Source organism: Ranitomeya imitator, chromosome 3 (genome assembly GCF_032444005.1).
Source record: "Ranitomeya imitator isolate aRanImi1 chromosome 3, aRanImi1.pri, whole genome shotgun sequence".
Lineage (NCBI taxonomy): Eukaryota > Metazoa > Chordata > Amphibia > Anura > Dendrobatidae > Ranitomeya > Ranitomeya imitator.
In genome coordinates this window covers 15,831,025-15,955,184 of record NC_091284.1, presented here as the reverse complement: position 1 = coordinate 15,955,184, position 124,160 = coordinate 15,831,025, and the positions used below count along the sequence as shown (strand labels likewise).

The window sequence follows — 124,160 nt, the reverse complement described above, 5'->3', positions numbered from 1 at the left end:
ATGAAACTGACACTCGGGGGACAGGATAATGACACTGACACTGGGGGTACAGGATGATGACACTGACACTGGGGGTACAGGATAATGACACTGACACTGGAGGTACAGGATAATGACACTGACACTCGGGGTACAGGATAATGACACTGACACTGGAGGAACAGGATAATGACACTGACACTGGAGGTACAGGATAATGACACTGACACTGGGGGTACAGGATAATGACACTGACACTCGGGGTACAGGATAATGACACTGACACTCGGGGTACAGGATAATGACACTGACACTCGGGGTACAGGATAATGACACTGACACTCGGGGTACAGGATAATGACACTGACACTGGGGGTACAGGATAATGACACTGACACTCGGGGTACAGGATAATGACACTGACACTGGAGGTACAGGATAATAACACTGACACTCGGGGTATAGGATAATGACACTGACACTGGGGGTACAGGATAATGACACTGACACTGGAGGTACAGGATAATGACACTGACACTCGGGGTACAGGATAATGACACTGACACTGGGGGTACAGGATAATGACACTGACACTGGGGGTACAGGATAATGACACTGACACTGGAGGTACAGGATAATGACACTGACACTGGGGGTACAGGATAATGACACTGACACTGGAGGTACAGGATAATGACACTGACACTGGGGGTACAGGATAATGACACTGACACTCGGGGTACAGGATAATGACACTGACACTCGGGGTACAGGATAATGACACTGACACTGGGGGTACAGGATAATGACACTGACACTCGGGGTACAGGATAATGACACTGACACTCGGGGTACAGGATAATGACACTGACACTCAGGGTACAGGATAATGACACTGACACTCGGGGTACAGGATAATGACACTGACACTGGGGGTACAGGATAATGACACTGACACTGGGGGTACAGGATAATGACACTGACACTCGGGGTACAGGATAATGACACTGACACTGGGGGTATAGGATAATGACACTGACACTGGGGGTACAGGATAATGACACTGACACTGGGGGTACAGGATAATGACACTGACACTGGGGGTATAGGATAATGACACTGACACTGGGGGTACAGGATAATGACACTGACACTGGGGGTACAGGATAATGACACTGACACTCGGGGTACAGGATAATGACACTGACACTCGGGGTATAGGATAATGACACTGACACTGGGGGTACAGGATAATGACACTGACACTGGAGGAACAGGATAATGACACTGACACTGGGGGTACAGGATAATGACACTGACACTGGAGGTACAGGATAATGACACTGACACTCGGGGTACAGGATAATGACACTGACACTGGGGGTACAGGATAATGACACTGACACTCGGGGTACAGGATAATGACACTGACACTCGGGGTACAGGATAATGACACTGACACTGGGGGTACAGGATAATGACACTGACACTGGAGGTACAGGATAATGACACTGACACTGGGGGTACAGGATAATGACACTGACACTGGAGGTACAGGATAATGACACTGACACTGGGGGTACAGGATAATGACACTGACACTGGGGCACAGGATAATGACACTGACACTCGGGGTACAGGATAATGACACTGACACTCGGGGTACAGGATAATGACACTGACACTCGGGGTACAGGATAATGACACTGACACTGGGGGTACAGGATAATGACACTGACACTCGGGGTACAGGATAATGACACTGACACTCGGGGTACAGGATAATGACACTGACACTCAGGGTACAGGATAATGACACTGACACTCGGGGTACAGGATAATGACACTGACACTGGGGGTACAGGATAATGACACTGACACTGGGGGTACAGGATAATGACACTGACACTCGGGGTACAGGATAATGACACTGACACTCGGGGTACAGGATAATGACACTGACACTGGCGGTACAGGATCAGGGCCGCCATCAGGGCATTACAGCCGTGACTGGCGTAAGGGGCCCGGTGAGCAGAGGGGGCCCGCATCGGGCCCCCTCTTACCTGCTCACCGGGCCCCTACCGGCAGCCGCAGGCTGAACCGGGCCCTTAGCGGCGGCCGGCGCTGCAGCTGTACGCCATTGACATGCGGGCCCGCGCCCGCACGTCAATAGTTAACAGCCGCCAGCCGCAGCGTGCAGGTCGCCGGCGTCTGACGTCATTGTCAGTCGCCGGCGAGTGCACAGTGCAGCTGCGTGGAGAGATCAGGAGCGCGGCAGGTAAGTAGAACTTTTTTTTTTCTATTAAGAGCGGAGAGCGGCGATCGGGGGGGGGGGGGGGGGGAGGTTTGGGCAGAAGGCAGCTGGACACAGAGGGGGCAGAAGGCAGCTGGACACAGAGGGGGCAGAAGGCCGCTGGACACAGGGGGGCAGAAGGCAGCTGGACACAGAGGGGGCAGAAGGCAGCTGGACACAGAGGGGGCAGAAGGCAGCTGGACACAGAGGGGGCAGAAGGCAGCTGGACACAGAGGGGGCAGAAGGCAGCTGGACACAGGGGGGCAGAAGGCAGCTGGACACAGAGGGGGCAGAAGGCAGCTGGACACAGGGGGGCAGAAGGCAGCTGGACACAGAGGGGGCAGAAGGCAGCTGGACACAGGGGGGCAGAAGGCAGCTGGACACAGAGGGGGCAGAAGGCAGCTGGACACAGAGGGGGCAGAAGGCAGCTGGACACAGAGGGGACAGAAGGCAGCTGGACACAGAGGGGGCAGAAGGCAGCTGGACACAGGGGGGCAGAAGGCAGCTGGACACGGGGGGCAGAAGGCAGCTGGACACGGGGGCAGAAGGCAGCTGGACACAGGGGGGCAGAAGGCAGCTGGACACAGAGGGGGCAGAAGGCAGCTGGACACAGGGGGGCAGAAGGCAGCTGGACACAGAGGGGGCAGAAGGCAGCTGGACACAGGGGGGCAGAAGGCAGCTGGACACAGAGGGGGCAGAAGGCAGCTGGACACAGGGGGGCAGAAGGCAGCTGGACACAGAGGGGGCAGAAGGCAGCTGGACACAGAGGGGGCAGAAGGCAGCTGGACACAGAGGGGGCAGAAGGCAGCTGGACACAGGGGGGCAGAAGGCAGCTGGACACAGAGGGGGCAGAAGGCAGCTGGACACGGGGGCAGAAGGCAGCTGGACACAGAGGGGGCAGAAGGCAGCTGGACACAGAGGGGGCAGAAGGCAGCTGGACACAGAGGGGGCAGAAGGCAGCTGAACACAGAGGGGGCAGAAGGCAGCTGGACACAGAGGGGGCAGAAGGCAGCTGGACACAGGGGGGCAGAAGGCAGCTGGACACGGGGGGCAGAAGGCAGCTGGACACAGAGGGGGCAGAAGGCAGCTGGACACAGAGGGGGCAGAAGGCAGCTGGACACAGGGGGGCAGAAGGCAGCTGGACACAGAGGCGGCAGAAGGCAGCTGGACACAGGGGGGCAGAAGGCAGCTGGACACAGAGGGGGCAGAAGGCAGCTGGACACAGAGGGGGCAGAAGGCAGCTGGACACAGAGGGGGCAGAAGGCAGCTGGACACAGAGGCGGCAGAAGGCAGCTGGACACAGGGGGGCAGAAGGCAGCTGGACACAGAGGGGGCAGAAGGCAGCTGGACACAGAGGGGGCAGAAGGCAGCTGGACACAGAGGGGGCAGAAGGCAGCTGGACACAGAGGGGGCAGAAGGCAGCTGGACACAGGGGGGCAGAAGGCAGCTGGACACGGGGGGCAGAAGGCAGCTGGACACAGGGGGGCAGAAGGCAGCTGGACACGGGGGCAGAAGGCAGCTGGACACAGGGGGGCAGAAGGCAGCTGGACACAGAGGGGGCAGAAGGCAGCTGGACACAGGGGGGCAGAAGGCAGCTGGACACAGAGGGGGCAGAAGGCAGCTGGACACAGGGGGGCAGAAGGCAGCTGGACACAGAGGGGGCAGAAGGCAGCTGGACACAGGGGGGCAGAAGGCAGCTGGACACAGAGGGGGCAGAAGGCAGCTGGACACAGAGGGGGCAGAAGGCAGCTGGACACAGGGGGCAGAAGGCAGCTGGACACAGGGGGGCAGAAGGCAGCTGGACACAGGGGGGCAGAAGGCAGCTGGACACAGAGGGGGCAGAAGGCAGCTGGACACAGGGGGGCAGAAGGCAGCTGGACACAGAGGGGGCAGAAGGCAGCTGGACACAGGGGGGCAGAAGGCAGCTGGACACAGAGGGGGCAGAAGGCAGCTGGACACAGAGGGGGCAGAAGGCAGCTGGACACAGAGGGGGCAGAAGGCAGCTGGACACAGAGGGGGCAGAAGGCAGCTGGACACAGAGGGGGCAGAAGGCAGCTGGACACAGAGGGGGCAGAAGGCAGCTGGACACAGGGGGGCAGAAGGCAGCTGGACACAGGGGGGCAGAAGGCAGCTGGACACAGAGGGGGCAGAAGGCAGCTGGACACAGGGGGGCAGAAGGCAGCTGGACACAGGGGGGCAGAAGGCAGCTGGACACAGAGGGGGCAGAAGGCAGCTGGACACGGGGGGCAGAAGGCTGGACACAGGGGGGCAGAAGGCTGGACACAGAGGGGGCAGTAAAGCTGGACACAGGGGGCAGTAAAGCTGGACACAGGGGGCAGTAAAGCTGGACACGGGGCAGTAAATCTGGACACAGAGGGGGCAGTAAATCTGGACACAGAGGGGGCAGTAAATCTGGACACAGAGGGGGCAGTAAATCTGGACACAGAGGGGGCAGTAAATCTGGACACAGAGGGGGCAGTAAATCTGGACACAGAGGGGGCAGTAAATCTGGACACAGGGGGCAGTAAATCTGGACACAGAGGGGGCAGTAAATCTGGACACAGAGGGGGCAGTAAATCTGGACACAGAGGGGGCAGTAAATCTGGACACAGAGGGGGCAGTAAATCTGGACACAGGGGGCAGTAAATCTGGACACAGAGGGGGCAGTAAATCTGGACACAGAGGGGGCAGTAAATCTGGACACAGAGGGGGCAGTAAATCTGGACACAGAGGGGGCAGTAAATCTGGACACAGAGGGGGCAGTAAATCTGGACACAGAGGGGGCAGTAAATCTGGACACAGAGGGGGCAGTAAATCTGGACACAGAGGGGGCAGTAAATCTGGACACAGAGGGGGCAGTAAATCTGGACACAGAGGGGGCAGTAAAGCTGGACATGGGGGGGGGGGCAGAAAGCTGGACACGGGGGGGGCAGAATGCTGGACACGGGGGGGGCGGGGCAGAAAGCTGGACACGGGGGGGGCAGAAAGCTGGACACATGGGGGGCAGAAAGCTGGACACATGGGGGGCAGAAAGCTGGACACGGGGCAGAGTGCTGGACAGAGATGGGGCAGAGTGCTGGACAGAGATGGGGCAGAGTGCTGGACAGAGATGGGGCAGAGTGCTGGACAGAGATGGGGCAGAGTGCTGGACAGAGATGGGGCAGAGTGCTGGACAGAGATGGGGCAGAGTGCTGGGCAGAGTGCTGGACAGAGATGGGGCAGAGTGCTGGACAGAGATGGGGCAGAGTGCTGGACAGAGATGGGGCAGAGTGCTGGACAGAGATGGGGCAGAGTGCTGGACAGAGATGGGGCAGAGTGCTGGGCAGAGTGCTGGACAGAGATGGGGCAGAGTGCTGGACAGAGATGGGGCAGAGTGCTGGACAGAGATGGGGCAGAGTGCTGGACAGAGATGGGGCAGAGTGCTGGACAGAGATGGGGCAGAGTGCTGGACAGAGATGGGGCAGAGTGCTGGACAGAGATGGGGCAGAGTGCTGGACAGAGATGGGGCAGAGTGCTGGACAGAGATGGGGCAGAGTGCTGGACAGAGATGGTGCAGGATTGGAAACAGATGGGGCAGGATGGATACGATGGAGACAGATGGGGCAGGATGGGGAGATCATATGGGGTAGAATGGATACTCATGAGGGCAGGATGAGAGAACATATGGTTGGAGCCTGAAATGAGACACACGGTGGCCAGGATGGCGAATATTACCATAGGGGCTAATTAAGGGATATTATTATTGCAGTGATGTATTTATTTTATTTTTTGAGTATACTGTTTTAAATGGGGGGGCGGTCCTGTTACTGTGTAGAGTGATACTATGTTGCCTTCTTCATGTGGTGTAATGTAGAAGTTGGGAAAATTAAGTAATGTGTTCTACAAGCGGAACTCGAGATAACTGTTTTATTTCCTGCAGAGACGAGTCCTGGCTGGATAAAGTGATGGCGGTCTGTGCTGGATGAAAGATGAAGGACTTCACCTAGAGACGTCACTGGTGAGTCAGTGTTACCTATACACTTACACTATACACTGTATACTATATACAGAGGTCCTGTGTACAATGTCACCAGTGATCACTGTATTATCTATACATTATATACAGAGCTCCTGTGTGTAATGTCACCAGTGATCACTGTATTACCTGTACACAGACACTGCTTACTAATTACAGATCTCCTGTGCATAATGGCACTGATGGTGATAGTATTGTGGGTTTTTTTTGTATTACTGATCAGTATTGTAGTATTCAGTCATTGTTGGTAATATGTGGTCTGGTCATGATGTGGAGGTAATATGCGGTCTGGTCATGGTGTAGCGGTATTTGTTCCTTGTATTTTATATTATTCGATCACTGTGGTGGTAATATGTCATCTGGTCATAGTGCTGTGGTATTTGTTCCTTGTATGTAGTATTATAGGTCATTTTAAAAATTGAAAAATAAATAAAAATATACCTAAATTGTATTGCATATTTTAACAAATATTTAGTAGGTTACAGTAGAGTAGGGCCCGGCCAAAAGTGTCTACCTTGTTGTGGTGGCGGCTTAAAAAATCTTTTGGCCAAAACAAAAGCTGCCGGCTATATGTGTGATCTGGTGATGGGAACTGTTAATGTGTGATAGGTGAGAAGTGGAGATTTTCCAAGAGAGAGTGGTGGGACTGTGGACAGTTCGTGGGGTGGAGCCTGGAGGCGGGGCTGGGGTGGAGCCTGGGCGGAGTTTCAAGGGGGCCCCGAAAATTTTGCCAGTATGGGGCCCCGAAATTTCTAGTGGCAGCCCTGTACAGGATAATGACACTGACACTGGGGGTACAGGATAATGACACTGACACTGGGGTACAGGATAATGACACTGACACTCGGGGTACAGGATAATGACACTGACACTCGGGGTACAGGATAATGACACTGACACTCGGGGTACAGGATAATGACACTGACACTCGGGGTACAGGATAATGACACTGACACTCGGGGTACAGGATAATGACACTGACACTCGGGGTACAGGATAATGACACTGACACTCGGGGTACAGGATAATGACACTGACACTCGGGGTACAGGATAATGACACTGACACTCGGGGTACAGGATAATGACACTGACACTCGGGGTACAGGATAATGACACTGACACTCGGGGTACAGGATAATGACACTGACACTGGGGGTACAGGATAATGACACTGACACTGGGGGTACAGGATAATGACACTGACACTGGGGGTACAGGATAATGACACTGACACTGGGGGTACAGGATAATGACACTGACACTCGGGGTACAGGATAATGACACTGACACTCGGGGTACAGGATAATGACACTGACACTGGGGGTACAGGATAATGACACTGACACTGGGGGTACAGGATAATGGCACTGACACTGGGGTACAGGATAATGACACTGACACTCGGGGTACAGGATAATGACACTGACACTGGGGGTACAGGATAATGACACTGACACTGGGGTACAGGATAATGACACTGACACTCGGGGTACAGGATAATGACACTGACACTGGGGGTACAGGATAATGACACTGACACTGGGGGTACAGGATAATGACACTGACACTAGGGGTACAGGATAATGACACTCGGGGTACAGGATGATGACACTGACACTGGGGGTACAGGATAATGACACTGACACTCGGGGAACAGGATAATGACACTGACACTGGGGGTACAGGATAATAACACTGACACTAGGGGTACAGGATAATGACACTGACACTGGGGTACAGGATAATGACACTGACACTCGGGGTACAGGATAATGACACTGACACTCGGGGTACAGGATAATGACACTGACACTGGGGGTACAGGATAATGACACTGACACTGGGGGTACAGGATAATGACACTGACACTGGGGGTACAGGATAATGACACTGACACTCGGGGTACAGGATAATGACACTGACACTGGGGGTACAGGATAATGACACTGACACTGGGGGTACAGGATAATGACACTGACACTCGGGGTACAGGATAATGACACTGACACTCGGGGTACAGGATAATGACACTGACACTGGGGGTACAGGATAATGACACTGACACTGGGGGTACAGGATAATGACACTGACACTGGGGGTACAGGATAATGACACTGACACTCGGGGTACAGGATAATGACACTGACACTCGGGGTACAGGATAATGACACTGACACTGGGGGTACAGGATAATGACACTGACACTCGGGGTACAGGATAATGACACTGACACTGGGGGTACAGGATAATGACACTGACACTGGGGGTACAGGATAATGACACTGACACTGGGGTACAGGATAATGACACTGGGGATACAGGATAATGACACTGACACTAGGGGTACAGGATAATGACACTGGGGATACAGGATAATGACACTGACACTCGGGGTACAGGATAATGACACTGACACTGGGGGTACAGGATAATGACACTGACACTGGGGGTCCAGGATAATGACACTGACACTGGGGTACAGGATAATGACACTGACACTCGGGGTACAGGATAATGACACTGATACTGGGGGTACAGGATAATGACACTGACACTGGGGGTACAGGATAATGACACTGACACTGGGGGTACAGGATGATGACACTGACACTGGGGTACAGGATAATGACACTGACACTGGGGGTACAGGATAATGACACTGACACTGGGGGTACAGGATAATGACACTGACACTGGGGTACAGGATAATGACACTGACACTGGGGGTACAGGATAATGACACTGACACTCGGGGTACAGGATAATGACACTGACACTGGGGGTACAGGATAATGACACTCGGGGTACAGGATAATGACACTGACACTAGGGGTACAGGATAATGACACTGACACTGGGGGTACAGGATAATGACACTGAGGGTACAGGATAATGACACTGACACTGGGGGTACAAGATGATGACACTGACACTCGGGGTACAGGATAATGTCACTGACACTGGGGGTACAGGATAATGACACTGGGGATACAGGATAATGACACTGACACTGGGGATACAGGATAATGACACTGACACTGGGGGTACAGGATAATGACACTGACACTCGGGGTACTGGATAATGACACTGACACTCGGGGTACTGGATAATGACACTGAGGGTACAGGATAATGACACTGACACTCGGGGTACTGGATAATGACACTGAGGGTACAGGATAATGACACTGACACTGGGGGTACAGGATAATGACACTGACACTGGGGGTACAGGATAATGACACTGGGGATACAGGATAATGACACTGACACTCGGGGTACTGGATAATGACACTGAGGGTACAGGATAATGACACTGACACTGGGGGTACAGGATAATGACACTGACACTGGGGGTACAGGATAATGAAGCGGACACTGGGGGTACAGGATAATGACACTGACACTCGGGGTACAGGATGATGACACTGACACTCGGGGTACAGGATAATGACACTGACACTCGGGGTACAGGATAATGACACTGAGGGTACAGGATAATGACACTGACACTGGGGGTACAGGATAATGACACTGACACTGGGGGTACAGGATAATGACACTCGGGGTACAGGATAATGACACTGACACTGGGGGTACAGGATAATGACACTGACACTTGGGGTACAGGATAATGACACTGACACTCGGGGTACAGGATAATGACACTGACACTGGGGGTACAGGATAATGACACTGACACTCGGGGGTACAGGATAATGACACTGACACTCGGGGTACAGGATAATGACACTGACACTCGGGGTACAGGATAATGACACTGACACTGGGGGTACAGGATAATGACACTCGGGGTACAGGATAATGACACTGACACTGGGGGTACAGGATAATGACACTGACACTTGGGGTACAGGATAATGACACTGACACTGAGGGTACAGGATAATGACACTGACACTGGGGGTACAGGATAATGACACTGACACTGGGGGTACAGGATAATGACACTGACACTAGGGGTACAGGATAATGACACTGACACTCGGGGTACAGGATAATGACACTGACACTGGGGGTACAGGATAATGACACTGACACTGGGGGTACAGGATAATGACACTGACACTGGGGGTACAGGATAATGACACTGACACTGGGGGTACAGTATAATGACACTGACACTGGGGGTACAGGATGATGACACTGACACTCGGGGTACAGGATAATGACACTGACACTCGGGGTACAGGATAATGACACTGACACTGGGGGTACAGGATAATGACACTGACACTAGGGGTACAGGATAATGACACTGACACTCGGGGTACAGGATAATGACACTGACACTCAGGGTGCAGGATAATGACACTGAGGGTACAGGATAATGACACTGACACTAGGGGTACAAGATAATGACACTGACACTGGGGTTACAGGATAATGACACTGACACTCGGGGTGCAGGATAATGACACTGACACTCGGGGAACAGGATAATGACACTGACACTAGGGGTACAGGATAATGACACTGACACTCGGGGTACAGGATAATGACACTGACACTCAGGGTGCAGGATAATGACACTGAGGGTACAGGATAATGACACTGACACTAGGGGTACAAGATAATGACACTGACACTGGGGTTACAGGATAATGACACTGACACTCGGGGTGCAGGATAATGACACTGACACTCGGGGTACAGGATAATGACACTGAGGGTACAGGATAATGACACTGACACTAGGGGTACAGGATAATGACACTGACACTGGGGGTACAGGATAATGACACTGACACTCGGGGTACAGGATAATGACACTGACACTCGGGGTGCAGGATAATGACACTGACACTCGGGGTACAGGATAATGACACTGACACTCGGGGTACAGGATAATGACACTGACACTGAGGGTACAGGATAATGACACTGACACTAGGGGTACAGGATAATGACACTGACACTCGGGGTGCAGGATAATGACACTGACACTCGGGGAACAGGATAATGACACTGACACTAGGGGTACAGGATAATGACACTGACACTCGGGGTACAGGATAATGACACTGACACTCAGGGTGCAGGATAATGACACTGACACTGAGGGTACAGGATAATGACACTGACACTCGGGGTACAGGATAATGACACTGACACTAGGGGTACAAGATAATGACACTGACACTGGGGTTACAGGATAATGACACTGACACTCGGGGTGCAGGATAATGACACTGACACTCGGGGTACAGGATAATGACACTGACACTGGGGGTACAGGATAATGACACTGAGGGTACAGGATAATGACACTGACACTAGGGGTACAGGATAATGACACTGACACTGGGGGTACAGGATAATGACACTGACACTCGGGGTACAGGATAATGACACTGACACTCGGGGTACAGGATAATGACACTGACACTCGGGGTGCAGGATAATGACACTGACACTCGGGGTACAGGATAATGACACTGACACTCGGGGTACAGGATAATGACACTGACACTCGGGGTACAGGATAATGACACTGACACTCGGGGTACAGGATAATGACGCTGACACTGGGGGTACAGGATAATGACACTGAGGGTACAGGATAATGACACTGACACTGGGGGTACAGGATGATGACACTGACACTGGGGGTACAGGATGATGGCACTGACACTGGGGATACAGGATAATGACACTGACACTCGGGGTACAGGATAATGACACTGACACTGGGGGTACAGGATAATGACACTGACACTCGGGGTACAGGATAATGACACTGACACTCGGGGTACAGGATAATGACACTGACACTGGGGGTACAGGATAATGACACTGACACTGGGGGTACAGGATAATGACACTGACACTGGGGGTACAGGATGATGACACTGACACTGGGGGTATAGGATAATGACACTGACACTGGGGGTACAGGATGATGACACTGACACTGGGGGTATAGGATAATGACACTGACACTGGGGGTATAGGATAATGACACTGACACTGGGGGTACAGGATGATGACACTGACACTGGGGGTACAGGATAATGACACTGACACTGGGGATACAGGATAATGACACTGACACTGGGGGTACAGGATAATGACACTGACACTGGGGGTACAGGATGATGACACTGACACTGGGGGTATAGGATAATGACACTGACACTGGGGGTATAGGATAATGACACTGACACTGGGGGTACAGGATGATGACACTGACACTGGGGGTACAGGATAATGACACTGACACTGGGGGTACAGGATAATGACACTGACACTGGGGGTACAGGATAATGACACTGACACTGGGGGTACAGGATGATGACACTGACACTGGGGGTACAGGATAATGACACTGACACTGGGGGTACAGGATAATGACACTGACACTGGGGGTATAGGATAATGACACTGACACTGGGGGTACAGGATAATGACACTGACACTGGGGGTATAGGATAATGACACTGACACTGGGGGTACAGGATGATGACACTGACACTCGGGGTACAGGATAATGACACTGACACTGGGGGTACAGGATAATGACACTGACACTCGGGGTACAGGATAATGACACTGACACTGGGGGTACAGGATAATGACACTGACACTGGGGGTACAGGATGATGACACTGACACTGGGGGTACAGGATAATGACACTGACACTCGGGGTACAGGATAATGACACTGACACTGGGGGTACAGGATAATGACACTGACACTGGGGGTACAGGATAATGACACTGACACTGGGGGTATAGGATAATGACACTGACACTGGGGGTACAGGATGATGACACTGACACTGGGGGTATAGGATAATGACACTGACACTGGGGGTACAGGATGATGACACTGACACTGGGGGTACAGGATAATGACACTGACACTGGGGGTACAGGATAATGACACTGACACTGGGGGTACAGGATAATGACACTGACACTGGGGGTACAGGATAATGACACTGACACTGGGGGTATAGGATAATGACACTGACACTGGGGGTACAGGATAATGACACTGACACTGGGGTACAGGATAATGACACTGACACTGGGGGTACAGGATGATGACACTGACACTCGGGGTACAGGATGATGACACTGACACTGGGGGTACAGGATGATGACACTGACACTGGGGGTACAGGATAATGACACTGACACTGGGGGTACAGGATAATGACACTGACACTGGGGGTACAGGATGATGACACTGACACTCGGGGTACAGGATAATGACACTGACACTCGGGGTACAGGATAATGACACTGACACTTGGGGTACAGGATAATGACGCTGACAGTCGGGGTACAGGATAATGACGCTGACACTGGGGGTACAGGATAATGACACTGACAGTCGGGGTGCAGGATAATGACACTGACAGTCGGGGTGCAGGATAATGACACTGACACTCAGGACAGAGTTTTCCTGTCAGTAGTGTTGTTCCTCCTGTCGCTGCCATCTGAGATCCCTCTGTGTATTATTAATCACTCAGGTAATGTGATCCATCTCTCTAATCTAGGACACCTGGAAAATACATGTACAGTAGATACAAAAAGTCTTCACACCTCAGCTAAAATAAGAGGTTTTAGTCTTGTAAGAAATCCTACCAAGAAGAATCATAGTAAAACTCTTTCCCCATTAATGCCCCCCATTATGTGTACAATTCAATTAAGACACAAATTGAAATTATTTTGAGGGGAAAAAAACCCCAAAACAAACGCAAACATAACAAAAATATTGTGGTTGCATAAATGTGATCATCCTCCTATATTTGGGGATTTGGTTGTGTTTGGAATCGGCTGATCACATTTCCTCCATGTTACACAGTACTCAGTGTTCGGCCGCCGTCATTTCCAGCAATTCAGATTAATGCCAGAGAAAGTGTTTCTGCGCCAGGAGGATTTTCCTGACATGTTCTGATCCATAAACAGCTGACAACACAGCAAAGGATCTCATTGTGGAAAATTATTAGTTGGAGAAGGGAACTAAAAAATTTCCCTGACATTGGATCAACCATGGACACTGTGAAGGCGACATCAAGAAGGGACTTCAATCTGGCACAACAGTGACATGACCGAGAACTGGACGTCGTTAAAAAAATTGAAAAAAGAGAAGAAATTCATTCCTGGAGGCTTCAAGTGGCCGACAGCAACATTAAAGGAGCTGCAGGAATTTCTGTCCAGTCCTGTTTGTGTCCTGCATGTGACAACAATCTCCCGTATTCTTCATATGTCCGGCCTGCGGGGTCAGGGACAAGATGGAAGCCTTTTCTTACAAAGAAAAACATCCAAGCCCAGCTATAATTTGACAAAACCTTTAACACGTCTTCCTAAAGTATGTGGGAAATGTGATATGTCTGATGAGACCAAGGGAGAAGTTTTTGGCCATAATTCCAAAAGTTACAAATCCAACACTGCGCGTCACCAGACCCCCTCTAGCACTAAGGTAGAGAATGTCATTAGCACTATGGTAGAGACCCCCTCTAGCACTATGGTAGAGACCCCCTCTAGCACTATGGTAGAGACCCCCTCTAGCACTGTGGTAGAGACCCCCTCTAGCACTATGGTAGAGAATCTCATGTCACGATAATGTATGAAATGTAATATGATTTTGTAGCTTTGCCTGTTAGCACCCATGCTGTGGGCTTAAACCCCCCTTCTCTCTGTGTTTCTGCTTGCTGAAATGTGTGTGTGTAGAAGAGGTTTTATTGCTTCTAGCTGCAAATTCCAGGTTCTGGGCAACTTACCAATTCCCTCCCACCACAAGAATGTATGCGACCGGTAGCCGCAATAGACAATTGTACCAGCTGAAACTGGTCTAGGCCTCCCAAAATCCATGAGGGTCTTTGTTCTATTATGATAAGATATTGGGTCACCGATTTAGGCTAGGAAAATAATAAGTCCATGTTGCGAATCTCCATCGGCGGATCTGTCAGCCACTGTAAGCATAAGCCTCTAAACCCAATGGGGACAAAGTATGGATTTCTCCAGAACCGTGTGTCCCAACTACCCCGAATTTGGTACCAATAGAAAGCCAATTGTAAAATAAGAGGAATGAGGGGTGTGTTATGATTCTGACATGTTCTGGAGCAAATATATGAGAATTGTAAGAATTAGTGTTAAATTTGGTAAGTCTGAGGAGAAGGGAGGGTCTGGGGAAACCAGCCCTTTTAGTGATGTCACCAGGCTGCAGTTATAAGTTTTCTGCAAGGCACCCAGCAGTCAGTCTTACCTGAGGAGCTCTTACTGCCAGCCCTGATGAACTGGGATATTTGGAGCTCCGCCCACTAGCCTGGTTTTGCCTGAAATGATCTAGCACTATGGTAGAGACCCCCTGTAGCACTATGGTAGACCCTCTTTAGCACTATGGTAGTCTGCTGGCTCTCCCCCTCTCTGTTGTGTCGCTTCCCCTGGGGTCTTGGAGTTTCCTATTCTCCAGGCCATTATTGGGGCAGATGAACCCTGAGGACGGAATCAGTGTCTGTGGCCGGGGCTCTTATTACACCGACGTCAGTCAGAACGGAGGAAACGTCTTCCCCATCTCCAGTCATTGGTCTGGTGAAACATACAGATAAAGCGACACCGTGGATCAACTCGGCCCTAACACATGATAATGATGAACTGGTACGTGGTTAGCACTGTACGGTGGCTCAGTGGTTAGCACTGTATGGTGGCTCAGTGGTTAGCACAGGCAGTGGTTAGCACTGTGGCTCAGTGGATAGCACTGTATGGTGGCTCAGTGCTTAGCATTGTAGCTCAGTGGTTAGCACTGTATGGTGGCTCAGTGGTTAGCACTGTATGGTGGCTCAGTGGTTAGCACTGTATGGTGGCTCAGTGGTTAGCACAGGCAGTGGTTAGCACTGTGGCTCAGTGGATAGCACAGTATAGTGGCTCAGTGGTTAGCACAGTATAGTGGCTCAGTGGATAGCACAGTATAGTGGCTCAGTGGTTAGCACTGTATGGTGGCTCAGTGGTTAGCACATGCAGTGTTAGCACTGTGGCTCAGTGGTTAGCACTGTGGCTTTGGATTGCCCTGAGTTAAATCCCACCAAGGACGACATCTGTAAGGTGTTGTATGCTCCCTGTGTTTCCTTCTGTTTCCTCTCACACTCCAGAGACTGAAGGGATTGTAGATTGTGAGCCCCAGTGGGGAAGAGATGATGTCTGACCGCTGCGGAATATGACGGCGCTATACAGGTAATCAATAATAAAAGATAATAGATATGTGTCCTGCGGCGTCGGTCGTGATGGTGCAGTGTAACCACAACCTGCGAATGGTGACATTTCTTTGCCTGCGTGTCCCGGGGCCGTCAGTACGAGACGTCCACCATGCACACATCACTGCAGGAGCCGTCGGCCGATATCTTCTGCGGGTTTCACAGACAGAACCGGAGAAGCTGCGATCAGACGGTGACACACGCGGACCGGCCGCTAACGTGACGATGATTATGTTTCCATATGACGAGTAACGGCCGCCAATAACGTAATAATCCCACACAAAGCTGCACTAAAGGCTTATAGGGACTGTCCATCCACCCAACTGTAGCACTTAACCCTTAGTTCTCTCTAATGGTGAAATAAAGCAATAAATGCAAAATATACATAGATAGATACATAGATAATAGATACATAGATGGATAGATAGATAGATAGATAATAGATAGATGGATAGATAATAGATAGATAGATAGATAGATAGATAGATAGATAGATAGATAATAGATAATAGAAAAGTTCATTTTCCTCATTAATGTACACTCTGCACCCCATCTTCACTGAAAAAACAGAAATGTAGAAATTTTTGCAAATTTATTAAAAAAGAAAACCTGAGTTATCCCATGGTCATAGGTCTTCAGCCCCTTTGCTCAGTATTGGGTAGAAGCCCCTTTTGAGCTCGTGCAGCCATGAGTCTTCTTGGGAATGATGCCACAAGTTTTTCCCCCCTGGATTTGGGGATCCTCGGCCGTTCCTCCTTGCAGATCCTCTCCAGTTCCGTCAGGTTGGATGGTGAACGTTGGTGGACAGCCATTTGCAGGTCTCTCCAGAGAAGCTCCATTAGGTTTTGGCCAGAACTCTGGCTGGGCCAGTCAAGAATGGTCACAGAGTTGTTCTGAAGCCATGAAGGGTCATTGTCTTGTTGGAAGGTGAACCTTTGGCCAAGTCTGAGGTCCAGAGCACTCTGGAAGAGGTTTTCATCCAGGATATCTCTGTACTTGGCCGCATTCATGTTTCCTTCAATGACAACCAGTCGTCCTGTCCCTGCAGCTGAAAAACACCTCCCATAGCATGATGCTGCCACCACCATGCTTCACTGTTGGGATTGTATTGGGCAGGTGATGAGCAGTGCCTGGTTTTCTCCACACATACCGCTTAGAGTTATCACCAAAATGTTCTATCTTCGTCTCATCAGACCAGAGAATCTTTTTTCGCATAGTCTGGAGTCCTTCATGTGTTTTTTTTTTTTAGCAAACTCTATGCGGCTTTCATATGTCTTGCACTGAGGAGAGGCTTCCGTTGGCCACTCTGTCATAAAGGCCCAACTGGTGGAGGCTGCAGTGATAGTTGACTTTGTGGAACTTTCTCCCATCTCCCTCCTGCATCTCTGGAGCTCAGCCACAGTGATCTTGGGGTTCTTCTTCACCTCTCACCAAGACTCTTCTCCCACGATTGCTCAGTTTGGCTGGATGGCCAGATCTAGGAAGACTTCTGGTGGTCTCAAACTTCTTCCATTTAAGGATTATGGAGGCCACTGTGCTCCTAGGAACCTTGAGTCCTGCACAAATCCTGTTGTAACCTTGGCCAGATCTGTGCCTTGCCACAATTCTGTCTCTGAGCTCCTTGGCCGGTTCCTTTGGCCTCATGATTCTCATTTGGTCTGACATGCACTGTGAGCGGTGAGGTCTTATATAGACAGGTGTGCGCCGCTCCAAATCAAGTCCTATCAGATTAATTACACAGAGCTGGACTCCAATGAAGGAGGAGAACCATCTCAAGGAGGATCACAAGGAAATGGACAGCATGTGACTTAACCCTTTAATGACCGCCAATACGTCTTTTTACTGACCTGTAGCCTCCCCATCCAGCAGCTGTCGGCTGTCCACTATAACTGACAACTTGTTGCATCAGCCACGATCAATGTTTGCACCGTCCAACTCTGTTTAACCCCTTAGATGCTGCTGTCATTAGTGACTACATCATATAAATGGTTAACAGAGTGTGGGGGCTTCCTCTTTATCCCAATTGGTGCCCTCAGATCATGATTGTGTGGTCCTGATGTTTGCGATGGCAGTTCATGGCCAAATAGCGGCCTTACAATCTGCCGGCTGTTGTAACCTGTTCAGAAGTTAGAGGCATTTAGATGGTAACAATACACATTTTTATTTCTGTCATGACACTTTGCATTAATCCCCGAAAAGCTCGTGAAGGGTTAATAAACTACCTGACTGCAGTTTTCAATATGTCAGGGGGTGCTTTTTAAAATGGTATAACTTTTGGGAGTTTCCCAATATATGGGACCCCTAAAGGCACTTCAATCATGGATAGCTCCCTAAAAAAATACATTTTGTAAATTTCCTGGAAACAATGAAAAATTACTGCAACAATGCTAACAAAATAAAATAACATTTTACAAATGATGCTGATGTAAAGCCGACATGTGGGAAATGATTTGCTGTGGTATGACTATCTGGATTAAAGGGATAATCATTCAAAGTTTGAACATTTTTTTTATATTTTTCTCAAATTTCTGATTTTTTTTTTATAAACACAAAACATATCGACCTAAATTTACGATTATCATAAAGTATAATGTGCCACGAAAAAAAATCTCAAAATCACTGGGATTTGTCGAAGCGTTCCAGAGTTATTACCACATAAAGTGACACTGGTCAGATTTAAAAAAAAAGTTGGCTCCGTCACTAAGGGGTTAAATATGAGAGTCGGAGCAAAGGGGCTGAAGACTTATGGCCATGGGATATTTCAGTTTTTCTTTTTTATTAAATTTGCAAAACTTTGTACAATTCTGTTTTTTTTTTCAGTCAAGATGGGGTGCAGAGTGCGCATTAATGAGGAAAAAAGAACTTTATTGAATTTACCAAATGGCTGCAATGAAACAAGGAGGGAAAAACGTAAAGGGGTCTGAATACTTTCTGTACCTACTGTATATAGATAATAGATAGATAATATATAGATATACTGCCTCTGTACAAATCCCTAGTTAGACCGCACATGGAGTACTGTGTCCAGTTTTGGGCACCGGTGCTCATGAAGGATATAATGGAACTAGAGAGAGTACAAAGGAGGGCAACAAAATTAATAAAGGGGATGGGAGAACTACAATACCCAGATAGATTAGCGAAATTAGGATTATTTAGTCTAGAAAAAAGACGACTGAGGGGCGATCTAATAACCATGTATAAGTATATAAGGGGACAATACAAATATCTCGCTGAGGATCTGTTTATACCAAGGAAGGTGACGGGCACAAGGGGGCATTCTTTGCGTCTGGAGGAGAGAAGGTTTTTCCACCAACATAGAAGAGGATTCTTTACTGTTAGGGCAGTGAGAATCTGGAATTGCTTGCCTGAGGAGGTGGTGATGGCGAACTCAGTCGAGGGGTTCAAGAGAGGCCTGGATGTCTTCCTGGAGCAGAACAATATTGTATCATACAATTATTAGGTTCTGTAGAAGGACGTAGATCTGGGGATTTATTATGATGGAATACAGGCTGAACTGGATGGACAAATGTCTTTTTTCGGCCTTACTAACTATGTTACTATGTTACTATGTTACTATGTTAGATATATAGATAAATAAAAGATAGATAGATAGATAAAAGATAGATGATTGATATTAGATAGATGATAGAGAATAGATAGATAATAGATAGATAATAGATAGATATTTGGTGACATTACCCAGAAGCTCCACTCTGCCTCCCATGTTCCAGTGGTCCTCTCCGGGTTCGGGGTCTCCTCGGCCCACATTTTGCTGGTATCATCCGTCTGCTCCTGCGCATAATGACACGTAATAATCACTCCCCGTAATGTGCAGCTCCCAAAGTCCAGTGTGTGGCCTCCACTCTCACCTCTCTGGCCCCTAGTATGATGTGGCCCCCGCTCTCCCCTCTGTGGCCCCCAATCTCCCCTCTCTGGACCCTAGTATGATGTTACCTCTGCTCTCACCTCTCTGGCCCCTGCTCTCCCCTCTGTGGCCCCTGATCTCACCTCTGTGGCCCCTGCTCTCCCCTCTGTGGCCCCTGATCTCACCTCTGTGGCCCCCGCTCTCACCTCTCTGGCCCCTGCTCTCCCCTCTGTGGCCCCCGCTCTCCCCTCTGTGGCCCCTGCTCTCACCTCTCTGGCCCCTGCTCTCACCTCTGTGGCCCCCGCTCTCACCTCTCTGGCCCCTGCTCTCCCCTCTGTGGCCCCCGCTCTCACCTCTCTGGCCCCTGCTCTCCCCTCTGTGGCCCCCGCTCTCCCCTCTGTGGCCCCTGCTCTCACCTCTCTGGCCCCTGCTCTCACCTCTGTGGCCCCCGCTCTCACCTCTCTGGCCCCTGCTCTCCCCTCTGTGGCCCCCGCTCTCTCCTCTGTGGCCCCTGATCTCACCTCTCTGGCCCCTGCTCTCACCTCTCTGGCCCCTGCTCTCCCCTCTGTGGCCCCTGCTCTCCCCTCTGTGGCCCCTGCTCTCCCCTCTCTGGCCCCTGCTCTCCCCTCTGTGGCCCCTGCTCTCCCCTCTCTGGCCCCTGCTCTCCCCTCTGTGGCCCCTGCTCTCCCCTCTCTGGCCCCTGCTCTCCCCTCTGTGGCCCCTGCTCTCCCCTCTGTGGCCCCTGCTCTCACCTCTCTGGCCCCTGCTCTCCCCTCTGTGGCCCCCACTCTCCCCTCTCTGGCCCCCCCTCTCCCCTCTCTGGCCCCTGCTCTCACCTCTCTGGCCCCTGCTCTCCCCTCTGTGGCCCCTGCTCTCCCCTCTCTGGCCACTGCTCTCCCCTCTGTGGCCCCTGCTCTCCCCTCTCTGGCCCCTGCTCTCCCCTCTGTGGCCCCTGCTCTCCCCTCTCTGGCCCCTGCTCTCCCCTCTGTGGCCCCTGCTCTCCCCTCTCTGGCCCCTGCTCTCCCCTCTGTGGCCCCTGCTCTCCCCTCTCTGGCCCCTGCTCTCCCCTCTGTGGCCCCTGCTCTCCCCTCTCTGGCCCCTGCTCTCCCCTCTGTGGCCCCCGCTCTCCCCTCTCTGGCCCCCGCTCTCCCCTCTGTGGCCCCTGCTCTCACCTCTCTGGCCCCTGCTCTCCCCTCTGTGGCCCCTGATCTCACCTCTGTGGCCCCCGCTCTCACCTCTCTGGCCCCTGATCTCACCTCTTTGGCCCCTGCTCTCCCCTCTGTGGCCCCCGCTCTCACCTCTCTGGCCCCCGCTCTCTCCTCTGTGGCCCCTGATCTCACCTCTCTGGCCCCTGCTCTCCCCTCTGTGGCCCCTGCTCTCCCCTCTGTGGCCCCTGCTCTCCCCTCTGTGGCCCCTGCTCTCCCCTCTGTGGCCCCTGCTCTCACCTGTGTGGCCCCCGCTCTCACCTCTCTGGCCCCTGCTCTCACCTCTGTGGCCCCCACTCTCCCCTCTCTGGCCCCCCCTCTCCCCTCTGTGGCCCCTGCTCTCACCTGTGTGGCCCCTGCTCTCACCTCTGTGGCCCCTGCTCTCCCCTCTCTGGCCCCTGCTCTCCCCTCTCTGGCCCCCGCTCTCCCCTCTGTGGCCCCTGCTCTCACCTGTGTGTCCCCTGCTCTCACCTCTCTGGCCCCCGCTCTCCCCTCTGTAGCCCCCGCTCTCCCCTCTGTGGCCCCCGCTCTCACCTCTCTGGCCCCTGCTCTCCCCTCTCTGGCCCCTGCTCTCCCCTCTGTGGCCCCCGCTCTCCCCTCTGTGGCCCCTGCTCTCCCCTCTCTGGCCCCTGCTCTCCCCTCTCTGGCCCCCGCTCTCCCCTCTGTGGCCCCCGCTCTCCCCTCTGTGGCCCCTGCTCTCACCTGTGTGGCCCCTGCTCTCACTTCTCTGGCCCCTGCTCTCCCCTCTCTGGCCCCTGCTCTCCCCTCTCTGGCCCCTGCTCTCCCGTCTCTGGCCTCCGCTCTCCCCTCTCTGGACCCCGCTCTCACCTCTGTGGCCCCCGCTCTCACCTCTCTGGCCCCTGCTCTCCCCTCTCTGGCCCCCGCTCTCACCTCTCTGGCCCCTGCTCTCCCCTCTGTGGCCCCCGCTCTCACCTCTCTGGCCCCTGCTCTCACCTCTGTGGCCCCCGCTCTCACCTCTCTGGCCCCTGCTCTCCCCTCTGTGGCCCCTGCTCTCCCCTCTGTGGCCCCTGCTCTCCCCTCTCTGGCCCCTGCTCTCCCCTCTGTGGCCCCCGCTCTCCCCTCTGTGGCCCCCGCTCTCCCCTCTCTGGCCCCCGCTCTCACCTCTGTGGCCCCCGCTCTCACCTCTCTGGCCCCTGCTCTCACCTGTGTGGCCCCTGCTCTCACCTCTCTGGCCCCTGCTCTCCCCTCTCTGGCCTCCGCTCTCCCCTCTCTGGCCCCCGCTCTCACCTCTGTGGCCCCCGCTCTCACCTCTCTGGCCCCTGCTCTCCCCTCTCTGGCCCCCGCTCTCACCTCTCTGGCCCCCGCTCTCCCCTCTGTGGCCCCCGCTCTCACCTCTCTGGCCCCTGCTCTCCCCTCTCTGGCCCCTGCTCTCCCCTCTGTGGCCCCTGCTCTCCCCTCTCTGGCCCCTGCTCTCCCCTCTCTGGCCCCCGCTCTCACCTCTCTGGCCCCTGCTCTCCCCTCTCTGGCCCCCGCTCTCCCCTCTGTGGCCCCCGCTCTCACCTCTCTGGCCCCTGCTCTCCCCTCTCTGGCCCCTGCTCTCCCCTCTGTGGCCCCTGCTCTCCCCTCTCTGGCCCCTGCTCTCCCCTCTCTGGCCCCCGCTCTCACCTCTCTGGCCCCTGCTCTCCCCTCTCTGGCCCCTGCTCTCCCCTCTGTGGCCCCCGCTCTCACCTCTCTGGCCCCTGCTCTCCCCTCTGTGGCCCCCGCTCTCACCTCTCTGGCCCCTGCTCTCCCCTCTATGGCCCCTGCTCTCCCCTCTGTGGCCCCTGCTCTCCCCTCTCTGGCCCCCGCTCTCACCTCTCTGGCCCCTGCTCTCCCCTCTCTAGCCCCCGCTCTCCCCTCTCTGGCCCCTGCTCTCCCCTCTCTGGCCCCTGCTCTCCCCTCTCTGGCCCCTGCTCTCCCCTCTCTGGCCCCTGCTCTCCCCTCTCTGGCCCCCGCTCTCACCTCTCTGGCCCCCGCTCTCCCCTCTCTGGCCCCTGCTCTCCCCTCTGTGGCCCCCGCTCTCACCTCTCTGGCCCCTGCTCTCCCCTCTGTGGCCCCTGCTCTCCCCTCTCTGGCCCCTGCTCTCCCCTCTCTGGCCCCCGCTCTCACCTCTCTGGCCCCTGCTCTCCCCTCTCTGGCCCCTGCTCTCCCCTCTGTGGCCCCCGCTCTCACCTCTCTGGCCCCTGCTCTCCCCTCTCTGGCCCCCGCTCTCACCTCTCTGGCCCCTGCTCTCCCCTCTCTGGCCCCCGCTCTCCCCTCTCTGGCCCCTGCTCTCCCCTCTCTGGCCCCTGCTCTCCCCTCTGTGGCCCCTGCTCTCCCCTCTGTGGCCCCTGCTCTCCCCTCTCTGGCCCCCGCTCTCACCTCTCTGGCCCCCGCTCTCCCCTCTCTGGCCCCCGCTCTCCCCTCTGTGGCCCCCGCTCTCACCTCTCTGGCCCCTGCTCTCCCCTCTGTGGCCCCCGCTCTCACCTCTCTGGCCCCTGCTCCCCGCTCTCCCCTCTGTGGCCCCCGCTCTCACCTCTCTGGCCCCTGCTCTCCCCTCTGTGGCCCCCGCTCTCCCCTCTGTGGCCCCTGCTCTCCCCTCTCTGGCCCCTGCTCTCCCCTCTGTGGCCCCCGCTCTCCCCTCTCTGGCCCCTGCTCTCCCCTCTGTGGCCCCCGCTCTCACCTCTCTGGCCCCTGCTCTCCCCTCTGTGGCCCCCGCTCTCACCTCTCTGGCCCCTGCTCTCCCCTCTCTGGCCCCTGCTCTCCCCTCTGTGGCCCCTGCTCTCCCCTCTCTGGCCCCCGCTCTCACCTCTCTGGCCCCTGCTCTCCCCTCTCTAGCCCCCGCTCTCCCCTCTCTGGCCCCTGCTCTCCCCTCTCTGGCCCCTGCTCTCCCCTCTGTGGCCCCTGCTCTCCCCTCTCTGGCCCCTGCTCTCCCCTCTCTGGCCCCCGCTCTCACCTCTCTGGCCCCCGCTCTCCCCTCTCTGGCCCCTGCTCTCCCCTCTGTGGCCCCCGCTCTCACCTCTCTGGCCCCTGCTCTCCCCTCTGTGGCCCCTGCTCTCCCCTCTCTGGCCCCTGCTCTCCCCTCTCTGGCCCCCGCTCTCACCTCTCTGGCCCCTGCTCTCCCCTCTCTGGCCCCTGCTCTCCCCTCTGTGGCCCCCGCTCTCACCTCTCTGGCCCCTGCTCTCCCCTCTCTGGCCCCCGCTCTCACCTCTCTGGCCCCTGCTCTCCCCTCTCTGGCCCCCGCTCTCCCCTCTCTGGCCCCTGCTCTCCCCTCTCTGGCCCCTGCTCTCCCCTCTGTGGCCCCTGCTCTCCCCTCTGTGGCCCCTGCTCTCCCCTCTCTGGCCCCCGCTCTCACCTCTCTGGCCCCCGCTCTCCCCTCTCTGGCCCCCGCTCTCCCCTCTGTGGCCCCCGCTCTCACCTCTCTGGCCCCTGCTCTGCCCTCTGTGGCCCCCGCTCTCACCTCTCTGGCCCCTGCTCCCCGCTCTCCCCTCTGTGGCCCCCGCTCTCACCTCTCTGGCCCCTGCTCTCCCCTCTGTGGCCCCCGCTCTCCCCTCTGTGGCCCCTGCTCTCCCCTCTCTGGCCCCTGCTCTCCCCTCTGTGGCCCCCGCTCTCCCCTCTCTGGCCCCTGCTCTCCCCTCTGTGGCCCCCGCTCTCCCCTCTGTGGCCCCTGCTCTCACCTGTGTGGCCCCTGCTCTCACCTCTCTGGCCCCTGCTCTCACCTGTGTGGCCCCTGCTCTCACCTGTGTGGCCCCTGCTCTCACCTCTCTGGCCCCTGCTCTCCCCTCTGTGGCCCCTGCTCTCCCCTCTCTGGCCCCTGCTCTCCCCTCTGTGGCCCCCGCTCTCACCTCTCTGGCCCCTGCTCTCCCCTCTGTGGCCCCCGCTCTCACCTCTCTGGCCCCTGCTCTCCCCTCTCTGGCCCCTGCTCTCCCCTCTGTGGCCCCTGCTCTCCCCTCTCTGGCCCCCGCTTTCACCTCTCTGGCCCCTGCTCTCCCCTCTCTAGCCCCCGCTCTCCCCTCTCTGGCCCCTGCTCTCCCCTCTCTGGCCCCTGCTCTCCCCTCTGTGGCCCCTGCTCTCCCCTCTCTGGCCCCTGCTCTCCCCTCTCTGGCCCCCGCTCTCACCTCTCTGGCCCCCGCTCTCCCCTCTCTGGCCCCTGCTCTCCCCTCTGGGGCCCCCGCTCTCACCTCTCTGGCCCCTGCTCTCCCCTCTGTGGCCCCTGCTCTCCCCTCTCTGGCCCCTGCTCTCCCCTCTCTGGCCCCCGCTCTCACCTCTCTGGCCCCTGCTCTCCCCTCTCTGGCCCCTGCTCTCCCCTCTGTGGCCCCCGCTCTCACCTCTCTGGCCCCTGCTCTCCCCTCTCTGGCCCCCGCTCTCACCTCTCTGGCCCCTGCTCTCCCCTCTCTGGCCCCCGCTCTCCCCTCTCTGGCCCCCGCTCTCCCCTCTCTGGCCCCTGATCTCCCCTCTGTGGCCCCTGCTCTCCCCTCTGTGGCCCCTGCTCTCCCCTCTCTGGCCCCCGCTCTCACCTCTCTGGCCCCCGCTCTCCCCTCTCTGGCCCCCGCTCTCCCCTCTGTGGCCCCCGCTCTCACCTCTCTGGCCCCTGCTCTCCCCTCTGTGGCCCCCGCTCTCACCTCTCTGGCCCCTGCTCCCCGCTCTCCCCTCTGTGGCCCCCGCTCTCACCTCTCTGGCCCCTGCTCTCCCCTCTGTAGCCCCCGCTCTCCCCTCTGTGGCCCCCGCTCTCCCCTCTCTGGCCCCTGCTCTCCCCTCTGTGGCCCCCGCTCTCTCCTCTGTGGCCCCTGCTCTCCCCTCTCTGGCCCCTGCTCTCCCCTCTGTGGCCCCCGCTCTCCCCTCTCTGGCCCCTGCTCTCCCCTCTGTGGCCCCCGCTCTCCCCTCTGTGGCCCCTGCTCTCACCTGTGTGGCCCCTGCTCTCACCTCTCTGGCCCCTGCTCTCACCTGTGTGGCCCCTGCTCTCACCTGTGTGGCCCCTGCTCTCACCTCTCTGGCCCCTGCTCTCCCCTCTGTGGCCCCTGCTCTCCCCTCTGTGGCCCCTGCTCTCACCTGTGTGGCCCCTGCTCTCCCCTCTCTGGCCCCCGCTCTCCCCTCTGTGGCCCCTGCTCTCACCTCTCTGGCCCCTGCTCTCACCTCTGTGGCCCCCGCTCTCACCTCTCTGGCCCCTGCTCTCCCCTCTGTGGCCCCCGCTCTCTCCTCTGTGGCCCCTGATCTCACCTCTCTGGCCCCTGCTCTCACCTCTCTGGCCCCTGCTCTCCCCTCTGTGGCCCCTGCTCTCCCCTCTGTGGCCCCTGCTCTCCCCTCTCTGGCCCCTGCTCTCCCCTCTGTGGCCCCTGCTCTCCCCTCTCTGGCCCCTGCTCTCCCCTCTGTGGCCCCTGCTCTCCCCTCTGTGGCCCCTGCTCTCACCTCTCTGGCCCCTGCTCTCCCCTCTGTGGCCCCCACTCTCCCCTCTCTGGCCCCCCCTCTCCCCTCTCTGGCCCCTGCTCTCACCTCTCTGGCCCCTGCTCTCCCCTCTGTGGCCCCTGCTCTCCCCTCTCTGGCCACTGCTCTCCCCTCTGTGGCCCCTGCTCTCCCCTCTCTGGCCCCTGCTCTCCCCTCTGTGGCCCCTGCTCTCCCCTCTCTGGCCCCTGCTCTCCCCTCTGTGGCCCCTGCTCTCCCCTCTCTGGCCCCTGCTCTCCCCTCTGTGGCCCCTGCTCTCCCCTCTCTGGCCCCTGCTCTCCCCTCTGTGGCCCCTGCTCTCCCCTCTCTGGCCCCTGCTCTCCCCTCTGTGGCCCCCGCTCTCCCCTCTCTGGCCCCCGCTCTCCCCTCTGTGGCCCCTGCTCTCACCTCTCTGGCCCCTGCTCTCCCCTCTGTGGCCCCTGATCTCACCTCTGTGGCCCCCGCTCTCACCTCTCTGGCCCCTGATCTCACCTCTTTGGCCCCTGCTCTCCCCTCTGTGGCCCCCGCTCTCACCTCTCTGGCCCCCGCTCTCTCCTCTGTGGCCCCTGATCTCACCTCTCTGGCCCCTGCTCTCCCCTCTGTGGCCCCTGCTCTCCCCTCTGTGGCCCCTGCTCTCCCCTCTGTGGCCCCTGCTCTCCCCTCTGTGGCCCCTGCTCTCACCTGTGTGGCCCCCGCTCTCACCTCTCTGGCCCCTGCTCTCACCTCTGTGGCCCCCACTCTCCCCTCTCTGGCCCCCCCTCTCCCCTCTGTGGCCCCTGCTCTCACCTGTGTGGCCCCTGCTCTCACCTCTGTGGCCCCTGCTCTCCCCTCTCTGGCCCCTGCTCTCCCCTCTCTGGCCCCCGCTCTCCCCTCTGTGGCCCCTGCTCTCACCTGTGTGTCCCCTGCTCTCACCTCTCTGGCCCCCGCTCTCCCCTCTGTAGCCCCCGCTCTCCCCTCTGTGGCCCCCGCTCTCACCTCTCTGGCCCCTGCTCTCCCCTCTCTGGCCCCTGCTCTCCCCTCTGTGGCCCCCGCTCTCCCCTCTGTGGCCCCTGCTCTCCCCTCTCTGGCCCCTGCTCTCCCCTCTCTGGCCCCCGCTCTCCCCTCTGTGGCCCCCGCTCTCCCCTCTGTGGCCCCTGCTCTCACCTGTGTGGCCCCTGCTCTCACTTCTCTGGCCCCTGCTCTCCCCTCTCTGGCCCCTGCTCTCCCCTCTCTGGCCCCTGCTCTCCCGTCTCTGGCCTCCGCTCTCCCCTCTCTGGACCCCGCTCTCACCTCTGTGGCCCCCGCTCTCACCTCTCTGGCCCCTGCTCTCCCCTCTCTGGCCCCCGCTCTCACCTCTCTGGCCCCTGCTCTCCCCTCTGTGGCCCCCGCTCTCACCTCTCTGGCCCCTGCTCTCACCTCTGTGGCCCCCGCTCTCACCTCTCTGGCCCCTGCTCTCCCCTCTGTGGCCCCTGCTCTCCCCTCTGTGGCCCCTGCTCTCCCCTCTCTGGCCCCTGCTCTCCCCTCTGTGGCCCCCGCTCTCCCCTCTGTGGCCCCCGCTCTCCCCTCTCTGGCCCCCGCTCTCACCTCTGTGGCCCCCGCTCTCACCTCTCTGGCCCCTGCTCTCACCTGTGTGGCCCCTGCTCTCACCTCTCTGGCCCCTGCTCTCCCCTCTCTGGCCTCCGCTCTCCCCTCTCTGGCCCCCGCTCTCACCTCTGTGGCCCCCGCTTTCACCTCTCTGGCCCCTGCTCTCCCCTCTCTGGCCCCCGCTCTCACCTCTCTGGCCCCCGCTCTCCCCTCTGTGGCCCCCGCTCTCACCTCTCTGGCCCCTGCTCTCCCCTCTCTGGCCCCTGCTCTCCCCTCTGTGGCCCCTGCTCTCCCCTCTCTGGCCCCTGCTCTCCCCTCTCTGGCCCCCGCTCTCACCTCTCTGGCCCCTGCTCTCCCCTCTCTGGCCCCCGCTCTCCCCTCTGTGGCCCCCGCTCTCACCTCTCTGGCCCCTGCTCTCCCCTCTCTGGCCCCTGCTCTCCCCTCTGTGGCCCCTGCTCTCCCCTCTCTGGCCCCTGCTCTCCCCTCTCTGGCCCCCGCTCTCACCTCTCTGGCCCCTGCTCTCCCCTCTCTGGCCCCTGCTCTCCCCTCTGTGGCCCCCGCTCTCACCTCTCTGGCCCCTGCTCTCCCCTCTGTGGCCCCCGCTCTCACCTCTCTGGCCCCTGCTCTCCCCTCTATGGCCCCTGCTCTCCCCTCTGTGGCCCCTGCTCTCCCCTCTCTGGCCCCCGCTCTCACCTCTCTGGCCCCTGCTCTCCCCTCTCTAGCCCCCGCTCTCCCCTCTCTGGCCCCTGCTCTCCCCTCTCTGGCCCCTGCTCTCCCCTCTCTGGCCCCTGCTCTCCCCTCTCTGGCCCCTGCTCTCCCCTCTCTGGCCCCCGCTCTCACCTCTCTGGCCCCCGCTCTCCCCTCTCTGGCCCCTGCTCTCCCCTCTGTGGCCCCCGCTCTCACCTCTCTGGCCCCTGCTCTCCCCTCTGTGGCCCCTGCTCTCCCCTCTCTGGCCCCTGCTCTCCCCTCTCTGGCCCCCGCTCTCACCTCTCTGGCCCCTGCTCTCCCCTCTCTGGCCCCTGCTCTCCCCTCTGTGGCCCCCGCTCTCACCTCTCTGGCCCCTGCTCTCCCCTCTCTGGCCCCCGCTCTCACCTCTCTGGCCCCTGCTCTCCCCTCTCTGGCCCCCGCTCTCCCCTCTCTGGCCCCTGCTCTCCCCTCTCTGGCCCCTGCTCTCCCCTCTGTGGCCCCTGCTCTCCCCTCTGTGGCCCCTGCTCTCCCCTCTCTGGCCCCCGCTCTCACCTCTCTGGCCCCCGCTCTCCCCTCTCTGGCCCCCGCTCTCCCCTCTGTGGCCCCCGCTCTCACCTCTCTGGCCCCTGCTCTCCCCTCTGTGGCCCCCGCTCTCACCTCTCTGGCCCCTGCTCCCCGCTCTCCCCTCTGTGGCCCCCGCTCTCACCTCTCTGGCCCCTGCTCTCCCCTCTGTGGCCCCCGCTCTCCCCTCTGTGGCCCCTGCTCTCCCCTCTCTGGCCCCTGCTCTCCCCTCTGTGGCCCCCGCTCTCCCCTCTCTGGCCCCTGCTCTCCCCTCTGTGGCCCCCGCTCTCACCTCTCTGGCCCCTGCTCTCCCCTCTGTGGCCCCCGCTCTCACCTCTCTGGCCCCTGCTCTCCCCTCTCTGGCCCCTGCTCTCCCCTCTGTGGCCCCTGCTCTCCCCTCTCTGGCCCCCGCTCTCACCTCTCTGGCCCCTGCTCTCCCCTCTCTAGCCCCCGCTCTCCCCTCTCTGGCCCCTGCTCTCCCCTCTCTGGCCCCTGCTCTCCCCTCTGTGGCCCCTGCTCTCCCCTCTCTGGCCCCTGCTCTCCCCTCTCTGGCCCCCGCTCTCACCTCTCTGGCCCCCGCTCTCCCCTCTCTGGCCCCTGCTCTCCCCTCTGTGGCCCCCGCTCTCACCTCTCTGGCCCCTGCTCTCCCCTCTGTGGCCCCTGCTCTCCCCTCTCTGGCCCCTGCTCTCCCCTCTCTGGCCCCCGCTCTCCCCTCTCTGGCCCCTGCTCTCCCCTCTCTGGCCCCTGCTCTCCCCTCTGTGGCCCCCGCTCTCACCTCTCTGGCCCCTGCTCTCCCCTCTCTGGCCCCCGCTCTCACCTCTCTGGCCCCTGCTCTCCCCTCTCTGGCCCCCGCTCTCCCCTCTCTGGCCCCTGCTCTCCCCTCTCTGGCCCCTGCTCTCCCCTCTGTGGCCCCTGCTCTCCCCTCTGTGGCCCCTGCTCTCCCCTCTCTGGCCCCCGCTCTCACCTCTCTGGCCCCCGCTCTCCCCTCTCTGGCCCCCGCTCTCCCCTCTGTGGCCCCCGCTCTCACCTCTCTGGCCCCTGCTCTGCCCTCTGTGGCCCCCGCTCTCACCTCTCTGGCCCCTGCTCCCCGCTCTCCCCTCTGTGGCCCCCGCTCTCACCTCTCTGGCCCCTGCTCTCCCCTCTGTGGCCCCCGCTCTCCCCTCTGTGGCCCCTGCTCTCCCCTCTCTGGCCCCTGCTCTCCCCTCTGTGGCCCCCGCTCTCCCCTCTCTGGCCCCTGCTCTCCCCTCTGTGGCCCCCGCTCTCCCCTCTGTGGCCCCTGCTCTCACCTGTGTGGCCCCTGCTCTCACCTCTCTGGCCCCTGCTCTCACCTGTGTGGCCCCTGCTCTCACCTGTGTGGCCCCTGCTCTCACCTCTCTGGCCCCTGCTCTCCCCTCTGTGGCCCCTGCTCTCCCCTCTCTGGCCCCTGCTCTCCCCTCTGTGGCCCCCGCTCTCACCTCTCTGGCCCCTGCTCTCCCCTCTGTGGCCCCCGCTCTCACCTCTCTGGCCCCTGCTCTCCCCTCTCTGGCCCCTGCTCTCCCCTCTGTGGCCCCTGCTCTCCCCTCTCTGGCCCCCGCTTTCACCTCTCTGGCCCCTGCTCTCCCCTCTCTAGCCCCCGCTCTCCCCTCTCTGGCCCCTGCTCTCCCCTCTCTGGCCCCTGCTCTCCCCTCTGTGGCCCCTGCTCTCCCCTCTCTGGCCCCTGCTCTCCCCTCTCTGGCCCCCGCTCTCACCTCTCTGGCCCCCGCTCTCCCCTCTCTGGCCCCTGCTCTCCCCTCTGGGGCCCCCGCTCTCACCTCTCTGGCCCCTGCTCTCCCCTCTGTGGCCCCTGCTCTCCCCTCTCTGGCCCCTGCTCTCCCCTCTCTGGCCCCCGCTCTCACCTCTCTGGCCCCTGCTCTCCCCTCTCTGGCCCCTGCTCTCCCCTCTGTGGCCCCCGCTCTCACCTCTCTGGCCCCTGCTCTCCCCTCTCTGGCCCCCGCTCTCACCTCTCTGGCCCCTGCTCTCCCCTCTCTGGCCCCCGCTCTCCCCTCTCTGGCCCCCGCTCTCCCCTCTCTGGCCCCTGATCTCCCCTCTGTGGCCCCTGCTCTCCCCTCTCTGGCCCCCGCTCTCACCTCTCTGGCCCCCGCTCTCCCCTCTCTGGCCCCCGCTCTCCCCTCTGTGGCCCCCGCTCTCACCTCTCTGGCCCCTGCTCTCCCCTCTGTGGCCCCCGCTCTCACCTCTCTGGCCCCTGCTCCCCGCTCTCCCCTCTGTGGCCCCCGCTCTCACCTCTCTGGCCCCTGCTCTCCCCTCTGTGGCCCCCGCTCTCCCCTCTGTGGCCCCCGCTCTCCCCTCTCTGGCCCCTGCTCTCCCCTCTGTGGCCCCCGCTCTCTCCTCTGTGGCCCCTGCTCTCCCCTCTCTGGCCCCTGCTCTCCCCTCTGTGGCCCCCGCTCTCCCCTCTCTGGCCCCTGCTCTCCCCTCTGTGGCCCCCGCTCTCCCCTCTGTGGCCCCTGCTCTCACCTGTGTGGCCCCTGCTCTCACCTCTCTGGCCCCTGCTCTCACCTGTGTGGCCCCTGCTCTCACCTGTGTGGCCCCTGCTCTCACCTCTCTGGCCCCTGCTCTCCCCTCTGTGGCCCCTGCTCTCCCCTCTGTGGCCCCTGCTCTCACCTGTGTGGCCCCTGCTCTCACCTCTCTGGCCCCTGCTCTCCCCTCTGTGGCCCCCGCTCTCCCCTCTGTGGCCCCCGCTCTCCCCTCTCTGGCCCCTGCTCTCCCCTCTGTGGCCCCCGCTCTCTCCTCTGTGGCCCCTGCTCTCCCCTCTCTGGCCCCTGCTCTCCCCTCTGTGGCCCCCGCTCTCCCCTCTCTGGCCCCTGCTCTCCCCTCTGTGGCCCCCGCTCTCCCCTCTGTGGCCCCTGCTCTCACCTGTGTGGCCCCTGCTCTCACCTCTCTGGCCCCTGCTCTCACCTGTGTGGCCCCTGCTCTCACCTGTGTGGCCCCTGCTCTCACCTCTCTGGCCCCTGCTCTCCCCTCTGTGGCCCCTGCTCTCCCCTCTCTGGCCCCTGCTCTCCCCTCTGTGGCCCCCGCTCTCACCTCTCTGGCCCCTGCTCTCCCCTCTCTGGCCCCTGCTCTCCCCTCTGTGGCCCCTGCTCTCCCCTCTCTGGCCCCCGCTCTCACCTCTCTGGCCCCTGCTCTCCCCTCTCTAGCCCCCGCTCTCCCCTCTCTGGCCCCTGCTCTCCCCTCTCTGGCCCCTGCTCTCCCCTCTCTGGCCCCTGCTCTCCCCTCTCTGGCCCCCGCTCTCACCTCTCTGGCCCCCGCTCTCCCCTCTCTGGCCCCTGCTCTCCCCTCTGTGGCCCCCGCTCTCACCTCTCTGGCCCCTGCTCTCCCCTCTGTGGCCCCTGCTCTCCCCTCTCTGGCCCCTGCTCTCCCCTCTCTGGCCCCCGCTCTCACCTCTCTGGCCCCTGCTCTCCCCTCTCTGGCCCCTGCTCTCCCCTCTGTGGCCCCCGCTCTCACCTCTCTGGCCCCTGCTCTCCCCTCTCTGGCCCCCGCTCTCACCTCTCTGGCCCCTGCTCTCCCCTCTCTGGCCCCCGCTCTCCCCTCTCTGGCCCCTGCTCTCCCCTCTCTGGCCCCTGCTCTCCCCTCTGTGGCCCCTGCTCTCCCCTCTGTGGCCCCTGCTCTCCCCTCTCTGGCCCCCGCTCTCACCTCTCTGGCCCCCGCTCTCCCCTCTCTGGCCCCCGCTCTCCCCTCTGTGGCCCCCGCTCTCACCTCTCTGGCCCCTGCTCTCCCCTCTGTGGCCCCCGCTCTCACCTCTCTGGCGCCTGCTCCCCGCTCTCCCCTCTGTGGCCCCCGCTCTCACCTCTCTGGCCCCTGCTCTCCCCTCTGTGGCCCCCGCTCTCCCCTCTGTGGCCCCCGCTCTCCCCTCTCTGGCCCCTGCTCTCCCCTCTGTGGCCCCCGCTCTCTCCTCTGTGGCCCCTGCTCTCCCCTCTCTGGCCCCTGCTCTCCCCTCTGTGGCCCCCGCTCTCCCCTCTCTGGCCCCTGCTCTCCCCTCTGTGGCCCCTGCTCTCACCTGTGTGGCCCCTGCTCTCACCTCTCTGGCCCCTGCTCTCACCTGTGTGGCCCCTGCTCTCACCTCTCTGGCCCCTGCTCTCCCCTCTGTGGCCCCTGCTCTCCCCTCTGTGGCCCCTGCTCTCACCTGTGTGGCCCCTGCTCTCACCTCTCTGGCCCCTGCTCTCCCCTCTGTGGCCCCCGCTCTCCCCTCTCTGGCCCCTGCTCTCCCCTCTGTGGCCCCCGCTCTCTCCTCTGTGGCCCCTGCTCTCCCCTCTCGGGCCCCTGCTCTCCCCTCTGTGGCCCCTGCTCTCCCCTCTGTGGCCCCTGCTCTCACCTGTGTGGCCCCTGCTCTCACCTCTCTGGCCCCTGCTCTCCCCTCTGTGGCCCCTGCTCTCACCTGTGTGGCCCCTGCTCTCACCTCTCTGGCCCCTGCTCTCCCCTCTGTGGCCCCTGCTCTCACCTGTGTGGCCCCTGCTCTCACCTCTCTGGCCCCTGCTCTCCCCTCTGTGGCCCCTGCTCTCCCCTCTGTGGCCCCCGCTCTCTCCTCTGTGGCCCCTGCTCTCCCCTCTCAGGCCCCTGCTCTCACCTGTGTGGCCCCTGCTCTCACCTGTGTGGCCCCTGCTCTCACCTGTGTGGCCCCCGCTCTCACCTCTCTGGCCCCTGCTCTCCCCTCTGTGGCCCCCGCTCTCACCTCTCTGGCCCCCGCTCTCCCCTCTGTAGCCCCCGCTCTCCCCTCTGTGGCCCCCGCTCTCACCTCTCTGGCCCCTGCTCTCCCCTCTCTGGCCCCTGCTCTCCCCTCTGTGGCCCCCGCTCTCCCCTCTGTGGCCCCTGCTCTCCCCTCTCTGGCCCCTGCTCTCCCCTCTCTGGCCCCCGCTCTCCCCTCTGTGGCCCCCGCTCTCCCCTCTGTGGCCCCTGCTCTCACCTGTGTGGCCCCTGCTCTCACCTCTCTGGCCCCTGCTCTCCCCTCTCTGGCCCCTGCTCTCCCCTCTCTGGCCCCTGCTCTCCCGTCTCTGGCCTCCGCTCTCCCCTCTCTGGACCCCGCTCTCACCTCTGTGGCCCCCGCTCTCACCTCTCTGGCCCCTGCTCTCCCCTCTCTGGCCCCCGCTCTCACCTCTCTGGCCCCTGCTCTCCCCTCTGTGGCCCCCGCTCTCACCTCTCTGGCCCCTGCTCTCACCTCTGTGGCCCCCGCTCTCACCTCTCTGGCCCCTGCTCTCCCCTCTGTGGCCCCTGCTCTCCCCTCTGTGGCCCCTGCTCTCCCCTCTCTGGCCCCTGCTCTCCCCTCTGTGGCCCCCGCTCTCCCCTCTGTGGCCCCCGCTCTCCCCTCTCTGGCCCCCGCTCTCACCTCTGTGGCCCCCGCTCTCACCTCTCTGGCCCCTGCTCTCACCTGTGTGGCCCCTGCTCTCACCTCTCTGGCCCCTGCTCTCCCCTCTCTGGCCTCCGCTCTCCCCTCTCTGGCCCCCGCTCTCACCTCTGTGGCCCCCGCCCTCACCTCTCTGGCCCCTGCTCTCCCCTCTCTGGCCCCCGCTCTCACCTCTCTGGCCCCCGCTCTCCCCTCTGTGGCCCCCGCTCTCACCTCTCTGGCCCCTGCTCTCCCCTCTCTGGCCCCTGCTCTCCCCTCTGTGGCCCCTGCTCTCCCCTCTCTGGCCCCTGCTCTCCCCTCTCTGGCCCCCGCTCTCACCTCTCTGGCCCCTGCTCTCCCCTCTCTGGCCCCCGCTCTCCCCTCTGTGGCCCCCGCTCTCACCTCTCTGGCCCCTGCTCTCCCCTCTCTGGCCCCTGCTCTCCCCTCTGTGGCCCCTGCTCTCCCCTCTCTGGCCCCTGCTCTCCCCTCTCTGGCCCCCGCTCTCACCTCTCTGGCCCCTGCTCTCCCCTCTCTGGCCCCTGCTCTCCCCTCTGTGGCCCCCGCTCTCACCTCTCTGGCCCCTGCTCTCCCCTCTGTGGCCCCCGCTCTCACCTCTCTGGCCCCCGCTCTCCCCTCTTTGGCCCCTGCTCTCCCCTCTGTGGCCCCTGCTCTCCCCTCTCTGGCCCCCGCTCTCACCTCTCTGGCCCCCGCTCTCCCCTCTCTGGCCCCTGCTCTCCCCTCTCTGGCCCCTGCTCTCCCCTCTCTGGCCCCTGCTCTCCCCTCTCTGGCCCCTGCTCTCCCCTCTCTGGCCCCCGCTCTCCCCTCTCTGGCCCCCGCTCTCCCCTCTCTGGCCCCTGCTCTCCCCTCTGTGGCCCCCGCTCTCACCTCTCTGGCCCCTGCTCTCCCCTCTGTGGCCCCTGCTCTCCCCTCTCTGGCCCCTGCTCTCCCCTCTCTGGCCCCCGCTCTCACCTCTCTGGCCCCTGCTCTCCCCTCTCTGGCCCCTGCTCTCCCCTCTGTGGCCCCCGCTCTCACCTCTCTGGCCCCTGCTCTCCCCTCTCTGGCCCCCGCTCTCACCTCTCTGGCCCCTGCTCTCCCCTCTCTGGCCCCCGCTCTCCCCTCTCTGGCCCCTGCTCTCCCCTCTCTGGCCCCTGCTCTCCCCTCTGTGGCCCCTGCTCTCCCCTCTGTGGCCCCCGCTCTCCCCTCTCTGGCCCCCGCTCTCACCTCTCTGGCCCCCGCTCTCCCCTCTCTGGCCCCCGCTCTCCCCTCTGTGGCCCCCGCTCTCACCTCTCTGGCCCCTGCTCTCCCCTCTGTGGCCCCCGCTCTCACCTCTCTGGCCCCTGCTCCCCGCTCTCCCCTCTGTGGCCCCCGCTCTCACCTCTCTGGCCCCTGCTCTCCCCTCTGTGGCCCCCGCTCTCCCCTCTGTGGCCCCTGCTCTCCCCTCTGTGGCCCCCGCTCTCCCCTCTGTGGCCCCTGCTCTCCCCTCTCTGGCCCCTGCTCTCCCCTCTGTGGCCCCCGCTCTCCCCTCTCTGGCCCCTGCTCTCCCCTCTGTGGCCCCCGCTCTCACCTCTCTGGCCCCTGCTCTCCCCTCTGTGGCCCCCGCTCTCACCTCTCTGGCCCCTGCTCTCCCCTCTCTGGCCCCTGCTCTCCCCTCTGTGGCCCCTGCTCTCCCCTCTCTGGCCCCCGCTCTCACCTCTCTGGCCCCTGCTCTCCCCTCTCTAGCCCCCGCTCTCCCCTCTCTGGCCCCTGCTCTCCCCTCTCTGGCCCCTGCTCTCCCCTCTGTGGCCCCTGCTCTCCCCTCTCTGGCCCCTGCTCTCCCCTCTCTGGCCCCCGCTCTCACCTCTCTGGCCCCCGCTCTCCCCTCTCTGGCCCCTGCTCTCCCCTCTGTGGCCCCCGCTCTCACCTCTCTGGCCCCTGCTCTCCCCTCTGTGGCCCCTGCTCTCCCCTCTCTGGCCCCTGCTCTCCCCTCTCTGGCCCCCGCTCTCACCTCTCTGGCCCCTGCTCTCCCCTCTCTGGCCCCTGCTCTCCCCTCTGTGGCACCCGCTCTCACCTCTCTGGCCCCTGCTCTCCCCTCTCTGGCCCCCGCTCTCACCTCTCTGGCCCCTGCTCTCCCCTCTCTGGCCCCCGCTCTCCCCTCTCTGGCCCCTGCTCTCCCCTCTCTGGCCCCTGCTCTCCCCTCTGTGGCCCCTGCTCTCCCCTCTGTGGCCCCTGCTCTCCCCTCTCTGGCCCCCGCTCTCCCCTCTCTGGCCCCCGCTCTCCCCTCTGTGGCCCCCGCTCTCACCTCTCTGGCCCCTGCTCTGCCCTCTGTGGCCCCCGCTCTCACCTCTCTGGCCCCTGCTCCCCGCTCTCCCCTCTGTGGCCCCCGCTCTCACCTCTCTGGCCCCTGCTCTCCCCTCTGTGGCCCCCGCTCTCCCCTCTGTGGCCCCTGCTCTCCCCTCTCTGGCCCCTGCTCTCCCCTCTGTGGCCCCCGCTCTCCCCTCTCTGGCCCCTGCTCTCCCCTCTGTGGCCCCCGCTCTCCCCTCTGTGGCCCCTGCTCTCACCTGTGTGGCCCCTGCTCTCACCTCTCTGGCCCCTGCTCTCACCTGTGTGGCCCCTGCTCTCACCTGTGTGGCCCCTGCTCTCACCTCTCTGGCCCCTGCTCTCCCCTCTGTGGCCCCTGCTCTCCCCTCTCTGGCCCCTGCTCTCCCCTCTGTGGCCCCCGCTCTCACCTCTCTGGCCCCTGCTCTCCCCTCTGTGGCCCCCGCTCTCACCTCTCTGGCCCCTGCTCTCCCCTCTCTGGCCCCTGCTCTCCCCTCTGTGGCCCCTGCTCTCCCCTCTCTGGCCCCCGCTTTCACCTCTCTGGCCCCTGCTCTCCCCTCTCTAGCCCCCGCTCTCCCCTCTCTGGCCCCTGCTCTCCCCTCTCTGGCCCCTGCTCTCCCCTCTGTGGCCCCTGCTCTCCCCTCTCTGGCCCCTGCTCTCCCCTCTCTGGCCCCCGCTCTCACCTCTCTGGCCCCCGCTCTCCCCTCTCTGGCCCCTGCTCTCCCCTCTGGGGCCCCCGCTCTCACCTCTCTGGCCCCTGCTCTCCCCTCTGTGGCCCCTGCTCTCCCCTCTCTGGCCCCTGCTCTCCCCTCTCTGGCCCCCGCTCTCACCTCTCTGGCCCCTGCTCTCCCCTCTCTGGCCCCTGCTCTCCCCTCTGTGGCCCCCGCTCTCACCTCTCTGGCCCCTGCTCTCCCCTCTCTGGCCCCCGCTCTCACCTCTCTGGCCCCCGCTCTCCCCTCTCTGGCCCCCGCTCTCCCCTCTCTGGCCCCCGCTCTCCCCTCTCTGGCCCCTGCTCTCCCCTCTGTGGCCCCTGCTCTCCCCTCTGTGGCCCCTGCTCTCCCCTCTCTGGCCCCCGCTCTCACCTCTCTGGCCCCCGCTCTCCCCTCTCTGGCCCCCGCTCTCCCCTCTGTGGCCCCCGCTCTCACCTCTCTGGCCCCTGCTCTCCCCTCTGTGGCCCCCGCTCTCACCTCTCTGGCCCCTGCTCCCCGCTCTCCCCTCTGTGGCCCCCGCTCTCACCTCTCTGGCCCCTGCTCTCCCCTCTGTGGCCCCCGCTCTCCCCTCTGTGGCCCCCGCTCTCCCCTCTCTGGCCCCTGCTCTCCCCTCTGTGGCCCCCGCTCTCTCCTCTGTGGCCCCTGCTCTCCCCTCTCTGGCCCCTGCTCTCCCCTCTGTGGCCCCCGCTCTCCCCTCTCTGGCCCCTGCTCTCCCCTCTGTGGCCCCCGCTCTCCCCTCTGTGGCCCCTGCTCTCACCTGTGTGGCCCCTGCTCTCACCTCTCTGGCCCCTGCTCTCACCTGTGTGGCCCCTGCTCTCACCTGTGTGGCCCCTGCTCTCACCTCTCTGGCCCCTGCTCTCCCCTCTGTGGCCCCTGCTCTCCCCTCTGTGGCCCCTGCTCTCACCTGTGTGGCCCCTGCTCTCACCTCTCTGGCCCCTGCTCTCCCCTCTGTGGCCCCCGCTCTCCCCTCTGTGGCCCCCGCTCTCCCCTCTCTGGCCCCTGCTCTCCCCTCTGTGGCCCCCGCTCTCTCCTCTGTGGCCCCTGCTCTCCCCTCTCTGGCCCCTGCTCTCCCCTCTGTGGCCCCCGCTCTCCCCTCTCTGGCCCCTGCTCTCCCCTCTGTGGCCCCCGCTCTCCCCTCTGTGGCCCCTGCTCTCACCTGTGTGGCCCCTGCTCTCACCTCTCTGGCCCCTGCTCTCACCTGTGTGGCCCCTGCTCTCACCTGTGTGGCCCCTGCTCTCACCTCTCTGGCCCCTGCTCTCCCCTCTGTGGCCCCTGCTCTCCCCTCTCTGGCCCCTGCTCTCCCCTCTGTGGCCCCCGCTCTCACCTCTCTGGCCCCTGCTCTCCCCTCTCTGGCCCCTGCTCTCCCCTCTGTGGCCCCTGCTCCCCCCTCTCTGGCCCCCGCTCTCACCTCTCTGGCCCCTGCTCTCCCCTCTCTAGCCCCCGCTCTCCCCTCTCTGGCCCCTGCTCTCCCCTCTCTGGCCCCTGCTCTCCCCTCTCTGGCCCCTGCTCTCCCCTCTCTGGCCCCCGCTCTCACCTCTCTGGCCCCCGCTCTCCCCTCTCTGGCCCCTGCTCTCCCCTCTGTGGCCCCCGCTCTCACCTCTCTGGCCCCTGCTCTCCCCTCTGTGGCCCCTGCTCTCCCCTCTCTGGCCCCTGCTCTCCCCTCTCTGGCCCCCGCTCTCACCTCTCTGGCCCCTGCTCTCCCCTCTCTGGCCCCTGCTCTCCCCTCTGTGGCCCCCGCTCTCACCTCTCTGGCCCCTGCTCTCCCCTCTCTGGCCCCCGCTCTCACCTCTCTGGCCCCTGCTCTCCCCTCTCTGGCCCCCGCTCTCCCCTCTCTGGCCCCTGCTCTCCCCTCTCTGGCCCCTGCTCTCCCCTCTGTGGCCCCTGCTCTCCCCTCTGTGGCCCCTGCTCTCCCCTCTCTGGCCCCCGCTCTCACCTCTCTGGCCCCCGCTCTCCCCTCTCTGGCCCCCGCTCTCCCCTCTGTGGCCCCCGCTCTCACCTCTCTGGCCCCTGCTCTCCCCTCTGTGGCCCCCGCTCTCACCTCTCTGGCGCCTGCTCCCCGCTCTCCCCTCTGTGGCCCCCGCTCTCACCTCTCTGGCCCCTGCTCTCCCCTCTGTGGCCCCCGCTCTCCCCTCTGTGGCCCCCGCTCTCCCCTCTCTGGCCCCTGCTCTCCCCTCTGTGGCCCCCGCTCTCTCCTCTGTGGCCCCTGCTCTCCCCTCTCTGGCCCCTGCTCTCCCCTCTGTGGCCCCCGCTCTCCCCTCTCTGGCCCCTGCTCTCCCCTCTGTGGCCCCCGCTCTCCCCTCTGTGGCCCCTGCTCTCACCTGTGTGGCCCCTGCTCTCACCTCTCTGGCCCCTGCTCTCACCTGTGTGGCCCCTGCTCTCACCTCTCTGGCCCCTGCTCTCCCCTCTGTGGCCCCTGCTCTCCCCTCTGTGGCCCCTGCTCTCACCTGTGTGGCCCCTGCTCTCACCTCTCTGGCCCCTGCTCTCCCCTCTGTGGCCCCCGCTCTCCCCTCTCTGGCCCCTGCTCTCCCCTCTGTGGCCCCCGCTCTCTCCTCTGTGGCCCCTGCTCTCCCCTCTCGGGCCCCTGCTCTCCCCTCTGTGGCCCCCGCTCTCCCCTCTCTGGCCCCCGCTCTCCCCTCTGTGGCCCCCGCTCTCACCTCTCTGGCCCCTGCTCTCCCCTCTGTGGCCCCCGCTCTCACCTCTCTGGCGCCTGCTCCCCGCTCTCCCCTCTGTGGCCCCCGCTCTCACCTCTCTGGCCCCTGCTCTCCCCTCTGTGGCCCCCGCTCTCCCCTCTGTGGCCCCCGCTCTCCCCTCTCTGGCCCCTGCTCTCCCCTCTGTGGCCCCCGCTCTCTCCTCTGTGGCCCCTGCTCTCCCCTCTCTGGCCCCTGCTCTCCCCTCTGTGGCCCCCGCTCTCCCCTCTCTGGCCCCTGCTCTCCCCTCTGTGGCCCCCGCTCTCCCCTCTGTGGCCCCTGCTCTCACCTGTGTGGCCCCTGCTCTCACCTCTCTGGCCCCTGCTCTCACCTGTGTGGCCCCTGCTCTCACCTCTCTGGCCCCTGCTCTCCCCTCTGTGGCCCCTGCTCTCCCCTCTGTGGCCCCTGCTCTCACCTGTGTGGCCCCTGCTCTCACCTCTCTGGCCCCTGCTCTCCCCTCTGTGGCCCCCGCTCTCCCCTCTCTGGCCCCTGCTCTCCCCTCTGTGGCCCCCGCTCTCTCCTCTGTGGCCCCTGCTCTCCCCTCTCGGGCCCCTGCTCTCCCCTCTGTGGCCCCTGCTCTCCCCTCTGTGGCCCCTGCTCTCACCTGTGTGGCCCCTGCTCTCACCTCTCTGGCCCCTGCTCTCCCCTCTGTGGCCCCTGCTCTCACCTGTGTGGCCCCTGCTCTCACCTCTCTGGCCCCTGCTCTCCCCTCTGTGGCCCCTGCTCTCACCTGTGTGGCCCCTGCTCTCACCTCTCTGGCCCCTGCTCTCCCCTCTGTGGCCCCTGCTCTCCCCTCTGTGGCCCCCGCTCTCTCCTCTGTGGCCCCTGCTCTCCCCTCTCAGGCCCCTGCTCTCACCTGTGTGGCCCCTGCTCTCACCTGTGTGGCCCCTGCTCTCACCTGTGTGGCCCCTGCTCTCCCCTCTCTGGCCCCCGCTCTCCCCTCTCTGGCCCCTGCTCTCCCCTCTGTGGCCCCCGCTCTCCCCTCTGTGGCCCCTGCTCTCACCTGTGTGGCCCCTGCTCTCACCTCTCTGGCCCCTGCTCTCACCTGTGTGGCCCCTGCTCTCACCTGTGTGGCCCCTGCTCTCACCTCTCTGGCCCCTGCTCTCCCCTCTGTGGCCCCTGCTCTCCCCTCTGTGGCCCCTGCTCTCACCTGTGTGGCCCCTGCTCTCACCTCTCTGGCCCCTGCTCTCCCCTCTGTGGCCCCCGCTCTCCCCTCTCTGGCCCCTGCTCTCCCCTCTGTGGCCCCCGCTCTCTCCTCTGTGGCCCCTGCTCTCCCCTCTCGGGCCCCTGCTCTCCCCTCTGTGGCCCCTGCTCTCCCCTCTGTGGCCCCTGCTCTCACCTGTGTGGCCCCTGCTCTCACCTCTCTGGCCCCTGCTCTCCCCTCTGTGGCCCCTGCTCTCACCTGTGTGGCCCCTGCTCTCACCTCTCTGGCCCCTGCTCTCCCCTCTGTGGCCCCTGCTCTCCCCTCTGTGGCCCCTGCTCTCTCCTCTGTGGCCCCTGCTCTCCCCTCTCGGGCCCCTGCTCTCACCTGTGTGGCCCCTGCTCTCACCTGTGTGGCCCCTGCTCTCACCTGTGTGGCCCCCGCTCTCTCCTCTGTGGCCCCTGCTCTCACCTGTGTGGCCCCTGCTCTCCCCTCTCGGGCCCCTGCTCTCCCCTCTCGGGCCCCCGCTCTCCCCTCTCTGGCCCCTGCTCTCCCCTCTCGGGCCCCTGCTCTCCCCTCTCGGGCCCCTGCTCTCCCCTCTCGGGCCCCTGCTCTCACCTGTGTGGCCGAGTTCTGCTCTGCGCCTTCTGCAGTTTCCTCCATTCCCGGAGATGCTGAGGATGGCGGTTGCTAGGAGACACGACTCCATAGTGGCTTCATCCTGAGCAGCGGTCTCCATGGCGACGAACCGGAACTGACACTTCCTGGATACTCCCGTACAGTGAGCAGCTGCATCGTAAGCACTGCCCCCTGGGGGCCGCACAGAGCAGTGGCCCAGAGACACTGCTGGGGAACGCCCCACCGGTATCATAAGGACGATCTGCAGCACCTGAGGTGCATTATGAGGTTCTGCAGCAACTGAGGTTTGTGATGAGGTTCTGCAGCAGCTGAGGTGCATTATGAGGTTCTGCAGCAACTGAGGTTTGTGATGAGGTTCTGCAGCAGCTGAGGTGCATTATGAGGTTCTGCAGCAGCTGAGGTGTATGATGAGGTTCTGCAGTAGCTGAGATGTGTGATGAGGTTCTGCAGCAGCTGAGGTGTGTGATGAGGTTCTGCAGCAGCTGAGGTGTATGATGAGGTTCTGCAGCAGCTCAGGTGCATGGTGAGGTTCTGCAGCAGCTGAGGTGCATTATGAGGTTCTGCAGCAGCTGAAGTGTATGATGAGGTTCTGCAGCAGCTGAGATGTATGAGGTTCTGCAGCGGCTGAGGTGTATGATGAGGTTCTGCAGCAGCTGAGATGTATGATGAGGTTCTGCAGCTGCTGAAATGTATGATGAGGTTCCGCAGCAGCTGTGGTGTATGATGAGGTTTTGCAACAGCTGAGATGTATGATGAGGTTCTGCAGCAGCTCAGGTGTGTGATGAGGTTCTGAAGCAGGTAAAGAGTATGATGAGCTACTGCAGCAGCTGAGGTGTATTATGAGGTTCTGCAGCAGCTGAGGTGTATGTTGAGGATCTGCAGCAGCTGAGGTATATTATGAGGTTCTGCAGCAGCTGATATGTATGATGAGGTTCCGCAGCAGCTGTGCTGTATGAGGTTTTGCAGCAGCTGATGTATGATGAGGTTCTGCAGCAGCTGAGGTGTATTATGGTGCTCTGCAGCAGCTGAGGTGCTTTATGAGGTTCTGCAGCATCTGAGGTGTATGATCAGGTTCTGCAGCAGCTGAGGTGCATGATGAGGGTCTCTAGCAGCTGAGGTGTATGATGAGGTTCTGCAGCAGCTGAGGTGTATTATGGTATTCTGCAGCAGCTGAGGTGTATGATGAGGTTCTGCAGGAGCTGAGGTGTATTGAGGTTCTGCAGCAGCTGAGGTGTATTATGAGGTTCTGCAGCAGCTGAGTTGCATGGTGAGGTTCTGCAGCAGCTGAGATGCATGGGGAGGTTCTGCAGCAGCTGAGGTGCATGGTGAGGTTCTGCAGCAGCTGAGGTGCATGGTGAGGTTCTGCAGCAGCTGAGATGTATGGTGAGGGTCTGCAGCAGCTGAGGTGTATGATGAGGTTCTGCAGCAGCTGAGGTGCATGATGAGGTTCTGCAGCAGCTGAGATGTATGGTGAGCGTCTGCAGCAGCTGAGGTGTATGATGAGGTTCTGCAGCAGCTGAGGTGTATTATGGTATTCTGCAGCAGCTGAGGTGTATGATGAGGATCTGCAGCAGCGGAGGTGTATTGAGGTTCTGCAACAGCTGAGGTGTATTGAGGTTCTGCAGCAGCTGAGGTGTATTATGAGGTTCTGCAGCAGCTGAGTTGCATGGTGAGGTTCTGCAGCAGCTGAGATGCATGGTGAGGTTCTGCAGCAGCTGAGATGCATGGTGAGGTTCTGCAGCAGCTGAGGTGCATGGTGAGGTTCTGCAGCAGCTGAGATGTATGGTGAGGGTCTGCAGCAGCTGAGGTGTATGATGAGGTTCTGCAGCAGCTGAGGTGTATGATTAAGTTCTGCAGCAGCTGAGGTGTAGTTGGAGGTGTCTCCCCATGATTTGTGGGATGATCTGCAGGGTCGGTCGGTGTGTGATTCCTGACGAGGACTGTAATAATCGCTGCAGATCAGATCTTTCCAGTGATGGGGGAGCCCTGAGTGCCCCCATAGAGTGCCCGTTACAATGCTCCCTACAGTGCCCACTAGTGTCCCCTACAGCGCTCCATACAGTGCCCCCTACAGCGCTCCATACAATGCTCCCTACAGTGCCCCTACAATGCTCCCCACAGTGCCCCCTACAATGCTCCCTACAGCGCTCCCTACAGTGCCCACTAGTGTCCCCTACAGCGCTCCATACAGTGCCCCCTACAGTGCCCCTACAATGCTCCCCACAGTGCCCCCTACAATGCTCCCTACAGCGCTCCCTACAGTGCCCACTAGTGTCCCCTACAGCGCTCCATAGTGCCCTCTACAGTGCCCCCTACAGCGCTCCCTACAATGCTCCCCACAGTGCCCCCATACAGCGCTCCCTGCAGTGCCCACTACGGTGCCCCCTACAATGCTCCCCAGTGCCCACTACGGTGCCCCCTACAATGCTCCCTACAGTGCCCCCATACAGAGCTCCATACAGTGCCCCCCCTACAGCGCTCCATACAGTGGCCCCTACAGCGCTCCATACAGTGCTCACTACAGTGCCCCCTACAGCGCTCCCTACAGTGCCCCCCATACAGCGCTCCCTACAGTGCCCCCCTACAGCGCTCCATACAGTGCCCCCCTACAGCGCTCCATACAGTGCCCCCCATACAGCGCTCCCTACAGTGCCCCCCATACAGCGCTCCCTACAGTGCCCCCCCTACAGCGCTCCATACAGTGCCCCCTACAGCGCTCCATACAGTGGCCCCCTACAGCGCTCCATAGTGCCCCCCTACAGCGCTCCATACAGTGCTCCCAACAGTGCCCCCTACAGTACCCCATACAGTGCCCCCTACAGTACCCCATACAGTGGCCCCCTACAGCGCTCCATACAGTGCTCCCAACAGTGCCCCCTACAGCACCCCATACAGTGCCCCCTACAGTACCCCATAGTGCCCCCTACAGCACCCCATACAGTGCCCCCTACAGCACCCCATACAGTGCCCCCATACAGCGCTCCCTACAGTGCCCCCCTACAGTACCCCATAGTGCCCCCTACAGCGCTCCATACAGTGCCCCCTACAGCGCTCCCCACAGTGCCCCCCGCTCCCGGACAACCGGCTTCTTTCTACCATGTAACTCACAGCCTGATCTTTCTCTCCTGAAATCCTCTGTGCTGCTACTCTATAACAGAGGTCCCCAACTCCAGTCCTCAAGGCCCACCAACAGGTCATGTTTTCAGTACTTCCTTTGCATTGCACAGGTGATGCAATTATTACCTGGGCAAGACTAAGGAAATCCTGAAAACATGACATGTTGGTGGGCCTTGAGGACTGGAGTTGGGGACCCCTGCTCTATAAAGCTTGTGACTATCTTTTAGATCAGAGCCTTCTCCCCCTGAAATCCTCTGTGCTGCTGGGGATTTCAGCTCCGTGCTGCACAAGCGGATGATGCGACACTTTAAAAATAAATAAAACCGTCTTTTACATTTAAATTTATATTTTATTCTCAAGAATTTGAACAACTTTACATAAACTTCAAGTCATAAAACCAGAGCGGTACTGTCTCTTTAAATCTCTTTCTGTAAATTTTACAGCTTGAAAGGAAAATGAACAGAAACAAACCAAAAAAAAAAATGAAAGACACAAATAACAGAAGCAACAGCCACAGACAAGAAAAACACCAAAACTAATACCAGGAGCTGCTCACAGCGGCGCCCCCTGCAGGGAGCCCACCAACAGTACAATAAATACACATCTACCGTCTTTACATATCTTGCTTCAAGGGGTCAGTCATCCCCCATCGATGGGGGCAGGAGGGCATCTGGGGGGGCTACACCACAAATGACCGCACACGGGGGAGGAGGGGATGGAGCTACAGTGATTTCATGAGCATTATCTCCAGGTGCACAGGAGAAGAGGTGGGGGAGGAGGAATACCGGGCACAGTCCTCAGCGCGCCAGCGGGCATGAGCTGCAGAAAAAGAAATGTCTGCAGTCACCACTAGGGGGAGCTCACTGCAAATAGATTCAGTCACCACCAGGGGGAGCTCAGCAAGCATAGATTTATATATCCACGGCTAGGGAGAGCTCGCTGCATATAGATTTATACGGCCACCACTAGGGGGAGCTCACTGCGTACAGATTTCTACGGTCACCACTAGGAGGAGCTCACTGCTCGTATAAATTTATACAGATGCCACTAGGGGGAGCTCGCTGCATATAGATTTATGCAGCCACCACTAAGGGGAGTTCACTTTGTATAGATTTATGCAGCCACCACTAAGGGGAGTTCACTTTGTATAGATTTATACAGCCACCACTAGGAGGAGCTCACTGCGTATAGATTTATACGGCCACCACTGAGCCCCCAGTGCCAGGACATATAACAAGGTGGACAAGACAGACGACACGGCCACAGCGATCACATAACAGCACAATCAGCAGAAACGCTGATTGTTGATTAGTCGAGGGGGTCGGGCTACAGTGACCGCACAAAGCTCAGGTCATATATTGGAGAATTGCTTAAAAAGCAATCCCCCATACATTGTATATGTGGGACGAGTCACGATACTCTGCAGACAATGGCCGTGTAGCTTCACTTTTTGGACCGCGACCTCAGCTAGCGATTTCCATAATAATGCATTGGGGGATTGCTATTTAAGCGATTTTACAAAAAGTTGCTGGAATTGGTAGGTAACATACATTATATATATATATGTATGTATGTACCCACAGCTTGGCTCAGATTACTGTACACCGCAGGGATATACACAAACCACAGAAGGAGAATACTGATGGAGGAACTACAAAACTCAGCATGTAGCATCATTCAGGAAAGTATAATACCCGGCGATGCTGGAATGTGCAGAGCAGTAATTGGCAAACTGCTGCAAAACTCCAACTCCAAGCATGCACTGTCCGGTTAAGCCTGCTGAGGCTATCATGGCATGCTGGGAGTTGTAGTTCAGCGACTAGCTGCTGATCACTGGGGGTGGAGGACGGCCCTGATTGGCATTATTGACTCACAAGATGGTCAGTAGCTGCCAGGATAAGACAAGATACATAAAGCGGCAGCAACTGCAGCTGCATCTCCCCCCTCCCCCGGCATCTGCTCCACAATAAGAACATTCATTGACCACACGAAGGGGGCGACAGCTACGCACGCCGCCATTAAACTGCTGGAATGGACGTGAAGGGTTTCGGGGGCTACTACACAGGGAAGGGTGGTGAGTCCAGGAGATGTACAGGGGCCCCAGTCTTGATGCAGCAGCTGGAGGTCTGAGATGATGGGGGTGGTGGTCGGCATTAGTCCTCCAGGCTGCGGAAGGCGTTCTGCATGTCCTCCAGGAGCTGGTTGTAGTCGCCCTTGATCTTCGCTTCCCCTTCTTTCGCCGGGTCCTGGAACAAAAGAAAAAAAACAGACGTCATAAATAAGCGAAAACGGAAAGTTCTGCAGAGCGTGAACCACGACGGACCGTCCAGGTGGAGAAGACTGCGACCATCCAGGAGCGGAGCGTGACCAAGGAGATCAGTCACAGCCTCCCACCGGTCGGATGATCGCACGTCAGGACACCGGCTTCCCAGGTACAGGGGCGCTGAGCTCCGCTCCATGGCAGCCCTGCGGCCATCAATTCTAATAACCTACAGCTTCCACTAGGGGGCGCTCAGAGCTTACTGAAGATTGAGTGCGGTGAGCGCCCCCTAGTGGATCCAGGCCAATGCTGCCCCCTGCAGAGCGGTCTAATTAATGGCGCTATATAAGTGAGGAAAATAAAGAATCTGCAGCAAAGTAGACACTTTCACTTCTTCCGCAGCTGTAACATCCGCACCGGTCACCAATTTACGTGCGGTATTTTCCCGCCGCGTCTGATGACGTTTTCTCAAATCTCATCCACTTTGCTGCTCCCGTATTCAGAGACAGATTTTATGCAAAGCTGCAAAGAAAACTGGCGCCTGCAAAATCCACGGAGGTCACCGCCCGTAACACTATGTGACACCACGCCGTGCATTCCTGACCTTGAATTTCATGGAGGTCAGTCTGTACAGTATCTCGCCCATGTGTTCCCTAATGATCGCCCACGTGATCTTGTTGTCGCTCTGAGCGGTGGTCTCCACGGCACGGCGGGCCATGTCATAGAAAGCAATCATGTTGTTGAGCATGCCGACTGTCTTGTAGAAAGGACAGAACCTGGAACACAAGAGACTACGATTACATGATCTGAAGGAATAGATGATGGCAGCTGCACATGCCCGATCCCTCCTGCAGGAAGACGAGAGCCCCACTGAAATAAACATGCAACGACCCTCCAGCCACAGCGCTGGGGACGCCTCCCGAACCTCCGGCCACAGCGCCAGGGACGCCTCCCGACCCTCCGGCCACAGCGCCGGGGACGCCTCCCGACCCTCCGGACACAGCGCCGGGACGCCTCCCCACCATCCAGCCACAGCGCCGGGGACGCCTCCCAACCCTCCGGACACAGCGTCGGGGGACGCCTCCCAACCCTCCGGACACAGCGCCGGGGACGCCTCCCAACCCTCCGGACACAGCGTCGGGGACGCCTCCCAACCCTCCGGACACAGCGCAGGGGAAGCCTCCCGACTATCCAGCCACAGCACCGGGGACGCCTCCCGAACCTCCAGCCACAGCGTTGGGTACGCCTCCCGAACCTCCAGCCACAGCGTCGGGGACCCCTCCCGATGTGCTGGCCATAGCGCCGGGACACCTCCCGACCCGCCGGAGACAACTCCCGACCCTCCAGTCCTAAGCCCTACTTTTGACCCTCAACCTTATGCTGGAGTCAGCTTCTGACCCTTGATAATACGTACGCTGGGGACAGCTTCTGAGCCTACAGACATTATCATCACACCACAATGTGAAGGTACGGAGCATACATCACCTGTCGTATGGAGTATAACCGTTCTGCTGAAGAAAGTCGTCCTTAATCAGTTTGGCCACTTCCAGAGTGATCTTATCTGTTTCTGCCAATGAAGCCTGAAACAAAGCAACAGAGGTAATGGTGTTAGAGCAGGGGTCCCCAACTCCAGTCCTCAAGGCCCACCAAAATGTCATGTTTTCAGGATTTCCTTAGTCTTGCCCAGGTAATAATTGCATCACCTGTGCAATGCAAAGGAAATCCTGAAAACATGACCTGTTGGTGGGCCTTGAGGACTGGAGTTGGGGACCCCTGTGTTAGAGGATCCCCGGCCGGACACCGCACAGAAGATCCCCGGCCAGACACCGCACAGAGGATCCCCGGCCAGACACCGCACAGAGGATCCCCGGCCAGACACCGCACAGAGGATCCCCGGCCGGACACCGCACAGAGGATCCCCGGCCAGACACCGCACAGAGGATCCCCGGCCAGACACCGCACAGAGGATCCCCGGCCAGACACCGCACAGAGGATCCCCGGCCAGACACCGCACAGAGGATCCCCGGCCAGACACCGCACAGAGGATCCCCGGCCGGACACCGCACAGAGGATCCCCGGCCAGACACCGCACAGAGGATCCCCGGCCAGACACCGCACAGAGGATCCCCGGCCAGACACCGCACAGAGGATCCCCGGCCAGACACCGCACAGAGGATCCCCGGCCAGACACCGCACAGAGGATCCCCGGCCAGACACCGCACAGAGGATCCCCGGCCGGACACCGCACAGAGGATCCCCGGCCGGACACCGCACAGAGGATCCCCGGCCGGACACCGCACAGAGGATCCCCGGCCGGACACCGCACAGAGGATCCCCGGCCAGACACCGCACAGAGGATCCCCGGCCAGACACCGCACAGAGGATCCCCGGCCAGACACCGCACAGAGGATCCCCGGCCAGACACCGCACAGAGGATCCCCGGCCAGACACCGCACAGAGGATCCCCGGCCAGACACCGCACAGAGGATCCCCGGCCAGACACCGCACAGAGGATCCCCGGCCAGACACCGCACAGAGGATCCCCGGCCAGACACCGCACAGAGGATCCCCGGCCAGACACCGCACAGAGGATCCCCGGCCAGACACCGCACAGAGGATCCCCGGCCGGACACTGCTCAAACACAGAACATCTCTTACCTTTCCAACCAGCTGCACGATCTCAGCCAGGTCCTCCTCTTCCTGCAGAATCTCCTTGGCTTTGGTCCTCAGTGGCACAAACTCAGGGAAGTGCTTGTCGTAATATTCGTCCAGCGCTCGGGTGTACTTACTATAGCTGATCAGCCAATTCACAGAGGGGAAGTGCTTCCTCTGAGCCAACTTCTTATCCAAACCCCAGAAGACCTGCACAAAGGAAGGCGACATCAGCAACAGCATAAGGGGTATACACAGCTCTGCTGCACGTCACACTACACCGAAGCCTCCGCACACACAGCTCTGCTGCACATCACACTACACCAGAGTCTCCGCACACACAGCTCTGCTGCACGTCATACTACACCGGAGTCTCCGCACACACAGCTCTGCTGCACGTCACACTACACCGAAGCCTCCGCACACATAGCTCTCTGCACGTCACACTACACCAGAGTCTCCGCACACACAGCTCTGCTGCATGTCATACTACACCGGAGTCCCCGCACACACAGCTCTGCTGCATGTCATACTACACCGGAGTCTCCGCACACACAGCTCTGCTGCTCGTCACACTACACCGGAGTCTCCGCACACACAGCTCTGCTGCACGTCACACTACACCAGAGTCTCCGCACACACAGCTCTGCTGCACGTCACACTACACCGAAGCCTCCGCACACACAGCTCTGCTGCTCGTCACACTACACCGGAGTCTCCGCACACACAGCTCTGCTGCACGTCACACTACACCGAAGCCTCCGCACACACAGCTCTCTGCACGTCACACTACACCAGAGTCTCTGCACACACAGCTCTGCTGCATGTCATACTACACCGGAGTCCCCGCACACACAGCTCTGCTGCATGTCATACTACACCGGAGTCTCCGCACACACAGCTCTGCTGCACGTCACACTACACCAGAGTCTCCGCACACACAGCTCTGCTGCACGTCATACTACACCGGAGCCTCCGCACACACAGCTCTGCTGCATGTCATACTACACCGGAGTCCCCGCACACACAGCTCTGCTGCATGTCATACTACACCGGAGTCCCCGCACACACAGCTCTGCTGCATGTTATACTACACCGGAGTCTCCGCACACACAGCTCTGCTGCACGTCACACTACACCAGAGTCTCCGCACACACAGCTCTGCTGCACGTCATACTACACCGGAGTTTCTGCACACAGAGGAACGACATTACCTGCACGATCCCCAGGGTGGCCGAGGTGACGGGGTCCGAAAAGTCTCCACCGGGCGGAGAAACGCTGAAACACAAAATGCAGGACATGAATATATATCCCCCAATAGTACACAGGACAGAATGCCTCCGGCTGCAGACCATCACTGCGCACCCACGCAGCAGCCAGCAGGATTGTGAAAGCAGCTCTGGATGTGACTGGAGTACAAGTCATGACGCAACTAAACACGGATATCAGATCTCTGTGCTTTGTAGGACAGAAGAGGATTGAGCAGCGCAATGAAAGGCGGCCACATGCGGGTGTGAGCAGTGAGCGGGGGGGCTCTGGCTGTAGCCCCCTCCGACTCCAGCGCAGTTCAGCTTCTCTTGGCTGCCGGAGCGTGGAGATTGGCAAAACCTCAAACTCTGATCTGGCGCCGATTACCAGAACTGCAGGTAACCCTTTATATCCCGGCACCAGCCGCACAGCCGGCTCCACACTGCTCTAGGACCCCCACTTATCAGTAAAAGGGGAGTCCTACAGATGGGCCATGCTACAAAGCTCCGGGGTCAGAACGTTCACCATCTCCTCCTCTCTGAGCAGCATCTCGCTGTCCATCCATTGTATTCCTCTCCCTCTATTCCCCCTCTCATCTAACTTTTTTGCGCCATCTTCGCCTCCTGTCTCACACTTTCCCCCTCCTCTCAGTCTATTGCTCCCTGTCCTCGTCTCTCGCTCTTTGGCGCCCCGCTCTCGTCTGACTCTTTGGTGTCCCGGGGTGCTTGGCTCTCGTCTCGCTCTTTGGTGTCCCGGGGTGCTCCGCTCTCGTCTCACTCTTTGGTGCCCCAGGGTGCTCTGCTCTCGTCTCTCGCTCTTTGGTGCCCAGGGTTGCTCCGCTCTCGTCTCACTCTTTGGTGCCCCAGGGTGCTCTGCTCTCGTCTCTCGCTCTTTGGTGCCCAGGGTTGCTCCGCTCTCGTCTCACTCTTTGGTGTCCCGGGGTGCTCCGCTCTCGCCTCGCTCTTTGGTGCCCCGGGGTGCTCCGCTCTCATCTCTCGCTCTTTGGCGCACCGGGATGCTCCGCTCTCGTCTCGCTCTTTGGTGTCCCGGGGTGCTCCGCTCTCGTCTCGCTCTTTGGTGTCCCAGGGTGCTCCGCTCTCGTCTCTCGCTCTTTGGTGTCCCGGGGTGCTCCGCTCTCGTCTCGCTCTTTGGCGCCCCGGGGTGCTCTGCTCTCGCCTCGCTCTTTGGTGACCCGGGTTGCTCCGCTCTCGTCTTGCTCTTTGGTGTCCCAGGGTGCTCTGCTCTCGTCTCACTCTTTGGCGCCCCGGGGTGCTCTGCTCTCGCCTCGCTCTTTGGTGACCCGGGTTGCTCCGCTCTCGTCTTGCTCTTTGGTGTCCCAGGGTGCTCTGCTCTCGTCTCACTCTTTGGTGTCCCGGGGTGCTCCGCTCTCGTCTCACTCTTTGGTGTCCCAGGGTGCTCCACTCTCGTCTTGCTCTTTGGTGTCCCGGGGTGCTCCACTCTCGTCTCGCTCTTTGGCGCCCCGGGGTGCTCCACTCTCGCCTCGCTCTTTGGTGCCCAGGGGTGCTCCGCTCTCGTCTTTCATTCTTACCCCCTCGTCTCCCTTTTCTCACTTATGTGGCCCCCAATGCCCCTGATAAGACATGAGGGGTAACAAGCCTAATCTTTTTGACCCCACAGTTTCGGCATTTCTTTCCTGCACAAGACCTCCATTTCCAGCGGAGGAGACAATCCCGGCTGCCTCGGGGGCTACGTGTTCGCTGGCGATACTTACGCCCCCACGATGCTGACGCTGCCTTCCCGCTCGGGGTTGCCCAGACACTTCACCCGTCCGGCTCGCTCATAGAAGGAGGCCAAGCGAGCTCCCAGGTAGGCAGGATAACCGCTGTCTGCGGGGAGCAAGGAGAAAACCACCGGAGCCGTCACATATACCATGTATGCATCAGATACAGGGAGATGCCGTGTTAGGGCCCTTCACCCACACAACTGGGGGCCACATACCTCACATACACCAGAGCTGCAATACCAGACCCGTCCACACAAACCAAAGTGGCGCTGTTCCCAATACTAAAAATGAGAACTTACCAGCGGGCATTTCTGCCAGACGTCCGGAGATTTCTCGGAGCGCCTCGGCCCATCGAGAGGTGGAGTCGGCCATCATGCTGACGTGATAGCCCATGTCTCGGAAATACTCGGAGAGCGTGATTCCTGCAAGGCAGAAAGTGGCGCATTGAATCCCACAACCTGTACGACCAGTAGGGGGCGCCAGACCCGATCCCTGCGCTTACCTGTGTAGATGGAGGCTTCTCTGGCTGCCACGGGCATGTTGGATGTGTTGGCGACCAGTGAGGTTCTCTTCATGATGCTCTCCACTTTACCGTCCGCCTCCATTGTCAGCTGGAACACAAAGCAGAAGCCTCCCGTGTAAACTGCAGCCAGAAAGCGAGAAAAACAGCACCGCCGACTGCCGAAAACAGCTGCTCAGAACCGAAGAGCGCAGCCCAGCGATAGCGGCTGTGAGGTCAGACAAGGACGCCGGACACCGCGCACAGACCTGAGGGGTCTCACAGCGAACAGCACAAAGTAGAGAAGTGGAAGGAACACAAAATCCACAAAGATGGCAGAGCTGAAATCTCCCAGCATGCCCTGCTTGTTCTGTTTCTGCATAGAACTTACACACAATTTGTCCTCCATATACCAAGTGCTGTACTAACTCAGTCCACAAGTCTGCTGACTGTCTCCAAAAGCATCCAGCAGAATACTGAATGCAGCTCTGGAGGTCACTGTGTATATACATTACATTACTGATCCGGAGTTACATCCTGTATTATACTCCAGAGCTGCACTCACTATTCTACTGGTGCAGTCACTGTGTACATACATTACATTACTGATCCTGAGTTACATCCTGTATTATACTCCAGAGCTGCACTCACTATTCTAGTGGTGCAGTCACTGTGTACATACATTACATTACTGATCCGGAGTTATATCCTGTATTATACTCCAGAGCTGCACTCACTATTCTGCTGGTGCAGTCACTGTGTACATACATTACTGATCCTGAGTTACATCATGTATTATACTCCAGAGCTGCACTCACTATTCTGCTGGTGCAGTCACTGTGTACATACATTACATTACCGATCCTGAGTTACATCCTGTATTATACTCCAGAGCTGCACTCACTATTCTGCTGGTGCAGTCACTGTGTACATACATTACATTACCGATCCTGAGTTACATCCTGTATTATACCCCAGAGCTGCACTCACTATTCTGCTGGTGCAGTCACTGTGTACATACATTACATTACTGATCCTGAGTTACATCTTGCATTATACTCCAGAGCTGCACTCACTATTCTGCTGGCACAGTTACTGTGTACATACATTACATTACTGATCCTGAGTTACATCCAGGAGTATAATACAGGCAGTAACTCAGGATCAGTAATGTATGTACACAGTAACTGTGCCAGCAGAATAGTGAGTGCAGCTCTGGAGTATAATACAGGATGTAACTCAGGATCAGTAATGTAATGTATGTACACAGTGACTGCACCAGCAGAATAGTGAGTGCAGCTCTGGAGTATAATACAGGAGGTAACTCAGGATCAGTAATGTAATGTATGTACACAGTGACTGCTCCAGCAGAATAGTGAGTGCAGCTCTGGAGTATAATACAGGATGCAACTCAGGATCAGTAATGTAATGTATGCACACAGTGACTGCACCAGCAGAATAGAGAGTGCAGCTCTAGGGTATAATACAGGAGGTAACTCAGGATCAGTAATGTAATGTATGTACACAGTGACTGCACCAGCAGAATAGTGAGTGCAGCTCTGGAGTATAATAAAGGATGTAACTCAGGATCAGTAGTGTAATGTATGTACACAGTGACTGCACCAGCAGAATAGTGACTGCAGCTCTGGAGTATAATACAGGATGTAACTCAGGATCAGTAATGTATGTACACAGTGACTGCACCAGCAGAATAGTGAGTGCAGCTCTGGGGTATAATACAGGATGTAACTCAGGATCAGTAATGCAATGTATGTACACAGTGACTGCACCAGCAGAATAGTGAGTGCAGCTCTGGAGTATAATGCAGGAGGTAACTCAGGATCAGTAATGTAATGTATGTACACAGTGACTGCACCAGCAGAATAGTGAGTGCAGCTCTGGGGTATAATACAGGATGTAACTCAGGATCAGTAATGTAATGTATGTACACAGTGACTGCACCAGCAGAATAGTGAGTGCAGCTCTGGGGTATAATGCAGGAGGTAACTCAGGATCAGTAATGTAATGTATGTATACAGTGACTGCACCAGCAGAATAGTGAGTGCAGCTCTGGAGTATAATACAGGAGGTAACTCAGGATCAGTAATGTAATGTATGTACACAGTGACTGCACCAGCAGAATAGTGAGTGCAGCTCTGGAGTATAATACAGGATGTAACTCAGGATCAGTAGTGTAATGTATGTACACAGTGACTGCACCAGCAGAATAGTGAGTGCAGCTCTGGAGTATAATACAGGATGTAACTCAGGATCAGTAATGTATTGTATGTACACAGTGACTGCACCAGCAGAATAGTGAGTGCAGCTCTGGAGTATAATACAGGATGTAACTCAGGATCAGTAATGTATTGTATGTACACAGTGACTGCACCAGAATAGTGAGTGCAGCTCTGGAGTATAATACAGGATGTAACTCAGGATCAGTAATGTAATGTATGTACACAGTGACTGCACCAGCAGAATAGTGAGTGCAGCTCTGGAGTATAATACAGGATGTAACTCAGGATCAGTAATGTAATGTATGTACACAGTGACTGCACCAGCAGAATAGTGAGTGCAGCTCTGGGGTCTGTCTGCACTTTGTTTCTGGGTTTCTGAGGACACTTGTCTCAGCCGCAGCTTCTCACCTCAGGAAAGTCCCTCAGGACTTCAGACATCTCGTTCCCTCTTTCTCCACATCCTACGTAGATGATGACGTTGCTGTTTGAGTACTTGGACAATGATTGTGAGATCACAGTTTTACCACAACCGAAAGCCCCCGGGATGGCGGTGGTCCCACCTTGTACGCACCTGCGGGGGGAATCGCACATCAGTCTCGCTCACACGCGGACTCATATTCTCATGTTCTCTATTTTCATTCCACCAATTTAATCCGGGGACAAAACAGAGAATTTCTGTGACAAAGCTAAATCCACAAAAAAAAGAAGGGGAAATGAACTCCGAATCCCTCCGTATAAGAGGCCCGGCCAGTGACCGTGCCCCCTGTGATCAATCCCTCTATATAAGAGGTTCGGCCAGTGACCGTGCCCCCCGTGATCAATCCCTCCATATAAGAGGTTTGGCCAGTGATCATGCCCCCCGTGATCAATCCCTCCGTATAAGAGGCCCGGCAAGTGACCGTGCCCCCCGTCATCAATCCCTCCGTATAAGAGGCCCAGCCAGTGACCGTGCCCCCCGTCATCAATCCCTCCGTATAAGAGGCCCGGCCAGTGACCGTGCCCCCCGTCATCAATCCCTCCGTATAAGAGGTCCAGCCAGTGACCGTGCCCCCGCGTGATCAATCCCTCCGTATAAGCGGTACGGCCAGTGACCGTGCCCCCCCCCCGTGATCAATCCTTCCGTATAAGAGGCTCGGCCAGTGACCGTGCCCCCCGTGATCAATCCCTCCATATAAGCGGTGCGGCCAGTGACATTTCCCCCCGTGATCAGTCCCTCCATATAAGAGGTCCTGCCAGTGACCGTGCCCCCCGTGATCAATCCTTCCGTATAAGAGGCTCGGCCAGTTACTGTGCCCCCCGTGATCAATCCTTCCGTATAAGAGGCTCGGCCAGTGACCGTGCCCCCCGTGATCAATCCCTCCATATAAGCGGTGCGGCCAGTGACATTGCCCCCCGTGATCAGTCCCTCCATATAAGAGGTCCTGCCAGTGACCGTGCCCCCCGTGATCAATCCCTCCGTATAAGCGGTACGGCCAGTGACCGTGCCCCCCGTGATCAATCCTTCCGTATAAGAGGCTCGGCCAGTGACCGTGCCCCCCGTGATCAATCCCTCCATATAAGCGGTGCGGCCAGTGACATTGCCCCCCGTGATCAATCCCTCCGTATAAGAGGCCCAGCCAGTGACCGTGCCCCTGTGATCACCCGCATAGTGGAGACCTGGGCGGATCACACTAGAGGTGATTGGGAAGGAGCCATGGATCGGACATGTATGTGGAGGACATTGTGCGCTGACAGCAAGCAGAGATCCTGAACCTGCACATCAGAGGGGACTCACGGGAACAGCGCGTCCAGGACTCTCTGGCCGGTCAGCAGCGGGTGGTTCGCCGGCAGCTTCTCGGTCACTGGACGGACGGATCGCACCGGCCACACCTGCACCATGGTGAACTTCTCCTTCACACCCTCGAACTCCAGCTCCAGCACCACGTCCTGGGAGGGAACGACAGGAAAGGGTTAAATCACACTCAGAGCAGGACATGCTGGGAGTAGTAGTGTCTACATATAAGAAAGAAGATTCCCAGTGACAACCAGCAGAATAGTGAATGCAGCTCTGAGGTGTGAACGCTGCCTAAGGAATCTGCACCTAGATGAGGCGGAGCACTGAGCCGAATCTGCAGCGTTCAGCAATGACCGCCGTGAGACGCCTCCTCTTTACGGCTTTTTCTTCCGCTTGACGGCGTGCGCTTTTGTTTTTTCCTCCGCCCTTTCTTCCAGGAGCCATAACCTGTATCAGTTCTCGGTCCCAGACGCCGGAGTCGGCTGTGTTTTCGCGGATCGAGTTGTAGTCTTGAATAACAACATTTATTTTACGAAATGTACTGAAAAATGGGGAGAAAAATCCAAGTGCGATGAAATTACGCTGTCAGGGCTCTGATTCTATGGCTTTCATTCATTGTGAAGATTCTCCAGGTCGGCGAAATTACGGAGAAACCCCAACTTGTAGCGTTTATTTTATTTTTTTGCTTTGGGACTTTTTTAATAGTATTTTATTAAAGAAAATCATTACTTGGTTAAAAAAAAGTCTACATTTTTCCAGCCCTGTAGCTTTATTTCCTTACTGTGCCGATCGCTGGAGCTCGTTTTCTGTGGCGAGGTTTTTTGTTTTTTTTCCCCAAGTGGAATGTGCACATATCTTCTATGATGAGAAGAAGATGTCTCTGCGATACCACCCATTAATGTAAGGGGGTCTCATTATCGAGATTCTCCGGAGCGTCTCAGGAAACCAAAGGATTTCAATTATTAAAAAGAAATGTAATGCTTCTTTCCTCCTGTGGGGGCGCTGCAGGAGACTCAAATACTTGCTTTTGGTTTCTTCCACAAAACCATAGACAACAAAATAAATACAAAAAGTGTGGAGTAAAGCAACCGGTAGATCTTACCGAGGTGTCGTAGTGCCCGGGCGGTGCCAGGTAGGTGACTGTTCCTCGGTTGCGAGGAGGAAGCATAATATTGTGTTTGATAAGGGAGTTCTCAAACACGGAGCCATAGATGTCTCCTCCCGTGATGTGACTGCCGACCTGCGGGAGAAACACAGAAATACACAATGAAGGTGGAGCAATGCGGAGCCTGCGGGGGTGAGGGGAGGCGGGCCGCGCCGGGCGTCAGGGGAGGCGGGCCGCGCCGGGCGCCAGGGGAGGCGGGACACGCCGGGCGCCAGGGGAGGCGGGACACGCCGGGCGCCAGGGGAGGCGGGACACGCCGGGCGTCAGGGGAGGCGGGACACGCCGGGCGTCAGGGGAGGCGGGACACGCCGGGCGTCAGGGGAGGCGGGACACGCCGGGCGTCAGGGGAGGCGGGACACGCCGGGCGTCAGGGGAGGCGGGACACGCCGGGCGTCAGGGGAGGCGGGACACGCCGGGCGTCAGGGGAGGCGGGACACGCCGGGCGTCAGGGGAGGCGGGACACGCCGGGCGTCAGGGGAGGCGGGACACGCCGGGCGTCAGGGGAGGAGGGACACGCCGGGCGTCAGGGGAGGCGGGACACGCCGGGCGTCAGGGGAGGCGGGACACGCCGGGCGTCAGGGGAGGCGGGACACGCCGGGCGTCAGGGGAGGCGGGACACGCCGGGCGTCAGGGGAGGCGGGACACGCCGGGCGTCAGGGGAGGCGGGACACGCCGGGCGTCAGGGGAGGCGGGACACGCCGGGCGTCAGGGGAGGCGGGACACGCCGGGCGTCAGGGGAGGCGGGACACGCCGGGCGTCAGGGGAGGCGGGACACGCCGGGCGTCAGGGGAGGCGGGACACGCCGGGCGTCAGGGGACACGCCGGGCGTCAGGGGAGGCGGGACACGCCGGGCGTCAGGGGAGGCGGGACACGCCGGGCGTCAGGGGAGGCGGGACACGCCGGGCGTCAGGGGAGGCGGGACACGCCGGGCGTCAGGGGAGGCGGGACACGCCGGGCGTCAGGGGAGGCGGGACACGCCGGGCGTCAGGGGAGGCGGGACACGCCGGGCGTCAGGGGAGGCGGGACACGCCGGGCGTCAGGGGAGGCGGGACACGCCGGGCGTCAGGGGAGGCGGGACACGCCGGGCGTCAGGGGAGGCGGGACACGCCGGGCGCGAGGGGAGGAGGGAGACCCATGCATTAAGTCTGCAGGTGTGAGGGAATGCGGGTGATCCGGACAATGCCGAGCCCGCCGGTGTGAGAGGAGTGCGATCCAGGGAATCATGTACAGAATACATAATATCTTATCACTTCGCCTGTCTCTGGCTGTAATGTCGGTGCACCGCCTTGCTGACTGTTTCCAGTATCAGAAGGTTTCTGACAGCCGGCGAGGTCTGGTTTAGGGAGAGTTGTACCGTTAACGTCAGGCCACTCACTCGGAGACTTTTCAACGGGGTGAACTCCCACTTAATGTCCTTGCTCAGGGCGGACACGTTCACACCCCGGGGGATGTAGATACTTTGCGTGGAGTCACTGATGTCTTTCAGGGGCCTCTGGATACCATCAAAAATGGATCCCATAATGCCAGGACCCAGCTCCACAGAGAGGGGCTTCCCGGTGCGGAGGACAGGGTCTCCCACCGATACACCGGCTACAAGAGCAACGCTAAGGAAATCCACAATGCAGACACATCGAACACAAGAAATCATCCAAATCCTCAGATCCCAGGAAACACACAGCCCAGATCTCTGACAAACTCACCTGTATCCGAGCAACCGTAAGAGAACACAAAGGCACAGTTGTGTGAAAAAGTGTTCACCCCCTTCCTGATTTCCTATTCTTTCGCATGTTTGTCACTTCAATGTTTCAGACACCAAACAAATGTAAACATTAGACAAAGATGACAAGTAATCACACAACGTAGGTTATAAATGAAAGTCGTTATTATTAAGGGAAAAAGAAATCCAAACCTACAGGGTCCAGTGTGATAAAGTGATTGCCCCTAAACCTAATAACTGGTTGGGCCACCCTTAGCAGCAACAATTGCAATCAAGCGTTTGTGATAACTGGCAATGAGGCTTTTACAACGCTCTGGAGGAATTTTGGCCGCTCATCTGTGCAGAATTGTTGTAATTCAGCCACATTGGAGGTTTCCGAGCATGAACCGCCTTTTTAACCCCTTCATGACCAGGGGATTTTTCGTTTTTCCGTGTTCGTTTTTCGCTCCCCTCCTTCCCAGAGCCATAACTTTTTTATTTTTCCGTCAATTTGGCCATGTGAGGGCTTATTTTTTGCGGGACGAGTTGTACTTTTGAACGACATCATTGGTTTTAGCATGTCGTGTACTAGAAAACGGGAAAAAAATTCCAAGTGCGGTGAAATTGCAAAAAAAGTGCAATCCCACATTGGTTTTTTGTTTGGCTTTTTTGCTAGGTTCACTAAATGCTAAAAATGACCTGCCATTATGATTCTCCAGGTCATTACGAGTTCACAGACACCAAACATGACTAGGTTATTTTTTATCTAAGTGGTGAAAAAAAATTCCAAACTTTGCTAAAAAAAAAAAAAAAAAAAATTGCGCCATTTTCCGATACTCGTAGCGTCTCCATTTTTCGTGATCTGGGGTCGGTTGAGGGCTTATTTTTTGCGTGCCGAGATGACGTTTTTAATGATAGCATTTCGGTGCAGATACGTTCTTTTGATCGCCCGATATTGCATTTTAATGCAATGTCGCGGCGACCAAAAAAACGTAATTCTGGCGTTTCGAGTTTTTTTCCCGCTACGCTGTTTAGCGATCAGGTTAATACTTTTTTTTATTTGATAGATCGGGCAATTCTGAGCGCGGCGATACCAAATATGCGTAGATTTGATATTTTTTTTATTGATTTATTTTGATTGGGGCGAAAGGGGGGTGATTTAAACTTTTATGTTTTTTTTATTTTTTTCACATTTTTTTAAACTTTTTTTTTTTAACTTTTGCCATGCTTCAATAGCCTCCATGGGAGGCTAGAAGCAGGCACAACTCGATCGGCTCTGCTACATAGCAGCGATCTGCTGATCGCTGCTATGTAGCAGAATTGCACGTGTGCTGTGAGCGCCGACCACAGGGTGGCGCTCACAGCGACGGGCAATCAGTAACCATAGAGGTCTCAAGGACCTCTATGGCTACAATGGAGACGCATCGCCGACCCCCGGACATGTGACGGGGGTCGGCGATGACGTCATTTCCGGCCGCCCGGCCGGAAGCGGTAGTTAAATGCCGCTGTCTGCGTTTGACAGCGGCATTTAACTAGTTAATAGGTGCGGGCAGATCGCGATTCTGCCCGCGCCTATTACGGGCACATGTCAGCTGTTCAAAACAGCTGACATGTCCCGGCTTTGGTGCGGGCTCACCGCGGAGCCCTGCATCAAAGCAGGGGAGCCGGCATCGGACGGTATAGTACGTCCGATGCCGGTAAGGGGTTAAGGTCATGTTACAGCACCTCAACCGATTAAGGTCAGGACTTTGACTAGGCCACTCCAAAGTCTTAATTTCGTTTTTCTTAAGCCATTCAGAGGTGGACTTGCTGGTTGTTTTGGATCATTGTCCTGCTACATAACCCAAGTGCACTTCAGCTTGAAATCATGAACGGATGGCCGGACGTTCTCCTTCAGGATTTTTTGATAGACTGCAGAATTCATAGTTCTATTTACCACAAGTCTTCCAGGTTGTGAGGCAGCAAAACAGCCTCAGACCATCACACTACCACCACCATATTTTACTGTAGGTATGATGTTCCTTTTCTGAAATGCTGTTACTTCTACACCAGATGTATTGGGACATACACCCTTAAAAAAGTTCAACTTTTGTCTTGTCAGTCCACAGACTATTCTCCCAAAAGTCTTGTGGATCATCAAGATGTTTTCTGTCGATACGGAGACGAGCCTTCATGTTCTTATTACTCAGCAGTGGTTTTCGTCTTCTAACTCTGCCCATTCTCTTTCTTATGGTGGAGTCATGAACACTGACCTTAAGAGAGGCAAGTGAGGCCTACAGTACTTTTGACGTTGTTGTGGGGTCATTTGTGACCTCTTGGATGAATTGTTGCTCCGCTCTTGGGGTAATTTTGGTCAGTCGGTCACTCCTGGGAAGGTTCTCCGCTGTTCCATGTTTTTGCCATTTGTGAATAATGGCTCTCACTGTGGTTCACTGCAGTCCCAAAGCTTGAGAAATGGCTTCATAACCTTTTCCAGACTGATAGATCTCAATCACTTTGCTTCTCATTTGTTCCAGAATTTCTTTGGATCGCGGCATGATGTCTATCTTTTGAGGATAAGAACATGAATGGCTAGGGAATTTGAACTCCGCTTTCCAAAGATGTGATAAACCACAGTTAAAACAAATTAACAGGGTCAGGAGAGCAATCACTTTTTCACACAGGGCCCAGTAGGTTTGGATTTCCTTTTCCCTTAACAATAAATACCTTCATTTATAAACTGCATTCTGTGTTTGGTTGGGTTATCTTTATAACAAATTTAAATATTAGTTTGGTGATCTGAAACATGGAAGTGAAACAAACATGGAAAAGAATAGGAAATCAGGAAGGGGCAAACACTTTTTTACTAGTGATGAGCGAATATACTTGTTACTTGAGATTTCCCGAGCACGCTCGGGTGACCGCCGAGTATTTTTTAGTGCTCCGAGATTTCGTTTTTATTGCCGCAGCTGAATGATTTACATCTGTTAGCAGCATAAGTACATGTGGGGATTCCCTAGCAACCAGGCAACCCCCACATGTACTTATGCTGGATAACAGATGTAAATCATTCAGCTGCGGCAATAAAAACTAAATCTCCGAGCAATAAAAAATACTCGGAGGACACCAGAGCGTGCTCGAGAAATCTCAAGTAACGAGTATATTCGCTCATCACTATTTTTTACACAACTAAGTCTGACCGCACTGCAACTTCTGCACCAATATCCACGGGGTCTGAATTATTCATTGCTCTTGAGTTACATTATACCCCAGAGCTGCACTCACTATTCTGCTGGTGCAGTCACTGTGTACATACATTACTGATCCTGAGTTACATCCTGTATTATCTCCAGAGCTGCACTCACTATTCTGCTGGTGCAGTCACTGTGTACATACATTACATTACTGATCCTGAGTTACATCCTGTATTATACCCCAGAGCTGTACTCACTATTCTGCTGGTGCAGTCACTGTGTACATACATTACTGATCCTGAGTTACATCCTGTATTATACTCCAGAGCTGCACTCACTATTCTGCTGGTGCAGTCACTGTGTACATACATTACTGATCCTGAGTTACCTCCGGTATTATACCCCAGAGCTGCACTCACTATTCTGCTGGTGCAGTCACTGTGTACATACATTACTGATCCTGAGTTACATCCTGTATTATACCCCAGAGCTGCACTCACTATTCTGCTGGTGCAGTCACTGTGTACATACATTACTGATCCTGAGTTACATCCTGTATTATACCACAGAGCTGCACTCACTATTCTGCTGGTGCAGTCACTGTGTACATACATTACATTACTAATCCTGAGTTACCTCCTGTATTATACCCCAGAGCTGCACTCACTATTCTGCTGGTGCAGTCACTGTGTACATACATTACTGATCCTGAGTTACATCCTGTATTATACCCCAGAGCTGCACTCACTATTCTGCTGGTGCACTCACTGTGTACATACATTACATTACTGATCCTGAGTTACATCCTGTATTATACTCCAGAGCTGCACTCACTATTCTGCTGGTACAGTCACTGTGTACATACATTACATTACTGATCCTGAGTTACATCCTGTATTATACTCCAGAGCTGCACTCACTATTCTGCTGGTGCAGTCACTGTGTACATACATTACATTACTGATGCTGAGCTACCTCCTGTATTATACCCCAGAGCTGCACTCACTATTCTGCTGGTGCAGTCACTGTGTACATACATTACATTACTGATGCTGAGCTACCTCCTGTATTATACCCCAGAGCTGCACTCACTATTCTGCTGGTGCAGTCACTGTGTACATACATTACATTACTGATCCTGAGTTACATCCTGTATTATACTCCAGAGCTGCACTCACTATTCTGCTGGTGCAGTCACTGTGTACATACATTACATTACTGATGCTGAGCTACCTCCTGTATTATACCCCAGAGCTGCACTCACTATTCTGCTGGTGCAGTCACTGTGTACATACATTACATTACTGATGCTGAGCTACCTCCTGTATTATACCCCAGAGCTGCACTCACTATTCTGCTGGTGCAGTCACTGTGTACATACATTACATTACTGATCCTGAGTTACATCCTGTATTATACTCCAGAGCTGCACTCCCTATTCTGCTGGTGCAGTCACTGTGTACATACATTACATTACTGATGCTGAGTTACCTCCTGTATTATACCCCAGAGCTGCACTCACTATTCTGCTGGTGCAGTCACTGTGTACATACATTACTGATCCTGAGTTACATCCTGTATTATACCCCAGAGCTGCACTCACTATTCTGCTGGTGCAGTCACTGTGTACATACAGTACTGACCTTGAGTTACCTCCTGTATTATACCCCAGAGCTGCACTCACTTTTCTGCTGGTGCACTCACTGTGTACATACATTACATTACTGATCCTGACTTACCTCCTGTATTACACCCCAGAGCTGCACTCACTATTCTGCTGGTGCAGTCACTGTGTACATACATTACATTACTGATCCTGAGTTACATCCTGTATTATACCCCAGAGCTGCACTCACTATTCTGCTGGTGCAGTCACTGTGTACATACATTATATTACTGATCCTGAGTTACATCCTGTATTATACTCCAGAGCTGCACTCACTATTCTGCTGGTGCAGTCACTGTGTACATACATTACATTACTGATCCTGAGTTACATCCTGTATTATACTCCAGAGCTGCACTCACTATTCTGCTGGTGCAGTCACTGTGTACATACATTACATTACTGATCCTGAGTTACCTCCTGTATTATACTCCAGAGCTGCACTCACTATTCTGCTGGTGCAGTCACTGTGTACATACATTACATTACTGATCCTGAGTTACCTCCTGTATTATACTCCAGAGCTGCACTCACTATTCTGCTGGTGCAGTCACTGTGTACATACATTACATTACTGATCCTGAGTTACATCCTGTATTATACTCCAGAGCTGCACTCACTATTCTGCTGGTGCACTCACTGTATACCTGTATATCTGCAGCCCCCCAGCCCCTGGATGAAGGATACAGGTCTCTTCGTACACTTGGATGGTGGCCATGTCTCCTTCCAGGCGGATGATCTCGCCGACCAGCTCGGAGTGTCCCACACGCACCAGCTCGTACATGGCCGCTCCCGCCATATTGGACGCAGTCACCACTGAGCGAGCAACAAGACCGAGGGTCAGATAGAGGAAGCGACGAGGACGATACGTATGACGGCATTAATCGCACATTTCCTTATGTCCGGCTGCTGACAACTCCCCCAATCTCTGCTGGGGGCTGACAACCTTCTTGCTGTTGATTCCCTTTGAGATACACAGGTATCCTCCAGTCACATCCGAAGCTGCATCCACAATCCTTTTTGCTGTTGCCACTGATGACAGATCACCCTGGAGCAGTCGGATGCGGATGTAGTTTGGTTAATGACAAGGTTACGGTGCAGATTATAAAGTCAACCTGCCGGCTGAACTGTGAATGCAGCTCTGGATGTGACTGGAGAGATAAAATATATATAGGGGTAGATGGGACAAGATTCACAACATTGGTCCACAGCGTCGATGAATAACTTGGAGACACATCAGACACTAAGACCCCCGAGCGTCTACCTCCCACCCGCCGACATTAGCGCTGTACTCACCGGGACCGGAGACCCCGTGCACGTAGCCGAATTTGCTCTCCCGCTCTTCATCCCTGATCTTCGGTAATTTGGAAAAATCCATGACTAGGTCTTAAAATTTCTGAAAACATTAAAAAAAAAAAATAAGTCACTTTACTGTAGACTGCTGCAAAGACTGAATTAAAGGGGTCCTCCTCCTAAAGATAAAACCGCGGCAGATATAAAGAATGACACGAGCGGCCGCTGATCAGCTGGAAATACTGCGCGACAACCATTGTTCTGATCTATTTTTATTGTTATTTTTTGGAGGAGCGATTCGGATATTTATCCATTTTTCAACGTGTTGAATAAACATTCTATTATATTTTATACGTTTTTAAAGTTTTGTAAACAGATTGAAAATAAAGAAATAACAAAAGTTCTCTCTGATTTTAAGCTTTTGAGAAATGGAAATGATTTCTTTATTTCTACCGTCCGGGGCTGTGCAAAAGTTTTAGGCAGGCGTGGAGGGAGAAAAAAAAAAAAATGCTGCCGAGTGAGACGCTTCGTACATTGAAGGGTTAATAGTTTCGTCACTCACTTTTTATCAATTCATAAAATACAAAAGGGAAAAAACGAAATGGCGTGGATATTCAGCGAGCGCCCCCGCGGCGCAGCAGGCGGGGATCTGCACGATCACAGTGTGAGGAGCCGAACGCCGGGGGATGAGTGAGATCCGAGGAGCGACTTACGGCTTCACGGACGATCTGCTCCGCGCCTGGAAGTGACGTCACCCGCTGGAAATCTGCGATCGATCACCTAGAAGGGGAAACAAGAGGAAACGGTAATGGACGCCAACTGCCGAGATGACCATTGAAGGAAACGGAGAGATGAGGAATTCAGCAGTGTAAAGCATGGGGGAGAGAGAACAGGAGGGGAATGTCCTGTACCAAGTGGGGGGGTTACAGTATCACAATCCCGGGAATCTCTCACCCCAATACGGATTCATCACCAAACTAACAGGTCAAGTGGCGGCTGAGTGTGAACGGAGGAGGGGCGAGGACGCAGACCCCCGTATACCACCCTCCGCAGGTGTCACATGATCCCCCATCCTCGCAGCATGTCTCATGTTAATCTGCAGAAGAGGCTCCGATCCGACCTCAAACAGGGGGGGTTATAGCCTTATATTAGGGGATCTAAGGTCTCCAGGGTCAGCATCTTCCCGGGCTGATAACAGAGAACAATACATGTAATGGTCTGTCCTTCCAGCGATAGGAGAATATCAGAATGAGCCGGAGCCTTGCTGACCAGGACCCTTCTCCGTCGGACCGCCCAGGATACATAGTACGACTTATCAGTGGTGCGGTCAGACCGCCGTGTCCCCAGCAGCCGCCCGGCTCTGACCGTCAGGTCCATGGAGCGACAGCGGTATAATGAGATCGTCACCAGGAAAAACACCGGAGGACGAGAGCTGCACAATCTCCAAATACACACAGGACCCAGACTCATACCAAGAAATGGACCCTCGGAGGAAGTGGTGTCACGATTAGGAAACGTCTTCCAAGAACTTCCCCAACCAGTCACACCATTCACACACTGGACTACAAGTCACAGCGCATCTACAGCTTGTATTACAGTTGTGCTCATAAGTTTACATACCCCGGCAGAATTTTTGCTTTCTTGGCCTTTTTTTCAATGATAACACCAAAACTTTTCCTGCACTCATAGATAGTGGTTGGGTGAAGCCATTTATTGTCAAACTGCACCCAAACTATCCAAATGACCCTGATCAAAAGTTCATATCCCCTGGTGATTTTGGCCTGATAACATGCACAGAAGTTGACACAAATGGATGTGAACGGCTACTAAAGGTAATATCCTCACCTATGACCTGTTTTCTTGTAATCAGTGTCTGTGCATAAAAGCTGAGTGAGTTTCTGGGATCCAGACAGACTCTTGCATCTTTCATCCAGCCACTGACTTTTCTGGATTGTGAGTCATGGGGAAAGCAAAAGAATTGTCAACGGATCTATGGGAAAAGGTAGTTGAACTGTATAAAACAGGAAAGGGATAGAAAAAGATATCCAAGGAATTGATAATGCCAGTCACACTGTGATTAACAAATGGAAAATCAGGGGCTCTGTAAGAACAAATCCACGGTCAGGTAGACCAACAAAAATGTCGTCCACAACTGCCAGGAAAATTGTTCGGGAAGCAAAGAAAAACCCACAAATAACATCAGCTGAAATACAGGACTCTCTGAAAACTAGTGGTGTGGATGTTTCAAGATGCACAATAAGGAGGCACTTGAAGAAAAATGGGCTGCATGGTAAAAGGCACCAGAAGAAAACCATTACTGCGCAAATGCCACAAAGTACCTCGCCTACAATACGCAAAACAGCACAAACACAAGCCTCAAAACTTCCGGAACAAGGTAATTTGGAGTGATGAGACCAAAATTGAACTTTTTGGCCACAACCATAAACGTTACATTTGGAGAGAGGATCACTGATGTTTTGGGGATGTGTGAGCTACAGCTACTAAGGCACAGGAAACTTGGTCAAAGTTAAAGGAAATATGAATGCAGCACATTATCAGCAAATACTGGAGGCAAATTTGCACTCATCAGCCCGGAAGCTGGCCATGGGACATACTTGGACGTTCCAACATGACAAAGATCCAAAACACAAGGCAAAGTCGACCTGTCATTGGCTACAGCAGAAGAAAGTGAAGGTTCTGGAGTGGCCATCTCAGTCTCCTGACCTCAATATCATTGAGCCACTCTGAGGAGATCTCATGCTAGACAGCCCAGGAATTTACAGGAACTGGAAGCTTTATGCCAAGAAGAGTGGGCAGCTTTACCATCTGAGAAAATAAAGAACCTCATCCACAACTACCATAAAAGACTTCAAGCTGTCATTGATGTTAGAGGGGGCAATACACGGTATTAAGAAATGGGGCATGTGAACTTTTGATCAGGGTCATTTGAATGTTTTGTGTTGTCATTATGATTTACAAAGAGAAAACACAGTAGTTTGACAATAAATGGCTTCACCCAACCACTAACCATGAGTGGAGGAAAAGTTTTGGTGTTATATCAATCATATTCTCTGAAAAAAGGCCAAGAAAGCAAAAATTCTGCCACACAACTGTACATGGCAGTGTGATGTCAGCACTGCGGTACACAAATGGTAAGAAGCTAAAAAATAAAATGGGAAAAGCTTATTGTTGCCATACAGGATAAAAGAAATCAGCACCTACAGGAGGAGAGAGAGAGAGAGAGAAAGAGAGCTCGGCACCTACAGGAGGAGAGAGAGCTCGGCACCTACAGGAGGAGAGAGAGAGAGAGAGTTCGGCACCTACAGGAGGAGGAGAGAGAGAGAGAGAGAGAGAGCTCGGCACCTACAGGAGGAGAGAGAGCTCGGAACCTACAGGAGGAGAGAGAGAGAGAGAGAGAGAGAGAAAGAGAGCTCGGCACCTACAGGAGGAGAGAGAGCTCAGCACCTACAGGAGGAGAGAGAGCTCAGCACCTACAGGAGGAGAGAGAGCTCAGCACCTACAGGAGGAGAGAGAGCTCAGCACCTACAGGAGGAGAGAGAGCTCAGCACCTACAGGAGGAGAGAGAGAGCTCGGCACCTACAGGAGGAGAGAGAGCTCGGCACCTACAGGAGGAGAGAGAGAGCTCGGCACCTACAGGAGGAGAGAGCTCGGCACCTACAGGAGGAGAGAGAGAGCTCAGCACCTACAGGAGGAGAGAGAGCTCAGCACCTACAGGAGGAGAGAGAGCTCAGCACCTACAGGAGGAGAGAGCTCAGCACATACAGGAGGGGAGAGCTCAGCACCTACAGGAGGAGAGAGAGCTCAGCACCTACAGGAGGAGAGAGAGCTCAGCACCTACAGGAGGAGAGAGAGAGCTCAGCACCTACAGGAGAAAGAGCTCAGCACCTACAGGAGGAGAGAGAGAGCTCAGCACCTACAGGAGGAGAGAGAGAGCTCAGCACCTACAGGAGGAGAGAGAGAGCTCGGCACCTACAGGAGGAGAGAGAGCTCGGCACCTACAGGAGGAGAGAGAGCTCGGCACCTACAGGAGGAGAGAGAGCTCAGCACCTACAGGAGGGGAGAGCTCAGCACCTACAGGAGGAGAGAGAGCTCAGCACCTACAGGAGGAGAGAGAGCTCAGCACCTACAGGAGGAGAGAGAGAGCTCGGCACCTACAGGAGGAGAGAGAGAGCTCGGCACCTACAGGAGGAGAGAGCTCAGCACCTACAGGAGGAGAGAGAGAGCTCAGCACCTACAGGAGGAGAGAGAGCTCAGCACCTACAGGAGGAGAGAGAGCTCAGCACCTACAGGAGGAGAGAGCTCAGCACATACAGGAGGGGAGAGCTCAGCACCTACAGGAGGAGAGAGAGCTCAGCACCTACAGGAGGAGAGAGAGCTCAGCACCTACAGGAGGAGAGAGAGAGCTCAGCACCTACAGGAGAAAGAGCTCAGCACCTACAGGAGGAGAGAGAGAGCTCAGCACCTACAGGAGGAGAGAGAGAGCTCAGCACCTACAGGAGGAGAGAGAGAGCTCAGCACCTACAGGAGGAGAGAGAGCTCGGCACCTACAGGAGGAGAGAGAGCTCGGCACCTACAGGAGGAGAGAGAGCTCAGCACCTACAGGAGGGGAGAGCTCAGCACCTACAGGAGGAGAGAGAGCTCAGCACCTACAGGAGGAGAGAGAGCTCAGCACCTACAGGAGGAGAGAGAGCTCAGCACCTACAGGAGGAGAGAGAGAGCTCAGCACCTACAGGAGGAGAGAGAGAGCTCAGCACCTACAGGAGGAGAGAGAGCTCAGCACCTACAGGAGGAGAGAGAGCTCAGCACCTACAGGAGGAGAGAGCTCGGCACCTACAGGAGGAGAGAGCTCGGCACCTACAGGAGGAGAGAGCTCGGCACCTACAGGAGGAGAGAGAGCTCAGCACCTACAGGAGGAGAGAGAGCTCAGCACCTACAGGAGGAGAGAGAGAGCTCAGCACCTACAGGAGGAGAGAGAGAGCTCAGCACCTACAGGAGGAGAGAGAGAGCTCAGCACCTACAGGAGGAGAGAGAGCTCGGCACCTACAGGAGGAGAGAGAGCTCAGCACCTACAGGAGGAGAGAGAGCTCGGCACCTACAGGAGGAGAGAGAGAGCTCAGCACCTACAGGAGGAGAGAGAGAGCTCAGCACCTACAGGAGGAGAGAGAGAGCTCAGCACCTACAGGAGGAGAGAGAGCTCGGCACCTACAGGAGGAGAGAGAGCTCAGCACCTACAGGAGGAGAGAGAGCTCGGCACCTACAGGAGGAGAGAGAGCTCAGCACCTACAGGAGGGGAGAGCTCAGCACCTACAGGAGGAGAGAGAGCTCAGCACCTACAGGAGGAGAGAGAGCTCAGCACCTACAGGAGGAGAGAGAGCTCAGCACCTACAGGAGGAGAGAGAGCTCAGCACCTACAGGAGGAGAGAGAGGTCAGCACCTACAGGAGGAGAGAGAGGTCAGCACCTACAGGAGGAGAGAGAGGTCAGCACCTACAGGAGGAGAGAGAGGTCAGCACCTACAGGAGGAGAGAGAGGTCAGCACCTACAGGAGGAGAGAGAGGTCAGCACCTACAGGAGGAGAGAGAGGTCAGCACCTACAGGAGGAGAGAGAGCTCAGCACCTACAGGAGGAGAGAGAGGTCAGCACCTACAGGAGGAGAGAGAGGTCAGCACCTACAGGAGGAGAGAGAGGTCAGCACCTACAGGAGGAGAGAGAGGTCAGCACCTACAGGAGGAGAGAGAGGTCAGCACCTACAGGAGGAGAGAGAGGTCAGCACCTACAGGAGGAGAGAGAGGTCAGCACCTACAGGAGGAGAGAGAGCTCAGCACCTACAGGAGGAGAGAGAGCTCAGCACCTACAGGAGGAGAGAGAGCTCAGCACCTACAGGAGGAGAGAGAGCTCAGCACCTACAGGAGGAGAGAGCTCAGCACCTACAGGAGGAGAGAGAGCTCAGCACCTACAGGAGGAGAGAGAGCTCAGCACCTACAGGAGGAGAGAGAGCTCAGCACCTACAGGAGGAGAGAGAGCTCAGCACCTACAGGAGGAGAGAGAGCTCAGCACCTACAGGAGGAGAGAGAGCTCAGCACCTACAGGAGGAGAGAGAGCTCAGCACCTACAGGAGGAGAGAGAGCTCAGCACCTACAGGAGGAGAGAGAGCTCAGCACCTACAGGAGGAGAGAGAGCTCGGCACCTACAGGAGGAGAGAGAGCTCGGCACCTACAGGAGGAGAGAGAGCTCGGCACCTACAGGAGGAGAGAGAGCTCGGCACCTACAGGAGGAGAGAGAGCTCAGCACCTACAGGAGGAGAGAGAGAGCTCAGCACCTACAGGAGGAGAGAGAGCTCAGCACCTACAGGAGGAGAGAGAGCTCGGCACCTACAGGAGGAGAGAGAGCTCGGCACCTACAGGAGGAGAGAGAGCTCAGCACCTACAGGAGGAGAGAGAGCTCAGCACCTACAGGAGGAGAGAGAGCTCAGCACCTACAGGAGGAGAGAGAGCTCAGCACCTACAGGAGGAGAGAGAGCTCAGCACCTACAGGAGGAGAGAGAGCTCAGCACCTACAGGAGGAGAGAGAGCTCAGCACCTACAGGAGGAGAGAGAGGTCAGCACCTACAGGAGGAGAGAGAGAGCTCGGCACCTACAGGAGGAGAGAGAGCTCAGCACCTACAGGAGGAGAGAGAGCTCGGCACCTACAGGAGGAGAGAGAGCTCAGCACCTACAGGAGGAGAGAGAGGTCAGCACCTACAGGAGGAGAGAGAGCTCAGCACCTACAGGAGGAGAGAGAGCTCGGCACCTACAGGAGGAGAGAGAGCTCGGCACCTACAGGAGGAGAGAGAGCTCAGCACCTACAGGAGGAGAGAGAGCTCAGCACCTACAGGAGGAGAGAGAGCTCGGCACCTACAGGAGGAGAGAGAGCTCGGCACCTACAGGAGGAGAGAGAGCTCAGCACCTACAGGAGGAGAGAGAGCTCAGCACCTACAGGAGGAGAGAGCTCAGCACCTACAGGAGGAGAGAGAGCTCGGCACCTACAGGAGGAGAGAGAGCTCAGCACCTACAGGAGGAGAGAGAGCTCAGCACCTACAGGAGGAGAGAGAGCTCAGCACCTACAGGAGGAGAGAGAGCTCAGCACCTACAGGAGGAGAGAGAGCTCAGCACCTACAGGAGGAGAGAGAGCTCAGCACCTACAGGAGGAGAGAGAGGTCAGCACCTACAGGAGGAGAGAGAGCTCAGCACCTACAGGAGGAGAGAGAGCTCAGCACCTACAGGAGGAGAGAGAGCTCAGCACCTACAGGAGGAGAGAGAGCTCAGCACCTACAGGAGGAGAGAGAGCTCAGCACCTACAGGAGGAGAGAGAGCTCAGCACCTACAGGAGGAGAGAGAGCTCAGCACCTACAGGAGAAAGAGCTCAGCACCTACAGGAGGAGAGAGAGCTCGGCACCTACAGGAGGAGAGAGAGCTCAGCACCTACAGGAGTCCCGAACCTACAGGAGGAGGTAACATCCCGCTCGCCCAGTACACTCACCCCACAACAGACATACAAACCACAGACAACAACCTTCACACCACAAACCAGGACGGAGGTTACCTCAGTATAAGGGGCCTGTCAGAAGCGGGGTCCTGCGGGTCCTATAGTCACCGCACTAGTGAGGGGTCCTCAGCCCTCCGCATCACTGGCTGATGCTGCAGCTCCGTTGTCATCTCTGCGCTGCTGATGCGATGAGTCACCAAATTTCCAAGCTGCTTCTCTAAAAGAGGAAGCTGCAGATTGTGCACGATTGCCACATTCTGCGGAGCACCGGCTGCACCCCCTCCACAAAGCCCCTGTGGCAGAGGGACCCCAATATCCCCCACACACATGGTGTGACCTTGATGCTTGCTGCGAAGGTCAAGACAAGGTCAAAGAGGCATCACAAAAAAACTGCAGAAACCCACATCATCCATTTTGGTAGAGAAAGGGTTAAGCTTCTTTTAAAGGGGTCCTGCAATGGGGACTCGCTCCTTTAATTATTTGTATCACACAGAGACCTCAATAAAATTGAACTGCAAACACAATAGCACCCGCTAAGCAAGCAACCAAAAGAAGACCGAGACCCCAGCATATTTCATTACGTCCCCCAACTCCTAAGCCCCCGTCACAGACTAATATTGGGGGGTCTGTAGATTTATCCGGCACTTTACAATTCCCTGAGTAAGATCTCCGCTTAACTGTCAGTAATTGGAGACCCCAAAACAGACCTAATAGTGCTCACAGCTGAGGTTCTGCTACAAATGTTTCTTCATAACCCCCTATGAGCTACATTCTCATTCTGTAACAATGTATCAGTGCGGGAAAGTAAGAAACTATGGGGACAGGAGCGCGATTCCGCTGGATGCCATCAGGACGGGTTTTCAGTCTATGGATGAACACAGGAATATTCCCATTCACTTGCAGCAAGCAGAGATCTTAGCAATAACGAGAAATGAGAACACAGATTGTACGAGAAAATCTGTGCAGGTCAGTGGGCTGCAGAGCAGAAATCAACACGCGGCTGCGACCATTCTACTGCCCAGAGATAGGGAGCAGGTAACGCAGAGGGATATACCTGTATACCAGGACGCCTCAGGTGTACGGGTAAAGACTAACCTCACCTGTGTCCGCTGCAGCATGCGGTGTGTGCAGAGAACGGTGTAGAAAGTATCTGAATAATCAACAGGAGGAAAAAGACATTAACCCTTTCCAAGATCACACAGACTGTGCATAGCAGGCAGCAGAAGCATAAAGGAGCCGCCTGCTGCAAGACTACAAGTCCCAGCAGTGCACAGCTTCCATGGCCAGACCAGTAATGAATCATGATGCCCCCTCCGCACCAGTACTCACAGTCAGGGTCCACTGGTATGAATGGAGAGCTCAGGGTGAGATGCGGAGTCACATGAGGAGGCGCGCACTTCCCTGTTCACTGCTCAGCTGAGCGGTCACCTGACTGCGAGCACAGAATCATCATCATCCTCCTCCTCCGCTGTGCAGGAGAATCTGCTGCTTCACAGAGTACAATAATCCCTCAACTGTGCGCCGCCACTTTAAGAAAAAAAGATTTCTACAGAGTGACAATATAATCTATAGGAAAATGATAGAGAAAACCCAAAACCAAAGGTCACACAGCCCCCCTGAAATCTGCAGAGCAATAACTCTGCCCCCCTAACAAATGGAGACCCCCAACGTAGTGACTGGAGTTGTCTGGCACCATGGCTGCGATGCTCTGCGTGTTCTCACACCATTGTATCAGTCACATCAATGAGGAGCCTCTGCCATCTCTGCACTGACAATGCAAACCGGAGCGCACCGGGAACCCCCGCAAGACCCTCCGTATACCGAGAACCCCCCACAAGACCCGGCGTATACTGGGAACTCCTCACAAGACCCGGCATATACCGAGAACATCCCACAAGACCTGCCGTATACAGAGAACCCCCCACAAGACCCTCCGTATACCGAGAACATCCCACAAGACCCTCCGTATACAGAGAACCCCCCACAAGACCCTCCGTATACCGAGAACCCCCCACAAGACCCGGCGTATACCGAGAACCCCCCGCAAGACCCAGCATATACCGAGAACACCCCACAAGACCCTCTGTATACCGAGAACCCCCCACAAGACCCGGTATATACCGAGAACCCCCCACAAGACCCGGCGTATACCGGGAACCCCCCACAAGACCCACCGTATACCGGGAACCCCCCACAAGACCCGGCGTATACCATGAACACCCCACAAGACCCTCTGTATACCAGGAACACCTCACAAGACCCGCCATATACCGGGAACACCCCACAAGACCTTCCGTATACCGGGAACACCCCACAAGACTCGCCATATACCGGGAACACACCACAAGACCTGCCGTATACAGGGAACTCCCCACAAGACCTGCCGTATACAGGGAACACCCAACAAGACCCGCCGTATACAGGGAACACCCGACAAGACCCTCTGTATACCGAGAACCCCCCACAAGACCCGGCATATACTACTGGGAACCCCCCACAAGACCCGGCATATACCTGGAACCCCCCACAAGACCCGGCATATACCTGGAACCCCCCGCAAGACCTGCCATATACCGGGAACCCCCCACAAGACCCACCGTATACCAGGAACACCCCACAAGACCCACAGTATACCGGGAACCCCCCACAAGACCTTCCGTATACCAGGAACACCCCACAAGACCTGCCATATACCAGGAACACCCCACAAGACCTGCCATATACCGGGAACCCCCCACAAGACCCACCGTATACCAGGAACACCCCACAAGACCCACAGTATACCGGGAACCCCCCACAAGACCTGCCGTATACCAGGAACACCCCACAAGACCTGCCATATATACCGGGAACACCTCACAAGACCTGCTGTATACCGGGAACACCCCACAAGACCTGCTGTATACCGGGAACACCCCACAAGACCTGCCATATATACCGGGAACACCTCACAAGACCTGCTGTATACCGGGAACACCTCACAAGACCTGCTGTATACCGGGAACACCCCACAAGACCTGCCGTATACCGGGAACCCCCCCCCAAGAACTGCTGTATACCGGGAACACCCCACAAGACCTGCCGTATACTGGGAACCCCTCACAAGACCTGCCGTATACCAGGAACACCTCACAAGACCTTCCGTATACCAGGAACACCCCACAAGACCTTCCGTATACCAGGAACACCCCACAAGACCTTCCGTATACCAGGAACACCCCACAAGACCTGCTGTATACCAGGAACACCCCACAAGACCTGCCGTATACCGGGAACACCCCACAAGACCTTCCGTATACCAGGAACACCCCACAAGACCTGCCATATACCAGGAACACCCCACAAGACCTGCTGTATACCGGAAACACCCCACAAGACCTGCCGTATACCGGGAACCCCCCACAAGACCCTCCGTATACCAGGAACACCTCACAAGACCTGCCGTATACCAGGAACACCTCACAAGACCTGCTGTATACCGGGAACACCCCACAAGACCTGCCGTATACCGGGAACCCCCCCCAAGAACTGCTGTATACCGGGAACACCCCACAAGACCTGCCGTATACTGGGAACCCCTCACAAGACCTGCCGTATACCAGGAACACCTCACAAGACCTTCCGTATACCAGGAACACCCCACAAGACCTTCCGTATACCAGGAACACCCCACAAGACCTGCTGTATACCAGGAACACCCCACAAGACCTGCCGTATACCGGGAACACCCCACAAGACCTTCCGTATACCAGGAACACCCCACAAGACCCTCCGTATACCAGGAACACCCCACAAGACCTGCCATATACCGGGACCCCCCACAAGACCCACCGTATACCAGGAACACCCCACAAGACCCACAGTATACCGGGAACCCCCCACAAGACCTGCCGTATACCAGGAACACCCCACAAGACCTGCCATATATACCGGGAACACCTCACAAGACCTGCTGTATACCGGGAACACCCCACAAGACCTGCCGTATACCGGGAATCCCCCACAAGACCCGCCGTATACCGGGAACCCCCCACAAGACCTGCCGTATACCGGGAACCCCCCACAACAGTGCCTTATTCGTGGCTCCCCGCTCTCGGAGCACTACCATTAGATCTGTCACTCACAGCCTGAACTTCCTAAGGAATCTCGGAGTCTCCACACTGCACGTGCTCCTGTGCAGCAGCGTCACATGGAGGGTCCGGGGGGGGGGGGCTGCATTCCTCACACAGCGCAGATAATGGAGACATTGTGGCGTTGTCACCCGACCATGGAAAACAATTTTCTAATGCGCCTTATGTGATAGAAGACTCATCACTGTGGACGCGAGGGTGGGCCGTGTGCCCATCGCCCGTGTGACTGAACTCTCCACCTCTTCTTGCTGTCAGTGAATTGATGAACACCGGGGCGACATCGGGGCCCCCCCACTGTGGGCGACATCGGGGCCCCCCCACTGTGGGCGACATCGGGGCCCCCCCACTGTGGGCGACATCGGGGCCCCCCCACTGTGGGCGACATCGGGGCCCCCCCACTGTGGGCGACATCGGGGCCCCCCCACTGTGGGCGACATCGGGGCCCCCCCACTGTGGGCAACATCGGGGCCCCCCCACTGTGGGCAGTCTCTCGACACAAGACCCCAGGAGCGTCCAGGTCACACCAGACATCAGACCTCCCGGCCGCGGTGTCACAGTGTACCTGGAGGAGACACCTGAGGGTCTCGGGCCCCATCATATTACCTGTAGTAATGTTCTTTTCATGGGGAGTAGAAGGCCGGAACCACTGTGACCCCGAGCCCCCGACATTAACCCAAACTCCCCCGGGACTACAAGTCCCCCCGACCTGCAATACACAGGATATATAACATTATACAGCATCCGCTGCACGGCGCCTTATACCGCCCCTCCCCCACTAATACTGAGCCGAGACATGATCTGTAATCAGCGACCACCAACCTATAATCACCTGGAGATCGGTCACCTGTGACCAGAGTACGAAAAAGAGCCGCGCAGCAGCCGCCACCATCTACACGGAGGATTATAAAGATATAACAGACGGTGCGATCTAATAATGATAATACAACGGACGGTGCGATCTAATAATAATATAACGGACGGTGCGATCTAATAATAATACAACGGACGGTGCGATCTAATAATAATATAACGGACGGTGCGATCTAATAATAATAATCTAACGGACGGTGCGATCTAATAATAATATAACGGACGCTGCGATCTAATAATAATAATATAACGGACGGTGCGATCTAATAATAATATAACGGACGGTGTGATCTAATAATAACGGATGGTGCGATCTATTAATAATAATAATAATAATAATAATAATAATATAACGGACGGTGCGATCTAATAATAATAATATAACGGACGGTGCGATCTAATAAAAATAATATAACGGACGGTGCGATCTAATAAAAATAATATAACGGACGGTGCGATCTAATAAAAATAATATAACGGACGGTGCGATCTAATAAAAATAATGTAACGGACGGTGCGATCTAATAAAAATAATATAACGGACGGTGCGATCTAATAAAAATAATGTAACGGACGGTGCGATCTAATAATAATAATAATAATATAATGGACGGTGCGATCTAATAATAATAATAATAATAACAATATAATGGACGGTGAGATCTAATAATAATAATGTAACGGACGGTGCGATCTAATAATAATAATATAATGGACGGTGCGATCTAATAATAATATAATGGACGGTGCGATCTAATAATAATAATAATGTAACGGACGGTGCGATCTAATAATAATAATAATAATATAATGGACGGTGCGATCTAATAATAATAATATAACGGACGGTGCGATCTAATAATAATAATAATGTAACGGACGGTGCGATCTAATAATAATAATAATAATATAATGGACAGTGCGATCTAATAATAATAATAATAATATAATGGACGGTGCGATCTAATAATAATAATAATATAATGGACGGTGCGATCTAATAATAATAATAATAATAATATAATGGACAGTGCGATCTAATAATAATAATAATAATATAATGGACAGTGCGATCTAATAATAATAATAATAATATAATGGACGGTGCGATCTAATAATAATAATAATAATATAATGGACGGTGCGATCTAATAATAATAATAATGTAACGGACGGTGCGATCTAATAATAATAATGTAACGGACGGTGCGATCTAATAATAATAATAATATAATGGACGGTGCGATCTAATAATAATAATATAACGGACGGTGCGATCTAATAATAATAATAATGTAACGGACGGTGCGATCTAATAATAATAATAATATAATGGACGGTGCGATCTAATAATAATAATAATATAACGGACGGTGCGATCTAATAATAATAATAATAATAAAATGGACGGTGCGATCTAATAATAATAATAATATAACGGACGGTGCGATCTAATAATAATAATAATAATAATAATAATAATAATAATATAACGGACGTTGCGATCTAATAATAATAATAATAATAATATAACGGACGTTGCGATCTAATAATAATAATAATATAACGGACGGTGCGATCTATTAATAATAATAATAATAATAATAATATAACGGACGGTGCGATCTAATAATAATAATATAACGGACGGTGCGATCTAATAATAATAATATAACGGACGGTGCGATCTAATAATAATAATATAACGGACGGTGCGATCTAATAAAAATAATATAACGGACGGTGCGATCTAATAATAATAATAATATAATGGACGGTGCGATCTAATAATAATAATAATAATAATAATATAATGGACGGTGCGATCTAATAATAATAATGTAACGGACGGTGCGATCTAATAATAATAATGTAACGGACGGTGCGCTCTAATAATAATAATAATATAATGGACGGTGCGATCTAATAATAATAATATAACGGACGGTGCGATCTAATAATAATAATATAACGGACGGTGCGATCTAATAATAATAATAATATAATGGACGGTGCGATCTAATAATAATAATAATAATAATATAATGGACGGTGCGATCTAATAATAATAATAATAATAATATAATGGACGGTGCGATCTAATAATAATAATAATATAACGGACGGTGCGATCTAATAATAATAATAATGATAATATAACGGACGGTGCGATCTAATAATAATAATATAACGGACGTTGCGATCTAATAATAATAATAATATAACGGACGGTGCGATCTAATAATAACGGATGGTGCGATCTATTAATAATAATAATAATAATATAATGGACGGTGCGATCTAATAATAATAATATAACGGACGGTGCGATCTAATAATAATAATATAACGGACGGTGCGATCTAATAATAATAATATAACGGACGGTGCGATCTAATAATAATAATAATAATATAATGGACGGTGCGATCTAATAATAATAATAATAATAATAATAATAATAATATAATGGACGGTGCGATCTAATAATAATAATATAACGGACGGTGCGATCTAATAATAATAATATAACGGACGGTGCGATCTAATAATAATAATATAATGGACGGTGCGATCTAATAATAATAATAATAATATAATGGACGGTGCGATCTAATAATAATAATAATAATATAACGGACGGTGCGATCTAATAATAATAATGTAACGGACGGTGCGATCTAATAATAATAATGTAAGGGACGGTGCGATCTAATAATAATAATATAACGGACGGTGCGATCTAATAATAATAATATAACGGACGGTGCGATCTAATAATAATAATAATATAATGGACGGTGCGATCTAATAATAATAATAATACTATAACGGACGGTGCGATCTAATAATAATAATATAACGGACGGTGCGATATAATAATATTAATAATATAACGGACGGTGCGATCTAATAATAATAATGTAACGGACGGTGCGATCTAATAATAATAATAATATAATGGACGGTGCGATCTAATAATAATAATGTAACGGACGGTGCGATCTAATAATAATAATAATATAATGGACGGTGCGATCTAATAATAATAATATAATGGACAGTGCGATCTAATAATAATAATATAATGGACGGTGCGATCTAATAATAATAATAATAATATAATGGACGGTGCGATCTAATAATAATAATAATGTAACGGACGGTGCGATCTAATAATAATAATAATGTAACGGACGGTGCGATCTAATAATAATAATAATAATAATAAAATGGACGGTGCGATCTAATAATAATAATAATATAACGGACGGTGCGATCTAATAATAATAATAATAATGATAATAATATAACGGACGGTGCGATCTAATAATAATAATAATAATAATAATATAACGGACGTTGCGATCTAATAATAATAATAATATAACGGACGGTGCGATCTAATAATAACGGATGGTGCGATCTATTAATAATAATAATAATAATATAACGGACGGTGCGATCTAATAATAATAATATAACGGACGGTGCGATCTAATAATAATAATAATAATAAAATGGACGGTGCGATCTAATAATAATAATAATATAACGGACGGTGCGATCTAATAATAATAATAATAATGATAATAATATAACGGACGGTGCGATCTAATAATAATAATAATAATAATAATATAACGGACGTTGCGATCTAATAATAATAATAATAATAATATAACGGACGTTGCGATCTAATAATAATAATAATATAACGGACGGTGCGATCTAATAATAACGGATGGTGCGATCTATTAATAATAATAATAATAATATAACGGACGGTGCGATCTAATAATAATAATATAACGGACGGTGCGATCTAATAATAATAATATAACGGACGGTGCGATCTAATAAAAATAATATAACGGACGGTGCGATCTAATAATGATAATATAATGGACGGTGCGATCTAATAATAATAATATAACGGACGTTGCGATCTAATAATAATGATATAACGGACGGTGCGATCTAATAATGATAATATAATGGACGGTGCGATCTAATAATAATAATATAACGGACGGTGCGATCTAATAATAATAATAATATAACGGACGGTGCGATCTAATAATAATAACGGACTGTGCGATCTAATAATAATAATATAACGGACGGTGCGATCTAATAATAATAATATAACGGAGGGTGCGATCTAATAATAATAATATAACGGACAGTGCGATCTAATAATAATAATATAACAGACGGTGCGATCTAATAATAATAATAATACGGACGGTGCGATCTAATAATGATAATATAATGGACGGTGCGATCTAATAATAATAATAATATAACGGACGGTGCGATCTAATAATGATAATATAATGGACGGTGCGATCTAATAATAATAATATAACGGACAGTGCGATCTAATAATGATAATATAATGGACGGTGCGATCTAATAATAATAATATAACGGACGGTGCGATCTAATAATAATAATATAACGGACGGTGCGATCTAATAACGATAATATAACGGACGGTGCAATATAATAATAATAATATAACGGACGGTGCGATCTAATCATGATAATATAACGGACGGTGCGATCTAATAACGATAATATAACGGACGGTGCGATATAATAATAATAATATAACGGACGGTGCGATCTAATAATAATATAACGGACGGTGCGATCTAATAATAATAATATAACGGACGGTGCGATCTAATAACGATAATATAACGGACGGTGCGATATAATAATAATAACGATAATATAAGGCTACGTTCACACTAGCGTTGTGCGCCGCTGCGTCGGCGACGCAACGCACAACGCACGCAAAAATGCAGCAAAACGCACGCAAAAACGCTGCGTTTTGCGACGCATGCGTCGTTTTTTGCCGAAAATCAGACGCAAGAAAAATGCAACTTGTTGCGTTTTCTTGGTCCGACGCTTGCGGCAAAAAAGACGCATGCGTCGCACAACGCAACAAACAAAAACGCATGCGTCCCCCATGTTAAGTATAGGGGCGCATGACGCGTGCGTCGCCGCTGCGTTGCCCGACGCACACTAGCATAACGCTAGTGTGAACGTTACCTAACGGACGGTGCGATATAATAATAATAATAATATAACGGACAGTGCGATCTAATAACGATAATATAACGGACGGTGCGATCTAATAATAATAATAATAATATAACGGACGGTGCGATCTAATAATAATAATAATAATATAACGGACATTGCGATCTAATAATAATAATAATAATAACGGACGGTGCGATCTAATAATAATAATAATAAAAATATAACGGACAGTGCGATCTAATAACGATAATATAACGGACGGTGCGATCTAATATTAATATAACGGACGGTGCGATCTAATAATAATAATATAACGGACGGTGCGATCTAATGATAATATAACGGACGGTGCGATCTAATAATAATATAACGGACGGTGCGATCTAATAACGATAATATAACGGACGGTGCGATCTAATAACGATAATATAACGGACGGTGCGATCTAATATTAATATAACGGACGGTGCGATCTAATAATAATATAACGGACGGTGCGATCTAATAACGATAATATAACGGACGGTGCGATCTAATAATAATATAACGGACGGTGCGATCTAATAATAATATAACGGACGGTGCGATCTAATAATAATAATATAACGGACGGTGCGATCTAATAACGATAATATAACGGACGGTGCGATCTAATAACGATAATATAACGGACGGTGCGATCTAATAATAATATAACGGACGGTGCGATCTAATGATAATATAACGGACGGTGCGATCTAATAATGATAATATAACAGACGGTGCGATCTAATAATAATAATAATATAACGGACGGTGCGATCTAATAACGATAATATAACGGACGGTGCGATCTAATAATAATATAACGGACGGTGCGATCTAATAATAATAATATAACGGACGGTGCGATCTAATGATAATATAACGGACGGTGCGATCTAATAATGATAATATAACGGACGGTGCGATCTAATAATAATAATATAACGGACGGTGCGATCTAATAATAATATAACGGACGGTGCGATCTAATAACGATAATATAACGGACGGTGCGATCTAATAATAATAATAATAATATAACGGACGGTGCGATCTAATAATAATATAACGGACATTGCGATCTAATAATAATAATAATAACGGACAGTGCGATCTAATAATAATAATAATATAACGGACAGTGCGATCTAATAACGATAATATAACGGACGGTGCGATCTAATATTAATATAACGGACGGTGCGATCTAATAATAATAATATAACGGACGGTGCGATCTAATGATAATATAACGGACGGTGCGATCTAATAATAATATAACGGACGGTGCGATCTAATAATAATAATATAACGGACGGTGCGATCTAATAATAATATAACGGACGGTGCGATCTAATAATAATATAACGGACGGTGCGATCTAATAATAATAATAATATAACGGACGGTGCGATCTAATAATAACGGATGGTGCGATCTATTAATAATAATAATAATAATAATAATATAATGGACGGTGCGATCTAATAATAATAATATAACGGACGGTGCGATCTAATAATAATAATATAACGGACGGTGCGATCTAATAATAATAATATAACGGACGGTGCGATCTAATAATAATAATAATATAATGGACGGTGCGATCTAATAATAATAATAATAATATAATGGACGGTGCGATCTAATAATAATAATATAACGGATGGTGCGATCTAATAATAATAATATAACGGACGGTGCGATCTAATAATAATAATATAACGGACGGTGCGATCTAATAATAATAATAATAATAATATAATGGACGGTGCGATCTAATAATAATAATAATAATATAATGGACGGTGCGATCTAATAATAATAATAATATAACGGACGGTGCGATCTAATAATAATAATGTAACGGACGGTGCGATCTAATAATAATAATGTAACGGACGGTGCGATCTAATAATAATAATAATATAATGGACGGTGCGATCTAATAATAATAATAATACTATAACGGACGGTGCGATCTAATAATAATAATATAACGGACGGTGCGATCTAATAATAATAATAATATAACGGACGGTGCGATCTAATAATAATAATGTAACGGACGGTGCGATCTAATAATAATAATATAACGGACGGTGCGATCTAATAATAATAATATAACGGACGTTGCGATCTAATAATAATAATAATATAACGGACGGTGCCATCTAATAATAACGGATGGTGCGATCTATTATTAATAATAATAATAATAATAATAAATAATAATAATAATATAACAGACGGTGCGATCTAATAATAATATAACGGACGGTGCGATCTAATAATAATAATATAACGGACGATGCGATCTAATAATAATAATATAACAGACAGTGCGATCTAATAATAATAATATAACGGACGTTGCGATCTAATAATAATAATATAACGGACGGTGCGATCTAATAATGATAATATAATGGACGGTGCGATCTAATAATAATAATATAACGGACGGTGCGATCTAATAATAATAATATAACGGACGGTGCGATCTAATAATAATAATATAACGGACAGTGCGATTTAATAATAATAATATAACGGACGTTGCGATCTAATAATAATAATATAACGGACGGTGTGATCTAATAATGATAATATAACGGACGGTGCGATGTAATAATGATAATATAACGGACGGTGCGATCTAATAATGATAATATAACGGACGGTGCGATATAATAATGATAATAATATAACGGACGGTGCGATCTAATAATAATAACGGACGGTGCGATCTAATAATAATAACGGATGGTGCGATCTAATAATAATAACGGACGGTGCGATCTAATAATAATAACGGACGGTGCGATCTAATAATAATAACGGACTGTGCGATCTAATAATAATAACGGACGGTGCGATCTAATAATAACGGACGGTGCGATCTAATAATAATAATATAACGGACGGTGCGATCTAATAATAATAACGGACGGTGCGATCTAATAATAATAATATAACGGACGGTGCGATCTAATAATAATAACGGACGGTGCGATCTAATAATAATAATATAACGGACAGTGCGATCTAATAATAATAATATAACGGACGGTGCGATCTAATAATAACAATAATAATAATAATATAACGGACGGTGCGATCTAATAATGATAATATAATGGACGGTGCGATCTAATAATAATAATATAACGGACGGTGCGATCTAATAATGATAATATAATGGACGGTGCGATCTAATAATAATAATATAACGGACGGTGCGATCTAATAATAATAATATAACGGACGGTGCGATCTAATAACGATAATATAACGGACGGTGCAATATAATAATAATAATATAACGGACGGTGCGATCTAATCATGATAATATAACGGACGGTGCGATCTAATAACGATAATATAACGGACGGTGCGATATAATAATAATAATAATAATATAACGGACGGTGCGATCTAATAATAATATAACGGACGGTGCGATCTAATAATAATAATATAACAGACAGTGCGATCTAATAATAATAATATAACGGACGTTGCGATCTAATAATAATAATATAACGGACGGTGCGATCTAATAATGATAATATAATGGACGTTGCGATCTAATAATAATAATATAACGGACGGTGCGATCTAATAACGATAATATAACGGACGGTGCGATCTAATAATAATAATAATGTAACGGACGGTGCGATCTAATAATAATAATAATATAATGGACGGTGCGATCTAATAATAATAATAATATAACGGACGGTGCGATCTAATAATAATAATAATAATAAAATGGACGGTGCGATCTAATAATAATAATAATATAACGGACGGTGCGATCTAATAATAATAATAATAATAATAATAATAATAATAATATAACGGACGTTGCGATCTAATAATAATAATAATAATAATATAACGGACGTTGCGATCTAATAATAATAATAATATAACGGACGGTGCGATCTATTAATAATAATAATAATAATAATAATATAACGGACGGTGCGATCTAATAATAATAATATAACGGACGGTGCGATCTAATAATAATAATATAACGGACGGTGCGATCTAATAATAATAATATAACGGACGGTGCGATCTAATAAAAATAATATAACGGACGGTGCGATCTAATAATAATAATAATATAATGGACGGTGCGATCTAATAATAATAATAATAATAATATAATGGACGGTGCGATCTAATAATAATAATGTAACGGACGGTGCGATCTAATAATAATAATGTAACGGACGGTGCGCTCTAATAATAATAATAATATAATGGACGGTGCGATCTAATAATAATAATATAACGGACGGTGCGATCTAATAATAATAATATAACGGACGGTGCGATCTAATAATAATAATAATATAATGGACGGTGCGATCTAATAATAATAATAATAATAATATAATGGACGGTGCGATCTAATAATAATAATAATAATAATATAATGGACGGTGCGATCTAATAATAATAATAATATAACGGACGGTGCGATCTAATAATAATAATAATGATAATATAACGGACGGTGCGATCTAATATTAATAATATAACGGACGTTGCGATCTAATAATAATAATAATATAACGGACGGTGCGATCTAATAATAACGGATGGTGCGATCTATTAATAATAATAATAATAATAATATAATGGACGGTGCGATCTAATAATAATAATATAACGGACGGTGCGATCTAATAATAATAATATAACGGACGGTGCGATCTAATAATAATAATATAACGGACGGTGCGATCTAATAATAATAATAATAATAATATAATGGACGGTGCGATCTAATAATAATAATAATAATAATAATATAATGGACGGTGCGATCTAATAATAATAATATAACGGACGGTGCGATCTAATAATAATAATATAACGGACGGTGCGATCTAATAATAATAATATAATGGACGGTGCGATCTAATAATAATAATAATAATATAATGGACGGTGCGATCTAATAATAATAATAATAATATAACGGACGGTGCGATCTAATAATAATAATGTAACGGACGGTGCGATCTAATAATAATAATGTAACGGACGGTGCGATCTAATAATAATAATATAACGGACGGTGCGATCTAATAATAATAATATAACGGACGGTGCGATCTAATAATAATAATAATATAATGGACGGTGCGATCTAATAATAATAATAATACTATAACGGACGGTGCGATCTAATAATAATAATATAACGGACGGTGCGATCTAATAATATTAATAATATAACGGACGGTGCGATCTAATAATAATAATGTAACGGACGGTGCGATCTAATAATAATAATAATATAATGGACGGTGCGATCTAATAATAATAATGTAACGGACGGTGCGATCTAATAATAATAATAATATAATGGACGGTGCGATCTAATAATAATAATATAATGGACAGTGCGATCTAATAATAATAATATAATGGACGGTGCGATCTAATAATAATAATAATAATATAATGGACGGTGCGATCTAATAATAATAATAATAATGTAACGGACGGTGCGATCTAATAATAATAATAATGTAACGGACGGTGCGATCTAATAATAATAATAATAATAATAAAATGGACGGTGCGATCTAATAATAATAATAATATAACGGACGGTGCGATCTAATAATAATAATAATAATGATAATAATATAACGGACGGTGCGATCTAATAATAATAATAATAATAATAATATAACGGACGTTGCGATCTAATAATAATAATAATATAACGGACGGTGCGATCTAATAATAACGGATGGTGCGATCTATTAATAATAATAATAATAATATAACGGACGGTGCGATCTAATAATAATAATATAACGGACGGTGCGATCTAATAATAATAATAATAATAAAATGGACGGTGCGATCTAATAATAATAATAATATAACGGACGGTGCGATCTAATAATAATAATAATAATGATAATAATATAACGGACGGTGCGATCTAATAATAATAATAATAATAATAATATAACGGACGTTGCGATCTAATAATAATAATAATAATAATATAACGGACGTTGCGATCTAATAATAATAATAATATAACGGACGGTGCGATCTAATAATAACGGATGGTGCGATCTATTAATAATAATAATAATAATATAACGGACGGTGCGATCTAATAATAATAATATAACGGACGGTGCGATCTAATAATAATAATATAACGGACGGTGCGATCTAATAAAAATAATATAACGGACGGTGCGATCTAATAATGATAATATAATGGACGGTGCGATCTAATAATAATAATATAACGGACGTTGCGATCTAATAATAATGATATAACGGACGGTGCGATCTAATAATGATAATATAATGGACGGTGCGATCTAATAATAATAATATAACGGACGGTGCGATCTAATAATAATAATAATATAACGGACGGTGCGATCTAATAATAATAACGGACTGTGCGATCTAATAATAATAATATAACGGACGGTGCGATCTAATAATAATAATATAACGGACGGTGCGATCTAATAATAATAATATAACGGACAGTGCGATCTAATAATAATAATATAACAGACGGTGCGATCTAATAATAATAATAATACGGACGGTGCGATCTAATAATGATAATATAATGGACGGTGCGATCTAATAATAATAATAATATAACGGACGGTGCGATCTAATAATGATAATATAATGGACGGTGCGATCTAATAATAATAATATAACGGACAGTGCGATCTAATAATGATAATATAATGGACGGTGCGATCTAATAATAATAATATAACGGACGGTGCGATCTAATAATAATAATATAACGGACGGTGCGATCTAATAACGATAATATAACGGACGGTGCAATATAATAATAATAATATAACGGACGGTGCGATCTAATCATGATAATATAACGGACGGTGCGATCTAATAACGATAATATAACGGACGGTGCGATCTAATAATAATAATATAACGGACGGTGCGATCTAATAATAATATAACGGACGGTGCGATCTAATAATAATAATATAACGGACGGTGCGATCTAATAACGATAATATAACGGACGGTGCGATATAATAATAATAACGATAATATAAGGCTACGTTCACACTAGCGTTGTGCGCCGCTGCGTCGGCGACGCAACGCACAACGCACGCAAAAATGCAGCAAAACGCACGCAAAAACGCTGCGTTTTGCGACGCATGCGTCGTTTTTTGCCGAAAATCAGACGCAAGAAAAATGCAACTTGTTGCGTTTTCTTGGTCCGACGCTTGCGGCAAAAAAGACGCATGCGTCGCACAACGCAACAAACAAAAACGCATGCGTCCCCCATGTTAAGTATAGGGGCGCATGACGCGTGCGTCGCCGCTGCGTTGCCCGACGCACACTAGCATAACGCTAGTGTGAACGTTACCTAACGGACGGTGCGATATAATAATAATAATAATATAACGGACAGTGCGATCTAATAACGATAATATAACGGACGGTGCGATCTAATAATAATAATAATAATATAACGGACGGTGCGATCTAATAATAATAATAATAATATAACGGACATTGCGATCTAATAATAATAATAATAATAACGGACGGTGCGATCTAATAATAATAATAATAATAATATAACGGACAGTGCGATCTAATAACGATAATATAACGGACGGTGCGATCTAATATTAATATAACGGACGGTGCGATCTAATAATAATAATATAACGGACGGTGCGATCTAATGATAATATAACGGACGGTGCGATCTAATAATAATATAACGGACGGTGCGATCTAATAACGATAATATAACGGACGGTGCGATCTAATAACGATAATATAACGGACGGTGCGATCTAATATTAATATAACGGACGGTGCGATCTAATAATAATATAACGGACGGTGCGATCTAATAACGATAATATAACGGACGGTGCGATCTAATAATAATATAACGGACGGTGCGATCTAATAATAATATAACGGACGGTGCGATCTAATAATAATAATATAACGGACGGTGCGATCTAATAACGATAATATAACGGACGGTGCGATCTAATAACGATAATATAACGGACGGTGCGATCTAATAATAATATAACGGACGGTGCGATCTAATGATAATATAACGGACGGTGCGATCTAATAATGATAATATAACAGACGGTGCGATCTAATAATAATAATAATATAACGGACGGTGCGATCTAATAACGATAATATAACGGACGGTGCGATCTAATAATAATATAACGGACGGTGCGATCTAATAATAATAATATAACGGACGGTGCGATCTAATGATAATATAACGGACGGTGCGATCTAATAATGATAATATAACGGACGGTGCGATCTAATAATAATAATATAACGGACGGTGCGATCTAATAATAATATAACGGACGGTGCGATCTAATAACGATAATATAACGGACGGTGCGATCTAATAATAATAATAATAATATAACGGACGGTGCGATCTAATAATAATATAACGGACATTGCGATCTAATAATAATAATAATAACGGACAGTGCGATCTAATAATAATAATAATATAACGGACAGTGCGATCTAATAACGATAATATAACGGACGGTGCGATCTAATATTAATATAACGGACGGTGCGATCTAATAATAATAATATAACGGACGGTGCGATCTAATGATAATATAACGGACGGTGCGATCTAATAATAATATAACGGACGGTGCGATCTAATAATAATATAACGGACGGTGCGATCTAATAATAATAATATAACGGACGGTGCGATCTAATAATAATATAACGGACGGTGCGATCTAATAATAATATAACGGACGGTGCGATCTAATAATAATAATAATATAACGGACGGTGCGATCTAATAATAACGGATGGTGCGATCTATTAATAATAATAATAATAATATAATGGACGGTGCGATCTAATAATAATAATATAACGGACGGTGCGATCTAATAATAATAATATAACGGACGGTGCGATCTAATAATAATAATATAACGGACGGTGCGATCTAATAATAATAATAATAATAATATAATGGACGGTGCGATCTAATAATAATAATAATAATATAATGGACGGTGCGATCTAATAATAATAATATAACGGATGGTGCGATCTAATAATAATAATATAACGGACGGTGCGATCTAATAATAATAATATAACGGACGGTGCGATCTAATAATAATAATAATAATAATATAATGGACGGTGCGATCTAATAATAATAATAATAATATAATGGACGGTGCGATCTAATAATAATAATAATATAACGGACGGTGCGATCTAATAATAATAATGTAACGGACGGTGCGATCTAATAATAATAATGTAACGGACGGTGCGATCTAATAATAATAATAATATAATGGACGGTGCGATCTAATAATAATAATAATACTATAACGGACGGTGCGATCTAATAATAATAATATAACGGACGGTGCGATCTAATAATAATAATAATATAACGGACGGTGCGATCTAATAATAATAATGTAACGGACGGTGCGATCTAATAATAATAATATAACGGACGGTGCGATCTAATAATAATAATATAACGGACGTTGCGATCTAATAATAATAATAATATAACGGACGGTGCCATCTAATAATAACGGATGGTGCGATCTATTATTAATAATAATAATAATAATAATAATAATAAATAATAATAATAATATAACAGACGGTGCGATCTAATAATAATATAACGGACGGTGCGATCTAATAATAATAATATAACGGACGATGCGATCTAATAATAATAATATAACAGACAGTGCGATCTAATAATAATAATATAACGGACGTTGCGATCTAATAATAATAATATAACGGACGGTGCGATCTAATAATGATAATATAATGGACGGTGCGATCTAATAATAATAATATAACGGACGGTGCGATCTAATAATAATAATATAACGGACGGTGCGATCTAATAATAATAATATAACGGACAGTGCGATTTAATAATAATAATATAACGGACGTTGCGATCTAATAATAATAATATAACGGACGGTGTGATCTAATAATGATAATATAACGGACGGTGCGATGTAATAATGATAATATAACGGACGGTGCGATCTAATAATGATAATATAACGGACGGTGCGATATAATAATGATAATAATATAACGGACGGTGCGATCTAATAATAATAACGGACGGTGCGATCTAATAATAATAACGGATGGTGCGATCTAATAATAATAACGGACGGTGCGATCTAATAATAATAACGGACGGTGCGATCTAATAATAATAACGGACTGTGCGATCTAATAATAATAACGGACGGTGCGATCTAATAATAACGGACGGTGCGATCTAATAATAATAACGGACGGTGCGATCTAATAATAATAATATAACGGACGGTGCGATCTAATAATAATAACGGACGGTGCGATCTAATAATAATAATATAACGGACAGTGCGATCTAATAATAATAATATAACGGACGGTGCGATCTAATAATAACAATAATAATAATAATATAACGGACGGTGCGATCTAATAATGATAATATAATGGACGGTGCGATCTAATAATAATAATATAACGGACGGTGCGATCTAATAATGATAATATAATGGACGGTGCGATCTAATAATAATAATATAACGGACGGTGCGATCTAATAATAATAATATAACGGACGGTGCGATCTAATAACGATAATATAACGGACGGTGCAATATAATAATAATAATATAACGGACGGTGCGATCTAATCATGATAATATAACGGACGGTGCGATCTAATAACGATAATATAACGGACGGTGCGATATAATAATAATAATAATAATATAACGGACGGTGCGATCTAATAATAATATAACGGACGGTGCGATCTAATAATAATAATATAACGGACGGTGCGATCTAATAACGATAATATAACGGACGGTGCGATATAATAATAATAACGATAATATAAGGCTACGTTCACACTAGCGTTGTGCGCCGCTGCGTCGGCGACGCAACGCACAACGCACGCAAAAATGCAGCAAAACGCACGCAAAAACGCTGCGTTTTGCGACGCATGCGTCGTTTTTTGCCGAAAATCAGACGCAAGAAAAATGCAACTTGTTGCGTTTTCTTGGTCCGACGCTTGCGGCAAAAAAGACGCATGCGTCGCACAACGCAACAAACAAAAACGCATGCGTCCCCCATGTTAAGTATAGGGGCGCATAACGCTAGTGTGAACGTTACCTAACGGACGGTGCGATATAATAATAATAATAATAATATAACGGACAGTGCGATCTAATAACGATAATATAACGGACGGTGCGATCTAATAATAATAATAATAATATAACGGACGGTGCGATCTAATAATAATAATAATAATGGACGGTGCGATCTAATAATAATAATAATAATATAATGGACAGTGCGATCTAATAACGATAATATAACGGACGGTGCGATCTAATATTAATATAACGGACGGTGCGATCTAATAATAATAATATAACGGACGGTGCGATCTAATGATAATATAACGGACGGTGCGATCTAATAATAATATAACGGACGGTGCGATCGAATAATAATAATATAACGGACGGTGCGATCTAATAATAATAATATAACGGACGGTGCGATCTAATAATAATAATATAACGGACGGTGCGATCTAATAATAATAATATAACGGACGGTGCGATCTAATAATAATAATATAACGGACGGTGCGATCTAATAATAATAATATAACGGACGGTGCGATCTAATAATAATAATATAACGGACGGTGCGATCTAATAATAATAATATAACGGACGGTGCGATCTAATAATAATAATATAACGGACGGTGCGATCTAATAATAATAATATAACGGACGGTGCGATCTAATAATAATAATATAACGGACGGTGCGATCTAATAATAATAATATAACGGACGGTGCGATCTAATAATAATAATATAACGGACGGTGCGATCTAATAATAATAATATAACGGACGGTGCGATCTAATAATAATAATATAACGGACGGTGCGATCTAATAATAATAATATAACGGACGGTGCGATCTAATAATAATAATATAACGGACGGTGCGATCTAATAATAATAATATAACGGACGGTGCGATCTAATAATGATAATATAACGGACGGTGCGATCTAATAATGATAATATAACGGACGGTGCGATCTAATAATGATAATATAACGGACGGTGCGATCTAATAATAATAATATAACAGACGGTGCGATCTAATAATAATAATATAACGGACGGTGCGATCTAATAATGATAATATAAGGGACGGTGCGATCTAATAATAATAATATAACAGACGGTGCGATCTAATAATAATAATATAACGGACGGTGCGATCTAATAATGATAATATAACGGACGGTGCGATCTAATAATAATAATATAACGGACGGTGCGATCTAATAATAATAATATAACGGACGGTGCGATCTAATAATGAGAATATAACGGACGGTGCGATCTAATAATAATAATATAACGGACGGTGCGATCTAATAATAATAATATAACGGACGGTGCGATCTAATAATAATAATATAACGGACGGTGCGATCTAATAATAATAATATAACGGACGGTGCGATCTAATAATGATAATATAACGGACGGTGCGATCTAATAATGATAATATAACGGACGGTGCGATCTAATAATGATAATATAACGGACGGTGCGATCTAATAATGATAATATAACAGACGGTGCGATCTAATAATAATAATATAACGGACGGTGCGATCTAATAATGATAATATAAGGGACGGTGCGATCTAATAATAAAAATAATAATGGACGGTGCGATCTAATAATAATAATGTAACGGACGGTGCGATCTAATAATGATAATATAACGGACGGTGCGATCTAATAATGATAATATAACGGACGGTGCGATCTAATAATAATAATATAACAGACGGTGCGATCTAATAATAATAATATAACGGACGGTGCGATCTAATAATGATAATATAAGGGACGGTGCGATCTAATAATAAAAATAATAACGGACGGTGCGATCTAATAATAATAATGTAACGGACGGTGCGATCTAATAATAATAATATAACGGACGGTGCGATCTAATAATAATAATATAACGGACGGTGCGATCTAATAATGAGAATATAACGGACGGTGCGATCTAATAATAATAATATAACGGACGGTGCGATCTAATAATAATAATATAACGGACGGTGCGATCTAATAATGAGAATATAACGGACGGTGCGATCTAATAATAATAATAATAATGGACGGTGCGATCTAATAATAATAATAATATAACAGACGGTGCGATCTAATAATAATAATAATAATAATATAACGGAGGAGCGATCTAATAATAATATAATGGACGGTGCGATCTAATAATAATATAACGGAGGAGCGATCTAATAATAATAATATAACGGACGGTGCGATCTAATAATAATAATAATATAACGGACGGTGCGATCTAATAATAATAATATAACGGACGGTGCGATCTAATAATAATAATAATAATAATGGACGGTGCGATCTAATAATAATATAATGGACGGTGCGATCTAATAATAATAATATAACAGACGGTGCGATCTAATAATAATATAATGGACGGTGCGATCTAATAATAATAATATAACAGACGGTGCGATCTAATAATAATATAATGGACGGTGCGATCTAATAATAATATAACGGACGGTGCGATCTAATAATAATAATATAACGGACGGTGCGATCTAATAATAATAATAATAATAATGGACGGTGCGATCTAATAATAATATAATGGACGGTGCGATCTAATAATAATAATATAACAGACGGTGCGATCTAATAATAATATAATGGACGGTGCGATCTAATAATAATAATAATAATGGACGGTGCGATCTAATAATAATATAATGGACGGTGCGATCTAATAATAATATAATGGACGGTGCGATCTAATAATAATATAATGGACGGTGCGATCTAATAATAATAATATAACAGACGGTGCGATCTAATAATAATAATAATAATATAACGGAGGAGCGATCTAATAATAATAATATAACAATATAATGGCCGGTATGGGGGAGGGGCAGGTGATGCGCGGAGTCTCCGGTAATGATGGCGCCCTCCTCCTCCTCCTCCTCTCGGGCAGTGGTGCACACCCCTCCGGTGACGCCGCCCTCACCCCACAGCCGCTCACCTGCCGCTGCTCGGTCCCGCTGCTCCGTGTCTCAGGCCCGGCCGGCAGTAATAGTGACGGCTCCTCTCCTCGTACTGCAGCAGCGGCAGCTCCCGGCCGTCATTGATCAGCTGACCACTCCTCCCTCACGTAACATCGCGATGGAAGCCCAGAATCAGCGTCCGCCATCTTGGATGAGGGTCATCTGCCAGTCCTGCGTGACGTCACAGACACATGTGCTCTGACTGGGTGCACACACCGGAAGTAGCCCCCCAGGGTTGCCATCCTGGCTTTTTGTTTTTCTTTGGACAGTTTATCAAAAAATGAAAGACAGATGATAATTTTTTTTGCAGACACATTGTAAAACCATAATAAATCCTTATTACAAGTGACCTGTGTCTGCAGCCATCATCCTGATGTCAGACTTCAGCTGTCCTCACTGTATAATGATCATTACAGTCAAACTAATCAGAACAGGTTTCTTCAATTTAATAAAAATCACTGATGCCCTAAACAAACCTTATAGTCCAGACATTTCTGATGCCCCTAATAGCCGCCCCCCTCAGAGCTGTGGTTGCTATGGGCAACGGCTCCCATTCTGCCCCTTCCCCCTTAATGGTTCACTATTTTTTTTATTTTTACTGTTTTCAGGGCCCAGAACCCTGCGGCCGATCTTCTTACTGCGATAGAGAAGTATCTCTGTACGGAAATGGAGGAAACGCTGGTCTCTGATGAAGCCCACCGTTGTGTACCAAGATGGAGGCTTTCAGTAGATCCCCGGCTACCATGGCAACCGTGTCGCTGGAGGGGCCTGAGCGAAGGAACGGTCCCACAGCACGCTCTCTCCACAAAAAAATGCTGTCAGAGATCGATAGCAACATTGCCGTACACCCGTACTTTCACGCTGTACACCCGCGCCGTATGCCCACACTTTATACCCGCGCTGTACACCCATGCTGTACTCTCGCACCGAACACTCACGCCGTGATGTAAACCAACTGATGACAATGCACAGTCAACCTGCATATAGTGTCTGTGCCCATACAGGAAATTACGATTAAGCAAGTCCCATGCAAACAATATACAAGAGCCCCTACATAGAAAAGATTTGCACAACCAGGATCAAATAATAAAAAATAATTACTTTTATTAGGCATAATCACAAAAAATACATACCATAACACTACTATGGAACTACTACTACCATAACACTACTGTGGGATTCAATGATGGGTACAACTACAGAGGAGCCACAGGTCAAAGGCAAATGCTATGCAATCTAATCATACTTGCACCCTATATTAACCTTAGAACACACAGAAGGTCCATTGTATAATAGGACACAATATCACTGTGCTGGTAAATAGCATCCAGCAAAAAAAACATCATAAAGGTTAAAGGGGGAACACCAAGGATATTTCCAGCATATTTACCTCGGACAGCGGAGCCACCACCCCTACGCGCGTTTCTTCCGTACCATAATCTAGCACCGTACATCCACGCCATTCTCTCGTACCGTACATCCTTGCCATACTCTAGCATCGTACACTCACGCCGTACATCTGCAGCATACTCTCGCACTGGACGCTCACACCTTACACTCACGCCATACACCCGCGCCGTACATTCACTCCGTGCATTCGCACAGTACTCACACCATACACCTACACCATACACTCATGCTGTACACCTGTGCCGTACGTCCGTGACATACGCTAGCACTGTACACCCGAACAGTACACTCACGCCCGACACCCGTGCCGTACACCCGCATTGTACACTTGCATTGTACACCCGTGCCATACACTCGCACAGTACACTTGCACCGTACACCCGCACAGTACACTCACACCGTACACCTGCACCATACACTCATGCTGTACACCTGTGCCGTACATCCGTGACATACACTTGCACTGTACACCCGCACAGTACACTCACACCGTACACCTGCACCATACACTCATGCTGTACACCTGTGCCGTACATCCGTGACATACACTTGCACTGTACACCCGAACAGTACACTCACGCCCGACACTCGTGCCCTACACCCGCATCGTACACCCGTGCCATACACTCGCACAGTACAGTTGCACCGTACACCCACACAGTACACTCACACCATACGCCTGCACCATACACTCATGCTGTACACCTGTGCCGTACACCCACGCCGTACACTTGCACTGTCCACCTGCACAGTGCACTCACACTGTACACTTGTGCTGTACACCCTTGCCGTACACTCGCACAGTACACTTGCACCATACACCCGCCCAGTACACTCACGCCGTACTCTCACGCTGCACACACGTGCCATAACCCCGTGCCTACACTTGCACCGTACACCCACATAACACATGTCATGTATATGTGCAGCACACGTTCACAAGAAGTTAACTTTAATGTATAATTTCTTTTTTTTTTAATGATAAAATGTAAAAAAGCTTTCTTTAACATTTTGAGTTTTTTTTTTTCACAATTTGTCCATAATATATAAAGATATAGGAGATGACAGTTGGTGCTTGCAGAGTTCTATGGAGGTGAAAGGAGGAGGGAGGAGATAGAGGAAGACACAAAAGGGGAGGAGCTATATGAAGACACACAGAAGGGGCGGACACCAGCCTGATGACGGAGCTAGACCAGCTCGAAGCATGTGGAAACAAATAAAAGATGTTTTACTGATTTCCCCAGTGGTACCCCATTTCCTTAGTAGTGGCAACACAAAAGCAAACTACCATTTTCTTTTTTCCGTTCCCTGGATTATACCGCAGGAGGAACAGTGTACAAAATAAATAAAACCAATTCTTCACCTGCTGTTGATTTTTTCATTCTGCACATTTATCCTGCACACTGCACTGAGCGCTTACACCCGGGTTTCCATGTAAATCTATGAAATACGTGATTCAGACAGAACCTCTAGCATAAGATTCCTTATAATGAGGCGGATGGAGGCACTGTGGACGCCGTCTGACCTGTGATCCAGCAGTCTTCTTCTTATTAAGCGTGTATATAAGTGTGGTCGGCCACAGTTTTGTGCACTTCTGAAAAGAAGGACAATGCTGAACAGAGGCCATATGGAGTCCAGAGTAACTCTGCTGCCTCATTATAGTGAATGGATCCCTTGGGGTGTTTTATCTGAATCACGTCACTCAGAGATTTAGACCCCAAAGTGCTCAGCGTAGAGCGCCGGATACACATGATCCAAAACATTATGTAACATGTTCTTAACAAAAGCTTCAACTCAATCCACAAAAAAAGCAAGTCCCCACTCAGGTCCATTATCTGTTACCTGAAATATAGAGGGCATCCTTGTTACTGGTAGCACATAGGCTCTACAAAAGCTAAATGGCTCCTTGTTCCCGAAAACAAATTCAGCAAACTCTCTGCTCCCAAATCCAAATGCCCCCTTCCCTTCTGAGCCCCAGTGTGCCTAAACCACATATAGCGCCCACATGATTGGCATTTCTGTAGTGATGAGACCCCGCCTAACTTACTAGTGCATGCTTCCAGAAGCACGGGCTGGGAACAATGTACTGGTCACTACAACTTACTGGTGACTACAACGTGTTGGTCACTACAACTTACTGGTGACTACAACGTACTGGTCACTACAATGTACTGGTTACTACAACATACTGGTGACTACAACGTGCTGGTCACTATAACGTACTGGTGTCTACAACGTACTAGTGACTACAATGTACTGGTTACTACAACGTACCGGTCACTACAATGTACTGGATACTACAACGTACTAGATACTACAACGTACTGGTTACTACAATGTACTGGTCACTACAACGAACTGGTGACTACAACGTACTGGTGACTACAACTTACTGGTCACTACAATGTACTGGTCACTACAACGTACTGGTGACTACAACGTGCTGGTGACTACAATGTACTGGTCACTACAACGTACTGGTGACTACAATGTACTGGTCACTACAATGTACTGGTCACTACAACATACTGGTGACTACAACGTGCTGGTGACTGCAACGTACTGGTGACTACAACGTACTGGTGACTACAATGTACTGGTGACTACAACGTACTGGTGACTACAATGTACTGGAGACTACAACGTACTGGTGACTACAATGTACTGGAGACTACAACGTACTGGTGACTACAACATACTGGTTGCTACAATGTACTGGAGACTACAACGTACTGGTGACTACAACGTACTGGTGACTACAACTTACTGGTCACTACAATGTACTGGTCACTACAACGTACTGGTGACTACAACGTGCTGGTGACTACAATGTACTGGAGACTACAACGTACTGGTGACTACAACATACTGGTTGCTACAATGTACTGGAGACTACAACGTACTGGTGACTACAACATACTGGTTGCTACAATGTACTGGAGACTACAACGAACTGGTGACTACAACGTACTGGTGACTACAACTTACTGGTCACTACAATGTACTGGTCACTACAACGTACTGGTGACTACAACGTGCTGGTGACTACAATGTACTGGTCACTACAACGTACTGGTGACTACAATGTACTGGTCACTACAATGTACTGGTCACTACAACATACTGGTGACTACAACGTGCTGGTGACTGCAACGTACTGGTGACTACAACGTACTGGTGACTACAATGTACTGGTGACTACAACGTACTGGTGACTACAATGTACTGGAGACTACAACGTACTGGTGACTACAATGTACTGGAGACTACAACGTACTGGTGACTACAACATACTGGTTGCTACAATGTACTGGAGACTACAACGTACTGGTGACTACAACATACTGGTGACTACAACGTACTGGAGACTACAACGTACTGGTGACTACAACGTACTGGAGACTACAACGTGCTGGTGACTGCAACGTACTGGTGACTACAACGTACTGGTGACTACAACGTACTGGTGACTACAACGTACTGGAGACTACAATGTACTGGAGACTACAACGTACTGGTGACTACAACATACTGGTTGCTACAATGTACTGGAGACTACAACGTACTGGTGACTACAACGTACTGGTGACTACAATGTACTGGAGACTACAACATACTGGTTGCTACAATGTACTGGAGACTACAACGTACTGGTTGCTACAATGTACTGGAGACTACAACGTACTGGTTGCTACAATGTACTGGAGACTACATTGTCAGTATGCAATTTTCACTCAGCAACACCCACTTCTTCTTCTCTCTGAAAAATACCCATGGAGTCAAAATTGTCAATACAGCTGTAGATCATTTCCCAAAGGGGTATAATTTCGAAAATGGAGTCACTTGAGGGGGGATTCTGCTCTTCTAGCAATTAGAGGCTCTGTATGTGGAGTCCGCACACTGTCATAGAAAATTCTGCTCTCAGGGATGCCTCCTGTATAACAGTACTGCTTGGACAGCAGCGCTCCTTCCCTCCCGAGTCTCGCCGTGTGGCTAAGCAGTACTGTACAGCCATAAATGGGCTATTTCTACATTCAGCAGAAATTGGGGGTCAGATTTTGGTGCCATTTTTACCCGTTTCCTGCGGAAATTGGAGCTGAACGGAATCAAATCCTAATAGATCCCTGAGATACCTCTGCCACTACCGATGAACGGACAGGATCAGAGATATCTCAGATCCCGGGTGCTGCAGTGAGGCAGCCGCTGTATGATCAATGGGGTGCAGCATTAAATTAGCACTGAAAGTTCTTTGATTGGTGGGAGACAGAGTCCTGGTAGTTGGGCCCCCACAATGAGATAGGGGCGCAGGCACCACTACAGAAGGCAGCGAGGGTTTATCACCATTTCTGCCCTCCTGATCGCAGTGTGTGCTGTATAGGAAGCACTGACAGCGCCTCCTCTGGACACAGCCATCATTTCATGCAGGGAGGGAGCAGAAACGGCCTGGTGTGAACACACCCAGATGCTTCCATAGTGTAGTACTTATGTGTTATCATACACGGACCCCTGGTGCGGACCGCGCACATGTTGTTTGCTTCTGTATTAAAATTATGTTCATAAAATACTTTAAAAACGAAAAAAAATCTTGTCAAATGTTTATCTGACCCCCAACGGTCTTTACAGGCCTATAAGGGGTCACGAAGAAAGAAAGAAGTAAAAACATAAAAGTAAAAAGCAAGAAAAGATAGATAATAAAATAAAGTAAAAAAAAAAGTGTCTGACATCTAAAAACAATAAAAGAGATATAAATGGATCATGTGCTACTAGACTACGAGCTACACACTACGCATGCGTGCTCTCACTCAGATTTTTTTTTTCTTTTGCCACGAGCTTTTTCTTACTACGCATGTGCATCTTTCTATTCATGGCCGCCGCTGTCACGTTGTCCCGCAACGCGCCTGCGCATAGCGTTTTTTCACCATTTTGGTTACCGATTGGTTCTGACTCTGCGCAGCCGCGGATTTGCTTCCTGGTTTCGGGCGCGGTGATTGGAGCGTGCTCTGCGCATGCGTGCACCGTTCTCCCCGGCTTGGGAGCCTTCGCGCCATTCAGAGGAGTGTGGGGTGGCCGGTCACGTGGTGCAGGTGGTGGGGGAGGAGGAGAGAGACCCCAGGTTACCTCAGAGACGGGGGAGAACTGTCACCAGCGACACCCGGGACTGAGCCTCCGCCCTGAGCTCACCATCGTACAGCCCGGGCCTCCGAGCCGCCGCTGCAGCCGCCGACGCTGCCACCATGAAGGGGTGAGCTGTCACGTCCTGCGAGCCGGTGCTGGGCCGGGGTGTAGTTACAGGAGGCCGCGCTGTGTGTGCGCTCTGCGGGGTCGGGGCCCAGGACACAATCTGCTCTGATGAATGCTGTGTATTTATTGTATGGTGTCTGATAATCCGGCAGCCTGAGGTTGTCAGGAGGCTCCAGAGGGTGGAGACCGGCGGACTGAGGTTGTCAGGAGGCTCCAGAGGGTGGAGACCGGCACCTGAGGTTGTCAGGAGGCTCCAGAGGGTGGAGACCGGCGGACTGAGGTTGTCAGGAGGCTCCAGAGGGTGGAGACCGGGGGACTGAGGTTGTCAGGAGGCTCCAGAGGGTGGAGACCGGCACCTGAGGTTGTCAGGAGACTCCAGAGGGTGGAGACCGGTAGCCTGAGGTTGTCAGGAGACTCCAGAGGGTGGAGACCGGCGGACTGAGGTTGTCAGGAGGCTCCAGAGGGTGGAGACCGGGGGACTGAGGTTGTCAGGAGGCTCCAGAGGGTGGAGACCGGCACCTGAGGTTGTCAGGAGACTCCAGAAGGTGGAGACCGGCGGACTGAGGTTGTCAGGAGGCTCCAGAGGGTGGAGACCGGCGGACTGAGGTTGTCAGGAGGCTCCAGAGGGTGGAGACCGGCGGACTGAGGTTGTCAGGAGGCTCCAGAGGGTGGAGACCGGCGGACTGAGGTTGTCAGGAGGCTCCAGAGGGTGGAGACCGGGGGACTGAGGTTGTCAGGAGGCTCCAGAGGGTGGAGACCGGCGGACTGAGGTTGTCAGGAGGCTCCAGAGGGTGGAGACCGGTAGCCTGAGGTTGTCAGGAGGCTCCAGAGGGTGGAGACCGGGGGACTGAGGTTGTCAGGAGGCTCCAGAGGGTGGAGACCGGGGGACTGAGGTTGTCAGGAGGCTACAGAGGGTGGAGACCGGCGGACTGAGGTTGTCAGGAGGCTCCAGAGGGTGGAGACCGGTAGCCTGAGGTTGTCAGGAGGCTCCAGAGGGTGGAGACCGGGGGACTGAGGTTGTCAGGAGGCTCCAGAGGGTGGAGACCGGGGGACTGAGGTTGTCAGGAGACTCCAGAGGGTGGAGACCGGCGGACTGAGGTTGTCAGGAGACTCCAGAAGGTGGAGACCGGCGGACTGAGGTTGTCAGGAGGCTCCAGAGGGTGGAGACCGGGGGACTGAGGTTGTCAGGAGACTCCAGAAGGTGGAGACCGGCGGACTGAGGTTGTCAGGAGACTCCAGAAGGTGGAGACCGGCGGACTGAGGTTGTCAGGAGACTCCAGAAGGTGGAGACCGGCGGACTGAGGTTGTCAGGAGGCTCCAGAGGGTGGAGACCGGCGGACTGAGGTTGTCAGGAGGCTGCAGAAGGTGGAGACCGGCGGACTGTGGTTGTTTGGATGGGAGATGGAAAATCGGTGGATGCGTTTGTTGGGTCGGGAGGTGGAAAATCGGTGGAAGGTTGAGATCAGTGAACTGTGGTTGTCTGTGAGGGAGGTGTCAGCGTACTGTGGTGGCCGGGAGGTTGACATTGGCGGACTGTGGTGGTCGGGATGGGCTGTGTAGTGGAGCACCGCAGGTTAGAGACCGTGTGTATGGAATAAGGGACCTTCCCATAACTGCAAGTTTTCATGCAAAAAAATCCATAACTGAATACAGCAATGGCAGAATCGGAGACCCGCGAGATTCCACCCAGTGTAGCGGAGATTTCAGTGCAGAATCTGAGGTGCGGTTTGGGTTTCTAATCCGTCACTTTCTGCCTCAGATTTCCATCTTCACCTGAAAGAGAGAATAAAATCCTTCCAGGAATCCGATGCAAAATCCACAAATGTTTCCCCATCTCCTCCCTTTCCTCTTCTGCGTTTGCTGGAGTTGTCAGACTTGCAGCGGGGGAAATAAGTATTCGATCCCTTGCTGATTTTGTGCATTTGCCCACTGACAAAGACATGAACAGTCTATAATTTTAAGGGTAGGTTAATTTTAACACGGAGAGATAGAATATCAAAAATAAAATCCACAAAATCAATCTCAATGTTAAAATTATAGACTGTTCATGTCTTTGTCAGTGGACAAACATACAAAATCAGCAAGGGATCAAATACTTATTTCCCCACGGTAGGTGCTGTGGAATCTGCTGCTGGGGTGATGATTTGTTTTGCAATATTCACAACCTCGATTTTTTTTATTTTTTTTTTTTTTTAAAGGTTTTGGTGAATTTGTGATATAATTTGTCCCGTGTGGACACGGACGTACAGTAGGTGCATTTACACTGCAGAATTTCCACACTAAATAGTATTGTTTTGGGTTTTTTTTTCTCCCTCTGTGGATTTCCTGCACATTTACCCCCTTGATTTTCATGACGTCTCATTCAATTTTTTTTCTACAGATTTTCTCCGGAGCGTGAATGAAGTTCTGAGATCTTAAACACAATTTTGCTTTTGTATTTTTGTATTATGCAAAAGACTTTCTCAATAGGAAAATCTTTCCGTGAATTTGACCTGTGTGAATGTGTCTTTAAAGTGACGCCTCGAGCAGCTGCTGGATGTGTCAGTGAAGTTAATTTTGTTCCTCACGGCCTGGTTCGTACTTTGCTGGAGTTTTATTAATAATAATTTTTATTTATATAGCGCCAACATATTCCGCAGCGCTTTACAAATTATAGAGGGGACTTGTACAGACAATAGACATTACAGCATAACAGAAATACAGTTCAAAACAGATACCAGGAGGAGTGAGGGCCCTGCTGCTCGCAAGCTACAAACTATGAGGAAAAGGGGAGACACGAGAGGTGGATGGTAACAATTGCTTTAGTTATTCGGACCGGCCATAGTGTAAGGCTCGGGTGTTCATGTAAAGCTGCATGAACCAGTTAACTGCCTAAGTATGTAGCAGTACAGACACAGAGGGCTATTAACTGCATAAAGTGTATGAGAACATGATGCGAGGAACCTGTTTTTTTGTTTTTTTTATATATATAAATAGGCCACACAGGGATCGTTAGGTTAATGCATTGAGGCGGTAGGCCAGTCTGAACAAATGAGTTTTTAGGGTACGCTTAAAACATTGGGGATTAACCCCTTCCCGACCCATGACGCCACGTAGGCGTCATGAAAGTCGGTGCCATTCCGACCCATGACGCCGCATGCGTCATGGAAAGATCGCGTCCCTGCAGATCGGGTGAAAGGGTTAACTCCCATTTCACCCGATCTGCAGGGACAGGGGGAGTGGTAGTTTAGCCCAGGGGGGGTGGCTTCACCCCCTCGTGGCTACGATCGCTCTGATTGGCTGTTGAAAGTGAAACTGCCAATCAGAGCGATTTGTAATATTTCACCTATTATAACGGGTGAAATATTACAATCCAGCCATGGCCGATGCTGAAATATCATCGGCCATGGCTGGAAATACTAGTGTGCCCCCACCCCACCGATCGCCCCCCCAGCCCCCCGATCTGGCCGGTACACTGCTCCGGCTCCCCTCCGTCCAGTGCTCCGCTCCCCCCAGTCTCTTGTCCGCCCCCCCCCCCCCCCCGTGCTCCAATCACCCCCCCCTGCACTCCGATCCACCCCCCCCCCCCGGTGCTCCGTTCCACCCCCCCGTGCTCCGTTCCACCCCTCCCGCACTCCGATTCCCCCCCCCCCCCGTGCTCCGACCCCCCCCTTTGTCACCCCCATAGGTAGGGACAATAAAAAAATAAAGATTTTTTTTTTTTTCCACTAATGTTAGAATAGGGTTAGGGGTAGGGCTAGGGTTAGGGCTAGGGTTAGGGTTTCGGTATGTGCACACGTATTCTGGTCCTCTGCGGATTTTTCCGCTGCGGATTTATGGCGGATTTACCGCGGTTTTTCTGCGCATTTCACTGCGGTTTTACAACTGCGATTTTCTATTTGAGCAGTTGTAAAACCGCTGCGGAATCCGCACAAAGAAGTGACATGCTGCGGAATGTAAACCGCTGCGTTTCCGTGCAGTTTTTCCGCAGCATGTGTACAGCGATTTTTGTTTCCCGTAGGTTTACATTGAACTGTAAACTCATGGGAAACTGCTGCGGATCCGCAGCGTTTTCCGCAGCGTGTGCACATACCTTTAGAATTAGGCTATGTGCACATGGTGCGGATTGGCCGCTGCGGATCCGCAGCAGTGTTCCATCAGGTTTACAGTACCATGTAAACATATGAAAAACCAAATCCGCTGTGCCCATGGTGCGGAAAATACCGCGCGGAAACGCTGCGTTGTATTTTCCGCAGCATGTCAATTCTTTGTGCGGATTCCGCAGCGTTTTACACCTGTTCCTCAATAGGAATCCGCAGGTGAAATCCGCACAAAAAACACTGGAAATCCGCGGAAAATCCGCAGGTAAAACGCAGTGCCTTTTACCCGCGGATTTTTCAAAAATGGTGCGAAAATATCTCACACGAATCCGCAACGTGGGCACATAGCCTTAGGGTTATGGTTGGAATTAGGGTTGTGGTTATGGTTAGGGGTGTGTTGGGGTTAGGGTTGTGGTTAGGGGTGTGTTGCGGTTAGGGTTGTGTTTAGGGTTATGGCTACAGTTGGGATTAGGGTTAGGGGTGTGTTGGGGTTAGTGTTGGAGGTAGAATTGAGGGGTTACCACTGTTTAGGCACATCAGGGGTCTCCAAACGCAACATGGCGCCACCATTGATTCCAGCCAATCTCGTATTCAAAAAGTCAAATGGTGCTCCCTCACTTCCGAGCCCTGACGTGTGCCCAAACAGTGGTTTACCCCCACATATGGGGTACCAGCATACTCAAGACAAACTGCGCAACAATTACTGGGGTCCAATTTCTCCTGTTACCCTTGTGAATAAAAAAAAAATGCTTGCTAAAACATAATTTTTGAGGAAAGAAAAATGATTTTTTATTTTCACGGCTCTGCGTTGTAAACGTCTGTGAAGCACTTGGGGGTTCAAAGTCCTCACCACACATCTAGATTAGTTGCTTTGGGGGTCTAGTTTCCAAAATGGTGTCATTTCTGGGGGATCTCCAATGTTTAGGCACACAGGGGCTCTCCAAACGTGACATGGTGTCCGCTAATGATTGGAGCTAATTTTCCATTTAAAAAGCCAAATGGCGTGCCATCCCTTCCGAGCCCTGCCGTGCGCCCAAACAGTGGTTTACCCCCACATATGGGGTATCAGCGTACTCAGGACAAACTGGACAACAATATTTGGGGTCCAATTTCTCCTATTATCCTTGGCAAAATAGGAAATTCCAGGCTAAAAAATCATTTTTGAGGAAAGAAAAATTATTTTTTATTTTCATGGCTCTGCGTTATAAACTTCTGTGAAGCACCTGGGGGTTTAAAGTGCTCAATATGCATCTAGATAAGTTCCTTGGGGGGTCTAGTTTCCAAAATGGGGTCACTTGTGGGGGAGCTCCAATGTTTAGGCACACAGGGGCTCTCCAAACGCGACATGGTGTCCGCTAACAATTGGAGCTAATTTTCCATTCAAAAAGTCAAATGGCGCGCCTTCCCTTCCGAGCCCTGCCGAGTGCCCAAACAGTGGTTTACCCCCACATATGAGGTATCGACGTACTCGGGAGAAATTGCCCAACAAATTTTATGATCCATTTTACCCTACTGCCCATGTGAAAATGAAAAAATTGAGGCGAAAAGAATTTTTTTGTGAAAAAAAAGTACTTTTTCATTTTTACAGATCAATTTGTGAAGCACCTGAGGGTTTAAAGTGCTCACTAGGCATCTAAATAAGTTCCTTGGGGGGTCTAGTTTCTAAAATGGGGTCACTTGTGGGGGAGCTCCAATGTTTAGGCACACAGGAGCTATCCAAACGCGACATGGTGTCCGCTAACGATGGAAATAATTTTTCATTCAAAAAGTCAAATGGCGCTCCTTCCCTTCCGAGCCTTACCATGTGCCCAAACAGTGGTTTACCCCCACATGTGAGGTATTGGTGTACTCAGGAGAAATTGCCCAACACATTTTAGGATCCATTTTATCCTGTTGCCCATGTGAAAATGAAAAAATTGAGGCTAAAAGAATTTTTTTGTGAAAAAAAAGTACTTTTTCATTTTTACGGATTAATTTGTGAAGCACCTGGGGGTTCAAAGTGCTCACTATGCATCTAGATAAGTTCCTTGGGGCGTCTAGTTTCCAAAATGGGGTCACTTGTGGGGGAGCTCCAATTTTTAGGCACACGGGGGCTCTCCAAACGTGACATGGTGTCCGCTAAAGAGTGGAGCCAATTTTTGATTCAAAAAGTCAAATGGCGCTCCTTCCCTTCCAAGCCCTGCCGTGCGCCCAAACAGTGGTTTACCCCCACATATGAGGTATCAGCGTACTCAGGACAAATTGGACAACAACTTTCGTGGTTCAGTTTCTCCTTTTACCATTGGGAAAATAAAAAAATTGTTGCTAAAAGATAATTTTTGTGACTAAAAAGTTAAATGTTCATTTTTTCCTTCCATGTTGCTTCTGCTGCTGTGAAGCACCTGAAGGGTTAATAAACTTCTTGAATGTGGTTTTGAGTACCTTGAGGGGTGCAGTTTTTAGAATGGTGTCACTTTGGGGTATTTTCAGCCATATAGACCCCTCAAACTGACTTCAAATGTGAGGTGGTCCCTAAAAAAAATGGTTTTGTAAATTTCGTTGTAAAAATGACAAATCGCTGGTCAAATTTTTACCCTTATAACTTCCTAACAAAAAAAAATTTTGTTTCCAAAATTGTGCTGATGTAAAGTAAACATGTGGGAAATGTTATTTATTAACTATTTTGTGTCACATATCTCTCTGGTTTAACAGAATAAAAATTCAAAATGTGAAAATTGCGAAATTTTCAAAATTTTCGCCAAATTTCCGTTTTTATCACAAATGCAGAATTTATTGACCTAAATTTACCACTAACATGAAGCCCAATATGTCACGAAAAAACAATTTCAGAACCGCTAGGATCCGTTGAAGCGTTCCTGAGTTATTACCTCATAAAGGGACACTGGTCAGAATTGCAAAAAACGGCAAGGTCTTTAAGGTCAAAATAGGCTGGGTCATGAAGGGGTTAATCGTATTAACCTAGGTAGTGCATTCCAAAGAATCGGCGCAGCACGTGTAAAGTCTTGGAGACGGAAGTGGGAGGTTCTGATTATTGAGGATGCTAACCTGAGGTCATGAGCGGAGGGCATGGGTAGGGTGGTAGACTGATACCAGGGAGGAGATGTAGGGTGGTGCTGAGCCATGGAGAGCTTTGTGGATGAGGGTAGTAGTTTTGTACTGGATTCTGGAGTGGATGGGTAGCCAGTGTAATGACTGGCACAGGGTAGAGGCATCGGTGTAACGGTTGGTGAGGAATATGATCCTGGCTGCAGCATTCAGGACAGATTGGAGCGGGGAAAGTTTGGTAAGAGGGAGGCCGATTAGTAGAGAGTTACAATAGTCCAGACGAGAATGAATAAGTGAAACAGTAAGAGTTTTTGCAGAGTCGAAAGTAAGAAAAGGGCGAATTCTAGAAATGTTTTTGAGATGCAGGTATGAAGAGCGAGCCAGTGATCGGATGTAGGGGGTGAATGAAAGCTCGGAATCAAGGATGACCCCAAGGCAGCGGGCATGTTGCTTTGGAGTAATGGTGGAACCGCACACGGAGATGGCAATGTCAGGCAAAGGTAGGTTAGTAGAGGGAGAGAACACGATGAGTTCAGTTTTTGACAGGTTTAGTTTCAGATAGAGGGAGGACATGATGTTAGAGACAGCGGTAAGACAATCACTGGTGTTTTCTAGAAAGGTCGGTGTGATATCGGGAGCAGAAGTGTATAATTGGGTGTCGTCAGCATAGAGATGGTACTGGAAACCAAATCTACTGATTGTTTGTCCAATAGGGGCAGTATACAACGAGAAGAGTAGGGGGCCTAGGACTGATCCTTGAGGAACCCCAACAGTAAGGGGAAGGTGAGAGGAGGAGGAACCAGCAAAACATACAGTGAAGGATCGGTCAGAGAGATAGGAGGAGAACCAGGAGAGAACGGTGTCCTTGAGGCCGATGGAGCGGAGCATAGTGAGAAGGAGCTGATGATCCACAGTGTCGAATGCTGCAGAGAGATCCAAGAGAATTAGCATGGAGTAGTGACCATTAGATTTAGCTGTTAGTAGGTCTTTAGAGACTTTAGTGAGGGCAGTTTCAGTAGAGTGTAAAGAGCGGAAGCCAGATTGAAGAGGGTCGAGAAGAGAGTTATCTGAGAGATAGCGGGTAAGACGGGAGTGGACCAGGCGTTCGAGGAGTTTAGAGATGAAGGGAAGATTAGAGACAGGTCTATAATTAGCGGCACAGTTTTGATCGAGGGATGGTTTTTTAAGTAATGGATGTATGATGGCATGCTTAAATGAGGAGGGAAAAATACCGGAAGTGAGGGAAAGGTTGAATATTTTTGTTAGGTGAGAGGTGACAGCCGGGGAAAGGGACTGGAGGAGATGTGATGGAATGGGGTCACTGGTGCAAGTGGTTGGGCGAGAAGATGCAAGGAGCCTGCTTACTTCTTCTTCTGTAACTGCTTCAAAGTCAGAGAGTGAACTAGATGCAGTGGGGGAGGGAGGACAGTGCATGTTATGAAGAGATTGGGAGATGATTTCCTGTCGAATGTGGTCAATTTTTTCTTTGAAGTAATTGGCCAGATCGTCAGCACGGAGATCCGTGGTTGGGGCCTGCTCTCTTGGGTTGAGTAGGGACTGGAACGTGTCAAAGAGACGTTTAGGGTTATTGGACAGCGAGGTGATGAGGGTGTTGAAGTAGGTTTGTTTGGAGAGGTGAAGGGCAGAATTGTATGTCTTTAGCATGAACTTATAATGGATGAAATCTTCGGGTAGATTAGATTTTCTCCACAGATGTTCTGCGCACCTGGAGCACCGCTGCAGGAAACGTGTTTATTATCCTTTACCTAAAATTGCTCCAGACCTGCGCTAGGTGACCTAAACTTTGGGGTTAATTCACACCGCTGAGGATGAGAACTGTCACCTCTACAGTTGGCGGACGTGAAAAACAAGTTATCTTTGCGCAGAACAGGCGATAGATCTGACTGCTGGGACCTGCACTAATCATCACTACAGGGAGAGACTCTGCGTGTTTGACCCGTGCTTCATTCATTCATTCTCTACGGGGCTATCGGGAGCTGTGCTTGTTTTGGGGGGCACACTGTCTGCCGTGCCACTTAGTAATGGGGGATAAAGGTTCGCCGATCTGTGCAGGTCCCAGCTGTCCGACCGACCGATCAGCAAGTGCACCCGTCCGTGTCGCTCACATTTCGAGGGTGATTCGGCATAAATCTATCCATTTTATTGCTTCCTCGGACATTTCTGGCATTTGTCCTTGCAGATCTGTACTGGATAAATCCTAGGAGGCCGCCAGCAATGAAGTCTGCTGCTGAGCCGTAACTTCTTGGGTACTTGTCCACATGGATCAAAAGCGCAGAGTATCCATGCTGCTGATGAACAGCAGCGGTGTGGAGTCCTGTGCAAGTTAATTTCTGGTCTGGATTTCTTTCCTTCCAATAGAAAAGTGTGAATTCGGGTCCCTAGAACCACGACTTGTCAGTGCTTGTCTGAAACTGCCCATTTAATGTCACTTTAGGGCCACTCAACGCGATGGAGCAGTGATTAATGCACATTAATAAGTGGGAAAACAAACTGTAACCGTGAAGTATGAGGGTCTGCACCCCTGACTGTGTGGTGTCCATCTCGGTTTTCAGGATTGATCCTTTGCACGTTCTGCGTGATAACAGATGGAGGTGACTCCGGTGCCGGCCTGGACTATGGCCTAGGTGACTTGTCCTGTGTGAACGCTTCTCCCACAAGTGCTGACATCTATTAACAAGGAAATCCGATCTGTGAGCTCCTGGGCCCCGGGGAAAGTGGGAGTGGTTGTACGTACATGTTGGGGAATTAGTCACAGTGCAATGTATGAAAAGCGGACTGTGCTATGGGGTGTAAACCGACCCCGCCAGGGCAAGGCGGAGACTCTGGGGATCCCGAGGATTCACCAATGCGTTGCAAAGGGTGTGATGATCTGCACTGTGTTGCCAAATCCACCATTACGTTTAGGCCGGATTAATGCAGCAGTCTGCAATGCACGGACCGGCTGACAGTCTCCTATCAGCATCTTGGGCTGTCACGTTCGAGTCAAGGGATCTGCAGCCGTTCTGTGCATCACAGCAAATCCGGCTTGCGCAGAGTGGATGAGAGTGAAAAATCCCATCTGCTACATTGCAAATTTTACATCTGGTTTGTCAGCGACTGAAAATTTGTTGCTTGTCTGACCTGTGTGTGAACATGCCCCAGAGAGGACTCTGCCCACAGGCTGCTGCGACCTGCGATACCTGCTATAACGTCCGATCTGCACACGATGATTCTGCTTACCGTATTTTTCGGACTATAAGACGCACTGGACCGTAAGACGCACCCCAAATTTTGGGGTGAAAAATAGCAGAAAAAAGATTTGTATAACATGGGGGTTTATCTTATTTTCCGAATTTAAGGTAGCTTACCTGAGGGCCGACGGTGGTACAGCGGGGTCACAGAAGGCAGGGTCCCTTCCTCAGAAAGGCGACGTGGAAGAGGGGCAATGCTGCAGTCCCGATGTGCGATGCTGCGGGTCCAGTGTCGGAGCTGAGGCAGAGCAGCAGCAGGGTCCCATCCTCAGGATGCCGGCGGCGGCAGAGGTGTGGCGATAGTGCGGAGTGCAGCTGAGCAGGGTCCCTTCTTCAGGATGCCGGCGGCAGAAATGTGGCGGCGCCGCGGCCCGGTGTCCACGGTCAGCAGAGCGCATCACCGGTTTCCCTGAGGGCCATCTTCCTGTAGCTGTGGGCCGCCGGAGGCTTCAGGAAAATGGCCGCGTGTGCAGATAATCTGCGCACGAGCAGCCATTTTCCCGAAGCCTCTGGCGGCCCACAGCTCAGATGCACTCCGCAGCATCACCACACCTGTGCCACAACCCCCAGGTAAACCTTCGTTCGCACTATAGGATGCACCCTCCCATTTTCGTCCCAAAATCTTTTGGGAAAAGTGCCTCTTATAGTCCGAAGAATACAGTATATCTTGGCTGCCAGCAGAGCTGCTAACAGATGATGGGTGGGCCTGCTAGGTGTCGGCCCCCAATGATCTGATATTTATAATGGTGATTAATATTTTGGAAAACCGCTTTTAAGTTCCATAACTGATAAATCCATCATGAGGGGCACTGCGTATGGAGCTGAGCTCCCGCAGAGCAGATGCTAGCCGAGTTGCACAGCCAGCATTTGCGTTTAACAGCAGCTCCAACCGCTAACTCTAACCCTTTAAATGCCGTTGTTGAACACCGACGGTGACATTTAAGCCACATGATCCTACCGAGCCTCTGCTCTGGGGGCACATAGGCTGTGATGCAATCACAAAAGGAAATAAACCCTAACACTGAAAAGCAATTTGCTGTGTCCTTAAGCTTGTAAAGTACTCCTGGCAATTGACACTGGAGAGTCCTCATTTGCCAGACCAAAGATTAGATCTTAGAGGCGCTCCTGATCGGGGTGGGGGCGACGACCACTGTGATGTGCCCATGCCTTTTATATGGTAGATAAGAGGAATGTATGCTCTGGTTTAATAGACAGAAACCCATGGACCCTGTACAACACTGATTGTACGTCTCTGCTTTTTTGACTTTTGTGTTTTCCCCCCTATTTGTGAGACATGCACAAAGTGTCATACAGGAACAGTCATGTTTTTAGACACACCTGTTTGTGCGATCGTTTTCTTTATTCTTATTGGAATCTCTATGATGAAACTGGCTTTTGGGAGGATTGCCCTAGGAAAAGAAGATCAATAATGACTTCTGCTGCAGAGGATAAGTTCATCAAAGTTAGCCGTCTCAGATACCACAAATTGGCAGTGTCTCAGTTAACAGCCCCCGTAAGTGATGCACAGACATCAATCGGCAAACACATCTCAGCATCAGCTGTCCAGAGGAGACTGCATGAACTAGGACTTTATGGGAAAATTGCTGCAAAGAAGCCGCTTCTGACAAGAAGAGCAGCAGCAGCGCATTACTCAGCCTTCTGCAGCCACCGCCATCTCATCTGCTCTGCTCTTAGTGGATAGTTTCACAGGTGTTTCTTTACTCCTTGTTTCCATATTTGTGCCTTCCTGGTTTTGCTGCATCCAGTCTGAATCTGCTCTGTGCACATTGTAATAAGACCCTTACAGTATCCGGGGCGTCCAAACTTTTGACCGATGTTGTACGTAAGATCATTGACTTCTGTTCTCTGCGCGTTGACGTCCCGACACTGAATAGTTAATAGTACAGAACTGAGCGACGATGTCCCTTTTTATTGCATCCTCCTCTGCAGGCGGAGGCTTCGGGAGAAGCGTTTGTTCGTCTGCTATTCGGTCCCTCGCGTCCTGTCAAATCTGGGAAAGGCCTGGGATTTGCAGACTAGATTTGAGCGTCTCTTGCGGCCAAGTCTACCTTCCCCTCTATGTGCTGAGACTTGGCAGCGCCTCTTGGAAAGTCCTCCACATCTGGTCCCCGACTGCAGCAGCGTCCCTGGAAGGTTTCTCCTATAGGTCGGCCATTACTAGTCAGTGTAGTGCAATAGCCCAGTGTCCACCCGCAGTGCATAGTTGATAGTTGGGGGCCCCTATTTTGGTGCCAGACTGATGGGGCAGGTTATATTTATTCTGCACCTTTTCTACCAATCAACTGACCTCTTATTGGATCCTGTATCTTGACTGTCGCCATTACTGTTCAGGCAGCACCGTGTTTGGTCTTTCCGTGGTCATTGGAGGCCGTGACTTCTGCAGGGTTTAGTGACAGATCAGAGCCGTCTCCGATCCTGGCCGTTATAACTTCACATTGTGCACACGTAGTCACCATTATGTATCTGCAGCTTGGCTAATCTGCAGGAAGGTTTTAAAGCGCATGAACAAGTGATGCAAAAAGATGCATTTTGCGCTCCGCGTCGTGTTGCCACCATCACTCTTTGCATTCTCTCTGTCTCCACTTTCGGCACCGTCCATGTGGTTGACACTAAATTTAACAAGCGATAGCTGTAAATAGCTGTTGGCGCAGCGATCTGCGCTGAGATCCGTTTCAGGGCTCCGCATTCCTTCTCCGGACGGTCAGAGACTATTTATAGCGATGAGCAATGGAAGCGTCGCAGCGTGCTGGTGAGTGTGAACCGGCTGACAATCCCTGGACGACAATGGGTTATTACTGGGATCCGTGTAATGTACCGCAGGGTCTGTGTGAGATCACATGAATTAATCTGCCTGCGGTCCAGGGAATGCATGGCTCAACGTGTGCGCACAGAATCCAGAACCACTGCTCGCTGCATGCTGCTGTTCTCCGCGAGCCACAAGTTTCTTCAGAGGTCACACAGGTCCAGCAAGCCACAAACTTGTGCATCCTGAGCCACCTGATTCAGGGAGCCACATGATGACTCCTGCACCAGGTCCTGTGTATGCTTCACCTGGTATATTCCACTAGGTGGCGCCACTTACTGTTCATAATGGGTGCAGAAATGAGAAACCCTAAAACATATATCGCCTCCCGTTATTGGGCTGTGAAGGCTTTAAGACCCCCATATGGCAATGTTTAAGGGGATGCAATGAATAAAGGCAGGTCCTAGATGGTAATGCAAGGTTCTAGCCGACCTCACCAGCTAGCAATGGCACGGGCCGACGCCAAGATGTAAGGACAAAGCTTTGACAAAGTACTGCCTTAGAAGTTGTGGCTCTTGCTTTACTTAGTATAAGTATATTTGCTGACTTACAAGACTTTGGGATCGAGGGCCGTGTGAATTTTTAAGGATGTTTTGCTTTGTTCCAGTAGCCGGATCGAGTTGGGAGACGTGACTCCACACAACATAAAGCAACTGAAGCGGCTGAACCAGGTCATCTTCCCAGTCAGCTACAATGACAAGTTCTACAAAGACGTCCTGGAGGTCGGGGAGCTGGCGAAACTCGGTAATGTCTGACCCTTTAATGCATGCACAATGCCGTTCCGGTCATGGTTTATAGGATTGCTGGATATGGCCAAGCACAGATGAGACCCCCTCCCCAGTGATCCCTAGGCTGGGGTCCTCATCCTCCATGGACTGTCATTGAGTGAATGGATGGAGCAGAGCTGCAGCATGAACCATGCCGCTGCAGTCGTGGTCCCGGGCCGCAGATGCTGATGTTCTTGTCTCTTCTTATTGCAGCCTACTTCAATGACATTGCGGTTGGAGCCGTATGTTGTAGAGTCGACCACTCCCAGAATCAGAAGAGACTTTATATCATGACCCTCGGCTGCCTGGCACCGTACCGCAGGCTAGGAATAGGTATGTATGGCTCCTTCCTATAAGTTGGTTTCTGGGGATCATGGCTGCCGCCTTCAGCACCTGTAGATCAGCTTTGCCAATGGCTAATACTCACCCTAGTTAGAAGTACACCATTATTATACCATTTATGTAATGAAGTGCAAACTAAACTTTTGGCGTGTCCACGTCGCCTCGCTGCACGTTCCTGGGACACACGGTGTCGGCCCTCGCACCGCCCAGAACGCTGAAACCAGGTCTGCTGGACGCTACATTTACCTTGTGTGGTTGCTGGAATTAATCCTGTTTGCTCCAATAATAAATTATCATTCTGCTTTTTCAGGAACAAAGATGCTGAACCACGTATTAAACATTTGTGAAAAGGATGGCACCTTCGACAACATCTATCTGTACGTGCCTTACTTTACTGTCAGCAGATTAAGGAGGTGTCCCATAAACATCTACAGGACCTGTGATAAGTGTGTGATCCCTGGGGGTCCATCCACTGAGACCCCCACGAGTCACAAATATTATGATGGCTGTTTTCAATAAAGTGGTAGTGCATAGCACCATTCACACAGGAGACTGACCGCTGCTCGCAAGATCAGTGATTGAGAGGGCACTGCACCAGCAGAATAGTGAGTGCAGCTCTGGAGTATAATACAGGATGTAACTCAGGATCAGTAATGTAATGTATGTACACAGTGACTGCACCAGCAGAATAGTGAGTGCAGCTCTGGAGTATAATACAGGATGTAACTCAGGATCAGTAATGTCTGTACACAGTGACTGCACCAGCAGAATAGTGAGTGCAGCTCTGGAGTATAATACAGGATGTAACTCAGGATCAGTAATGTAATGTATGTACACAGTGACTGCACCAGCAGAATAGTGAGTGCAGCTCTGGGGTATAATACAGGATGTAACTCAGGATCAGTAATGTAATGTATGTACACAGTGACTGCACCAGCAGAATAGTGAGTGCAGCTCTGGAGTATAATACAGGATGTAACTCAGGATCAGTAATGTCTGTACACAGTGACTGCACCAGCAGAATAGTGAGTGCAGCTCTGGAGTATAATACAGGATGTAACTCAGGATCAGTAATGTAATGTATGTACACAGTGACTGCACCAGCAGAATAGTGAGTGCAGCTCTGGGGTATAATACAGGGTGTAACTCAGCATCAGTAATGTAATGCATGTACACAGTGACTGCACTAGCAGAATAGTGAGTGCAGCTCTGGAGTATAATACAGGGTGTAACTCTGGATCAGTAATGTAATGTATGTACACAGTGACTGCACCAGCAGAATAGTGAGTGCAGCTCTGGAGTATAATACATGATATAACTCAGGATTAGTAATGAAATGTATGTACACAGTGACTGCACCAGCAGAATAGTGAGTGCAGCTCTGGGGTATAATACAGGGTGTAACTCAGGATCAGTAATGTAATGTATGTACACAGTGACTGCACCAGCAGAATAGTGAGTGCAGCTCTGGAGTATAATACAGGATCAGTAATGTATGTACACAGTGACTGCACCAGCAGAATAGTGAGTGCAGCTCTGGAGTATAATACAGGATCAGTAATGTATGTACACAGTGACTGCACCAGCAGAATAGTGAGTGCAGCTCTGGAGTATAATACAGGATCAGTAATGTATGTACACAGTGACTGCACCAGCAGAATAGTGAGTGCAGCTCTGGAGTATAATAAAGGATATAACTCAGGATCAGTAATGTATGTATACAGTGAGTGCAGCTCTGGAATATAATGCAGGATGTGACTTGGTGTAAGTGCTGTGATATCAGATGACTATACACTTAGCGACAGACTTTTGCTGTTCCTGTCACTTACATTGCAGTAACTCGCTCGTGTTTTCACCACAGGCATGTCCAGATCAGCAATGAATCCGCCATAGATTTTTACAGAAAATTTGGCTTTGAGATCATCGAAACAAAGAAAAATTATTACAAGAGGATAGAGCCGGCCGACGCTCACGTGCTGCAGAAAAACCTGAAGCTCTCTTCTTCCGCGCCAAACGCAGAAGTGCAAAAGAGCGAGAAATGAATGAACGGACGGAGACCTGGACGAACCTTTTTTTTTTTTTTTCTTGCACTTGCTTGTCGCCAAATACGGATAAGAGACCCGTTGAGTTTTACTGAGCGCACTCCTCTGATATCTCTTCTTCCTTCTCCACTTGGAAAAAAAAATTGAGTGTGTTGAAAGCTTCTCGAAAAGAGCCGTACAATCTCGTCTGTATATTGTCTGGTTGAACTCTGAAGTGTTTCCCGTGTGTGGAGATGGTCCGGCGGGGGAGCGATCACAGATTCTCCCTCTTTTTTTTTTTTTTTTTTTTGTTTTTTTTTTTTTGTTTTGTTTTTTGACTTTCTCCCGTTTTTGGTTTGGAAGAGTTGGGGGCGGCTTCTGTCAGTCTGAAATAATAGTCTTTAAATAAAGTCTAATTTCTTTTTAGCATTCTTTTTCTAACCTCATTGCATTTTGATTTTTCCTGACAACTTAATAATTGCAGAAAATTCATTTTTAATCAGGCGTCTAATAACATTTATATGCAGAGTTTTCACAAGTCGACGATATCCTATTTGGTTTTAAATTTTTGTGCCTTTTGATGGTTCTTTCCCCGTACAAGTAAGTGAATATTCCGGTAGTACAAAATATTTGATCGTCCGACACAAACAGGTCTCGTACATTCTGGATTTTAAGAATTTAATGTATTGCTTTTTTTTTTCTGCATTTTTGCCAATATTAACAGGGACTGAAATATTGATCTGTTCTAAGGCTGGGTTATCAAAATGTCAGTGGGGGTCTGGTGCCCCACCCCTCATCCGGAGCTCTTGTGCACTGCAGCTTGGCTCCCATTCATTTCAATAGGAGTTCACCTGCAGTTCTTGAAGGCCTCTACATGGTAAATGGACCTGATGTTGGTCCGTGTGCTCATATGGTGGCCGTGGACCCTGAGGGGTGCCGGGTGTCTGACCGAACCTATGCTTAATCCTCAACAACCCACTAAAAAAGGTATGTCTGCTTTTGGGAAAGTCGGGTGTCTGTTAACTCATCATTTCCCACACAAGTTTCTCAAGCTACAAAAAGGTAGAAACAGCACCACATGTGTCCGCAGGATGTGTCTGGTATTGCAGCTCGGCTAGTGAATGTGGCAGAGCTGCAGTACCGCACAGAACCTGAGGACATATGTGGCGCTGTTTATGGAAGAAAGCAATGTTGTTTGTTTTTTTATTTATTTTCTTAAAAGTTGGATCACAAGATGACATATGGGAATGGTGAGGAGAGAGTCTGTGGTGAAAAATGTTTATAGTATAAGTGACTAGCACACTCCAAAGTGTTGTGATGCAAAAAGTGGGGGTTTATTACATACGGTGAATCACAAACGTTTCGGTCGATACTGGGCCTTCATCAGTGTGCTAGATACACTTGTATGGCCCCAGATAGATAGGTTACTTTAATTTGCATCAATCAGAAATTCTGGTAAAACAAAAAGCCGGGAAAACAGCACCAGGCTATCAAATGACGGTAAGTCAGAGGAATATGTGGCGAAGAGGCACCAAAGAGCCGTCAGTTCGCCGGGACACTATGGACATAGGCGGTATCCACCGCTTACTAGCGGTGGATACCGCGTATGTCCATAGTGTCCCAGCGATTTCTGTCAACTTTTTTTTTTAGCACAAACTTTGGATTTTTCTTTCCCCTCAAATAAAAAAGAATCTGTACGTGTTTGGTGTCTGTGAACTCGTAATGACCTGGAGAATCATAATGGCAGCTCAGTTCTAGCATTTAGTGTTTATGAAGTGCACATAGTACATCACCCAGCTTTGCACATAGACTTCCCTCTGCTCCTAGCTTTCACATGGTATGCCTTTCAGCTAACCCCAGCTTACCCTGTGTTATTTATGACCTTGTTTACTCAGGCTTGATTGTATGCATCTGGTCCACCCTTAATTCTCTGACCAAGATGAGCAGAGACCACTCCTCTCTGCTTCACACCTGAACGCACTTAGTTTTCCATATATTGCACAGTACAAGTCTGCAATGACCGCTGTGTGATTCCTAGAAGTGTGTCCTAAAAGTGTGGATTACAGTAGAATTAAAAGCTGGATTGAACCTGAAGGGAAC

At 51.4% G+C, this 124,160-nt stretch overlaps 2 protein-coding genes across 4 annotated transcripts; one reads left to right on the top strand and one right to left on the bottom strand.

The window, feature by feature from the left end:
* Positions 1-46,060: 46,060 nt before the first annotated feature.
* Positions 46,061-99,181, bottom strand: ATP6V1A (ATPase H+ transporting V1 subunit A). 2 transcript variants are annotated; one of them, XM_069760540.1, is made up of 16 exons: positions 99,059-99,181; positions 67,856-67,922; positions 67,146-67,245; positions 66,537-66,665; positions 60,690-60,904; positions 59,252-59,389; positions 58,150-58,301; positions 56,784-56,946; positions 54,139-54,247; positions 53,936-54,058; positions 53,625-53,739; positions 51,859-51,922; positions 50,651-50,854; positions 49,478-49,572; positions 48,597-48,768; positions 46,061-47,978 (listed from the first exon to the last, which is right to left on the bottom strand). In XM_069760540.1, the coding sequence occupies exons 3-16, from the start codon at positions 67,225-67,227 to the stop codon at positions 47,886-47,888; spliced, it is 1,854 nt and encodes a 617-aa protein (XP_069616641.1). In that variant the 5' UTR covers positions 67,228-67,245; positions 67,856-67,922; positions 99,059-99,181; the 3' UTR covers positions 46,061-47,885. The 2 variants fall into 2 exon arrangements, with proteins under 2 accessions (XP_069616641.1, XP_069616643.1); XM_069760542.1 differs by lacking the exon at positions 99,059-99,181 and adding an exon at positions 76,016-76,099.
* A 6,292-nt stretch (positions 99,182-105,473) lies between these two features.
* NAA50 (N-alpha-acetyltransferase 50, NatE catalytic subunit) lies at positions 105,474-122,491 on the top strand. 2 transcript variants are annotated; one of them, XM_069760538.1, is made up of 5 exons: positions 105,474-105,732; positions 119,538-119,674; positions 119,911-120,030; positions 120,350-120,416; positions 121,901-122,491. In XM_069760538.1, the coding sequence occupies exons 1-5, from the start codon at positions 105,725-105,727 to the stop codon at positions 122,079-122,081; spliced, it is 513 nt and encodes a 170-aa protein (XP_069616639.1). In that variant the 5' UTR covers positions 105,474-105,724; the 3' UTR covers positions 122,082-122,491. The 2 variants fall into 2 exon arrangements, with proteins under 2 accessions (XP_069616639.1, XP_069616640.1); XM_069760539.1 differs by having other exon boundaries at positions 105,592-105,732; positions 119,541-119,674; positions 121,901-122,217.
* Positions 122,492-124,160: the final 1,669 nt, after the last annotated feature.

Excerpts from the sequence above, each read along its gene's own strand:
- ATP6V1A (XM_069760540.1), bottom strand. The coding sequence starts at position 67,227 with ATGGATTTTTCCAAATTACCGAAGATCAGGGATGAAGAGCGGGAGAGC. Across the intron at positions 53,740-53,935 it reads TCTGGCAGAAATGCCCGCTG|ACAGCGGTTATCCTGCCTAC; the intron begins GTAAGTTCTCAT and ends TGCTCCCCGCAG. Across the intron at positions 49,573-50,650 it reads TCGTGCAGCTGGTTGGAAAG|GCTTCATTGGCAGAAACAGA; the intron begins GTAAGAGATGTT and ends GCTTTGTTTCAG.
- NAA50 (XM_069760538.1), top strand. Across the intron at positions 120,031-120,349 it reads GTACCGCAGGCTAGGAATAG|GAACAAAGATGCTGAACCAC; the intron begins GTATGTATGGCT and ends CTGCTTTTTCAG. Across the intron at positions 120,417-121,900 it reads ACCTTCGACAACATCTATCT|GCATGTCCAGATCAGCAATG; the intron begins GTACGTGCCTTA and ends TTTTCACCACAG.